A 144,179-nucleotide genomic window follows, 5' to 3' on the forward strand; every position below is an offset into this window, starting at 1 on the left:
TGAACAAACAACAAATTGTAGCCGAGCTGTATTGTCACGAAGGGATCAAATTCCGCGTTAAGGGCGGTCTGAGTTGCATTCCCAGTTCAGAACCAATCTTATCGACATACAGAAGCTCAGATAAAAGATGGAATAAGTGTCCTGTGACCATACATAGCGTTTGTTTCGTCACTTGAAATAAATAACTAGTATAAGAAAGGTTACTGGTGATAGAGTTTCTACATGTCGCCACTCCAGACTTTATTGTGCTTCAACCTACCGTCTACTTGGTAGAGAAGGAAAATCATCTTTAATGTGAATTTTCAGGCCACACTGCCATTACACCTTCTTCACTTGGTGTAGCCAGGAGATAATGGACTCTGTCTCTCCCTATCTAAAATCATTGACAGAAGTGGGAATCCAACCCAGACCATAGGTATAACAACCTACCATCCGTCCAACAGACCACGAAATCCTCTTCTCTCATTTTTCTCTCGTTGCGCCACACTGGATGAGAATTCTGACACACAGGCGTCCTGTAGTAATTTGCACCATGTTCAGTAAATTCATTTACTTGGTTGACAGAATCACCATGAACTAGCTACCTCGGCTACCCAGTGCATACATTCCACTCTATATTTTGTAATCACCGAAATAAAATCACGTAACTGCCACCTACACAGAACTGCCAACAGTGTAGGATGCAGAAGTTTAAAAAGGAAGTGTTCCTTTCCACTTGAGCTATTCTATTGCGCTATCTGTTTGTAGAAAACGTCGTTCAGTAAAAAAAAAAGAAAAGCTGTAACTGTTTGTCTCTCAGAAGTCAAGACCTGGCCATATGCATAATCTCACAGTGCTGTGGAATCAAAAAGTTCTGGAGGAATAGTTGTCGAGCTCTGGAGCTGTTGTAGCTACGTGTCAGCTAGTAGCGTAGATAAGATGTCGCGAGTTCGAATACATTCAGTGCTAAATTTTTTAAAACGCAATTCTGCTGTCTGCTGAAGTTGTCAATCTAATGGAACTTTGAACATACTTCCCTTCACTTCTCAACCCAAAGTAGTCGCATGTGGAAAAAGGGCTAACTACTGTGACATTTTGTTCTGTTCAGGTTTAATAGACAGCAGGCAGCAGATGCATCTCGAAGATGTGTAGGGAGAGCGCATCGTGCCATAATATGTCAGAAAAGTATTTTCTACATTAGCTGTCGTGTGGTAGTGAGATTTTATTCTTCTTCAAACTTTGTTTGACAGCTTTAACTCAGAACAAGTTTTCTACATGCATGTAATCAATAAATTGCACGTGCATTGTCATACTGTCATAGATAACATCAGAGAATTCGCATATATCGTTGATGATTAATTTCTCTCTCATGTTTACTATTGTTTAACAACACTAAAGGAAACCTTACGAAAATTGTGCACTGTATTATAAGAAATGAAATAAAACTAACCACGATAACCTTACGACGAAAGTATGTTTTAATAAAACCGAGTATCTGTACACAAATGTGCCTCTATCGACACGAACTAGTAAAATACTACTCACTTAGATTTTGATTGGGTCTGTGTTTCATTGGTATGCTGTGTCGTACTCAAGAGGTATGCAAATGTGGCATTTCATAAATATAGTTACGTATTCCTAGAAACGCAAAATTCGCTTGTCAGCAGCGGAAAGAGGCGTTGCCTGTTGTGCAGCATTGTAAGTTTTTCAACATTGCACTATGAGCCGAAAGTATTTTCTTGCGATTTCCTTATTGATGTTTGATCCGACTCCTTGTAGCTCTTTCACAGAAGGGATAAAAACGTTGCAGTCAGTGAGACTGGAACTGCAAACCATAACAGACGCTTTTCCACAGGTCAGCACGTTACCACAGAGCTGGCGAAGAGGTATGGGTCTGAGCGTCCTCTTACGACGGCAATAGTGCCTAGAACTCGTAAACCGCTATTTAAAGGTCGAGATTAGTTGCGATTTCCACCTGCAACGTCTTTCCTGGGCTGAAAACTGTAAATTTACAATCTTTTGTTACCCTTCAAGCGATAATAACTCAGATTATTCAATGGAAATGACAGGTAAAATCAAGTGAATTTTGAGGCTTAATTCCGTGCACACCAGGAAGTAACTCGTCGATCACAGAGTTGCCAAACATACGTTGCCTTGTTGCCAAATCTCAGTTACAGTACCAGCAGGAAGAAGACGAACCGATGTGATCCTACAGCGGGCTGGGAAGTGACCATATCTGGTGTCTCCAAGTCGCGGCTGCTACGGCCTGGAATACGTAATGCGTCTGACTCGCTTACTGTAACTAGGTTTAGGGACTGGAGCGTAGTTACTAATAATAATCAGAACTGTCTGCAAACTAAGCATCATAAATCAGTAACTCTCACTGTTGTTTTTATATTTCTTTAGTAAGTGTACTCAAAACTAAGAAACTCATTCACAGGCGTTTTCGTGCCTCGCCGATAGTCGAGCACAACAAACAAATAAAAATAAAAAAAGAATGTTTATATATATATATATATATGTGTGTGTGTGTGTGTGTGTGTGTGTGTGTGTGTGTTGGTGGGTGGGTGTGTGTGTGTGTGTGTGAGAGAGAGAGAGAGAGAGAGAGAGACAGAGAGAGAGAGAGATAAAAAAGAATGAGAGTGTAAAAAATTGTTGTAAAGAAATTGAATCATGGTATTTAAAGAAATCATTCATTGTAATTACACGTTCCTCATCATTACGAAATGTCGTATTCATGATCTATGGAACAAGAAGTAATCTAATGTAATGTAATCTGATCTAATCACATCATATTGATGACTAGCCATAAAGAGTCATGAATTACCGAAATTTTTGCCAATACCAGTAACCAAATCTAAACTTGAAAATAAAAGACGACAAGTTTTGTAATAAACCGTAACTCCTATCAAGACCCTTTCGTCCCTGTTATCTAACCACGAAAGATGTCTGATATACGTCCATTCTGAAGTAACAAAGTGTGCATGCATTTAAAGATGAAGTGCATGATGTGAAGTTCTGTAACGGAGATACAAACCCAACACGTAATCGGATTGTTAACTAAGAAAAATCAAATGTTACGTATCGGTTTTTCTTACGAGCCGGTAGGTGTCTGAATCTAAAATAAGGATACAAACTTCTGTGCCTAAGAGACAATCGAACTGCACACCTACCGTGCATCCACGAATGTAGCTTAAGTATCAGTTTCTTACTCACGAACAGTAAGATGTGTGCGTGTCTGACCAGAAATAACGACACCTATTGCGATTGTTGGCAACACATGAACAGACATTAAAAATGCGCGTTAATTTTCACTAGCAGGTGGGTGTGCACTTGATAGAGCTGGAAATGAAATTATGAATATTTTTGTACTGGATCAGGATTCGGACCCACATATTTACCTTTGGAGGAGACCTAGAGAAGGCTGCAGTCTTGGGAAAAGGAACGAAATGATTGAACTATACTGTTCCGAGAGATTCAGATCCTCGAAAGAGGAGATACGAATGCGAATCACAGTCCAGCACCAAATTTTTCAACGTCTCTAGTTCAATCAAGTACAAGTAAACTAAGAGCCCTGTCCCTTTAAATGGCTATCGGTTCATCAAATAAAATAAAATTTGCTAATGTAAGTAAGCTTACTGGCGACTGTATTTCTTTTTACAATGACTTCCGCTATGTCATTTCCCAACGTAAACTGGCTCTGCCCAGTTGGTAATGAAGGAACGTGATGCTTAATGCTGATTCTGGATTATAACGTCTTTCTCTTGAGGTTACCAGAGGTAAAATAAATCTGTTTGTGCCTCTTAAAAGCAAATGCCTGAACCCACGCATTGCACCTGTGACAGTTCGTTCCACCAGACCATTGTGGCCACATTTCCCATCCCCTGGAGTGTGCTGTAACGGATGATGTGCTTAGCTTACAAAATTAATCACGGTGGAAAAAATGCGAGTCTATTAAATGGTTAAGTAGAAGCAAGCTTCTGACGCAGATATTATGCTATTCTCATGTCAGCAGGACGTAAAGACTCTTCTAGGCATCATAGGCTGGATGTGAAGCCATTTTGATTTTTCACAATTCACGTTCCTTTCCTTAAACGTTAATCGTGTGGAATCGGAATTGCGATTGGCTTCGATGCTTCCGTTCATTTATGATTCATCTGCGGACATAGTCTTCTTACATGTGTTATTTTGTATTTTCTCCTTACCTGGTCCTCGTATGATCTTCAATGTCGCACCCGAAAATTCTATGAGGACCACCTTATTCTTTCGCGAAGGCATTCCTATTGCTGAGGTGGAAATGTTGGATTCTGGCAGGGGCATAGATTGTCAGCTTTTTAATCTTACCTTGGTTCTTTTATTTGGCGCTTCTGGCTCTGGTCGCGCAGTGGAACGTTCGCGTTTTTATAAAGAGGATATTGTGTATGTGTTGCATAAGAGACCTTTGGGTATTGTGTTGGGTGGTGATTTGAACTGTGTATTGCGTCCTGCAGATCAATCTCCTAATTTTAATTTCTCTCGTGAATTACATGAATTGGTCCACTCCTTACGCCTGAAAGACGTCTGGATATGTAAATACACAACGTTAGTTAAGTTTACCCACTTTACTGCGGCATCTAGTGGCTGGTTAGGTAGGTTATACTTATCAGACTGCCTGAGCGATAGTATTCTTAATGTTGAAGTCATTCCAGCCTCATTTACGGATCACTGTGCTTTGGCCACAACTCTCAGTCTTGAACGGCAACCAGTCAAATTGTTTCGCCCTCCATGCATATTAAACGTCGCTCACCTAGCTGACCCCTCTCTCGATGATGTGATGTGAGTCGCATGGAAGCGTACTCCACGGTCCATTGGGAAATACTCTTCCACCCTTCACCGGTGGACACAGCTAGCAAAACCGCGGCTCAGGCAAACTCTGATATTTTTCTGTGCTGCCAAAGCGCGAGACTTATGAATATTGCTATTCCATCCTGCGTGAACTTTATGTTGCTTAGGATCCCGCCCCTCTGCGAATTGCGGATTTTAGGCATGTAAAAGCAAAGTTGTTGACCTTGAAGAGAATACAAATGGGAGGTTTGGAAATCTGATTGAAACGGCGTTCATTGGTGACGGAAGAACTGACTTATATTTTTTGCTTCGGCATCAGATCCGTCGCCGACGCGCTTGTATTCATTCTCTCACGACAAATGATGGACGTACCGTAATGGCGCAAGCTGATATAGTGCATATCTTACACCAGTACTACGCAGAAATCTATGACGTCGATGAGTCGAATGAAACTTACGACCCACTTGTCAGCATCTTGGATACGAAAATTACACCTGAACATAATGCAACGCTCTTACCTGTAATTCAGCCTGAGGAAGTTTACAAACTTATTGTGGGATCGCCTCTCAAAAGTCCCCTGGTCTAGATGAACTTCCCAAGGAATTTTACGTGTTCTTTTGGCTGTTGCTGGGTGCTACCTGTGCCTCCCTTTTGAATGAAGTCTTACCGGGTAGAGTAGTGCTGACCTCGATCAAAGTTGGAAAAATTGTTTTAATCCCGAAACGCACTGGACCAGTTGCCCCTGACAACTTTCGCCCACTTACTGTTTTACTCGTTAAGTATACGGCTGTGGTGAGAGCAGTTACCAGTCGGATGCCGGCTCTGATGGAGACGATTGTTGCAAAACATCAAAGCTGCGTACCTGGTCGTACCATTCTTACCCCTACAGTCGACTGTAGTGACGTGGTTTCCGTTGCTGCTGTAACGTCTGTTCCTTGAACCCTTGCATTTCTATACTTCGATAAGGCATTACATAGTATTAATCACGACTTTCTGCTTCTGATTCTGGAGGCAGTTGGTTTCACTGTTGACACACGGCGAGTGCTCTCAAATCTGTTTACGGGTATTTGGGCTTCGGTGGTTGTTAATGGCCAACTGACGCCCTCAATAAATATCCGTAGGGGAGTGCCTCAAGAGAGCCCGCTGTCTATGACTTTTCTTGTGTTGTCTCTGGAGCCCCTACTTCGGATACGAGAATCCCAGCTGACAGGTTGGACGCTTTCTGGCGGGACTATAGCTGTTCGTGCATACGCGGATGACATGATGGTTCTACTTTGCGATCCTGCTGAAATACCTCGACTGAAGGCTGTAATCGTTGATTTTTGTCAAAGTTCAGGTGTAAAACTTAATGAAGGTAAATGCAAGCGTCTTCCCTTGCGAGGTTTTGATGACGCAGTTGTTCCATGGGCTACTGCGGTGCATCGGTATACGAGGTGTGGCTAGAAAAAAATCGGACTAGTACTGGTGAAACAATAAAACGAATGCAATAAGGCTGAAAGTCGCGTGGCCTGTCACGTGACTCTCGCTCCGCCTGCTGCTCGAGTTTCATCTGCCTCCTGCACTCAGTCTGCCCGTGGCGTCTGTTTTAAGTAGTTTACGTTTTGTCTGTGCGTCGGAAAATGTTGAGTGTACAGAAAGAACAGCGTGTTAACATCAAATTTTGTTTCAAACTAGGAAAATCTGCAAGTGAAACGTTTGTAATGTTACAACAAGTGTACGGCGATGATTGTTTATCGCGAACACAAGTGTTTGAGTGGTTTAAACGATTTAAAGATGGCCGCGAAGACACCAGTGATGACACTCGCACTGGCAGACCATTGTCAGCAAAAACTGATGCAAACATTGAAAAAATCGGTAAACTTGTTCGACAAGATCGCCGTTTAACAATCAGAGCAGTGTCTGAGTTAACAGGAGTTGACAAGGAAAGTGTTAGGCAGATTCTTCATGAAAGTTTCAACATGAACAAAGTGTGTTCAAAAAAGAAAAAGCGACGGAAGTAATGTATGGACTTACCGAAAATGATCTGCAGCATTGCTATGAACAGTGGAAAATTCGTATGGAGCGGTGTAGAGACCGAGGAGGAGAGTACATTGAAGGAGATAACATGAAATTGTAAATAATTGTAAATAAATGTTTTTTCCAGCATCAGTCCGATTTTTTTCTAGCCGCACCTCGTACGTCTCTCGGTATCATCATTGATCGTTGTCCACTCAAAATGGTGAAAGTCAACTGGAAGTCCTTAACGGACATAATTCAGGGATCGATATTAGAGCATGAAAAGCGTTCTCTTACTATGCACCAGAAAGTCCGAATACTGGATACATACATCTTACCCGAAGCTTATTATGTGGCCCAAGTTTATCTGCTTCCCTCGATGATGGCGAAGAAACTTCAACAGTTGTTTTGTCGTTTCTTATGGAATGGACATATATTTCGCTTACGGTATGAGGTGAAAACGAAGCCTCATTCCTTTGGGGGGTTGGACCTGACAGATACATGGAGGAAGACGCAAATGCTATATGTGCGGCGTACTCTTTTGACGGTGACTCAAGAAACTCACACGTTCACACCTCATTTATATCTCTTGAACCCCCTGTTGATGTTGGTCGCATAAATTATACGTTAAAACACATTCGTGACTTCTATCTTGCGGTGAGCTATTTAGGGGCTAACATCTTATGGATACCTGGAGACCATGAAATTCCTAAAGACTCGATGGGAAGCAATCCCTTGCCCGAACTCTGATGAAAGAGAATCGCCACATACAACCTGGACGACAGTTTGGTTCAATATCAGTCTTCAAATTTTGCCGATGCGCGTAGCGTCCTCGTCGTATAATGTAGTAAATAACTTAATTCCAACGAACGAGCGACTTTTCCGTATTGGACTTAGTGACACGGATTTATGTAGTCGTTGTAGGTCTCCAGATACTATACGGCAGCCGACCGAAGTGGCCGTGCGGTTAAAGGCGCTGCAGTCTGGAACCGCAAGACCGCTACGGTCGCAGGTTCGAATCCTGCCTCGGGCATGGATGTTTGTGATGTCCTTAGGTTAGTTAGGTTTAACTAGTTCTAAGTTCTAGGGGACTAATGACCTCAGCAGTTGAGTCCCATAGTGCTCAGAGCCATTTGAGCCATACTATACGGCATCGCTTTATTTGTGTGGGTCATATGGCAAACTGGTCTTGGATCAGGACACAACTGGCCTACCTTACTCGATCTTCTGAAATTGTATACACTACGGATATCATATTGCGCCCAAATTCTTCTTTCTTTCCATGGCCGAAAACCCATACCGTTATGTGGTTGCTGGGACACATCGTTCATTATGTTGTAGAAGGCGAGGGGGAGATCACATGAACTTCATGACGTACGTGATCAATGAATATTGGACGTGCGTGCGAATGCTTCGATATCGAGACCTCTTCGCCAACATGTTGAATCTTGTTTTCGTCGGCAAAGTGTTGGTTAATTTAATTTTTCTGATACGTGTTTTTCTTTGTTATGTATGTTCCCATCTGATTCGCTTCGGCTTGCCCTCTCCTGGCTTCCCCGTTCGTTTTGTTTTGTATATCGACTAAGCATCGCTCCAGTTCTACTGTAAAATGTGTATAGATGAAGTATAGATATACATGAGCGTCGACAATTCTTGCAACCAAATTGGGATTTTTCTTAGTTTGCTATTTCTAATATGATCTGGTTTCGTTTTCCCTTTACTTGTAGATTCTATTACGAACTATAAAAATAAATAAAACACAAAATAACAAAAAAACTAAAAAATTACAGAAAACCTATATAAAAATAATTGTTGATACATATCATGTGAGCTTGGTGGTGGTTTATCGGCTATGTTCTCTGTTTCTTTCTTTTTTTCCTTTTTTTTCATTTTCCTTTTTTTTTTTTTGTTATTCTGTTATCATAATTAATTTGTTCTCCCATTTTCTGCTTATATTACATGATGATCTGACTATATTCTATTGAAGTCTCATGATAGTACCAAGTCATTCTGATTATAGAAAAAAGATGTGTTACCGGACAGAGTATCTGCGTAGTAAGCAATAGACCCGGGTTCGAATCCCACCACGGTACAAATTTTCAACTTTCTCCGTTGATTTAAATCAGTCCCCAGTGGCAGACATTGTCTGTAATTCTTTTGAGTCTTAAACGTCAAATTGGCGTAAGGTGTACTACAGACTTCATATGAAAATGATTGGCATTTCAGCGTAACCACGGAAAATAGGTAGGATTTACGGGTTCTACATTCAGAATATAAGAAAAACTTACGCACCGGTGTTTACATTCCGAAATAGCTTTGGAATAATGGTTACTTGTGATAATATCGTGTTACACCTCGTGAAGATCGAAAAAAGTAGAGCAGCAGGAGTTGGAATTAGACATTGTTGGGATCCTAGCATATCGAGACTGTGGCTAACTGTTCCACAATATCGCTGCCCGCGATGTCCATGAAAATCATGTGAATATAGGATCGATGGGTTCAAAAATATGGAGGATATCAGCGCCCCGACACCACTGGTCTCCTAGACTTAGAAGACATGCTCGGTCATGCAGCATGTACACACGCGTTACGAACCTTGAGTCAGGAAATGGGTTGTAATGTGACGACGTCCTGAAGCAACACAGGCTGTCACTGTAGGACTGTTGATACTTTTAAAGATATCGAGAGTCCTATATTCGATATTTAAAAACATATCACCATCGGCCGTTCTCTGGAACTGATTTATTATCAGATATTCAGTACACCAACAAGCATCAGTCTGCTTATCCCCCTCAGAGCAATAATTGAAAAGAAAACGCTGCACGTTCACTCTTGGCGATATCCACTTTGCTAACAATGGTAACTGCTGCTAAGTGGCACAATAAAAGGTGCCCGATGGGTCTGTCGTTCGGTTTCGTCACATATCGGACTTGTCTGGAACACTTCAGGTTTCTCGTTCCTGCAGAAGCCTGTGACCCGGTAGTTGTGTCAAAATTGCGTGTTGAAGTTAAACTTTGCATCTTCTGCTGGTAGCGCCGATCGCTGAGCGCCGATTACGTCAGCATTTGCCCTCACACGTCTCCGCACTGTTCAGAGATCAGCCTTGTCATTTAGATTTTTGTTCATGAATTTCAGCAACTGTTTTTAAAGAATGACGCTGTGAAGAAATAGGACACTATTCGCGTTAAATATTGTTTTTAACGCACGCAACTGTTGCGCTATTTCTTCACATCGGATATCTTGTTCCACCCCCCCCTTGTGCAATCGGGCTTCTTTTTAGTGCCACCTAGACTTGCTTCATACAGTCAAAGAGAAAGACTGGATGTGATGAAAGCTCAAAAAGTAGTAAGACTCTTGGAAGTAAAATTATGTCCTACTACAATTTCAAATGAACAACTTCAATATTCATCGAAATATGAGAAAAAATATAATATGAAATAAAAATATCGGCATTCGATACAGCTATATCGATTTCGGTCCGTCGATATATCGATGGAAGAATATCGCGTGCATATAATGATGAAGGTGGAAGGAGTATATAGAGGGCCTATACAAGGGCGATGTACTCGAGGACAGTATTATGGAAATGGAAGAGGATGTAGATGAAGATGAAATGGGAGATATCATACTACGTGAAGAGTTTGACAGAGCACTGAAAGACCTGAGTCGAAACAAAGCCCCGGGAGTAGACAACATTCCATTAGAACTACTGACAGCCTTGGGGGAGCCAGTCCTGACAAAACTCTACCATCTGGTGAGCAAGACGTATGAGACAGGCGAATTAACCTCAGATTTCAAGAAGAATATAATAATTCCAATCCCAAAGAAAGCAGGTGTTGACAGATGTGAAAATTACCGAACTATCAGTTTAATAAGTCACGGCTGCAAAATACTAACGCGAATTCTTTACAGACGAATGGAAAAACTAGTAGAAACCGACCTCGGGGAAGATCAGTTTAGATTCCGTAGAAATATCGGAACACGTGAGCCAATACTGATCCTAAGACTTACCTTAGAAGCTAGATTAAGGAAAGGCAAACCTACGTTTCTAGCATTTGTAGACTTAGAGAAAGCTTTTGACAACGTTAACTGGAATACTCTCTTTCAAATTCTGAAGGTGGCAGGGGTAAAATACAGGGAGTGAAAGGCTATTTAAAATTTGTACAGAAACCAGATGGCAGTTATAAGAGTCGAGGGACATGAAAGGGAAGCAGTGGTAGGGAAAGGAGTGAGACAGGGTTGTAGCCTCTCCCCGATGTTATTGAATCTGTATATTGAGCAAGCAGTAAAGGAAACAAAAGAAAAATTCAGAGTAGGTATTAAAATCCATGGAGAAGTAATAAAAACTTTGACATTTACCGATGACATTGCAATTCTGTCAGAGATAGCAAAGGACTTGGAAGAGCAGTTGAACGGAATGGACAGTGTTTTGAAAGGAGGATATAAGATGAACAAAACAAAATCAAAAGGAGAATAATGAAATGTAGTCGAAATAAGACGGGTGATGCTGAGGGAATTAGATTAGGAAATGAGATATTAAAAGTAGTAAAGGAGTTTTGCTGTTTGGGGAGCAAAATAACTGATGATGGTCGAAGTAGAGAGGATATAAAATGTAGACTGGCAATGGCAAGGAAAGCATTTCTGAAGAAGAGAAATTTGTTAACATCGAGTATAGATTTAAGTGTCAGGAAGTCGTTACCGAAAGTATTTGTATGGAGTGTAGCCATGTATGGAAGTTAAACATGGACGATAACTAGTGTGGACAAGAAGAGAATAGAAGCTTTCGAAATGTGGTGCTACAGAAGAATGCTGAAAATTAGATGGGTAGATCACGTTACTAATGAGGAGGTATTGAATAGAACAGGGGGAAAAGAGGAGTTTGTGGCACAACTTGACAAGAAGGGAGCGGTTGGTGGGGCATGATCTGAGGCATCAAGGGATCACAAATTTAGCTTTGGAGGGCAGCGTGGTGGGTAAAAATCGTAGAGGGAGACCAAGAGATGAATACATTGAGCAGATTCAGAAGGATGTAGGTTGCAGTAGGTACTGGGAGATGAAGAAGCTTGCACAGGATAGAGTAGCATGGACAGCTGCATTAAACCAGTCTCAGGACTGAAGATAACAAGAACAACAACATACTGACATTTTTTGGATATATCGATATTTTATCAACGGTCCTAGTAGCAATATAGGAAAGCTCGCCGACAGTGGTGTGGCCGACGGCAACAGTGGAGACACGAGGGACGTTACATCGTCTCTTCAGACATGTGACGGCTCCGCGAGCGACATCAGGATGGACGCGTCTGTATATGGAGCCTCCGAGGAGAACGACCAAAGTCAGATTCCATTCGTCATTATTATAAGGACCCAGTCGCCAATGAGGTGGTTTGCGGTGCGATCGTGTGCACTACACGATCACCTGTATACTCTGATTAAAATTACTTACCAGTCATAAAAAAACCGCTCAACAGCCAAGATCACATAAAATATTTCTTCATTTAGGACAGCCGGTTTCAGCAGACATTGCTGTCATCTTCAGGCCTTAAAAATCTAGCTTTGTAGAGCATGTTCATTTTACGCTGTACCTCACGCACAAATCGTCAAGTGGATAAAAATAAGCACATTATCCGCTTGATATCTTGGGCCTGATATACAGCGTAAAATGAACATGTTTGACAACACAAGATTTTAATATAAACTGTTCATCGTTGCCGAACTGCCGTAAAAAATGCTCATTCCACTACCAGTTCTATGTCTGGCTTTCTTTCTTGATGTGTTTGGATCAAGAATATTGGTATCCCGAATACTGGATCTTGCTCGTTTATTTCATATTTCATTAGACATGATAACCACACCATAAACAACATACATAAAACTATATTAACGAAATATGCACGTCTAAGACGCGCTTCGGCGCCACATATTTAATTATTAGCATCACAGACATAGACCTACAACAGATTAGTTTCATAATACGTTACACGAGGCCGGACTTTCTTAAGACAAGAAATCATTTTTGTGAGTGCATCTGTAGAGAAATAAAAATAAAGCTCTGACGGTATGTGGTGCTGTAGCGTAGCTAGAAGGTAAGAGCTTACATGCAGAAGGTTGTGGGTTCGAATTTCCACAGGTAATAAAGATTGACTTTAGTTCTATTTCTATTCGATTAATGACTTTTAATATGAATTATTTTTTATCCTTTGTGCGTTACGTTCGTTATAGTATGTTTTTTCCATTTACTCTTTTTATTTTCTTCCTATCATTCTTTTTTTCGTTTGGAATCTGTCTGCGTCCCCTGTAAACTGTAGCCAAATGTCAAACAGGACTGCTTATCGGTTGATATCGCGTCAGTTCATGTAGCCAGTGTGAGGATAGTTTGAGGTAGCCAATAAAAGTGAGAAATCACAGTTCGCTTTTAGTTTTGGAACTGAATTTTTTTCTGTATTGAGTTCGCTCGTACACGTCAGCTTTAATCCCCGTGAACAAAGGGAGTGTGATTAAGACTGCAGTTTACTCGAATACATTCAACATAACGAGGCTGTGGTCAGGTTACAACTGAGTGTAAATTCAAGGTTACAAAACGCACCGTCTGACGCAGTTTAGCCATTTGTCACTTAAAATCAGCTATGGACAGACTATCTGGCATTCCCGTCACACCTGACAGCAGCCGCTTCCAACATTGTACCGCGTTACATGGATCAGCACTTCAGCACGTGTGAAGTGACACGCCGTGTCTGCGTGCTGTCTTTAACCGAGCGACAGCCGATGTAGCAAAGCTGCAGTGGCAAGCGACAACTGTCAGGTAATTTTAATCGGTCTATAGTAGAACAGCCGATAATTTGGACAACAGCTGCGCCTTATCTTTGACGACTCCGTGATGTTTTCTGTCACCAAAGTACTGGAAGACCGCATCTTTCCTGAGTTGCCGTAGACTACCGCGATTCATTTGGTGCTCGACTGTTGCCCTGGCCAGAAGGTTCTCCATATTTCTCACCAAATCGTAAAATTTCGTCATACGTTGCCAAGAAACTGGCATACCCCCACTTGCTGTACTGTGCAATACCAACGATGAACTCTGGCTCGGAGTTGAAATCAGCAGGGAATGACGTGCCCGCATTTGTCATGAAAACTGAATGATAAGCCATGTTAGTGCAATTGTTGCTGCGGTAGGTGGCAGCTCCGTATACAAAACTACACTCGCTGTACATCCCGAAATCATCAAAACATTTTATCGCCTAGTCTTCCAGCCACATTGCATACGCACAAGAAGTAAAATTTCATTATTTACTTTTCTTCCTGGTGTAGTTATTTTAATGATCAGCAACTCATATTAATCAACTGTGGCTTGTGCCTATGACAATTCATAACATAGTCTTTTGTGATCTTTAGCGAATAATATTGCAACTGATATTAGTTTTTCGTCCTCATAAATTACTTCCGTATTGTGGTGGTTTTTAGGAGTGGTGGGGCCGCTTTCGAAATGTGCAACAACATTTAAGAAACTTCCCTATTAATGACATAAAATCTGACAATTCAAAATCAACACGCGAACCCCCAGTAAAAATTTTCAGTACAATAGACAAATTACAGTGACCACAAAACACGTCCATTCAAAGAAAATACAGAACAATGACTTTTACAGAGATCTGTCAAATTAAGTTCTCACATTAGCCAGTTGTCAATTCTGCAATTGAAAGAGGCCTACAAATATCAGCTGTATGGATCGATTGACATTTCCTCATGAAAAAGCCGGATAACACGAATTATGTTTCATACCCAGATAAATATTACCAAAAATGTCATAAGGACGGCTACTAATTAACACAGACGGGCTTAAGGAAAGAAAACCACAACAGACACACACACACACACACACACACACACACACACACACACACAAACAAACAAACACATCCATTCATATGGCCACGTATTTAGTATGGGCCTCATGAGTATTAGCCAGTAATGAACAGAAAACTTTTGTACACTTGGAGAACATAGTCACCTTCAAACTTGCCGACAGCGAAGTTTAGGACGCCCGTGACAAAGCGCCCAACGAGTTCCTAGTGACCCAGAAATATAATACACTTGAACTCCATTGCACACAAACCGAACTGAGCCGACACCGACCCAAAATAAGACGCCGGCGGCAAATTTTGTTGATATGCGCAACTTGACACATGTGGCACGCTCTACCCAAGGCCGCCGCTGTGGTTCAAGATGGTTGAAAAATGGCTCTGAGCACTATGGGACTTCACATCTGAGGTCATGAGTCCGCTAGAACTTAGAACTACTTAAACCTAACTAACCTAAGGACATCACATACATCCATGCCCGAGACAGGATTCGAACCTGCGACCGTATTGGTCGCGCGGTTCCAGACAAGCGCCTAGAACCACTCGGCCACAGCTCCCGGCCCGCCAGTGTGTTGACAGATATTGTTTTCTTGCTGATCGGGTGACAGGGAAGACCTCGCACAGATAGTGGGGCAGTCGGTCTTGGATGCTGACTGAACAACCAAAAGATCAGTAACAATATGGCTGCGCTAGTCCCCCCCCCCCCCCCACATCATTTCCCCTGCGGGCGAAAATGTTATCTACTTTCGGGATAGCCCTCGTACTTCTCCGGCGACTTGCCGGAACGATTTGGCGAATGTTCAGACTGGCTAGGTGACGAGACGGAACTGAACCTTCAGATGTATCAGTTGATTTAATTTAAGTAGAAATAGCACCTACCTCGTTTTGACCTTCAGATGTATCAGTTGATTTAATTTAAGTAGAAATAGCACCTACCTCGTTTTAACGGTTTACTGCATTCATGTCCTTTAACGTGGAACGAATGCCTCCAACAGTTGGACATCACATTGTGGAACAAGTAAGATGCGATAGTTAGAGAATTGGACTTGTTTTTCTGAAGGAAAGGGGTTCAAATGACCGTAACGCCATCTTCATTTAGATTTTCCTTGCTTTCCTCTGTGGTTCTTTCCACGAAGTACAGTTGATTTCCACCCCTTTTCTTTCCCCTTCTTCGTACTTATCTGACTGGGCTTATGATCCAGACCCAAAGTTCAACGGGGTAATAAACTATTAACTTTCCTCCCAACCTACTTTCCAGTTGATGAAAATGTCAACATCTCAGCAATGCGACACAGAGAAGCCAACCATTTTCAATCCTATCCTCACGTTTTTGAAACAGTTGTTCTTATTTGAGGTTATTTGAGTAATTGGTCAAGTGACTGTGAGATGAAACATGCACTGCGTTACTGTCTGAAATATCGATATTATTTTGTGTAAAGGGAAAGAAACGGGTTTCCTCGAAATGAAAATAAATATTATAAGGAAATAAAAAAATTGCAATTATCTAAAATCGTATTTAACACCACTTGCTGTATTTTCACACGTCGGGGAGCCGGAATTATGACTGACGTTCAATAAAGATTACTGTTTCGAAGTTTTACTTTTCACTTGAGGTGGTAGATTTTTTCCATTCTTCTTATAATGATTTTATGCCGTCTCCAGTTCTAATGGAATGCGACTGGACTTTTGAACTGTACTTCCTTCTCTTTCGTCACTGATTAATATTTGTGTACTCAAGGAAATGATTTTACAAATTTTCTTGAAGTATATTTAAATAAACTAGACTGATTTTGCCACGAATTATTCCACAGGCACTACTTAATGTGCAGCTCGTGTGAGAATGCAGAATAGATACAGAAGATAGATCTAAAAGTTTCATTTTAATCAAGATCCCTTTAACTTCTTTAGTGATACTAAATCTTAAGTTTCCTGCACATCTTTATGCAACGTAATTGCAGACTATCAATAGAAATTTGTTTTCGTCATTAAAAATTACCATCTCATTTTTCCCTTGCATTACATTTCTGCTAAATTATTCCTGTAGAGTTATATTAAACTTAGATAAGATATATGTAAGAAGGACGTCTTCGTCCTACAATGAATCAAAATAACGACACTACATTAGATTATTCCCTGCGATAATGGTGGTATTTTTCATTTCTTACGTTCAGCTTACTTCTGATCGGTTCCAATTTAAATATGGCATGCTTACCGCATCTTACGTACATTACGGAAGACTTATCTCCTTTTAAGGGATGGAGCATCTTTCACTTTTTTTTATTAAAGCGACAGCATAGTGCGTATTCACAATTGTCTGAGGATAAGTAGTACCGGACAAAACAATATATAAACTTCGACAGCGTTATTTGTGAACCGAGCCGGAAGATATTGCATTTTGCTTAACTCATGGGAATTTCAAGTGGCTTTTCTGTCCTTATTGCCGTTATTCCCACGCAGGCCATAACGTATTACAGCATAGCCACTGAGAAGCGGAACGCTGCGGGAATAACAGAGCAATTTGAGGCGAGACAATTCCGGACCGAATGGTCCGCACGAGCTCTTCTCTCCCTCTCCCCTCTCCCCTTTCCCCTCGTTCCGACGCCCACCCCATTCCTTTCCCCTCTCCACTCCTTTCCCCTCCCACTTTCTCCCACTCATCCCACCAGTAGACCTCTTGGCTCCTTAATGCTCCTGTGCTACCTCTGATCCGTCTTTGATAGGCTGGTTGCTCGTCCCGTCCTCGCAACCCTCATTGTGTTGTTTACCCAGAATGGTCACTTCCCGTTTCTGCGTGACAAAACGCACGTTGCATTCGAGTGACCCTCTCGTAACTCGTCGCTGTTCGACTAAAAATACATAATGGATGCGTATGAACTAGACACGTAGTAGGACAGATACTTGAAAGAGGAGATGGATGAGTATGCTGATACATCTATTTGTCACTAAACGACGTGATAGAGATGAAAGCGCTCGTGGTGAATCTGTACTGATGGCCTCAGAGGCTTGAGTAGGGAACCTGAATTGATTATTCATTTTTGTTAGATAGTTTCGACAACCAAAGCGAACCACACTTAGAGCTAAAGATCTTCGCCATTTCGTTAGTTCATTGAATTAAGGCAATCCCTCCACATAATTCAAATGTACTATTATACTTGTCTCTTGATTAGAAACTGGCAGGGAATTTTTTGTTCTAATAGTTGCCTCGAAGCTAAATGTGACGCTTATGACGTATTTTATTAATTGTAAAATATAATAATAGTCTTTTTAGATACTTAATATTCAATGTTATTTTGAATTTAAGTTCATAATTGTCCTTCTTTTCAGAGATGGTTGAGGGACCTGGCCGTTCAGTACAGAATTGTCAAATGAAACTTCTTTCAGCAGTCTAATTCCCAAACTATTTTATTGGGATACCAGATTCGGCGATTAGCTATGCAATCATCAGGTCCCCTGGCCGACGTGTAAGATTCCAACCTCGGTTCTGGTCAAAATATGGGCCACTATTCAAAGACTGATACTGATTTCTGCCTCATACAGTGCTCAGTGCAATCGTCATCTGCCGACTGTTAAACATTCCAATGTTTAACAGTCGGCGATGATGGTTGAAGTGATCGCTGTATCAAGCAGAAATCTTTAAATACAATCTATTATTCTGACCGGAGCTGAGCTTGGAATCTTCTTACACGTTGTTCAGGGGGTCTGAAAATGGCGTAGTTAATCGCTGAAACTGGTAGCCCAAAAAATAACAGTTTGGGAATGAGACGGCTGAAAGGTGTTTCATTTGACATTATGTTCTTAATGTGTAACCATCAACATCATTTACGTAACAATTATTTTTTCAAACTGCCTATTGGCTTCTGTCTCGGGTTCTTCGGCCGACGTTGATCTAATGATTTTTCTGACGTTTCGCCAGCACGAGTGGCTGGCATTGTCAAAGCTTCACCCTCCATTGCCGGTGGTGAACTGGAGCCGAGCTCGCGGGCGCAGGCTATATGTACCTGGCGCGCCAACGTCCGAGGGCTTCTCCGCGGTCATTTCCGGTGCGGTTCTCCTCTTGCTACCTGCGACGGTCGTTCGCTGCAGTACGGGAAGCCAGGATCCGTTGACCTTAAGGCTTTCCTCTTTCTTGTTCAAACTGTTCGCGTGTTTTTGTATTTCTACAGCTTCTCTGAACAAGCGCGTGTGATAGTGCTTCTCTACAGCCAGAACTTCCGTGTCGGCGAATTTTATTACATGGTCGGTCTCATTCAGTGCGTGCTCTGCCACGGCCGATTTCTCCACCTGCCCCAACCTGCAATGTCGCTTATGCTCTTTGATCCTGGTGTTAATGGATCGTCCAGTCATTCCGACATAAACTTTTCCGCATGTGCATGGTATGCGGTATATTCCCGACATTGCAAGTGGGTCTCTTTTCTCCTTCGCCGATCTAAGACACTCTTTGATCTTCCTTGTCGGTGTCTTCGCCGACACGGAAGTTCTGGCTGTAGAGAAGCACTATCACACGCGCTTGTTCAGAGAAGCTGTAGAAATACAAAAACACGCGAACAGTTTGAACAAGAAAGAGGAAAGCCTTAAGGTCAACGGATCCTGGCTTCCCGTACTGCAGCGAACGACCGTCGCAGGTAGCAAGAGGAGAACCGCACCGGAAATCACCGCGGAGAAGCCCTCGGACGTTGGCGCGCCAGGTACATATAGCCTGCGCCCGCGAGCTCGGCTCCAGTTCACCACCGGCAATGGAGGGTGAAGCTTTGACAATGCCAGCCACTCGTGCTGGCGAAACGTCAGAAAAATCATTAGATCAACGTCGGCCGAAGAACCCGAGACAGAAGCCAATAGGCAGTTTGTCAACAAGTGGCCACGAAAGCCTCAACAATTTTGTAATTATTTTTTCATATAGGGCACCACAGCCGTATATTTGTTGATGGAAATTGTAATGGTTCGACCTAGGCTGTTGCTTAATTAACAGATATTTAATTTATTAAATATCGCAGGATCGGCCAATTTAGGCCCTGCAAGCCATTCTCAAGTACAGTCTACGAAAGGAAAAAAATAAGACATACAATAAATTTATGTTTTCCTTACTAACAGAGTGAGTCGGATAGGCTAAAATTCGTATTTGCAGGTCCAACAACACTTTGTAAGACGTACACGTATTATCAGCGGACATTGCAGTTCCAAAGCGAGTACATAAACGTGAAAGCATCAGGTTTGAAACCGAATATTTAATAAGTACAGTAACTGTCACTGTCGACTTTATTGACACATTCCTCGACACTGTATGTGCTCGCTTTTGCGGTTGCGAACTGTCAGTTCTGTTCGCAAGGGAAGCACACGGAACAAAAATTCAATATTATACATAGGTGTGTTAACAAAACGATACCTTTGTCAGACATGTAGTTATTGTACAGCATATCTCTCTTTCTACAGGAAAATTTTTGGCTCGATTTTTAACAAACACATTTAGTATGAATAGTATGTTTGCAGTAGTAAATGCGTCTGCACAGTTACGTGAAATTACGGATTCGAATAAAGAAAGTTCTTTATTACGTTGAGATGTGAATTATCAAAAAGTGGGCCTAAGCATAGTGTTCAAATGTGTGTGAATTCCTAAGGGACCAAACTGCTGAAGTCATCGGTCCTGAGACTTACACACTACTTAAACTAACTTAACGCTAAGGACAACACTCACACCCATGCCCGAAGGAGGACTCTAACCTCCGGCGGGAGGGGCCGCACGCCAACACATAACAATATACCTTTTGCATCATCCCTTTATTTCGAAATTAATGACAGAAAACAAAAGTTATTTCCATCGAATGCCCACATATTCATTTAAAACAAACATTTTTGTAAACACAAAATCGTCTGTTTCCCATGCGTGGGTTTTTCACAGCGCTTCTCAGCAACGCCACTGCGTTAGGAAGTCTCGTTGCTTGGATGCAGGCTTCAATCTATCGTGGCATAGCATCTATGATACCATCAAGCCAGCCTTTGTCAAAGTTGTCCCTCTATTCAATGGTAATTATCCGTAAATCACGCAGAGCATGTGTTCGTTACCTAAGTCCGAAAATAGCTCGTTTCAATCGATCCCACACATGATGGATTGGGTTAATGTCTGGGGATCAGGCAACCACCTCCATTCTTGCTGAAGGAAAGTGTTGAAGAGAACAGCACTATGAGCACGTGACTTATCGTCCATCGAGATGAAATCGTCACGAAAATTGTGGGGAGAGTGTCCCGCCGTTGGCTGCATAACCTTGTCCCTATACCGTAGGGTGGAGATATTGCCCTCAACAACAACGAGATGAGTTTGGTGGCCCCATGTAATTTCTGCCAAGATCATCACCCTACTACAGCTTTGTTGTACATGTAGGACACAATGTTGGAGGTCTGCGATGTTAGCAAATTATATTCAAACATGTCTGTGATTATCAGCAAACAAGGGGAGTTTCGTCCGTAAACCACACCCGACGCCGATCCTGGGGCATCCAGTTTGCATGATTTCTTGCTCGTCTCAACAGAGTCCATGTTGTAACGGTGTACGTCGTGATGCTTACTGTTTTCGAACGCCAAATTCACTTATGGAGCACTCAGCCACGGATCCTTTAACACGAGATTCGTATATATCGATTGTGCTGTGCTCTTGTTGAGCGTGAACTGCCTGTGTGGTGTAAGTCCTCAACATTGCCTGTCAATTGGAACAGGTTTCTACATCTACATCTACATGACTACTCTGCAATTCACATTTAAGTGCTTGGCATAGGGTTCATCGAACCCAATCATACTATCTCTCTACCATTCCACTCCCGAACAGCGCGCGGGAAAAACGAACACCTAAACCTTTCTGTTCGAGCTCTGATTTCTCTTATTTTATTTTGATGATCATTCCTACCTATGTAGGTTGGGCTCAACAAAATATTTTCGCATTCGGAAGAGAAAGTTGGTGACTGAAATTTCGTAAATAGATCTCGCCGCGACGAAAAACGTCTTTGCTTTAATGACTTCCGTCCCAACTCGCGTATCATATCTGCCACACTCTCTTCCCTATTACGTGATAATACAAAACGAGCTGCCCTTTTTTGCACCCTTTCGATGTCCTCCGTCAATCCCACCTGGTAAGGATCCCACGCCGCGCAGCAATATTCTAACAGAGGACGAACAAGTGTACTGTAAGCTGTCTCTTTATTGGACTTGTTGCATCTTCTAAGTGTCCTGCCAATGAAACGCAACCTTTGGCTCGCCTTCCCCACAATATTATCTATGTGGTCTTTCCAACTGAAGTTGTTCGTAATTTTAACACCCACGTACTTAGTTGAATTGACAGCCTTGAGAATTGTACTATTTATCGAGTAATCGAATTCCAACGGATTTCTTTTGGAACTCATGTGGATTACCTCACACTTTTCGTTATTTAGCGTCAACTGCCACCTGCCACACCATACAGCAATCTTTTCTAAATCGCTTTGCAACTGATACTGTCTTCGGATGACCTTACTAGACGGTAAATTACAGCATCATCTGCGAACAACCTAAGAGAACTGCTCAGATTGTCACCCAGGTCATTTATATAGATCAGGAAAAGCAGAGGTCCCAGGACGCTTCCCTGGGGAACACCTGATATCACTTCAGCTTTACTCGATGATTTGCCGTCTATTACTACGAACTGCGACCTTCCTGTCAGGAAATCACGAATCCAGTCGCACAACTGAGACGATACCCCGCAGCTTGATTAGAAGTCGCTTGTGAGGAACGGTGTCAAAAGCTTTCCGAAAATCTAGAAATACGAAATCAACTTGACATCCCCTGTCGATAGCGGCCATTACTTCGTGCGAACAAAGAGCTAGCTGCGTTGCACAAGAACGATGTTTTCTGAAACCATGCTGATTACGTATCAATAGATCGTTCCCTTCGAGGTGATTCATAATGTTTGAATACAGTATATGCTCCAAAACCCTACTGGAAACCGACGTCAATGATATAGGTCTGTAGTTCGATGGATGACTGCTAATACCCTCCTTAACACTGGTGCTACCTGCGCAATTTTCCAATCTGCAGGTACAGATCCGTCGGTGAGCGAGCGGTTGTATATGATTGCTAAATAGGGAGCTATTCTATCAGCGTAATCTGAAAGGAACCTAATCGGTATACAATTTGGACCTGAAGACTTGCCCGTATCAAGCGATTTGAGTTGTTTCGCAACCCCTAAGGTATCTACTTCTAAGAAACTCATGCTAGCAGCTGTTCGTGTTTCAAATTCTGGAATATTCCATTCGTCTTCCCTGGTGAAGGAATTTCGGAAAACTGCGTTCAATAACTCCGCTTTAGCGGCACAGTCGTCGGTAACAGTACCATCGGCACTGCGCAGCGAAGGTATTGACTGCGTCTTGCCGCTTGTGTACTTTACATACGACCAGAATTTCTTCGGATTTTCTACCAAATTTCGAGACAATGTTTCGTTGTGGAACCTATTAAAGGCATCTCGCATTGAAGTCCGTGCCAAATTTCGCGCGTCTGTAAATTTTAGCCAATCTTCGGGATTTCGAGTTCTTCTGAACTTCGCATGCTTTTTCCGTTGCCTCTGCAACAGCGTTCTGACCTGTTTTGTGTACCACGGGGGATCAGTTCCATCTCTTACCAATTTATGAGGTATGAATCTTTCAATTGCTGTTGCTACTATATCTTTGAATTTGAGCCACATCTCGTCTACATTTGCATAGTCAGTTCGGAAGGAATGGAGATTATCTCTTAGGAAGGCTTCTAGTGACACTTTATCAGCTTTTTTAAATAAAATTATTTTGCGTTTGTTTCTGGTGGATTTGGAAGAAACGGTATTGAGACTAGCTACAACGACCTTGTGATCACTAATCCCTATATCCGTCATGATGCTCTCTATCAGCTCAGGATTGTTTGTGGCTAAGAGGTCAAGTGTGTTTTCGCAACCATTTACAATTCGCGTGGGTTCGTGGACTAACTGCTCGAAATAATTTTCGGAGAAAGCATTTAGGACAATCTCAGAAGATGTTTTCTGCCTACCAGCGGTTTTGAACAAATATTTTTGCCAACATATCGAGGGAAGGTTGAAGTCCCCACCAACTATAATTGTATCAGTGGGGTATTTATTTGTTACGAGACTCAAATTTTCTCTGAACTGTTCAGCAACTATATCATCGGAGTCTGGGGGTCGGTAGAAGGAGCCAATTATTAACTTAGTTCGGCTGTTTAGTATAACCTCCACCCATACCAATTCCCACGGAGTATCTACTTCGACTTCACTACAAGATAAACCACTACTGACAGACACAAACACTCCACCACCAATTCTGCCTAATCTATCTTTCCTGAACAGCGTCTGAGACTTCGTAAAAATTTCTGCAGAACTTATTTCAGGCTTTAGCCAGCTTTCTGTACCTATAACGATTTCCGCTTCTGTGCTGTCTATTAGCGCTTGAAGCTCAGGGACTTTCCCAGCACAACTACAACAATTTATAACTACAATTCCGACTGTTCCTTGATCCAAGCACGTCTTGTATTTGCCATGCACCCTTTGAGGTTGCAGCCCACTCCGTACTTTCCCGAGGCCTTCTAACCTAAAAAACCGCCCATTCCACGCCACACAGCCTCCGCTACCCGTGTAGCCGCCAGCTGAGTGTAGTGAACTCCTGACCTTTTCAGCGGAATCCGAAACCCCACCACCCTATGGCGCAAGTCAAGGAATCTGCAGCCAACACGGTCGCAAAATCGTCTGAGCCTCTGATTCAGACCCTCCACCCGGCTCTGCACCAAAGGTCCGCAGTCGGTTCTGTCAACGATGCTGCAGATGGTGAGCTCTGCCTTCATCTCGTAAGCAAGACCGGCAGCCTTCACCAAATCAGATAGCCGCTGGAATCCAGAGAGAATTTCCTCAGATCCAAAGCGACACACGTCATTAGTGCCGACATGTGCCACCACCTGCAGCTGGCTGCACCCTGTGCTCTTCATGGCATCCGGAAGGACCCTTTCCACATCAGGAATGACTCCACCCGGAATGCACACGGAGTGCACACTGGATTTTTTCCCCTCCTTAGCCGCCATATCCCTAAGGGGCCCCATAACGCGCCTAACATTGGAGCTCCCAACTACCAATAAGCCCACATTCTGTGATTACCCGGACTTTGCAGGCTGAGAATCATCCTCTGAAACAGGGCAGGCAGCTGCATCTGGCTCAGCCAGAGACAGTGCCTGAAACATGTCTCACCACATCACTCTGACTCGCACGCCGAACAACTTCCCTCCTTGATAGGCCTTGTGTGCTTAGCGTGATGAAGCGGACCTGATCACTGTCACGACTCTTCATCGAGACACGATGGATGTTCACTCAGCTATTACACAGATGTCTCTAATTGGTCTCCACTGTTTGTTTTACTTTCAACTGAAATGCTGCAGTCCTTTCGAATGCGGTGCTCTACCCGCATGTAGCTCTAATGGTAACTGTAGGCGCCAGAGCATCAGAAGACCGCATGCTGACGAGAAAGTTTTGGGATCCCGCGACCTCCTATGTGAGTGTAGGACAGACGAGCGTAGGTGCAGTGGTGGAGTCCTGTGGGGCGCCGTTGTGTTAAGAAGACAGCATTCAGTGAACAATCTTTTATAAGTAAGAGATTTAAATGCACTGTATCTTCCTCCTGGCGCTGCCTTGCAGAGGCTGTGCTGAGCCCGCCTTGCACAAAGGCGCAGAGTAAGACGTCAGGGTCCAGCTTGGAATTTTGCATGCGTAGACTCTGGCGTTGTCTGCGGTCAGCTCCGCGACACCGTCGCAGGAGGATCCGGCGACCGGCGCTTCGCTACAGTCCGGCGCGGTGTGGCCGTCTGTCGGATCCTCAGCACTCTCGTCCAGTGAAGCTGCACTTAAGTCTCGGTCCCAGAAATCTGCTTGCTCCTATTGTCGGGAGTCGGCGTGTAGGCGGAAGACCTAACAGTGACACGAAAGAGAGTTCGAGAGGCTGTGCCAGTATACATCCGGTAAGGAAATATTTGTAATGCATTGGAGTGGAGGGACAGGCGCTGATACGTCCTTTGTTCACGGAAGATAGGGCCGGTCATCATCTTCCGTCAGTCACTGTTGTGACCGGCAAGAACGCAGTTCACAAAATGGAAGTTCCTTCCATAGCTAGGCGGCTGCGGTCTCGTAGCAGTGGATTCCAAGATGGCGGCGGCTATAGATACTTTGTTGTATTCACCAGGGCATTCTGCAATGAGTTGGGTTGACGTTCCATCGGTGATGATAATGATGATGTTTGGTTTGTGGGGCGCTCAACTGCGCTGTTATCAGCGTCCGTACAAATTCCCAACCTTTGCTCAGTCCAAATTCGCCACTTTCATGAATGATGATGAAATTATGAGAACAACACAAACACCTAGTCATCTCGAGGCAAGTGAAAATACCTTACTCCGCCGCGAATCGAACCCGGGACCCCGTGCTCGGGAAGTGAGAAAGCGACCGCGAGACCAAGAGCTGCGGACCTCTCCATCAGTACCCGTGCTGCCGATGGAATGACCTGCCTCTGTGAGTAAGTGGAAGGAAGGCGAAGGATTTATAGCAGTTGATAACTCGCTTTCGCCAATACGACTGACAGAACGTGCTTCCGTTTCCTGAGCCTGTCAGTGCTGATGTTTAACTTCAGGGCTTTACATCGTCCCTTTATTCGAATTTTGCAGCCTGAAATTCATTTTAGTGTCATCCCTAGGTGGAGTTACAACATGTAGCCTCGTTACAGAAGAGAGTTGCGTCTGTCCGTCACTATTGTCTAGATGCTGAATCAGGTGCTTCATGGCATCCTCTCTCGCACCTATGAGGCAATCAGCCTCCTTCTTGGTTGTACTTGGGCATATTGCTTATGCCACCGTTGCGAACGCGACGGACGTGATTTACTTAGCGTTGTCCCAACCGGTTGTAATAAAATATTATTCCTACACTTAATTACAATTATTATGTCGAACATAACTGTAGGTATGTTTACGAACAACAGCAGCGATAATTTTTCGATCAGTAAGGAAAAGTGCCAATAGCAACACACCTGCATGACGTATCAGAATGATACAACAGTTTCACTGATATTTGCATAACTACGCTAGAAGATGCAATTACGTATGACCCGCTGACATTTACTGCGAAACAAATCTAAACCGGAATGCAGGGTTGGAACGGACTGAAACCTTGACTGCTGAAGACGTCCAAAATTGTTTTACACTTATGGGGGTAAAACAGAGACAGCACACCAGCGTACCTGTTTTAAACTTTTATTTTATTGAAATTTTAAATGAGTATCGTAACAACACTGATGATAGAGAACATTATGACCAGTGCCTACAGCAAGACTGAATGCCATTTGGTTCTCGTTTCTAGCACGTATTTCGGTATTGTACATAAGCGGAGCACAGAGGAATTGCTCTAGCGACGCTAGGAGCTGCAATTGGGGAAAATCACTGACGTAAAGTGTTTCGGAACACACCGTTCAGTGTATATTGCTAAACATGGTGCTTCGCAGCAGATGATCCGCTACGTCAATTACGGTTGCGTGGTCACAGAGTGATCGATTTTGGACAATGGTTCAATGGAAAGGTTTCGACTTGTCGGGTGAATCATGTTTCTTGTTACACCAGGTCGATGGTCGTATCCGTATACACTGTCATTCAGTCGAACGACAGCTTTAAATGTGTACAGCGCAGTGGACGAAAACCGGTGGGGGCAGTATTCTGCTATGGGTTCCACTGCACTGGACATTCGTGGCACCTTTGTTAGTAATCGAAGGCGTCGTGGCGAGTGTGGACTACGAGAATGTTATTGGTGACCACCTGTGGTTCTTCTTGCTTGATGTCTTCCACGATGGTGATAGTATTTTCCAGCCGGAGAACTGTCTACTTCACAATGCCAGAATCGCGCTACTGTGAATTACGGAGAATGCTACAGAACTTGCCGGCCGCGGTGGTCTAGCGGTTCTAGGCGCTCAGTCCGGAACCGCGCGACTGCTACGGTCGCAGGTTCGAATCCTGCCTCGGGCATGGATGTGTGTGATGTACTTAGGTTACTTAGGTTTAAGTAGTTCTAAGTTCTAGGGGACTGATGACCACAGATGTTAAGTCCCATAGTGCTCAGAGCCATTTGAGCTACAGAACTTGCGTTAATGGCTTGACCACCAATTAATTAGTTCTCTACCTGACGGAGCACATGTGGTATGTGTCATGTGCATAGACTTCTGGTGCCTCATATGTCCAAAAACCTACCAAGGACTTGTTGAAACCAAGTCACACATAATCGCAGCCATTTTGCGATCGACAGGCGGACCAACACGTTAATAAACAGGGATGATTATGTTGTGGCTCATCAGTGTACGCGCTTGTTCTCTATATCAGAAAGATTTGCAACACTCACTTTTTTAAAAATTGTTGCACGTATCATAAGTAACAAACAGCTCTGCAAAGTCTAATGTCCTTGTTGTTGCATAAGAAAAACTGTTCCCATCACGTGAATGAACAGTGCTGCAGACTTAAAATAATGCGCTGTGGATCACAGGTATCTCGGATTATTTGTTATTGGCTGGTAACATACATACTGTTCTTTCATCAGATGATAAAAGCTTTTAAATGGAAGCGAGATTAGTTCATAACATCCCGTCGACGACGTCACTGGAGCGAAGCACTAGCTCGGATTAAGGAAGGATAGAGAATAAAATCGGCCCTTTTAGAGGAATCTTCCTGGCATTTGCCTGGAAATATCTACGGAAATAACGGAAGATCTACATCTTTATGATCAGATGGGTATCTGAACTGACGTCCTTCCGAATGCGAGTGCTAACCACTTCGCCACCTCGCTCAGTTGAAAGCTCTTACAGATACATAGAATGTTAGGGGTATAAGGGCAAATATTTTTATTGGTGACTGAGAACAGTGTACTGAAAAACATCACCTCAGAGTTTACTTTGTTTGCAGACTAATAATAATAATAACTATTAGAATCACTATGTTTGTGGATTGCTTAGTACCTGTAAGTGGAACTGCTTGATTGAGAAGTATCGTCTCCGGTCTCTTCAATTGACATACGGTCGGCAGACCAGTGTGCTGACCACATGCACCTCCATATCCGCATCCAGTGACGCCTGTGTACTGAGGATGACACGGCGACCGGTCGGTACCATAGGCCTCCAGGACCTGTTCAGTTTAGCTTTTAGTACCCGAAATCTGTTCTCGCAGGATAGAGCGGATCAGATTATGGCTGTGCAGAGGGCTGTAATCAGTTATTGTCAGTTGCACAAAACACAAAAACCTTTATTTTCTGTGGCGAAATAAATAAAAAAACATTTTACATTTTAAATTCCACGTCATTGTTGATTTAATCAGAGTTCTCACCTTAGAAGTAGAATTAGTCCTTCTGCCACAATATTAATTCATCAGTCGCCATCGATGTTCTTCTCTTTGTTGACCGTGTGTACCATCATGAGTCGGCATCGGTTCACTTCACGAAGACGGTGGAAACCAAGGAATACAATGCTACGTCGCTATAAATAATTTTCGTAACACTTCGATACTTTTCACTATTTTTTATTCACAACACAATAATACTTACTGCGCTCGTCGCACAAAACATAATTACTAACTATATGGCTGCCTTTCCGCACAGTCCAAAAATCACGTCCATCCTCCACAAGTCAACAATCGAAAGTGTCCCTTAGCTCCTTGGAGTATCAAACAAAAGAGAATCCAATGTGAACTTTACAAAGATTATAATATACATGCCTCTCAATTTATCTTTGGCGCAGCTTTTAAGATATTGTATGTCTCTGCATAGGAATGTGTCATTACATTTCCTAAGAACCACTTAATTACACATTACCTTAAAAGGATGAAAATAAAACAGTATGTCTGAAGGCTCAGTTAAGAAAACTTTAGATACTTTCTGGGCTGAAGGCCCAGAACAACGCCAAAAACAAAAATGGCTGAAGGCCTGAACACAAGTTATAAAAATGTTGCTTTAAAGAATTCATACGGCTGAAGGCCTTACTTAAAAAAATATTCCATATAAATACTCGGCTGAAGGCCACACACTGTACATTGAACAACTCAGGGATTAAGGCCTCGATAACAAGAATTTCAAATAGAACAAACTTTAAAAATTTAGTTTTTAAACAAATCAATCTTCAAATTTTAATTTAAGTCGGCTGAAGGTCTTATCTTAAAAATATTTCACGTAAAAGCTTGGCTGAAGGCCACACACTGGATATTGATCAACTCAGAGCTTAAGGCCTGGAGAACAAGAATTTCAGATAGAATAAACTTTCAAAACGTAGTTTATAAACAAATCAATTTTCAGATTTTAAGTTGTCTAAAGGGCTTATCTTAAAATTAAAAGAAACTAAATTAATAGACAGCTGAAGGCCTCGCACAGTACTTCAGACTACAATGAAATTCACAATCTAAAACCAACAGAACTGGTGCTCAGAAGTTCTAAGGGTCAGCTCTAACATAAGGTGAGATGAGACAGGCAGCCAAGAGTAAGGTTAAATAATCGATGGCAACGAGACCCAGGGATGGCTGAAGGAGCGACCAACAACCTAAACAGTTCCCTTCCACCCGACCAACTGCACGACAACGGAAGGTCTCAGTCGAGGACGAAGATACCAGCCGTACAACATCTTCAAAATTGGCATCTAAAAAGAGCCAAGGCACATTAACGACTCTCACAAAAATATATGAACAAACAACTAAACGGCTGACGAACTACATGCCGTGCCGGACAGCATCAACACGGCGAGGAAATGCACACTGCCGGAAAACTACCCTAACGACCAGGGCAGGTAACTGAGGCGTTAACAGCCACAAGACAGAAAATAAGGCTGGTGCACTTTACGGCAATAAAAAAGGAATAAAAGTGAGATAGTGTTAATACTTTCATCCTTCTTTACCTCCTCTGCATTACTGCAGATGACGTGTCACTGAGCACATCTGTACTGTGCATGCAGTACACGTGAGGTGCCTAGTTGTTTCCACTGCCCTGTGTGGAATACATAAGTTCTTGTACACTTCACTAACCTGCTGTCTTCATGATGATGATGTCCCCAGCGCACAAAACACCACGCAGGTCGTGGATTCTTTTTCTTGAGGCTGAAATTAACTTCGCAAGGAACTGCTGCTACGAATAAACTATAACTCATTTGGGATTGACATAGACACGAGAAACTATTCTTGATCAGAACGTATTGAACATATCTTTCCACAGTCATTGTGTTGTTGTTATGGTCTTCAGTCCTAAAACTGGTTTGATGCAGTTCTCCATGCTACTCTATCCTGTGCAAGCTTCTTCATCTCCCAGTACCTACTGCAACCTACATCCTTCTGTTATATCTGGCTAAAACAACATGAAATATATCCTGCCACAGACATGTGTGTCTACTGGAACCGTCAGAACTGGAGAATAAAGTTACATGAATCAAATACTACTATTACTGATGTGTCGGCAGAAGTGCCAACACCGTGTTGTTTGACGAAACCGGAATGCACGCTATAAGCTCACGCAGGATGGCGTGAGGTCTGAAACAGGATACTTAATGAATGCTATAAAGAAAAGTACGTAGCTGCTGGAATACTTAACTTTAATCCACAATTGGTGAACATTGGTCTTGTTACTGTACATGCTTCATTAGATACATAGCAAAGGATAAATGGCGCCTTGCTAGGTCGTAGCAATTGACTTAGCTGAAGGCTATGCTAACTATCGTCTCGGCAAATGAGAGCGTAATTCTCAGTGAACCTTTCCTAGCAACGTCGGCTGTACAACTGGGGCGAGTGCTAGTAAGTCTCTCTAGACCTGCCGTGTGGCGGCGCTCGGTTTGCAATTACTGACAGTGGCGACACGCGGGTCCGTCGTATACTAGCGGACCGCGGCCGATTTAAAAGCTACCACCTAGCAAGTGTGGTGTCTGACGGTGACACCACAATTACAGACAACATGTCTGTACCTAGCGACGGTCGGAACTGTAGTAAATGAAATTGCATGACACAAATACTGCTATATGTCTACTGGAATGGTCAGAACTGGAGAGCCGGACTGTCCGAGACACTTCGCACGCCAAGCCAGCAAGGCGTGACCCGAACACCACCGAAGTGCATCGGCATTAACATCGTCAGTCCTTTGTTTTAGTAATACTTTAATTTTAATACTTTTGAAATGACTGATTGATAGCTGACTGATGTTTACTTAAAAAAAATGATTTGGATGACAGGTTTAATTAATAATAGCAACTGAAGTTTAACGTTTTGGCGCCCTACCGCCGAACGCAGCAGCCAATCACAGAGCAGCAGCATCATGCAGGCGGTCTTTCTGACGGGAATGGTACCGAATCTAACATCTGTCACCGGTACCTCATCCCACATTGCGTCATCTCTATGCTTCTTGCATCTCCGCTGCCCTGGGAATTGCTTCCTGGAGCCTAATATGATGGCTGAATAAGCCAGAAATATTACAACTTCACTGATAAGTAACAACCAATTAAATAGTTACAGACCACACATGAAGATGGCTGCAAAATTTTGCCAACTCCAACACACCACACATTGCTGCTAGCCGGAACAGCACAGGAAGCAACAACCGGCAATGAACGAAGAGATGTCACAGCAGTGGAGGTTTCATAACAGATTAACTGATCACTCAGATTCAGTGTCCAGGTTTGGTGGGCAACGAACTTTAAGGCTCTCCCAGCTAGCGCCTCACAATCCGACCACACGTGCGCGCCACCAGCGGTCCCACCCTGACTTCGCGCCGCAGAGACTTCCTCGCTGGTCTGTACCAACCGACTGACTACATGGAGCATGTAGACAGCATTAAAATAGCTGCTCAGTCAAAACCACACAAGCTACACACGGTTGGACGAAACACTTCCACAAACAACTTGAACAATACTAAAAGCAGTGACTGTGGAACAATAAGGACGAATCACGAGTCGACACACACGGAGAACCCAGAAGCGGTTGGCGACCAAATACACGTCGTCCGATGAGACGACCGAGCGAACCACCAACCAAGGTCGTCGCCATTCAAGCCATGTGTGTCGGCAACGATCGGACGAGTCATGGCTGTCCGGACCTCATTGCTGCTCTGTCCCGACTCAACTCCCGACACACGACGACCCGCGAATACTAGCGATCGCGCCAAAGATAGTACGACAGTGCTCTTATCGATAAGCGCTACTGCTGCCACTCACGGGCAGGCAAGCCAGCAAAATCGAATAAGAAACGGGACGGCAGTACCGCAAAGACAAGATGTCAAGCAATAAACAGCACAAACACGAGCTGCACACGACTCAGTATCTCTATGTCCATGTAGAAAGAGCAAGACATTAATGCGTACTTTGAAAGGTGGCTCCACTGAGCCACAGCGCCAGAGATCGCGCTAGAGAGTATTGTTCCGCCGCCTCCACTGGCAGTGATTATTGAGAACTCGTAGTGGGCAGTGCTTTGGGAGAACTCGTGGTAGTCAGTGCTGAGATGTCGTAGTGAGGAGTGTTTGTTGAGATGAGCTAGTAGGCAGTGCTTGCTGAGATGTGATACTGAAAAGTTCTTGTTGAGATGTGATAGTAGCGAGTCGGTGTGGAGAGATTGTAATGTCTAGAGTGCTTTTCATCAATATAAATTAAGGTAACAAACTACTTTTCTTTTCTTTCTCATTATTTCAATGTCCTGAATAATGCGTCATTACATGTTCAGTCAACAAAGCATCTGGCTTGTGTTCTTGTATTAGAGTGTAATTCTGGTTTTCTTGAGTAATTATGGTATTTCTATTTTCTTTAATTAATTCAGTATAAATGATATTTAAAATTTGTTGTGTTGTTGAAGAAGAACCGTGCCAGATGCGTACGTTGAGTCATACTTCCACACACAGAACAGTTACACTTGTGCTTTGGTTTCGTAGGTTTTATAGTTGCTGGGGACTTAATTAATTAATTGTGTTAATGAAAATTTCCATTTCATTCTTTGTTGTTGTTCTATGCAGTCAGATTGCGTAACAATACAAGTCAGGGCCAACCGTTACGAGACTTCGTAATCGGACAAACTACTAAATCAAAAAATTAAAATTATTTGCATTTTAAAATAATTAAGCCCCCATGCACGTGGCGACCGCTGCTTCGGATCGTCCCTTGGAATTCTTCTGATTGTAAAAATAGTGGACAGTAGTATTGTTGTAGTAATTTGTAGTTTAGCAATTGTAGTCTATATTGCATGTGTAGATTTGGTAATTGTCATTCTTCTATTGTTCGTTAATCGTGTTTGAGGGAAGCATTTCGTGTGAATGATATTGTTGATGATAAAGTGTCATTGTGTGTAATTTTCATATAGTGACGAGTTTTGTATGTTTTGTAAATGATTACGCGATCAATGAAAAAGGCGAAAATGATGAATAGTGAGAATAACGAAATTGTTAACATGGCGAACTCGCCAACAGAGGAAAACAGTATCATGAATAATGAAGTGGAAAACAATGTAATAAGTCGCGAAAATAATCCGGAAACAGTTCAAAATTTTTCACAATCGAAAAATTATCAGATTACGTGGTTAACGACAGAAGAAATGGAGCAGTTGATGGGTGCAATATTAAATTTGGGATCACAGTTGGAATCTGAATTAAAAACACAGATAGGAACAATTAAAACACAGATGAGAACTTTGAGATCTGAATTAAAAACTGAGATGAAAGCAATGACAACACGGTTATGCTCAAAAATAGGAACAATTAAAATAGAGATGGAAACAATGGAAACACGGTTAGATTCACGAATAGGGACATGTTTCAAAAATACGAAAGATGAATCAAAGAAAGAAATTAGAGAAGAAGTACAACCGATTTTGAATGCTCACAATAATAGTTTAATGTCAACAGAAATCAAACAAGAGGAACAGGACAGAGAACGGGAAGAAAAAGATCGCGTGATAGTACAAAAATTTTAAGAGTTAAATTTACAACGCGCACACGATAAGGAAGAAATATTTGAGAAAATCGAGGAATCCGTACCAAATGACAGCATAAATAACTTAACGCGACAGTGTGAACAGGTAACTACTAAATGTGACAATACCGAAACCCGAGTCGCGACACTTACGGAAGACGTAAATAAACAGAAAGAACAATTAGGTGACTCATCGGAAAGAGTTGAGGAGATTTCAGATAAACTGACAAGTCATAGTTTAAATGGGGACAGAGATTCGGATGATACAGCTCCATTGCCATTTGCGGAAACTGAAGAGTACCAGAACATAAATAAACATGTTGAAAATCCGGCAAAATTTAATGAACGCGTTAAAAGGGAATTTGAGGCATTACAAAAGCAAGACAAACATATTGAAAGCGAAATCGTAGGAAAAGACAGTAAAAGAAATTTAGAATCACAGATAGCAGAGGGCTTTGAAGAAAATAATTTATTTCATTTACGGGACGCAACAAGAGAGCGCCAGGCGCGCGAACTTGACAATAATCGACATTCGGATTGGGACAGACGCGGTAGGTCTTTGTCGCCACGAGGCGAAAACTTTGACTATCAACACTTTTTGACTGTTCGGAAATTTAAGATGTTTCGCAATTCTAAGAATGACATACATCCATGTGCATGGTTAGATCAATTTATGTACGCACTTCCGCCAAATTTGCCACTAAGTCACAAACTGAAATTTATGTGCAGCTATTAAAGTCCTCAGGGGATTCACTACACTAAGTGAATATGTGCCGTAGCGATCACGGGGCCCCGAGCTGTAGTGGTGCTATTTCCCTTTTAGTTTTCTGCACCGCTGCCTACTCTTTCACTATTCTTTGTATCTATAAAAACAATTCTTCTACTATCCATCTACCTAGACAGTAGGTAAAGAATAACCGGATTTGACTGTTTTCCCCTAAAGTGACTTTGGAAATTACCGTTTGGACTTACTATATTTTCTGCAGCATTCATTCAGTTTAAACGAAATTTTACCTGTTTATCTTCGTGACAATATTACTTCATATGTTGACGACATTCTTATTGCTAAACGTTCTTGGAGTGAGCACAACAAAATTTTGGATTCATTATTACGTATTTTTGCACGAGTTGGCATGACAGTGAACTTGGAAAAATCTGAATTTGGTCGTTCTCAGGTGAAATTTCTCGGTCACATTATTTCTACAGACGGTATTCTTCCTGATCCAGAGAAACTAGACGTTATTCGTAATTACGCCGTTCCTTCCACAAAACGTGATGTTCGTAGTTTCCTTGGTGTCTGTAATTTTGTTAGACGCTTTGTTAGATTGGTTGATTTGGCCACACCTCGTTTAGACATTTCAGGTATGCACACTTTGGTCCCAGAAAATGCTTTCATAAATTACGCGAAAATTGCTACTTCAATAATATGGAAAAACGTATTCGATCTGTTCTTGCCAAATGCAAATTGTGTCAAAAGGCTAAGCCGCCAACTGTTTCTCACAGAGCACCGTTGTTTCCTATCATTCCAGCGAAATTAAAGGACATGGCTGCAGTCGATTTGTTCGGTCCAGTGGTTCGTTCTACTAATGGTTTTGCGTACATTTTCATAGCAGTGGAATTGACATCAAAATATGTGTGTTTTACACCTTTACGCAAGGCAACAGCTCGTTCAGTATCTAATGCTTTCATCAAACATTTTCTTAAAGAAGTTGGTCATGTTGATAAGGTTATATCAGATAATGGATCACAGTTTCGTTCTAAAATTTGGCTTCGTACTCTACGGCGTCGTAAGATTAAACCAATTTTTATTTCACTTTTTCACCCTCAGTCTAACGCTTCAGAAAGATGGATGAAAGAAATTAATAAATTGTGTCGTCTTTATTGTCATCAGAATCACAGAACGTGGGATCAGTATCTTCATATTTTTCAAAACATTCTGAATGAACTCCCTAATGATTCAACTTCTTTACCGCCTATATTGATATTAAAAAACAAAGCACCGACAAATCGCATTTCTGAAATCGTTCCTTTTCCGCCTTCATGGAAACTGCGGCATTCTGAAGTTGTCAACCTGGCTCTACGAAATATTGCATCTGCGGCTGCTAGAAGAGAGAAATCAGCTAAACGTCCTGGTCGTTTAAAAATTTTTGTCAGTTGGTCAAAAGGTGTTAATTAAGTCTCGTCGTTTGTCTCACAAAGGAAAAGGGTTGTGTCGCAAATTTTTTCTGCTTTATAACGGTCCATATAGAATTCGCAAAATCATTCATGATAACACTGTCGAAGTAGAAACTCTTAAATCTCGGCGCTCTAAGGGAATACATCACATATCTAACGTTAAAATTTTTGTGGAATGACATACTTGTGAGAAACTAACAGCTACGTAAACACACGGAGAACGCAAGGATACCGCGCTGTGTTTTGGCGGCGGCAGATACTCAAAGCAACTGTGAAGTCCGCGCGCCGCACAAGGCAGTCGTTGACCGCAAACAATCACTTCCTACGTCACGCGCCTACAGCTGATCGAGCGCTCAGTGCGAATGCACTGACAGCCGTAAACAAATACACAGTCTAATTTCTCCGACTAAATTCTGTATAAAGCTATGGTGACTTTATAAATTATGTTATTAACGTTCAGTATTTTTCAGGATACGGTTGTGTAAAATATTTAAGACCTTCAGGTAAATTCTGTGTGTGTCCGACGTTAAGAGGACTTACTGTCGAGAAAATTTCAGGAAGAATGTAATTTCGAAGATGAAACTAATAAACTAAAAAGGTAATGATTAATTGAGTTTATTTTTCAGGTAACATATTTCCACTTAGGTACGTACTTTAGAAGTAATTTGCTGCTTGCGATTACGTGACTCATACTTTGTGCTAAATTTCATGTTCTATGAATTTACTTGTGAAGCGACGTGCTTGTGTACATTTACTGATTTTGATAATTATTGATTAATGAACAGTGTTATTACTTGTGTATATTATGCATCGCTTGGCTGCTATGCTCTTTCACTGATGTCATATTTTTTTAATTATGTGCCTGCTGTGCTTATTTATTTAAATTATAATTGTCACCTGATTAATTGTGCTGACTGTAGTTAGGTATGTAGGTTACACTTTGTGATTTATCTGCTTGCGCCTTCATGTTTACTTATTAAGGTTACATATGAACATTTATTTGCTTATGCTGATATGATGCTAATGACCTGTTTATTATGTTAGATAACATATTTGCTGCCTTGCGTATGGATTGCATATTTACACATTTCTGTTTTGTTGTCATAACTACTCTTCAATTTAGTATATAGAAATGCTGATATACTGTGTACAAATATAGAGTTTAGGTTACACTGTGGTATTAATTATAGATTGTTCGCTTGGCAGAGCCTCGTTGTAGGGATTGTGCTGCATCCACTTGTTGACATTCTGTTCTCTACTGGTATATTTACTCGCTATTGCATGTTTTGCTTATGCTCAGTGCCTTATATTTTAAGATAAGAATATGAACTGCAGTAATTCTACGAACGACATTACTACGAGAAACTTCATAGAAGTCACATGAGCTGGAGGTTTTATGGAAGCTGTATAAATTTATGCTAATAGGAAGGAAGATAACGACATGACATACCAACACTAGGTTTAGACCATCGACAGTTATTACACTGCATTTTTCGTGAGTAATTGAAATAGGAAGTGACACTTGACACAAGAAATATTCCACATGTTTGCTTCTGCCATGATTCTTGAAGTGGTGTACACACTGTGAAATATTACGATCATTCACACTCCGTAATCGTAATTAATTACTGAGAGTTATTCGAACTAAGTCTGTTAGAGGTCATGTACGCATTTCTTTTATTTAATGATGGACAAGGTAAACAAAATGTATCTTATAATTTATAATGAGTAGCAGATTTGGATCAGATGGATTACACGAGAGGTTGTGTGTTGACATTGTGTCTTCGGATTGTATGAGATGATGAATTGAGGTTTGTATTAGGATTTTGTCTGCACTTGTTCGAGGAGACTGACTAGAGGAAAGAGTTGTTACGGAAGTGAAATGATATTGGCAATGAGGTTATATATATCGACGTATTGAAGAGGTATTATTGAAGTATTGAGATTATGTGATGCTGATGATTATTGGAGTTTTGGTGGATAAGAGGTGAAGTAAGTGAGGAGCATATTTTTTTTGTTGGTCTATATGGAACAAGGAGGATAAAGATGGCAGACTAGAACACTCAAGTAGAAGGAAGATTGTCTACACACACACTTTGTTAAATCAGTAAGCAGTATACACTTTTTTTGAAGAGAGGAAGTATTTGCATATCTTGGCTCACTGACAGTTGTTCAGCAACCGTACATTTTGATCTGGCTTGGCAAACATTGGTCTTGACATGATGACTATGACATTGACTAACTATTATTGACTGTTATACATTGCTGCCACTACTACTTGATACACATGATGAACATAAAATTTTGACAGAATTGCATTTACACAGTTAACACTATTCAATTACACAGTAGCACTAATGTGGATGAAAGATGAGTGAGTGTGTTTTGTGTGTTTTCCTTTTATAATCCCAGAGAAGTGATCCCAACCTATCTCCTAAATATTATTTTACTTGTTTGTTGTGGCTTGCACTGACACCCATAAATATTATAGGTTTACTGGTATTTGTGTATTGTAATAGTTAATAGGACAATTATCTGATATCATTTGTGTGTTTGTTATGATTTGTACGTTTAGTGTAAAAGCATTGTATGTGTATTCAAACTATTGTTCATGCCTGAACTGTCTGATTAGTGATGGTGCTGCACTTTTCAACATGATGTGTGACATTTAGTCATGTTTAATTTCTGCTGATGAACAGTGTGATTAGTGAAAGTGAATATTATGGACTGCAGTCTGCACCTGTTCAACATTGCTGGTGCCACTAATGGAACTACTTATACTGAAATGGTGTTACTTGTTGGTGTCTGCACCTATTCAACATTACTGGGTGCCACTGATGGACTACTGCTACTGAAAAGATGTCACCTGTTGATATCTGCACCTGTTCAACATTGCTGGTGCCACTGATGGAACTGCTTGTACTGAAATGGTGTTACTTGTTGGTGTCTGCACCTATTCAACATTACTGGGTGCCACTGATGGACTGCTTCTACTGAAAAGATGTCACCTGTTGATATCTTCACCTGTTCAACATTGCTGGTGCCACTGATGGAACTGCTTATACTGAAACGGTGTTACTTGTTGATGTCTGCACCTGCTCAACATTGCTGGGTGCCACTGATGGACTGCTTCTACCGAAATGATGTCACTTGTTGGTGTCGGCACCTGTTCAACATTGCTGGGTGCCACTGGTGGACTGCTTCTACTGAAAAGATGTCACCTGTTGCTGTGTGCACCTGCTCAACATTGCTGGTGCAACTAATGGAACTGCTTATACTGAAATGGTGTTACTTGTTGGTGTCTGCACCTATTCAACATTACTGGGTGCCACTGATGGACTGTTTCTACTGAAAAAATGTCACTTGTTGGTTTTTGCACCTGTTGACCATTGCTGGGTGCTACTGCTGGAACTGTCAACTGCTTATTCTTGAGCTATGGAAAGCGTTTATGTGAATATTTGTATAAACTGATTTTTTGTGTATTACTGTTTGTGAAAAGTTATGAGACTCTTACCTGCACATATTCGTCATTGCTGACGCTATTGATTGAACTGTTTAACCACATAATACTTGTGTAAACTGTTATGTAAAGTCACATGTATGAAGGAATTTGTATTGCTTACTGTATTTTATATACTAGGTTATTGAAAGGTCAGTGCAAAGCCAAAATTTTATCTAGTTATATGATATTTACGCATTAATATTATCTTTTATTTTTGTCATTTTTTTTTTGACGAATTTGGTGGTATTTTCACCACCAATGCTGGCAAAAATACCATCAAATTCTAGCCTGTGGAGGTAGGGCATATGAAAGGTGGCTACACTGAGCCACAGCGCCAGAGATCGCGCTAGAGAGTTTTGTTCCGCCGCCTCCACTGGCAGTGATTATTGAGAACTCGTAGTGGGCAGTGCTTTGGGAGAACTCGTGGTAGTCAGTGCTGAGATGTCGTAGTGAGGAGTGTTTGTTGAGATGAGCTAGTAGGCAGTGCTTGCTGAGATGTGATACTGAAAAGTTCTTGTTGAGATGTGATAGTAGCGAGTCGGTGTGGAGAGATTGTAATGTCTAGAGTGCTTTTCATCAATATAAATTAAGGTAACAAACTACTTTTCTTTTCTTTCTCATTATTTCAATGTCCTGAATAATGCGTCATTACATGTTCAGTCAACAAAGCATCTGGCTTGTGTTCTTGTATTAGAGTGTAATTCTGGTTTTCTTGAGTAATTATGGTATTTCTATTTTCTTTAATTAATTCAGTATAAATGATATTTAAAATTTGTTGTGTTGTTGAAGAAGAACCGTGCCAGATGCGTACGTTGAGTCATACTTCCACACACAGAACAGTTACACTTGTGCTTTGGTTTCGTAGGTTTTATAGTTGCTGGGGACTTAATTAATTAATTGTGTTAATGAAAATTTCCATTTCATTCTTTGTTGTTGTTCTATGCAGTCAGATTGCGTAACAATACTAGTCAGGGCCAACCGTTACGAGACTTCGTAATCGGACAAACTACTAAATCAAAAAATTAAAATTATTTGCATTTTATTTTAATTAAGCCCCCATGCAACTTTCCCAAATGCAAACACATCAGGTGTTGAAGTGGCGACGCGTGGGCGCGAAGCAGTTAGTTTTTACTAACAGGGGTAGTCCACTCAGTGATGCAGTTACGACCGTGCAGAAAACATCAGGTAGTAAGTTATGTGTTTTCTGGAAGACTGTTAGACGCAGAGAAAAAACAGCCAATACACTGAAGTGCGGACATATCAAGATACAAATGGTCTCAATATCTGCGCTTATACCCTAACACCACGTATAAAAGTAGCAAAGGACCACCTTCACTCACACATTCTTCAACTGATACATAACTTTCTTGCATGAAAAACCTCTTATTTATTCAGTACTATTATTATATTAGATGATGATCTTTTCTTTTACACTGTTGCGTCTTGTGCCACAAATGTCGCTGTGTCGTCATCTGCAATTCTGTTTGTGCGATAATGCAAAGCAGCATGCTGACCAAGTCACAGGAGCTCCTTCAAACACGTGACCATTTCTCGCAGCGCTTCCCATAAAAGCGAATGTAATTCACATGTATAATTGTTATGTCATCATATTGGCAATAACGTGTATCAAACACGCATAATTTATTCTAGTGGCCGGGTAAATATCTTTAATCGAGACCCATTCTCGCAATGGACTTTGCAGTCCATGTCTGTATTGATGTGAACAGCTGCAAACTTGTCTAGATATTATCTCATTTTTTTTTTACTTTGGTTACATTGTTCCTACCAAGAGACAATCGCTTGTATTTGGAGTTTCAGGGGGTAGTATGTGCAAGTGAGTTTTATATTCGTGTGTCTTCCGATCTTAATTTCTTATTTCTCTAGTTGATAGACTGTTCCGTGCGGTTCTAGGCGCTACAGTCTGGAGCCGAGCGACCGGTACGGTCGCTGGTTCGAATCCTGCCTCGGGCAAGGATGTGTGTGATGTCCATAGGTTAGTTAGGTTTAAGTAGTTCTAAGTTCTATGGGACTGATGACCTCACATGTTAAGTCCCATTGTGCACACAGCCATTTCAACCATTTGATAGAATGTTTCATCGCGTTTAATGCCGATGACCATTTTGTAAGAGTCTGTTGTCATATACTCTTTGGCCAGGGTACTCTTATGTGACATAACATACTTATTGGAAGTTTCTCGGACACATTCATTAATGCTTTACTTTGTGGGGCAGATAGTAGTTGCCCAGCTGGAGGGATGGTTCAAATGGCACTGAGCACTATGGGACTCAACATCTTAGGTCATAAGTCCCCTAGAACGTAGAACTACTTAAACCTAACTAACCTAAGGACATCACACACACCCATGCCCGAGGCAGGATTCGAACCTGCGACCGTAGCAGCTGCACGGTCCCGGAATGAAGCGACTAGTTCCGCTCGGTCATAGCGGCCGGCCTGGAGAGATCGTGTGCTGTCCGCCGCAAGTTATTAATATTCAATGCGGATAATTGTTACGATGAATATTTCGTTCAGAGTGTAGAGTGGTTCTAACTTCAGATAAGATGAGGTAAACGTACGTGAGGGTACGTTTTCTGAGAAGCCGCACATATTCCTACATCAACTGATGAAATAAATTTTAGCAGTGAATGGAGCAGTGAAATTAGGTATTATAATTATTAACCGTTCACGATTCATGTTTCTGTGCGACTATAGTGCTACGGTCAAGTGAACAATGTAGATGCTTAAATAAAAAACTAGAGTGCCTCTCAACCAATAGCCGAATAAATGAATTTAAGGTTTAAAATCTTTAATATGGAACTATTTAAATCGTCTAATTGAAACGTCCTCTTAGAAAAATTATTGAATTACTGTGCTGGTAAACCCCTTACAGTATTTGATTTCCAAACAGCTGAGCAGAACTGAACGTACTCAGTCATTTCACTCTTTACCTATTCTGGTCAACACTAGACTAACACACAATATTTCTAGCGCAACGCAATCCGACTTTCAAAAATCCCTACAAAAGAATGTCCCTGACTAACAATAACCTATACATTTCATGAATCACTTACCTCACAAAAATCTTCGTTACTCGAACTACTGCAATACAGCGAGCGCCACTACTGCCAGCTAAATAAAAGATTCAAACTACTGGAGGCACTAACTACTGATAGGCATAGTTAGAAAATGAAAAATTTTGATAGAGAACAAACAATGTATTTACCTTAATAGCCTTCGAAAGTCATAATATATACAGCAGTTCATGACATCCAGTCTTACAAATTTACTGTCTCTGATGGACACACGTCCAGATCATCCGCTCTCAAAACTCCATCTCTCTCCCCACATCCACCACTGCTGGCGGCTCACCTCCAACTGCGCAACGCTACGCGCTGTTAACAGCCAACTGCCCAACACTACCATAGCAAATTCCAACAATGCCACCCAGCCACAGACTGCACACAGCACAGCCAGTGATTTTCATACAGAGCGCAACGTGGCGTTGCCAACATAAAAACCTAAATAGCCCACTTACATAATAGAAGTACGTAACAGGCAGTAAAATTGAACACATCGCGATAATAAGACGTGGTCATGAAGTATTTAAATATTTAAACCAGATAAGAAGAAAAGGGGAGAGACAGTGGGAGATAGAGGGAGAGAGAGAGAGAGTGAGAGAAGTTGAGTAGGTTTACAGTCTGCCATTAAGAGGGCTGATGACAGTTCGAAATGTTAAAACAAGAAACAATTCTGGCACTCGATCTTCGAGATTGCTTTTAGCTTTCTAGCGAAGTGTTTGTATCCTCTTCTATGTTTGCTGAACGACGACCCTTTTCTTTGTTTTTGCCAACAGAGAAAAGCCTAGGGAATCGTTACAATATTGTTTCTGGCAAAAAAATTCACGAATGACAAACGAAGTGTGAGCAAATGTATTATCATGGTGAAAAGCTATTAATTGTTGCGCCACAAATCCGGACCTTTTCTTCGGGTTGCTGAATGCAAATGACGTTGAATTCGTAAGCAGTATTCTTCATTGATTGTTCAACCTTGCGGCACTTATTCGTGGTGCCCTATGTCGTTAAAATCGAAACACACAGTGAGTGTAATCTACACGTCATCTGAATGCACTTGCCGAACTTTTCTCGGCGTAGAGATCCGGAATACTTCCACTGGGACTATTGAGCCTTGGTTTCGACGTCATATCACTAACCCCATGTTTCATTCCTCTTTTTACACGTTTGTGCATCGTTGCTGATTTCGTATAGCGACTCTTGAGCTTCCCGTATTCTCCGCTATTTTGCTATCACTCTTCTCATACCCAAAATGTCCGAAACAATTTCATGACATGAGCCAACTAATATGCCAAAATCATTAGCAATTTTTCTGATTGTGATTCGGCTATCGGTGATAATCATTTATTCCACTTTTTGAACGGTCGATATTCTGAGGCGTTGAGGACGCTCGTCAAATTCAACGTCTTCACACCGTTCTTCTAAATGCTTATAGCACAGTAAATCTCTTGCTTCACTGACATCAGACTAACCGAAATCAATATTCAACATTACTAAAACACTGTAGCAATAAGTTTCGTGCTTACACCAGAATTCAATACAAATTATGTGATACAGTTTAATACAAATGACATATAACAATTTTGACAGCTGATAACAGGCTAAACATGCAATATGAATAACACTGAAAGAATTTTAGCCTTACACTTCTGAAATAAGGTAACGAATTTTATTTGCTGACACTTCTGTGACTTTTTCCAGCAATTTGGTTATGAGAAGTGTAACGTCTATTAGGACATGCCTCGAATCGTATCTTCATCTTTTCTTGTTTATGTTGAATAGCAACTGATCTCACTGTATTCCTACTCCACCGGATGAGCCGCCTTCGCTGTATTTACTGGTCCAGTACTCTGTGCTGGCCATGGCTGAGATGAGCGTCCACGTACACAGCTTTGCGAGTCCGTCCCAACCCAGCGCTCAGCAAATCGGAGGACTGTGGACAACGCCGGAGCCAGGAAGCCATAAAACGGGACTGGGACAATAAATTTTACCGCGCAGTTTACCAGCTCTCTGTGCGGGCAGCTGAGCAACAGGGAGTAAGACATCGAAAAGTAGCGGGGAAAGTTACTGCTCCCACATTCAATTTCGGGCAGCAGACGAACTTGACAGGTCGTAAAACATCTTACTGCTCTGGAAAAAAAAAATTAGTTTAAGGTAATTGGGTGTTTAGATTGTTAGTAGAAGGTAGATATATGTGCTCTTCTACATCTACCTTTCATCTAGCCCCTGTAGTGTTTAAATGGTGCATGTTGTCAATGGCGTTAAGTATTTTTCCAATTTTACGTACTTGTGTAGGATCTGGAAAGGAATCACTTTTCGTTCCGACCTAAGGGCAATATTCTTCGGGGCATCCTGATTTAATAACCGTATTACTAAAAGGCTATTGAGTCAGCGCAGGAGTTTACCACAGCTATGGTAAACTTGCTGATCGATATGAATTTGAAGCGCAAGCTAAACATCCTTTTACTTTATATTGTTCACTATTACTTAGCTTAGGCTGTCTAGCCGTTCTCAAGTGTCTGCAAAACGCATGAGATATGTAATAAATGAAGTAATAATGAATCAACCACTGGTTATTTACTCGACAGAATAAAAAGAGAACTTTACATAGTATAACTTGTTAAACACAAATATATTGGTTATAGTTGTCTGCGTTTCACAATTGTAGAAACAGAAAGTGGTTCGCTCAATATACAATAAAATTCGACACGAATAAAGAAAAAGTATTCACAAAGAGAGGGCATAATTCAATTAATGATTTAATTTTATAATCTCATCTTTTTCTGAATTATTAAGATATAGACTGTGCTGCAAGTTCGTGACTGGGCTACTGGCATGGCTGTAGGTTCAGTGCAGCCTTTCTTCGTCACGGCACTAGGAGCGGGTGGGTGGCGGGCCCAACAGCCCGGCCACCTTTCACCTGCAAAAAGATACCCGGTGCGCATTTTGTGGCAGGCTGAGTGGACTTGGCAATCCTGGAGAGACTAGATCGTGTAAAATCCCCGCCCCATTTCCGAGACTGAAGCCGGGATCTCCAAGGTCGAAGTCTAATGCTTCACCAGCTAGACCCCAGCTGGCACCTTTCTGTACACTTATATTTTTTTGCCTTTCGTTAATTCGCGTTTACTTTTATCTCCTGTTACCCCAGTCACCCTTTGCTACTGCTAATGCCTGACGTAAAGATCGTTGTCTGTAATCCAAGTGTGCGGATCTAACGGGTTGTTATGGTTGTTGTAGGTGGTGGTGTTGATGTCATTGTCGCTGCTGCTGCAACTACTGTTGTTGTGCTCTTCAGTCCGAAGATTGGTTCGATGCAGCTCTCCACTCTCCTCTATCCTGTGTAAGCCTCTTCACCTCCGAAGACTGCTGTGGCCTGCATGGTTCTGAACCTGATTACTGAATTAATACCTTGGTCTGCTACAATCTTTCCGTTTGAGCTTGCTCAAGATGGCGGCAGGTGGTAGTTGTGATGCTCTGTCAGTTCCTAAGGAAAGTAGTTTTGTATTGAATGATAAGTGTCGTAAATGTAATAACATAGTGAAAAACGGTATCTTACGTGATTTATGTGACAGATGGTATCATTTTAAATGTGGAAATGCCAAATTTTAATGAAATCGATGTAAGTAAGGACTGGTTTTGTGGCACTTGCGCCCGTTGTGACGAACACAGAGGTGTGGTTAATGAAAACGTATTTCAGTGCTCTAGGTATAATTAATGTGTGCAAAAAGACATCGAAGTTTTGAAGAATGAGAACGGTGCTTTGAGAACTTGAATAAAAAATCTGGAAGAAACCAGTAAAGATGGAACTGAGGAGGGGATGCCTAATCTAAAAGGAGATACAAATAATTTACACATGCCTAGTAGGTGGGAATCAGTTATTTCTCGCAAGCAATCGACCAGAATAGCAAAGCAGAAAGTAGACCAAGATAACAGTTTCCCTCTGTAACGTCTCTTAGCAAAAGACATATTATGTAATAAAGAGAAAACAATGTGTGTCATGCTTTGCTCTTGTATAAAATTATGTACTTTTTTTTAATTTATTTTAGATAATATCTGTGTCGGCGAGTACTTAAACCGCCACAGACGATAAATATCAAACAAAGATGAGAATATGTGACTAGTATAAATAATACAGAACGAACATTAATGTCTCTGTCGTCTTCTTGGAGTTACGTGAGTAGGATAGCCTGTGACGTCATATTGTACGCTAGCGTAGCATTCTCTTGTCAAGTTTGTAAGAGGGACGCCATTAAGTAAAGTTTTGGAAAGGTGTGTAATTAATTGAATTGTTTAAATGTTTTGAATAGAGTTACTTAGTGAAACCTTGCATTATGATTTGTATTAAGCTTGCCTGGTATTTTATCCCATCCCTTTAAGACATTTTCAGTTATTTAAATATTATTCGTGGTGCAGAGCTGCGCTACGAACGAACGAGCCGTTGCCGCGGCGCATTCAAATTGCATTAAATGAAATCTATCATACCGCAAAGAAGCGGGCAGGTAATAGTGAAGTAAAATCATTTCTTTCAGCTTTCGGAATTGCAGAGCAGAGCAGCAGATTTTATGATGTGTTTTACAGGTTGATGCGGGCTGCTGATAATATATTACTAACGGTGCAAAAAGATAATTTACTGTCATAACATAAAAGAAATCTTGCTGTGCGTAGTTCTGGTCTGGCAACCTTATAGTAAAAATATCTTTTTTCTCCGATAATAGTCTCATGTTCTCGTGTTAGTCGTGGTACTTATTGTTGTTTTACTGTTAACAAAAATCCACTGCAAAATTATGATGTTGAACAATCATTGCGTACTGTAACATCAGTATTGATAACGAACTAATTTTCATTAACCTTTTCAATAACTATAAAGTAAGGAAGATATGTTGAACTTTATGGCGAGTTACAGTAACAAAAAAATGTTCCTTTAATAGAAAGCCAGATCCAGAACAATAAGAACGTAATATATTTTATTTTGTTGAAAATTAATGATCCAAAGAAAGACATAGCACAGCATCACTAAAAGGTATTTCGGGTCTCTTTTCGTAGTAACATATTTTATCTCATACATTAGTTGTTACGCGAGTAATAGTAAAACAAAACAAATAGAAAAGAGAGACCGAAGCGAAACTGTCGCCCAAAAACGCGGGGCCCGAATTTGCAGTGGCCACGAAAATAATAACTTTTTTATGTGTTTTCTTTCATTGTCTATTGTTATATACATGTATGTATTTAGTGATAAATGTATGTATGTGTCTCATGATTAATGCCACGTATTAATGAATGTACAAACAATCTTTCATGAAAAAACGCACCACTGCAAGCGAGTCAGAGGAAACGATCCTGATAGTACTGAGAAACTGTAACGACTACATAATCCGGGGGCAGCCGAACCCCGAAATTAGATAAACTAAAGGTAAGACTACAGTGTAGTTGTCCTGTTTGTAGAAGCTTAACTCCAGTGAAGTGATCTCATATCGCTAGTGGTGTGCGTAGTTTGACGTTAGTGTTTAGGACAGGGCAAAGTTGAGTGTAGATAGTAATTTTTAGTGTGCAGTGTATTGTAGATAAATTAACATATTTTGTGTGCAATTGGCAAAACTGTCAGATCTTGTGTTCGAGTAGGTAATTTATGAATATGGTTAAATTGCGTAGTCAACGTCCGAGCAATATGGATACTGAGGAACAGGCATTAGTTAGCGCAGGAAATGTAGAAACGGGTGCATTAAGCAGTACAAGTACTCTCTTTGAGGATATACCATGCGAAAATGTGGGGGCAGGGGCACAGGAAGTGGTGCCACCACTCACCAGTGCTCAAGGAGAGGTAGATAAAGAAATTGCACCACCCCCAGAAAAGCAGGAACCAGAGAGTGGTAATCTGCCTGGTGAGTATTCACTTCAGGCGATATTAGAGCGCGTGCTGGATTACCAGTCAAAATTTGCGCATCAACAAGCTGAAAAGGACGAAAAAATTGAGATCTTTCTCGCACAGCAAGCTAAGCGGGATCGCCAGCTAACGGAAAATTTCCTTGCACAACAAGCTGAGCGAGATCGCCAGCTAGAGGAAAAGTTTCTGGCCCAGCAGGCTGAGCGGGATCGCCAGCAAGCTGAGCGGGAGCAGCAACTTGTGCAATCGTTAGAAATTATGAAAAAAGAGATTGCCTGTATGAAACAGAATTATGAGTCGATACCTAAGGCTGTGCAGGAGTTGACTGTACAGGTCAACAACCTGCAAGTAGCAAACACTAACATTGTAGACGAGGTAGGTGTCTTAGCCAACCGATTAGAAAAGCTAGAAATAGATTCCACACAGCTTGTAGAGCAGAAGTGGAACGAACAAGCGACTAAACTTGAAACCGAATTCAACTCTTGGCTAGAAGCAAAGGAGAGCGAGATTGACAAAAATATTAATTCTAAGGTACAAGCAGCCATTGCAGATAGAGATTCCGAATCGTTCAGTACCGCAGTAAATAGTCAAGTACAGAACGACGTGCAAACCATCAAACAAATACTCAGTGAGGATATTCCGCAGTGGCAAGTGAATATTAGCAAACGGATATCCGACTTGGAAAAGGGTTTAGCACAGAGCAGCAAACATCTTGAACATGAAACTATGTCGCCAACAGCCAATGTTTTTGGCAACGCACAAACTTATACGCGACGCAACAATGTTGAATCTTTAGGCGATAATGCGAAGAGCTGTAGCTTCGGTTCGAAGCACACAGCCTATGTCCCAGGAGCAAACCAGTATAGTCCAAAAATATTGGTTGAAGAAAGTTTGATCAAAAATAGGCAGTTCCAAACGTTTACTACTGAAAGGAAGTCAGTACACCCAGTAGTATTCATAAAAAGCTTTAAAAATATCTTGCCTAGTGTGTGGAACGAAGCACAGAAAATTCAATACGTAATGTCATACATTCCGGGTGATGCAGCGTTGTGGGCTACGGAAGTAGCAGACAGCTGCATGACGTATGAACAGTTCGAAAGGGCGTTTTTGTCGAAATACTGGTCGCCTTGTATACAAGAACGGCTAAGAAAAGACCGTGCGACTGCTACGGCCGCAGGTTCGAATCCTGCCTCGGGCATGGATGTGTGTGATGTCCTTAGGTTAGTTAGGTTTAAGTAGTTCTAAGTTCTAGGGGACTAATGACCACAGCAGTTGAGTCCCATAGTGCTCAGAGCCATTTGAACCATTTTTTTGGCTAAGAAAAGAAGTATACAATCCCGAACCGTACTCACCCCGTCTTGGGAATTTGAGACGGTATTTCGAGAAGTATATAAACAAAACGCGCTACTGGGCTGAGCCTATCTCACTAAGAGACATAATAAGACTCCTAAAATCACATTTACCCATTCATATCAAAGAGAAATTAATACACGTACCAGAGAGCGACATGGAACATTTCCTGTCTGCTCTAGATTCAATAGACTTAATCCAGGAAGACGCAAAAGCAGCGTGTGATCACTCGCGGAATAATGGATCAGGGTGTAAACATGACAGAAATAATAGTGCACAAAACCACAACCATGGAAATGGTGGGGGTGGTAACAAGCGGCAAGAGCACTCACAAAATGGTAATAATAGTAGAAGTCAGAACGGGTATGGGCAACCGTCCCATAATAAAAAGCGTCGATTTGACGACCGGTACGATTCCGGACTGCCAGGGACCAACCGCTGGAAAAATGCGCGAGGTCAGTGGCATAGCAATTACAGCGATAGTAATCGAAATTGGAATCAGAATCAGCGACCAAGCCCAGAACGGCAAGGTAATGACCGGTACGATAATAACAGACCACCACTGCAAAACGCGCCTATTGCGCAGTCGTGGCGGCCTACAAATCAAATCGTACACATAGTAGAGGTCGCGGACAATAGCCGTCCAAGTACCTCGCAAGCAAGCCATCCAACAAACTAGAATCGGCAACGATATGCTCTCCAACGCTGGCCGAGGGGTGGAGTGAGAGCAACACGAATGACAATAATATGCCTGGAATACATGTGCTGCGATACAACGACGGTATCAGTATGGATAAAGATCTACTGACCGAACCGCATGAATGTAAGAAAGATTGCAACGAAAATGTGCAAGCCATAATAGAAGCGAAAATCAATGATGTTGCCGTAAATATAATCATCGACACAGGTGCCTCAGTGAGTGTAATGAGTACAGAATTGTTTAAAGCGCTGGGGAAGGGACGTAGCATACCGACTTTCCCGGTTAATAATTGCAAGGTGTCTGGAGCTATAAGTGCACAGAGCCAATTAGTTAAGTACGAGGTGCAGGTGGAGATTTGTAAGGAGGGCGAAGCCATAGTGAGCTCGTTCCTCATTGTTAAAGGTTTAAAGGTGGCCTGCATTCTGGGAGTAGATTTTCTCCGTGAGAGGGACGCAGTGATCGACCTCTCCTCTTTTCTATTTGTTTTGTTTTACTATTACTCGCGTAACAACTAATGTATGAGATAAAATATGTTACTACGAAAAGAGACCCGAAATACCTTTTAGTGATGCTGTGCTATGACTTTCTTTGGATCATTAATTTTCAACAAAACAAAATATATTACGTTCTTATTGTTCTGGATCTGGCTTTCTATTAAAGGAACATTTTTTTGTTACTGTAACTCGCCATAAAGTTCAACATATCTTCCTTACTTTATAGTTATTGAAAAGGTTAATGAAAATTAGTTCGTTATCAATACTGATGTTACAGTACGCAATGATTGTTCAACATCATAATTTTGCAGTGGATTTTTGTTAAAAGTGAAACAACAGTAAGTACCACGACTAACACGAGAACATGAGACTATTATCGGAGAAAAAAGATATTTTTACTATAAGGTTGCCAGACCAGAACTACGCACAGCAAGATTTCTTTTATGTTATGACAGTAAATTATCTTTTTGCACTGTTAGTAATATATTATCAGCAGCCCGCATCAACCTGTAAAACACATCATAAAATCTGCTGCTCTGCTCTGCAATTCCGAAAGCTGAAAGAAATGATTTTACTTCACTATTACCTGCCCGCTTCTTTGCGGTATGATAGATTTCATTTAATGCAATTTGAATGCGCCGCGGCAACGGCTCGTTCGTTCGTAGCGCAGCTCCGCACCACGAATAATATTTAAATAACTGAAAATGTCTTAAAGGGATGGGATAAAATACCAGGCAAGCTTAATACAAATCATAATGCAAGGTTTCACGTAAGAGACGTTTCACGTAAGAGACGTTACACCTCCAATCAAGAATAGATTTGAACCTCCCCTGCTTCCGGATGACTGTACTGAAAAAACTCGGTCTATTCCATCTGCAGATAAACTCAAACTTGTTTCAATCCAAAATAAAATCAAAACAAAAAGAGCTAATATTCCTCTTTTCGGTGACAGTCGTGGCAGAGGTCTTTCTTTCCAACTGAACCAATCTGAGAGCCTTCAGGATAATACAGTATGTGGCGTTGTGAAACCGGGGGGGTGATTTCGTGACATCGCTTCATCAGCTGTAAATGAAGCCAAGGATGTTTCTTCCAATGAGACTGTGGTGTTGATGGCAGGAGCAAATGATGTGGCCAGTAATAATACTTCAGATGCTGTTAATAAACTAAAGAAGACTTTGTTAGTGCTTACATATACAAATGTAGTGGTGATAAATGTCTCTCAGTGACATGATCTTGAGTATTGGTCTTGTGTTAACGAGGAAATATTCAGGGCAAATGAAAAATATAGGCGTATCTGTAAACATTTTAAAAAAGTAAGTATTGTCAATTTTACTAATTGTAATCGCAGCCTTTTCACTAAGCATGGGCAACATCTCAACAACCCTGGCAAGGCTAGTTTGTGTAGCATAATTATAAACATAGTAAAAGGCAGGCTTACATACTTAAATGGTTATGAACCAATCCCAATGACGTTTAATAGTGATAGTTTTTTTAGGGAATGGCTGCGGCCTACTTTGACACAAGTAAGTATAGATGATGGTATGAAATTAAATCTGGGTCTTAACCCTGCTAGTTGTGGAGATTTAATTAATAAGCCTACCATTTTTGAAGATATAATTAATAAACCGAAGAGAAATACCCAAGGTAATGTAGGCATACTGAAAACAGGTGGATCTGAGTTTAAAATAGGGTATCTCAATGTTCAATGTCTCAGACATAAATGTGTACTAGTAAATAACTCTGATGTTGATAATTTGTTAGATAGTTTGTGTTTACGTGAGCATTAGTGTAAGAGAGAATTCCCATTCGAACTATTAGATGATTATGTATTAGTTAGCAGTTTTTGTAGGGAACAGCGTAATAATGAGGTACTGCACTGCATATTAAAAATCATTCTTTGTGTAATGGTTTTAAATTGGACCTCGATTTTCTTTGTCATGAGTTTGATTTTGAGGTTTCAGGTTTCTGTTTGGAAGATGCTAAACTGGCAATAATTGTACTTTATAGATCCCCAACTGGAGATCCTTCTGTTTTTAGACAAACTTGATGATTTATTTAATTTTTTTGTATAAATCAAAATGGGAATAATTTAGCATTGCTATAGGGGGAGATGTCAATTCTGCATTTGATGTAACTGAGGATAATGCATTAAAATCTATTAAGGCAATATAATTTTAATTTTTTAAATTCCAGAATGACAAGAGGATCAGCATGTCTTGACAATATTTTTACAAATGTCGATGGGGCATATTGTACCACAGATGTTGTCACTTTTCAGTTTTCAGATCATGATGCTGTGATATGTAAATTAAGTAACATTAAGTTACTTATTAAAAGTACTGTTTCTGGTAAAAGTACTAAGTTAGTAGTTTCTAGACATCTGAATGAAGTAAATATTTGCAATTTTAAGAATGCATTATGCAATTTTAACTGGAAATGTTTAATTGACAGTTATCATTGTTGCTCAGCTGATGTTATGTTTAACAAGTTTTTTCAGTTTTTTGTTCACTTTCTGAGGAGTTTATTCCAAAGAATGAGTGCAAGGTCAATTCCCTTTCATGTAAAAAAAGCAAATCTAAGACCCAATGTGAGTGGTACACTCCTCAATTACTGCATATGAAAGATAAAGTACTGTTTTATTATATTTGTATAGAGAGTATAAGAGAAGAAATGCTAGATTATTGTATAACGAAGCTAAGAGAGAATACAAACTGTCAATAATGCAAAGAAATTGTACAATTTAGGTATAATTAACAGATCTATAAATAAATGTAAAACAGCATGGAAAATAATCAGTGCAGTTTCCAATAGTGTCAAAAAAGAGGTTGTAATCTGATCCCCAGATAGTTCAAACAATTTTTGTACTCAATCAGCCGAAAAAATTTGTAGAAACATAGTAAAACCGAATGAATTCCCTGCAGAGCTGATGCAGCTTTTTAGGGGAAAAATTCCATTTTCAAATTTTAATTTTAGGGAAGTAGATCGCAAAGATGTTCTAGGAGTTGTTAAAACTATTAAACCATCTGAGAGTGTTGATATTTTTATATTTGTCCAGTAATTTTATAAAAATAATAATTTAATGTATTATTTAGCCATTGACCTACCTCATAAGTAGATGTATTGGTGAAGGAATCTTTCCTACCATTTTGAAATTGTCTTGAGTAGTTCCTATTTTTAAGAAAGGTGATAAAACATGTTCATCTAGTTATAGACCTGTATCCATTACTCCAATTTTTTCTAAAATTATTGAATCTATTATGTATTCCCAACTGTGTTCCTGTCATGAACAATATAACCTAGTATGTAATGAGCAGTTTGGTTTTAGAAGAGGCAGGTCAACTGTGGATGCCATGGACATACTCGTTAAAATACTGCTGGAGGGATTTGAAGCAAGGGGATATGCTCAGGCTACCTTTTGTGACCTCAGCAAGGCTTTTGATTGTGTTGATCATGGGGTACTGATAGGGGAACTGTTTTATTATGGAATAAGAGGTGTGAGCAGTAAAATGTTTAAATCATTTATTAATGACCAGATACAAATTGTATGTATAGGTAACGATAGGTCTACTGTAGTCACACTTAGATACGATGTGCCACAAAGCTCAATTTTATGCCCTTTGCTATTTGTATTAATGATCAACCATCTTTTATCAACTCTCAGACTATATTGCATGGAGATGACACTACCTTTTTTAACGGTAGTTCTGACTTCAATGAACTGCACAGTTTAACTGATGATACGATATCTCAGGCCTCTATTTGGTTTAGAGATAATGGCTTTTCTTTAAATGAAGGTAAAACACAAAAAATATTTTTTAGTCTTTGTAATTTATCATGTACAGACAACCCAGACAGTATTAAAATTTTAGGCTTAAACATACACAGTAAACTCTCATGGGAACCACACATTAAATACTTAAGTGCTAGGCTTTCTAGAATAATTTATTTGCTGTGGAAATTAAAGAGCTGTGTCCCAGATAATTATGTTAAATCAGCATATTTTGCATTTTTTCAGAGTATAATTTCTTATGGAATTCTTTTCTGGGGGAACAGCAGCCATAGCCTGGATATTCTTCTGCTACAAAAAAGGGTGGTCAGGATTATTACAGGTTCAAACAAGTGGGAACATGCAAAGCCACTATTTGTAAAATTGGCCTGTCTTATAGTTGTTAATCTGTATGCATATCACGTTCTAATTTACATAAAAAATAACTTATCGACCTAGCTCTTAAAGGAAGACATTCATTGTTATTACACCAGAAATAGGTAGAAAATATATGTGCCATTCTATAGATTGTCAAAATCATTAGGTAGTTACAATGTTTTAGGCCTAAAAATGTATAATAAATTACCTTTAGAATTAAGTAATTTACCTTTAAATTTATTTAAATGCAAGTTGTATAACAGATTAGCTGGTTTACCTTTTTATTCTGTTACTAAATTTTGTGAATGCAATTCTATGGGAAATTGCAGTATGAATCATGATACATTAAGAAAGTCTATCCAGCAACACTTCGTGTATAAACTAATATATACAGTCTTTTACTTATTAATATTGACTTTCTCTATTGCTTGTAAAAGTTCAATGAAAATAAAATTTATATTATTATTATTATTATTATTATTATTATTATTTATTATTATTATTATTTATTATTATTACAATTTTACCACCCCTCCTCCACCTCACACTTCCATCCATTACTAAATTGCTGATCCATTGATGTGTCAGAATGTGTATTATCAACCGATCCCTTCTTTTAGTCAAGTTGTGCCACATATTTCTTTTCTCCCAATTATATCAGTTACATAATCTGTCCATCTAATATTCAGCATTCTTTTGTAGCACCATGTATCTAAAGCTTGTATTCTATTCTTGTCTGAACTGATTATCGTCCACGTTTTACTTCCATACAAGACTACACTCCAGACAAATACCCTCAGGAAAGACTTCCTATCACTCATATCTATATTCGATAACAAATTTCTGTTCTTCAGAAACGTTTTTCTTCAGTCTAGATGTTTCCTCTCTACTTCTGCCATCATCAGTTTTACTGCCCAAATAACAAAACTCATATATTAGTTTTAATGTCTCGTTTCCTAACCTAATGGTCCCAGCATCGCCTAAATTCTATTACATCCCATTACTCAGGGCTTTTGTTGAAATTAATTTTGTATCCTCCAGTCAGGACACACTCCATTCCATTCAGCTGCATTTCCAAGTCCTTTGGTGTGTCTGACAGAATAACAATATCATCAGCAAACCTCAGAGATTTTATTTTTCTCTGTGAACTTTAGTCGCATTTCCCAATATTTATGTAAATTCCGTTACTGCTTGCTTAGTATGCAATTCAAATAAAATCGAGTACAGACTACAACCAAGTGTGACTTACTTCTGAAATACTGCTTCCCTTTTGTGCCTCTGTTATTCTTATAACTGTCGTCTCTTATCTTTAAAAGCTGTAAATGGTCTTCCGCTCCTGGTTTTTTTACCCCTGCCACTTTAACAATTTGAAAGAGGATATTCTAATGAACATTGTCGAAAAGCTTTCTCTTGCCTAAAAACTCTATAAACATAGGTTTTCCTTCCCTTAACCTATCTTCTAAGAGAAGTCGGAGGGTCAGTATTGCCTCGTATGTTCCTACGTTTATGCGGAATCCAAACTGATCTTTCCAGAGGCCAGCTGGCCGGAGTGGCCGTGCGGTTCTAGGCGCTACAGTCTGGAGCCGAACGACCGCTACGGTCGCAGGTTCGAATCCTGCCTCGGGCATGGATGTGTGTGATGTCCTTAGGTTAGTTAGGTTTAATTAGTTCTAAGTTCTAGGCGACTGATGACCTCAGAAGTTAAGTCGCATAGTGCCCAGAGCCATTTGAACCATTTTATTTTCCAGAGGCCAGCTTCCATGTGTTTTTCCATTCTTATGTAAATATTTCGTGTTAGTAGCTTGCATTGACGTCTTATTAAAATGATAGTGAGATAATATTCATTGCTGTCGGCACCTGCTTACTTTGGAACTGGAATTGTTCCATTCTTTTTGAAATCAGAGGGTATTTCGCCTGTCTCATACAACTTGCATATCAGGTGGAATAGTTTTGCTATGGCTGGCTCTCCGAATGACATCTACTCCAGGGAGCCTTCTTTCGACTTAGGTCTTTCAGAGCTTTTCAGATTCCTTCTTCTTTCTCAAAGTTGGTCATAGGATGTGTTTGCGTTATTATGATCCTTAGGATGATACCATGACCATTGTGTTCAAGAACCGCCGTATTTTTCAAATTACAGGAGTTCTGATGAACATTCGATCATAATGCTGACCCCTAATAACGCCACTCATTTGATTTGCGTCTCAGGTGTGGCTCGTACGATTTAGCCCATATTTTACCAGCGTTAATGATACAGCGAAGACAGCCTTCCCTTGGAGTTCGTAGCGCTCTAAGTAGGTTCGAGAATCGTAGTATCGTAGCCATTTCTGCGTTTCTGTCAAATCGTGCGGAACCCATCGTGGTCTAATTTTTCTCATGCTAGATGTTCCTTCAGACTATAAACCACGGTCGTTTGTGCAAATGTTATCTCGTGGGTCAGTCGTCTGGCATCGTTCACTGTCCACTAATACGAGGAGAGCAGTTACTTCTTCTTTACTGACATGGGGCTGGCATCGCCGGCGAATGTCTGCCACATTTTGACGTCCATCGTGAAATGCCTTCACCCACCTTGCAACTGTTCTTTAAGGTACTGCAGATTTCCTGCACGCTTCTTGAAGACTACTAATGAAGAAACAGTCACGATCGCAGATTGATTCCACCACATGCTGGAGCTGGTGACAGCAGTTATCGTCTTTACAGCACGCAGATGCTCAGCACGTCACCAGCTCGAGAAAGTGGTGCAATCAATCTGAGGGCGGCCTATGGCATGTGCCGCAACCGATCACTTTAAGTAAATGATACTCCGCGATCGTGAATATTTCTTCATAATCAGTTATCACAAGTAAGATCCCTGACACTCCCAACCATGTTGGTTAAAGTCATGACCTTTGAAGTTGTAACGTCCCCTTAGAAAAATTAATGAATAGCTGTGCTGGTAAACCTCTTACATTATTTGCTTTTCAAACAGCTGAGCAAAACTGAACGTACTCAGACATTACTCTCTTTACTTATTCTGATCAACACTAAACTGACTCACAATATTTTTAGCGCAACACAATCTGACTTTCAATAATCCCTACAAAAGAATCTCCCTGACTAACATTAACCTATACCTTTCACAAATCACTTACCTCACAAAGATCTTCGTTACTCGAACTACTGCAATACAGCGAGCGCCACTACTGCCAGCTAAATAAAAGATTCAAACTACGGAGGGCACTAACTACTGATATGCATAGTTAGCAAATGAAAGATTTTAATAGAGAACAAACAATCTATTTACCTCAATAGTGTTCAAAAGTCATAATGTATATAGCAGTTCATGACATCTAGTCTTACAAATTTCAAAACTCCGCCATCTCTCTCCCCACATCCACCACTGCTGGCGGCTCACCTCCAACTGCGCAACGCTACGCGCTGTTAACATCCAGCTGCCCAACACTACAATGGCAGACAACAATGCAAATTAGCCACAGACTGCACACAGCACAGCCAGTGATTTTCATACAGAGCGCTACGTGGCGTTACCAATAAGAAAGCCTACTTACAAAGTCCTTTGTTACGCTTTCGCGCTTGCTTCCTCTGTCACATCCAGTTTTTATCCCACTCCGTTTTCTTGTTTCGAAAACATCGTGACAGCACTTCACTAGAGCGTCCGCTACACAATGCTCTGTTGTTTTCTTAGATGAGCGTGCACGTGATGTGGAAAAGAAATCCCATTTGCGCTGAGGTAATTTCAATGTAGGTAACTAATGTGTGGAATTTGCGACATTATTTGATTCCGTTGCGTTTCATAACTACGTCAGTGTAGCCATAATTAAAGTTCCAACCCTCCAATTTCGCTTTCCTTGTCTATCGTAATGTAATTAGGAGAAACAGACGGCATTGTTCCGAGACGCATGGTGGTGTCATATTCCATGGCTTCTTTTCCCACTATATTTCTCCACGTGGGAGCTTCAGAGAAAGCCTCCAGAACGCTAACCTGGTCGTATTAGCTCTTTGTTTCATCGTCCTTCCATGCCACAGTAGATAATGAAATCATCACTAAAGAAATGCCGACAAGTCTTCTCTTAGATCACTAACATGATTTTCTCCACGAGAATATCATATAAAAATTAGAATAGGACCCATATTTCAACTAAACTATTTGTAAAAAAATATAGTAAAGGTTTATTAAAATAAGTGTTGGGTGCAGAGTAATCATATATGTTGGTCTTATCACGTCATCTTCTACGGCTTGCCAGCCACATCCAGTCGCTGAACAAGCCCCCTACCGCCAGAACTCGAACTGGATCAGCTTGATGGGGCGCGTGGACATGGTTGTAGTTAACTACACCGGCTACTCGTGAATTTTCAAGAGCTGTCCCTCGTTCCGTTCTTTTTGTTTACTGGGGAAAGTGATCTTTTAAACGTGAAAATAAATGTTGCAGCGATTTATTCGTAAAACTACAATAACAATTAGCGTCTGTTCTTGAATGTGAGGTTGTCTTTTGTCCTTATGTTGCAGAAGTTTATGATGCCACCCTATTAATTATTATTAAAAGTAGTTCCAAATCAGTTTTCTTCTACGAAAGAGGCAGAATACTACAAACACTTGACCTTGCATATTGATGAATATTTGAACTGTAGAACTACTTCAAAAGTTACGGCTAGCAAGTTTTTCTTCTCGCATAATTACTACATGGTCGGCCAAAAGTAACGAAGGGGTTATAATTGTGCGTAAATTTTTTGTTTATTTCTTTCTCCCTTCTTTTTTTCAGATTCTGATAAAGGATGGAAGATCGACCATTAATGGTGTTTAAGTCTATGAAATATTAGCGGACATTAATGATAAATAAAAAAATTATTCGCTGTTATAACCCCCGTCGCGACTTTTCACCCAGCCTGTAGCTTCAGAAACAAGCCAATAAATATCTCAATATAGTTTTCATAGTTCGACTTTTTAATACATTAACGTAGTTTTGAAGGAGCAGTAATTTACACAGTTACAAAAACAAAAGAAAACAGTTACCTTAATCGTATCTAAGGCTTCGACGGCTTATAAAGGTTAAGGTTTCTAGTTTGTTGAAACATTGCCCAAAAACCGTAAATGCCTGATACGTAGTTTTAAGTACTAACTGAACGTGTTTCTCGGGACACTTCCTGCTACTCTACAGAAACTCAAAAAGTGATAAAAATGGTTACTTATAATCTCGCTTTTAAGTATGCTCACACAAGTAATACCTGAGACACACAAATTTCCATTACATGCGAATTCTCAGTGTAGGTGAGAGATGCAGGGGGCCTGGTTTTGATTCCCGGCAATACCAAGGGTGCACTCAGCTTCGTGAGGCCAATAGAGGACCGCTTATTAGCGACTCCAAGGTCAAGAGAACCATAACGATTGGGAGAGCTCTGATCTGACCACATCCCCACCATACCTCATTCGATGACACTTTTGACAGAGGAAGACACGGCTGTCGGTCGAGCTCGGTTTGCCTGCCTAGGGCCAGAAACTGGAACCTTACCGTTTAGTAATTTGTGAATGGCCAGCGCGTGGTCACAAACGCAAACAAATTATGTATGTTGGGTGTCCCCAAGCCTTAAGGGCCAACTCTTAACAGAAACTACGAGATCCTGCAGTGAGTACTTTTACGTAAGGTACCCATGCTCGGAAACACACATGTCCGGTGGTACAAGATCCTGGAACAGCAGTTAGTGTTTTTGAATTACTTATGTTTCATAATGAACAACTTTCTGTTGCATGGACGTTGGTGACGCTATCTAGAAAAACAACCCACATTCGTTTGTGATGTGTTCATGGCAGATTTTTTAAACGAAAAGGTTCGAATATGACTATAATTCGTCACACTTCAGAAGCGAGTTGTGTAAAGTGTTACGTCAGTAGGGAATTTATATTTTGTTGTCAATACCTGATGAAATCATTGGTCGAATATGAAAATTGCATGTTGACAGTTGACAATATGTTTGTATTATCAACTGTGACACTACACTACATTAATCCCCAAATAATATTAATGATAATTTTTATAGCATACCAAATGATCTTGTAGTGCATATGAAATGTTGAAATCACGTGGTCTTCTGTTCGTGAGACCTGTAGTTGGATTCTCCAGTTTCACTCGTTGTAATTTTTTTAATTATCTGACACAGTGACGACACATTACCCACAAGCATGCAGAATGAAGAATTGTCAAATCAGTGAAATATTTAAGAGGAGTTAATTTGTCTGTAGATAAACGTAGCTACTGATAGAGTAGAAAATTATGGAACTGACGGTTTAATATTTGTAAACAAGACTGGTAGTGTCATTCTTTTACCAAAACCCCAAATTCGTTGGCTCATAACGTAAAGTGTGATATGGAGTAAACTCCAGAATAACCGAAGGGAATTTAATTCACAACTTAGCAAAGTAAATCCACGTTCGTGAGTACCGTAAAGTTTTTGAAGAATACGTAGTCACTAAAACAAGTCGTGAAGTCCCTGAAATCGTATACACAACAAAGAACACTTTGTATAACCACATGAACAACAAACGTACGCAAGCCATGGTGAATTATAAAAGTGATTAAGGAAGAAAACAGAAAAAATGACAGACGGCTACATTTAAATTTTTGTCCCCTCCCCTTTCACCTCACACATCTAACCGAAAGAAACTCATTTCCAGACATCAGCTTTACAGATCATAAAATGCAGATTTGTGCCTTCTGCACAGTCAAAACATAGCCCCGTGAAAACGTAAAGTACGTTTGGTTCGTAGCTGCGTCAATAAAGCCTCTCACTCCCTTGTGTTTAAGCTGTTATGTGCCAGGGTGGACGGCCGGAGCGGTTCTAGGCGCTTCACTCCGGAACCGCGCTGCTGCTGCGGTCGCAGGTTCGAATCCTGTCTCGGGCATGCATGTGTGTGATGTCCTTAGGTTAGTTAGATTTAAGTAGTTCTAACTTCTAGGGGACTGATGATCTCAGATTTTTAGTTCCATAGTGCTCAGAGCCATTTAAACCATAATAGGGTGGACATGCAGTGTGTTTCCTCCGTCTAACGCAGACACTACCCGGGACGCGCGCAGCACTCTTCTGGCCACATCACTTGCTGCTTTTGTGTGGGATACGCCGGTGAAATTAATGTGCGCGCGAGAATTCTGGATGATGGCTCGCGGTCGCAAACGTCGGAAGAAAAACGGCTATTTCGTGTATTTTGTAGCGTATATTCCATTTTCACGCATCTGCTACACGAAGGAAATTTTTCCTCTGAACAGATACTCAAGGGGCAATGCGCACTGCAAGTGTGCTACACAGTTTCTGAACTCTCCTAGGCAGAAAGTGTTTTCTGCAAGAATATTTAGCCATATTTTGTTGAAAATAGACGTCGCGAAACGGTAGCAGTGTAAATATACCTGTTGATTCATACAATGTGTAAATTACAGCAGCCTGCCACGTTTGCTAATACTACACACATCAAAAAAAGTTTTGCATCACCCTGGCGTATATTGTATCACAGACACAGGACCTTTGACTGTTCAGAGATGTCACTAAATGTCATTCCAGCAGGACAGAGGTACACGGCTCTTGTTGTCTGTAGTTCAACTATGCCTAGAGGCTCAAAACCGCGGTTCCATCTCGTCCGCATTGTTACTTTGTGCCAGGAAGGGCTCTCAACAATGGAAGTGTCTAGGTGTCTCAGAGTGAACCAAAGCGTTGTTGTTCGGATATGGAGGAGTTACAGAGAGACATGAACTATCGATTACGTCCGACGCTCAGGCCGCCCAAGTGCTACTACTGCAGTGGATGATCGCTACATACTGACTGCGCTCGGAGGACAGCAACGCCACCATGCTGAATAATGCTTTTCGTGCAACCACAGGACGTCGTGTTACGATTCAAACTGTGCGCAATAGGCTGCATGATGCGCAACTTCACTCCGACGTCCATGGCGAGGTCCATCTTTGCAACCACACCATGCAACACTGTGCATATGGGCCCAACAACATGCCGAATGGACCGCTCAGGATTGGCATCACGTTCTCTTTACCGATGAGTGTCGCATATGCCATCAACCAAGACAATCGTCGGAGACGTCTTTGAAGCTAACCGTGTCAGGCTGAACGCCGTAGACACATTGTCGAACGAGTGCAGGAAGTTGGAGTTTCCCTGTTATTTTGGGGTGGCGTTATGTGGGACCGACGTACGCCGCTGGTGGTCATGGAAGGCGCCGTAACTGTTGTACGATACGTGAATGCCATCCTCCGAACAACAGACCAACCATATCGGCAGCATATTGGCGAGGCATTCGTATTCATGGAAGACAATTCGCGCCCTTTTCGTGCACATCTTGTGAATGACTTCCTTCAGGATAACGACATCGCTGATCTAGAGTGGCCAGCACGATCTCTAGACAACTCTATGTAACATGCCTGGGATGGATTTGAAAGGGCTGTTTATGGACGACGTGACCTACCAGCCACTCAGAGGGATCTACGACGAATCGCCTTTGAGGAGTGGGAGCATCTGGACCAACAGTGCCTTGATGGACTTGTGTATAATATTCCATGACGAATACAAGCATGAATCAATGCAAGAGGACATGCTACTGGGTATTAGAGGTACTGGTGTGTACAGCAATCTGGACCACCACCTCTGTAGGTCTCACTGTATGGTGGTACAACATGCAATGTGTGGTTTTCATGAGCAGTAAAAAGTGAGGAAATGATGTTTAGTTTGATCTATATTCCAATTTTCTGTACTTGTTCTGGACCTCTCGTAACCGAGTAAAACCGTAACAGGAATAAAAACAGCGACACCACGACATATACTCAGGGTCTCACACAAATGGCAACAACTAAATGAACCCAAGACCACATCCCCAAGACAGAACACAAAAAATGAGTCCTGACAGGTAACGTAGTAGAAGTCAAATAGATAATTCGGTTTATTGAGACGAAGACTCCAGTACAACGAACTCCTCCAACACTGACGCAGAGGACATAATGCACGAAGAAGAACATGTAATCACTCAAATACAGGAACATTAAACATTAAAAAAAAATCAGAGGCATGTATTATGACATAGTTGTGGCCGGTTATTATACCAGATACCGCATTAAACCAGTTATATAACGACAGGGATTTTTAACACATAGTGTAAGTTAGATTGAGAATATACATATGATAAAACACCAGAAGAGACACAATATTGCACGTAGCATACACAAGCACATATTGATAGTAATCCATTATGACACAGTATACGAACACCACGAAGAACCTAGAATTAAGTAGACTAGCAAGTCAACATACAGCAGGAAGTAACCTTGTGAGGCACTAAACAGGGATATCTGGCTCGAGGTCCTATTCCAGTTTCATGCTGCATGTTGCAGCCAGCTGGCTGGACACTGGCTGTAATCTCCCAGGTCACACGGCATTCTTTACGCGCTGTGAGTGCGCGTGGTCGCTATCCCGCGCTTCCGAAGTAAAATAATGTGTGAAGTTTGACAGCCGAGTCTGTCTGTGTCATCATAGGCCTGCAATCTCACATCAACCCTCTGTTATCAGCCATCCTGAACCGTAGCCATTCCTCCATCCCCCGGGTCAGCTACTGCAGATTCTGCTGATCTACACTGAGAACGTTGCTTCAGTTTTACTTCTGCTATACAGGCAGTTGTATGTAACGTTCTGTGGTTAAAATAACATTGAGAAAGAAGGCTTCTATCGAAAAGCACAACTATGCAAGTCACGAGGACTAGGGATTATCTATTCACTATGATTACTATGAGAATTATTTCTAACTTAATGTATTAGATCACGAGGTTAATCTTTTAAAGACTACTACATTTTATGTTCCGTTACTCACCTGCAATAAACTGTCACTAGCAATGAACTTTATAGCGGAATAGTGCTGCAATTTACCCATTTGTATGAAGGACGCACGCGATTATAATTTTAAATGGTTCAAATGGCTCTGAGCACTATGGGACTTAACATCTAAGGTCATCAGTCCCTTAGAACTTAGAACTACTTAAACCTAACTAACGTAACGACATCACACACATCCCTGCCCGAGGCAGGATTCGAATCTGCGATTGTAGCAGCAGCGCGGTTCCGGACTGAAGCGCCTAGAACCGCTCGGCCACAGCTGCCGGCTATAATTTAAAAAAAAGCCATATAAATAAAACAGTTACATAGATCAAACTGACTCTTTCGTAACATAAATCAACATTATTGATTGGCGACTCCATAGTGTCCTGTGCACTACGACCAGATAATGGGTATACTTGAAAGGAGAGACAGCATTGGTCGTATATTTTTGTTTATTATCGCAAAATCGATTTTTTGCGATAATAAACAAAAATATACGACCAATGCTGTCTCTCCTTTCAAGTATAAATCAACATGACATTAAAATTTTGCTATTCCTTAGGGGAAGTGTTGAACCTCTACGACAAGTTAACAGTGTGCATCAGACCTAGACTCCAACCTGGATGCGTGGCCGTTGCGGACTGTGAGTGATATTTTCATTTCTTTTTTCATTTCCACAACGCCATATGTGTGCAGAGTGGCACGAATGGAGGGGGGATTGGAAGCGGTGTTCTTACAGCGATACAAACGCCCCACTCTTCATCCAATGTACTGCCTATGCAGTGCGCTAGGTGATTTGGGGAAGGGAGCCAAACACCGTCATCTGCCTCATTGGATAAGGGAAGGATGGGGAAGGAAGTCGGTCGTGTCCTTTGTCAGGAACCATTTCGACATTTGCCTGAAGCGATTTAGGGAAATCACGGATGACCTAAATCAGGATGGCCGGTTTGAACCGTAGTCCTCCCGAATGCGAGTCCAGTGTGCTACCACTGTGCTCGGTGCTGCATTATTTGTTGTGAGAATCTTTTACTGTTGAGTTGTTACAAAAATTGAATAGGTTGCAGGAAAACAGCGAATTGATAATGTGGAGTGTGACATGAAGATGAGCTCCATCAAGGAATGTAGAGAAATGTTTCAGACCTGCGCAAGAAATGAGGACTGTGAGAGCAGTTCAGAGTGTGCAGAGGAATAGGCGAACGACAGTGAGGACGCCTGAAACTACAGACAGAATTCTCATGGACAATACGAGAAGTCACCGCAAGTCGGTAAGGAGGTTCTGCAACGATTGGTGTATCTCGTACATCGTGCTATCAAGTAACAAAAGATCAGAAATTAAAAGCCTGCAGTGGGAGTGTGGTGAAAGAGTTGATAGTTGAGGATTAGGAGAAAGAGTTAATTATTGTAACTGTCCGATAAAATTAACTGCTAACGTTTACTTGGACAATTTGCTTTACTTCATGTCAGATGAGGCCCCGTTTCATTGCTCAGGTTATGCAGACACCCATAATTCCAGATACTGGTTGCAGGACAACCAACATAATCTGCATGAAGAACTTCTCCACTCACAGAGGAAAGGTGTTTGCTGTGCGTTGTCCGCCTTCGCATTGATGGCTCCACATTTTTCAATGACATCCTAAACAGTGCCACATGTCTAGAGATCTTCGACTATTTCTATGCCCAATTAACAGACTCGGAGAAGCTGCATGCAGTATTCCAACAAGATGGAGTAACCGCTCATTCACTCAGCCAAAGTAAGGCCCAAATCAACGTGTTACCTGAAGACAGACATGTCAGTAGAGGCCTGACCACCATGGCCCATTAATATCATGTGATTTTTATTTATGAGTCACACTAAAAATCAAATTGTATCCTGACAGTTGTCACACAATAGACTATCTTAAACGGAACGTTACAGCGAGTTGTTGATGACGTCATCACGTGGTGTCACCGTTACCTTGATACCGATGGACACTACTTTCAGCCTCTCTTATAAACAGATAATAACATATTGTCTAACGTTACTGTTATCTGTTCTTTCATAGTTAGTTCAATGTTCGGTGAATCACGGGCGCGAGGCGTGCCGGTTTTATGTGGGACATAATGTAAGAGGTCTGTTCAAAAATTCAAGAACTTTTACTTATTGTGCACGGTCTTCTTCGAAATACTCTCCTCCACAATTGATACATGATGACTCTCGATCTCCCACCATAACCGAGCCTATCAACATGAGGTAGAAAATATGAGGTAGCCAAGAAGGTGGAAACGTGGGTTCTACTATGTCAAGTCTGCTTGGTAGCTACAACAGGAAAACACAATTAATTAGCAGGAGTACAAAATAAGAACGTATTTATTACTTAACTTTGTTGTAGTCCATGATCTGTTCGTTGACGATTATGGAAGACGCGACTAGACTAAGCGTCTGTAGAATGACATAAGTCTTGCAGTGACGGATTGATCTCTCATAGTCTTGAATGTCGAATCCGGTGAATTTGAAAACTAACTTGGAACTGGGCTACAAAGACTTGATGGCATCAACGACTGAGCCGCAGACGATGACTGACTAACATCGGCGCTGTCTGACCACTGAGCGCGGCTACGAACTGTAGACTGGCACAACTGCACTGCTCTCCTGCTACACATGAAGTGGCCTAGCCGCGAACATGAGTGCTGCGACTCGCTGTGTACTCTTCGGCTAACACAGCCGTTCTTCTGTTCCGTTTATCGAGAGAATCGATCCGGCGGATCGATCTCTCAGGCGGTGATGTGGTCGTATGAGTGACGACATCACAGAGCTTCCAACGCCGTTTCCACTTCCGGAAGCAGTCTTGGTAAGCCTCTTGCTAGATCGCGTGAAGTGCTGTCTATGTATTTTCCTTTATCTCGTCTATCGTTGCCAATCTTCGTCCTTTCAAAGGGGTTTTCAAGTTTGTAAATAAAAAAGAAATCCGCGGGGCCAAGTTTGGAGAATACGGAGAATTAGGCAGCAAAGTCCGATCTTTCTGGACTTGACTCATGAGCCGTGGGACGAACTCGGCGGCAACATGACGAATTCCAAAATGCTGTGTTAGGATTTCATGACACGTTCCAACTCAAATGTCACATTATTCTGCAATATCTAGAATAGTTGACGTCTCTAACATTATCCTCTTCAGCAGACTTAGAAAGGCGACCCGAAGAGTGTCATCTTTAACTTACGTCTGGCCCTTCTTAAACCGTGTGAACGATTCGTAACAACTAGTACAGCCGACGCACGCATCACCGTAGGCTTCCTGGACCATTTGGTGTATGTCTGTAAATTACGCTACTGGCCATTAAAATTGCTACACAACGAAGATGACGTGCTACAGACAGCTAACCGACAGCAAGAAGATGCTGTGATATGCAAATGATTAGCTTTTCAGAGCATTCACACAAGGTTGGCGCCGGTGCCGACACCTACATCGTGCTGACATGAGGAAAGTTTCCAACCGATTTCTCACACACAAACGGCAGTTCACCGGCGTTTCCTGATGAAACGTTATTGTGATGCCTCCTGTAAGGAGGAGAAATGCGTGCCAACTCGTTTCCAACTTAGATAAATGTCGGATTTAGCCTATCGCGGTTGCGGTTTATCGTATCGAGACATTGCTGCTAGCGTTGGTCGAGATCCAATGACTGTTAGCAGAACATGGAATCGGTGGGTTCATGAGGGTAATAGGGAACGCCGTGCCGGATGCCAACGACCTCGAATCACTAGCAGTCAAGATGACAGGCATCTTATCCGCATGGCTATAACGGATCGGGCAGCCATGACTCGATCCCTGAGTCAACAGATGAGGACGTTTCCAAGACAACAACCATTTGCAGGAACAGTTCGACGACGTTTGCAGCAGCAGGGACTATCAGCTCGGAGACCATGGCTGCTGTTACCCTTGACGCTGCAACAGGCCGTGCGGTTCTAAGCGCTTCAGTTTGGAACCGCGTGACCGCTACGGTCGCATGTTCGAATCCTGCCTCGGGCATGGATGTGTGTGATGTCCTTAGGTTAGTTAGGTTTAAGTAGTTCTAAGTTCTACGGGACTGATGACCTCAGTAGTTACGTCCCATAGTGCTCAGAGCCATTTGAACCATTTTAAACGCTGCAACACATACAGGAGCGCCTGCGATGGTGTACGCAACGACGAACTTGGGTGCACGAATAGCAAAACGTCATTTTTTCGGATGAATCCAGGTTCTGTTTACAGCATCATGATGGTTGCATCCGTGTTTGGCGACATTGCGGTAAACGCACATTGGAAGCGTGTATTCGTCATCGCCATAGTGGCGTATCACCCGGCGTGATGGCATGGGGTACCATTGGTTACACGTCTCGGTCACCTCTCGTTGGCATTGACGGCATTCTGAACAGTGGACGTTACATTTCAGATGTTTTACGACCCGTGGCTCTACTCTTCATTCGATCCTGCGAAACCCTACATTTGAGCAGGATAATGCACGACCGCATGTTGCGGGTCCTGTACGGGCCCTTCTGGATACAGAAAATGTTCGACTGCTGCCCTGGCCAGCACATTCTCCTGATCTCTGACCAATGGTGGCCGAGCAATTGGCTCGTCACAATACGCCAGTCACTTCTCTTGATGCCCGCATCTCGTGGTCGTGCGGTAGCGTTCTCGCTTCCCACGCCCGGGTTCCCGGGTTCGATTCCCGGCGGGGTCAGGGATTTTCTCTGCCTCGTGATGGCTGGGTGTTGTGTGATGTCCTTAGGTGAGTTAGGTTTAAGTAGTTCTAAGTTCTAGGGGACTGATGACCTAAGATGTTAAGTCCCATAGTGCTCAGAGCCATTTGAACCATTTTGAACTTCTCTTGATGAACTGTGGTATCGTGTTGAAGATGCATAGGCAGCTGTACCTGTACACGACATCCAAGCTCCGTTTGACTCACTGCCCAGGCGTATCAAAGCCGTTATTACGGCCAGAGGTAGTTGTTCTGGGTACTGATTTCTCAGCATCTATGCACCCAAACTGCGTGAAAATGTAATCACATGTCAGTTATAGTATAATATATTTTTCCAATGAATACCCGTTTATTATCTGCATTTCTTATTGGTGTAGCGATTCTAATGCCCAGTGGTGTATCAAGGTAATGCAGATGCGTTACTACTCTAACTATGCCATCTCGAAATTCGCAAACTGTGCGACACAACGCTGTATTCAGTACACCCTTGAATAAATAACAGACATACAACAATTAAATTTTCTGGCATTTACATTTTGAACACAGGCGTGAGCAGGGATACCAACCGCATTTCCCTCCAACGCGAAACTACTAAAGTTCCGGAATTTTTTGAACAGACCTGGTATAATAAAAACGGCGGTTTAGCGACGGTGAGTCGATGCTAGAGACCTCTCAGGTACGTACAGCCTCTGCTGCGCATCGTATGGGAGGCAGCGCAGCACGGGACAAGCAAGTAGCAGCTGCGTGTAGCCGGTGGAGGCGCAAGCCGTTCACGTGGTGGAGAGCGCCACAGGCGTGGGTCAGCCTGCTTAACGGACGGCCTCGCTACCCCGCATAGCTCAGCACTCGGCGTCGCGTTTACACGGCGCCCGCCGGTCGTCCCGCGTGCGTTATGGCGCCGCTCTGCCGCCGCCGCTGGTGAAATCCATTTACGCTCAGCCGCTGCTGTCTGCCAGCTGTTCCCTCCGCTTGCGCGTGATGACCGCGCAAAATTACGGCGTTCCCTAAACTGATGTCGGAGCCATTCCGTAAGTCTGCTTTCGCTACGGCAATTTCCGCCTGGAAAATATATTCCATTTTTGATGAAGTAGAACGACGTTCCGGATAAAGTGTTCTCTTTAAAAATCTCCGATCGAGAGTCGACGTCATTGTGAGTCCCATGACTGTTCCGGGTGACCGATCAAAAGATTAGCTGCGAACGTAGATTTTCGATACGCGTCGACTACTAAACAAGAAACATTCATATGGAGTGTCTTCACAGTTATGTGACTGGTTCGAGGAATATTTGACTAATAGAACCCATTGCGCTACACTGGAAGGAGAATGTTACACATACATGAAAATAATATCAAGTGTCCCCTAAGGAAAAGTAATAGGACCACTAACTAAGGTTACTTTTTGGAAACTCCGTAAACGTCTCCAATTACGAAGTAGAAGTTTGAAATTTGGCTCAAGGCTGCCTACTGTATTCATCTCTAGCGGTGCAAAAGGTTGGTGACGTGTTATGTCATCCTCGGGTACGACGATGCTTCAAGTAGCAAGGTGACACATGCATAGGAAATGATAGCTCAGAAGTTCGTGTGGGATGAAGGTGAATTAATGACGTCACATTGGCAACAAATTCCATCAAAATACTGTCTAATGAAACGTCCATGTGTCACACGATGAGGAGGTGTCACAAACCCTCTTACCCACATTCCACCCCTCCTTTTCACATCTCTGCGATGAAAATCATAACAGCGACTCCCAGCGTTGAAATTACGCGATTTTCTTTGAGCTAGCCGAGGAAAATATTTCAGACAATTCGCCGCTCAGAATTTACACGAAAATGCCACAGGATTGGCATAAAGGGCGTTAACCAAAACACCCCTTTCCTTTGGGCGTTGATTCCCACAAATTCTGCGGTCGAAAACGACACTTCAAAGTAGGATAAATAACAGGGCGGCATTCTTGACAGCCCTCTGGATGACTGAATCCTTCTCTAAGGACAATGAGGGACCTACAACCGCACTGAACGTGATTGCATTCTTCTGGAATGTAGCACGAATGCGATGATTCCTCTGGTACACCGGGTGGAACCACTAGCGACGATTCAAAACCATTTCACGAAATTTGAGTGTGATCCAAAGTACCACGCAGAATCCGCAACTGTGATACATTATACGTTAATTGAAGGTGGAGAGGAGAAGAAAGTTATATAAAGGGAGGGTATTACTGCTGTCAGTTGCATTGGGACATTACGCGGAATCAGCGGCAACGAGTGAAAATGTGTACCGGACCGGGATTCCAAAACGAGACCTGCTACTTACAAGGCGGGTGCGTTAACCACTACACCATCTGGAACAAGGTATTATCGCAACCGTGCTGGCTATCCCGGCACGTCTCTCCTTTGGTGCAACCATGGGGAGTGCGGCATTGACTTACTTGCGAATAAAACGGCAAAGGGTTCCTATAAAGCCCACGAGTTCGGGAAAAACATTGCTGTCATCTACACAGCTTTGTTGAACTCTTTCAAAATACCCCTCTACAGAGACAGCCGGTCAGTGATTACTAGGTGTAGTTGTGACAGGCAACAATTTCAAAACCACTTAGCTGAAAGCCACTATGTCTCTGAACTATTGGCTGCTGGTTGCATATGAAATCCAAGGGAAGTCGAAATGGTTGCCTACCACACGTGCACCTAGTAATTAGCGACAGGCTGTCTCTGTACATGGACATTTTTAAAGTGTTCAACAAAGGTGCACATTTGGCACCGATTGTGGGGAGGGAGGAGGGGGGGGGCAGTCTTAGAGGGAATCTTTGCCCATTTATTCACGCATCTGATAATGTCGCATCGCTGTGTCATCACACCATAGACGCGCGAAATAGGTCGGCTAAAAATCCATAGTCATTCTTTGCTATTCCGGATCGTCTCGGATATGTGGCCCCGCATGAACTTCGAGGAGGTTTGACACGTCCGAGGGTTTCAGCAGTGTCAAATTTTGCCAAGAAAGAGCGTAAATTATGACGCTTAATTTACGTCACATGAGCACTAAACGTCACGATCTATATTCCAGGCTCTCATTGGACTTCTGAGTGTGAAATCTCTTAGGACAACACTCTCGCCAATACGGCACCTGCCGCGAGGTACATTTCGGTGAACAATCTCTACCCGATGAGACTGTTAACTGGTGATCGCTCCAGAAAACTGGCGAAACCAAGGCTGACTGATGCTGCCAGTTGCTACTGAAAAAATATCATGACAGGAAACAGCATATCATCGTGGTTCGCATTATTGCCATCCTGTACAGATGTTAATAAAGCGAGCTCTGCTGGAACTCAAGAGATCTTTATTGTTTCCCTTGCGTCACGTCTTCGTCGCATCACTCCGACTAAAACAAAGAAAAGGCCACGTTTGCATGAGGTTCATTACTATGCCCCGTGACACATCACGTACGGCGGCGCTCCAGTAATCGATGTTCTCGCAAATAGAAACCATCCAGACTTCTCAAGCAGCGTCGTAGGTTCCTCGCTGTCTTCGTATGGAGAACTTTCTTGGTGCACATCTGTTTCCAGCCTCATGAAAATGATGTGTGTGTGTGTGGGTTTGTGTCAGAAACGGTAGCAATATCTGAATCAATTATTTCCATATTAACTGACTTTTAGGAACGCAAGTCCCCTAATACTTCAATGACCCAAACTTTGTATGATGTTCCAGTCCTTCCATGAATCACTTGTTTTGACCTCTAACTTATACAATTTAGTGAGAAAAAGGTTTTATCGCACATATTGTACATGCAAGATATAGTGCGATGACAAAAGCGATGTGATACCTCCGAATATCGTGTCGCACTTCCTTTTTCCCGGAGCTGTGCTGCAACTCCGGCTTGACATGAACTCAACAAGTTGTTTGAAGTCCCTTGCAGGATCATTGAGCCATGATGCCACAATAACCGTCCACAATTACGAAGGTGTTGCCGGTGCAGGATTTTGTACACGAACTGACCACAGATTATGTCCCATAAACTTTTGATAGGTGACCAAATGATTCGCTCGAGTTGTCCAGAATGTTCTTCAAACCAATCGTGAACAATTACGGCTCCTATGACATAGCGCATAGCCATCCATTAAAATTCCATCATTGTTTGGGAACGTTAGATCCATTGATGACTGCAAATGGTTCCACGTATCTGAAAATAACCATTTCCAGTCAATGGTCGCTTCAGTTTGACCAGAGCACCCAGTCCATTCCATTTATGAACAGCCCACGCTATTACGGAGCCACAATGAGCTTGCACAGTGCCTTGTTGACAACTTGCGTCCATGGCTTCCTGCAGTCTGCGTCACACTCGAAACCGAGCATCAGCTCTTACCAACTGAAATTGGGCCTCATCTGACTATGCCACATTTTCCAGTCGTCTAGGGTCCAACCGCTACGATCACGACCCCAGGACAGGCACCGCAGGTGATGTCGTGCTGTTAGCAAAGCAGTTCGCGTCGGTCCTCTGCTACCATAGCCCAGCCCTCGCGGTTGGCCGTGCTGTCTAACGCACGGCTTTCCGGGTGGGAAGGAGCGCCTGGTCCCCGGCACGAATCCGCCCGGTGGATCTGTGTCGAGGTCCCGTGAACCAGCCAGTCTGTGGATGGTTTTTAGGCGGTTTTCCTTCTGACTCGGCGAATGCGGGCTGGTTCCCCTTATTCCGTCTCAGTTATAATACAGGGTGATTCAAAAAGAATACCACAACTTTAGGAATTTAAAACTCTGCAACGACAAAACGCAGAGCTAAGCACTATCTGTCGGCGAATTAAGGGAGCTATAAAGTTTCATTTAGTTGTACATTTGTTCGCTTGAGGCGCTGTTGACTAGGCGTCAGCGTCAGTTGATGCTAAGATGGCGACCGCTCAACAGAAAGCTTTTTGTGTTATTGAGTACGGCAGAAGTGAATCGACGACAGTTGTTCAGCGTGCATTTCGAACGAACTCAGTATGAACGTGACTCGCCTAAGGTGAACGTTTTCTGTGCCATTTCAGCCAATAAAGTTTTTGGTCCCTTTTTCTTCGAAGGTGCTACTGTAACTGGACTACAGTATCTGGAGATGTTAGAGAATTGGCTGTTCCCTCAGCTCGAACAAGAAGCACAACAATTCATATTCCAGCAGGATGGAGCGCCACCACATTGGCACTTATCTGTCCGTAACTACCTGAACGTCAAGTACCCGAGTCGATGGATCGGCTGCCAGGCAGCCCGTGACAGAGCACTTCATCACTGGCCTCCAAGAAGTCCTGATCTTACCCCCTGCGATTTTTTCTTATGGGGGTATGTTAAGGATATGGTGTTTCGGCCACCTCTCCCAGCCACCATTGATGATTTGAAACGAGAAATAGCAGCAGCTATCCAAACTGTTACGCCTGATATGCTACAGAGAGTGTGGAACGAGTTGGAGTATCGGGTTGATATTGCTCGTGTGTCTGGAGGGGGCCATATTGAACATCTCTGAACTTGTTTTTGAGTGAAAAAAAAACTTTTTAAATACTCTTTGTAATGACGTATAACAGAAGGTTATATTATGTTTCTTTCATTAAATACACATTTTTAAAGTTGTGGTATTCTTTTTGAATCACCCTGTATATCGGCGATTGCTGCGCAGACAATTTTTCTCCACGTACGCGTTCACAACCATTACTCTCCCACGCAAACATAGTGGCTACACTCGTCTGGTGTGAGACGTTCTCTGGGGGGTCCACCGGGGGCCGAACTGCACAATAACCCTGGTTTCGGTGTGGGGCGGCGGAGAGGTGGACTGCGGTAGTCGTCGTGGGGTTGTGGACCACTGCGGCTGCGGTGGGGACGGAGCGTCCGTCATTTCTAGGTCCCCGGTTAACATACAATACAATACAATAGCCCATTAACGCCTAATTTTGCTGCACCTTCCTAACGGATAAGTTCGTCGTACACCCCACATTGATTTCTGCTGTTATTTCACGTAGTGTTGCTTGTCTGTTAGCGGTGACGACTCTGTTCGAACGCCACTGGTCTTGATCGTTTTGTGAAGGCCGTCGGCCACTGCGTTGTCCGTAGTGAGAGCCAAGCCCTGAACTGTGGTATTCTCGGCACACTTTTCGCACTCTGCATCTCGGAATATTGAATTCCCTAACGATTTCCGAAATGGAATGTCCCATGTGTGCAGCTCCAACTACCATTCCACGTTCAAAGTCTGTTAACGGCCGTCGTGCGGCCACAATCACGACTGAAACGATTTCGCATGAACCACCTGAGTACAAATGACAGCTCCGCCAGAGTACTGCCCTTTTATTCTTTGTGTACGCGATACCACACCATCTGTATATGTGCATATTGTTATCCCATGCCTTTTGTCACCTCAGTGTAGTCTGTGCATCGTGGCTCAGAAAATGCTGGAAATATCGACGCGAAATATGTTGAAAATAACACACCGTGTGCCTCTCTGTTTCATATTGCGCGCAACCACGCCCCGCGGAAATCTTTGTTTTTGAAACCATCAATTGGCTGTCGCATTCGACTGCTCAGCACATGCCATCTTTGTGCCGTCTAGCATAATGTATCGCGCTCACTTCAGAGACTTTTACTTATGGGGACAATTAGAGGGCTAACGGCTAAAATTCGGTTAGGAACAACATGTTCGGAGGAGAAAACGAGTATTTTGGCACTGTTTCTTGTATTGTGTGGACTAAGGTGGGGGTTCTCAGAACTTGTTGGTAGAACTGTATGGTGTCGCTGTCTGCTGTAAGGTCTATCTGTGCATTTCATTCACGTTTCACGTATGTTTCTTGTTTTTCATGTATTTTCGTCAATATTTTTGAGCCTAGCATAGTCAAAATAATTTCTCAGGTCACTGGTTTTTTCGATTTCAGCAGGAATTCAATGTTCATTTGTGATTCCTTCAAATCCACGTGTACACATGAGTGGCAGTATCCACTTATAAGGTAAGCAAATCATTAACAACAGTTGCTTGCAACAAATGGTCAAGTAATTAGTGACCTTGTGCAACTCTCGTAATGACGCATTGTATTTGTAAACGTGAGATTATTCATTCTGTTTTGAACATTATAATATTCATTTATCGCATCCTGCATTTGCATATTCATTGAATTACCTTTGTCCTTACGTACAGCCTCATTGCCCTGTCCATTCGCATTAAATACCAGGTTGCCTCACGGGATCTTCACAGAAGTTCTCCTGCATACATAGCCGCAACTTTGGCGATATTTTCCGGAACGAATCTTTAACTATACACTGTAGAGGGCACTGTTATGAACATGGTGGATCAAAACTAAATGTCTGACTGGGACTCGAACCCGAAACGATCTTCAATGCTGCAGCTCAGGTATTTTTCCGTAATATCCTTTCTTCAGGCAGTGGTGATCCCGCTAGGTATGCAGGAGAACGTCTATGAAGTTTGACAGGGTCTGTGAAGTTTGACGAACAGGAGAGAGATACTGGCGGAACTAAACGTATGAAGGAGGTACGTGATTCATTCTTCTACAGATCGGCCGGGAAGAGCAGTTGCCCACGTATGGCTAATTCCTGGGTTCTAGACCACGTCTGGCGCACAGTTATTATTATGCCAGGAAGGTCCATAACAACGCTCACTTTGTTGCTTAGTGAAAGATTGATTTTGGGAACGATATTGAATGTTACCTAGTAACAGACTTCCATTTGATATATGTGAGAACATGTGCGTTTCGTAGACTGACGTGCAGGACTTAAGGACGAAAGTAACTTTCGCATGATGTGTCACGAACGCATTCGACAGCGTACCTGGGTGCATTACACCTCTGGCCATACGGGGGCACGAGCACTAATATGGAATATAACCGTTTCGGCGGTCCTGGTGTTATGTCGTGGGAGGCATAATATTGCATGTGCGTAGTGATTTCCAAATCTTTGAACACGATACACTCGCAAATGGACTTTACTGTCACAATGCACTCATTTCCCATGATTGTCTCATCAGTGGTGCATTTGGTCCTCACTTCATTCCTATGGATGAAAATGCATGACCGCATCGAACAGCGCATGTGGGGGAGCTCTTGAGACGAGAGGATATTCGGAAAATGGACTGGCCTATCCGTTCCTCCGATTTTAATCCCATCGGTCACGTGTGGTATGCGCTGGGGATACGTATAGTAACACTTTTATTAAATGCATTTTAACCTTCGGCTGTTTATTTTCCCTTTAATAATCTACCGGTTTTTGTTATTAACCATAACCCAATATATGTTAAAAAATGACGAAATTCCTCCAGCTGTATTAAGGTGTTGGTTTTATTGACAACTAGTTTCGATGTTGTAACAACATCAACGAACAATAAAACCAACACCTTAATACGGCTGGAGCAATTTCGTAATTTTTTAACATACGTTATATTATCTGACCTCCCAAGTCGTCCGTTTCAATTATGGATATACGAAGATAATCCAATATGTAGGGTACAACAGATTAGCTAAAAACATCCCATGTTCTTTTGAAGCTGTACCATACATCAATTTCATAGGTATGGGTCGGCTTCAAAGGAATATGGGATGGTGATGGTGGCTGTGGTGGTGGTGGTGGAGATCAAACAGTGAGGTCATAGGTCGCATCGGATTAAGGAAGGATGGGGAGGAAGTCGACCGCTCCGTTTCACAGGAACCATTCCGGCAGTTGCCTCAAGCGATTTAGGGAAATCACGGGAAACCTAAACCAGGATGTCCGGACGCCGATTTGAACCGTCGTCTTCTCGAATGCGGATCCAATGTGCTAAACATTGCGCCACCTCGGTCGGTAACATGGGAAGTTTTTAAGTAATTTGTTGTACCCTACACTCTGGATTATGGTTAATAACCCAAAGTTGACTAATGGGACAATAAGCAGCTAATGGTTAAAATGGATTTTATAAAATACTTTACATCTGCTGAACCTCACCTTATGGACACATTACAGTACTATAGCACGTCCACATACTTTCTCAACCGCGCTAGTGAAGGCATGGAATCTCCTACCACAATAGCACCTTTGCGGTCTTATTGCCGTCGTGGGAGCACAATGTAGAATATTTATTGCAGACCGTGGTGTCTTTAAATAGATGTGTCATTTCTGTTCGTCCTAATGCGCATTTCCTTCATTTACCTTCTGTACTATGCTATAATATTTCTGTCTATACCTTGTCGGTGAGCCGGCCGGGGGTGGCCAAGCGGTTAAAGGCGCTACAGTCTGGAACCGCGCGACCGCTACGGTCGCAGGTTCGAACCCTGCCTCGGGCATGGATGTGTGTGTTGTCCTTAGGTTAGTTAGGTTAAACTAGTTCTAAGTTCTAGGGGACTGATGACCTTAGAAGTTAAGTCCCATAGTGCTCAGAGCCTTGTCGGTGACGTCACGCGAAAGTTACATTCGTCCTTAAAGTTTTGCACACCAGTGTAGCAGCATGCAAGCGACAGCGTGCGTACCTGGTATGTTCCAAAACGCCGAGCATAAAAATGACGTTTTCCTGTGCTCATACCTAAGGTTCTATTGGCGATAATAAGGTAGGGTCAAATGTTCCGGGTAGGTCTTCGGCTAGGGACTGTTTGTATACCCAACAGAAGGATCACCTCAGTGCCAGTGTGCTACAGTACAGGTTCAAAGTATGAATATTACACACTTCCTCTCGCTTAAACAAATGGAGCAGATCGGTTGATTCGTTTCGCATTTCATCTGCTCTGCAATGTGTTTGATGGGACCTATGGAGGCACCATTAGGTCATGGGTAGTTCCTTGGAAAATACCAAAAAGAATTATGTTTACTGTACTTTCGCCCTCACCAAGTGACCAAAACGCAACCGGGATTACCAAGAAGGCTATGCACAACAAATGACTGAAATATGTACGATATATTTAAAAGAACCTGATCTCGAAAACCTTGAAAATTTTCTTGATATCTTTATCCGTTTCCGAAATACAGAGGTTCAAAGTTACCCTACTTCTACACGTAAAACCCGGCATGAGGCGAAACCTAAATCATAAATAACCGGAGAGAATTGATCAAATTTTAACAGTATATCCTCTAGCTATTTATCTAGAAGTACCATCTCCCCATTTTCAAAACTCTTTGCCCGTCATCGAGAAACCCCAAAAACTTGTTTTTTTTTCGTACCAAAACCAAGCCTTAGATTTCGAGACGGCTGTGGTTAGCAAATCCTTGTAATTTCGACAATTTATTCCTAAGATCTCGATCTAGAATAACCTTGAAAATTTTCTTCATAGCTCTATTCGTTTCCGAAATGCAAAAGTTCAAAGGTACTCTCCTTGTAAAACAAGCACGTAAAATTCGGTGTGAGTCGAAAATGTATATTCTTGATATCTTTATCCGTTTCCGAAATACAGAGGTTCAAAGTTACCCTACTTCTGCACGTAAAACCCGGCATGAGGCGAAACCTAAATCATAAATAACCGGAGAGAATTGATCAAATTTTAACAGTATATCCTCTAGCTATTTATCTAGAAGTACCATCTCCCCATTTTCAAAAATCTTTGCCCGTCATCGAGAAACCCCAAAAACTTGTTTTTTTTTTCGTACCAAAACCAAGCCTTAGATTTCGAGACGGCTGTGGTTAGCAAATGCCTGTAATTTCTACAATTTATTCCTAAGATCTCGATCTAGAATAACCTTGAAAATTTTCTTCATAGCTTTATTCGTTTCCGAAATGCAAACGTTCAAAGGTACTCTCCTTGTAAAATAAGCACGTAAAATTCGGTGTGAGACGAAAATGTAATTTATAGATTGACATGGCAAGGTGGAAGATGCTGTAAGGTATCTTCGCTATTATCTGAGAAATTAATGTTGTAATACTGAAGCACATGCAACTTTTTTGCCTTATTTCAGTTTCCATAAGCAAATTATCGAAATTATACTGACCAACACATTTGTTCTCATATGAGTTACATGCCACTCTGCAGTGGGAAAAAGAAGGGAACTATCGGAAAAAGTTCCCATGGCAGCACAAAAAATGTAAATATGTTCCAGTTTATTTAAAAGGCTGTGACAGAAACGTGAGGTACCAGCTGCCTCATTCTACCTTACTCAGCATCTTAAAGATTTTTCCAAGGCAGTGGCAGTGGCAAAGAGATGGAAAAGTAATAAATAGTGGATGATAGTAGACAGTGGTTGTGTTACAGGAAGAATGAAGGAGAGAATGGCAGTGTGTGAGAAGGAAAGGGATAACGTGGCAGTGGAACATAGATGACCGTGACAGAACAGAACTAGGAAAAGAGTGAAGGAGACAGTGCCGGGGTCGAGAGGTTAAGAATAAATAGAAACAGCAAGTGAAGTGGGTGAGTCAGTGATAAGAGACAGAGTATGTGACACTGACAAAGAGGAAGAGAGAGATAATGACAGTGAGAAGAGACAGCAGCTGTAGGATGGAAGGAATGAGATATTAGCAGTAAGGGAGAACGAAAGGGTGACACTGACAGTGAGAAGAGACTGTAGTACTAGGACAGAAAGAAGAGGACTGTGGCTTTGACACAGCAGACAATGACAGAGGGACACAAATAGATAATGACAATGAGTTGGGCCGAATGAATGAGCGAGAAACGGCAAGTAGGAATGTGTGGGTATGAGTGACATAGTGATGGACTAGTGGGTGTGGATAAGTTACAATAAGGACAGCTTATAGGAGTTTGAGGCCAGTTCCATGTTTTAAAAAAAACGCGAATATGTCCGCATTCCAAAAATTTTGGGAACTTTTTTGAAGATACTGACGGAGGTGAAACGAACCAGCTAGTACCCCACTTTTCAGTCAGTCTTTTAAATAAACAGGAACATGTTCGATGAGATTTCGGGATTGCAGCCGGATCATGTTGACTTCTTGCCACCATGTTTCGGCTGGCAATCGTCTAGCCATCTTCAGGTGAGTGTTCGTCACTGGAGACTGCAAGTTCCCGGAGTCAACTTTATAGCAAAAAATTGGTGCGAAAACGCATTCGCATTGGCCTCCGTCACAGGAGCGTCCTCTAACGAAATCCACGCCCTCTGGAGCTACTGTTCTATCTGTGGCGCGCCGGTGCATGCGTAAAGGTGAAAACTACATGTCCACCCTCTGTCGGAATACGTGCCCGCGTCGCTAAAAACAGACGTCAGATGTCGCCAGACGTGTCATTATGAATAAACTGTTTTCTCTCAGAGGAAATTAGAGAGATCACCGGGTCCCAAGCCTTGTCCAGTGGAAAACCGCCATCACGATTTATAAGATTTTGCGCTAGGCCTATCTCCACAGATTCTTTAATTACTGAATCCCAAAAAGTTTTCGCTGGGCCAAGATTTTCGTGGCAGAAAAAGTCCATAGTGTGTCCTGTGGTAATACAGTGCTCGACTACGGCCGACTTACTGGAATGCGAAAGGCGAGGGTGGCGTTCGTGTTCAACGCACCTTTCATGTATTTTGCGTGTCGTCTGACCGATGTTCACTGGAAAGGAATTTTACAAATTCCGGCCTTCCGCAGACCCAGATCGTCCTTTACTGAACCGAGAAGGGCACTAATCTTCGCCGGTGGCTGGAAGGTTACTTGATGTTTCCTTAGAATCCTGCCTATTTTAGATTAAAGGTGTCCGACGTATTGAAGGAACGCTCTGGACTTGAATAGTTCCTTATCTTCCAGCCACCGACGAAGATTAGAGTACCCTTCTGGGTTCAGTAAGGGACGATCGGGGTCTGCGGAAGGCCGGGATCTATAAAATTCCTTGCCAGTGTACATCGGTCAAACGACACGCACAGTACATGAAAGGTGCGTTGAACACGAACGCCACACTCGCCTTTCGACGGGCGCTGATAACCTCGCTGTTGTGCGCCCTAAAACACTAATAATCATCATAATCATCATCGCCTTTCGCAGTCCAGTGACTCGGCCGTAGTTGAGCACTGTATTACCACAGGACACGCTATGGATTTTTCTGCGACGAAAATCTTGGCCCCAGCGAAAACTTTCTGTGATTCACTAATTAAAGAATCTGTGGAGATACGCCCAGCGCATAATCTTATAGTGATGGCAGTTTTCAACTGGAGAAGGCTTGGGACCCGGTGATCTCTCTCATTTCCTCTGAGAAAAGACAGTTTATTGATAATGACACGTCTGGCGACATCTGTCGTCTGTTTATAGCGACGCGGGCCCGCATTCTCACAGAGGGTGGACATGTAGTTTTCACCTTCACACATGCGCCTGCGCGCCACAGATAGAACAGTAGCTACAGAGGGCGCGGATTTCCATAGAGGACGCTCCTGTGACGGAGGCCAATGCGTATGCGTTTTCGCCCATTTTTTTGCTATAAAATTGACTCTGGGAACTTGCAGTCTCCTCCCTCTCCCCCCCCCCTTCCATCCTCTTTTTTCCCCCACCTACCCTCTCTCTGCCGCGCTTCTCTCACCCAAGCCCTTTTCCATTTCCCTCCTCTGCCTTTTCCCATTCCCTCTCGCGTCTGCCCTACCCCTCCCCCCTTTATGGGTCCTCTCCCTCCTTTGGTTCCCCCCCCCTTTCGTTTTTCCTCTCCTCCCTCCTTGTTTCACCCCCCCCCCATCTGCTCAGGTCCCCCCCCCCCCCCCCATCTGCCCTCAGCTATGGTGTGTTATCTTTGTCCCGACATTTTAGTCCACTGTTTACAGTGAGTGTTCAGTGTTGTGTGCCTTCTCTGAAGTTTTGCGAACAGACATCATACTGTCGCTGGGTGTGATTTTTATATCTCTTGCGAGCAGAAACCGGAATGTCGCCATGTTTTTTAATTGTCTGTCTACTATGTTCCCTGTCTGCTTCCTGTGTATTTTATTAGCTTTGCCAACCCTTTGCTTTATGTTTTAACTTTCCACAATGTTCCACCGTTTTACAATTTCAGTCACCGTTTTATCGCCTGCTTTTATTGTTTCTTATCTTCTTTCTTACGTTTTAAGAAGTCTGTAGGCTGCAGAGCAGCGTAATAAGCTGCTGCCAGCCCGCCCCCTTCGGGGGGAATCGAAATACAATAAAGGAAAAAAAACTTGCAGTCTCCAGTGACGGACACTCACAAGAAGACGGCTGGACGATTTCCAGCCGCAATATCGTGGCAAGAAGTCAACATGATCCGGCTGCAATCCCGAAATTTCATCGAACATTCAATACGCCGGGAAAACTTCAAGAATCAAACAGGAACCTATTCACAACTTTTGTGCTCCGACAGGAGCATTTTTCACTGGCCTGTTACTGCTTTGGTTCAAATGGCTCTGAGCACTATGGGACTCAACTGCTGAGGTCATTAGTCCCCTAGAACTTAGAACTAGTTAAACCTAACTAACCTAAGGACATCACAAACATCCATGCCCGAGGCAGGATTCGAACCTGCGACCGTAGCGGTCTTGCGGTTCCAGACTGCAGCGCCTTTAACCGCACGGCCACTTCGGCCGGCTGTTACTGCTTTGTTTTCCTTTCATCGTATAGTTATATTTTTACCTCTGTTCGTTGCTCCCCTTGAATGTATGCGCACAAACGTTTTCTCACGCTAAGACGGCGTTGTGAACTTTTTCTTGGGCACGTTTTGTGTGACGCGGCGGCAGACGCCGAGAGTCAGCTGGTGGTGTGACCCACATGCAGGTCCCGAGCTCCGCCCTGCGGGCGCCACGTGCGCCGTCAGAATGCAAATGCGACGCTGGCGCCCCCACGCTCTGCCTTTTCCTTATGGCTGCCTGCTGAGTGGCTGCCGTCCGTCCTGAGGGATTAAGGATGACTCGCCGAGCCTCGTATCTCTTCGTATTTACTTAGTCAAATTCGCTTCTCCTCATTTATCAAATAGAGATCGAGCATGTGAATTTGTTACCTGTCGAAAAGAAAAATTGCGTCACTTATCTTGCACCTTGTACTTTGTTGCCCATCGATGAAAAGAAGTACTGGAAACTCGGTCACTACCGTTGCTCGGTCTTCAGTGTGAGCTCCATACTTATCGCGCAAATGTTTTCGTTCTTGAAAAGGTTTCATTGTAGTGGTAAGATTGGCTAATTGCTTTCAATATTCTGAAAAATATGATTTTGAACTTCGAAAGACTATAAAACATAGTACCCACTGACAAAAATATCAGAGAGCCACAACTGGAAATGGTCAACTCACACAAATACGTGGTTCTGGTAATTTGCAAGGATATGAAGTGGAACCAATAGACTCAGTCGAAGGTGGAGGAAGTATCAGACATTGGTTCATTTGTAAAATACACTCTAAAAACAAAAACAAAAAAAAGAACCGACAAACCACGAAGGCTGTAGTAACACGATTCACGTTTCCGTCGCACTTCACATAGTGTAGACCGGGAACCGTCTGATAGGCATGCCCGATGTGAACTGACTGGGCACGGCAAGTGCTGCCTGGTCTGTTCCTCTTCCGCCGGCAGAGGTCGCGGCCAAATTCTCGCGTGCCCTCTGGTGGACGGGACTTTACTTGCGGCAACTACTGTCCGTGACGCACCGTGCCGATGTGCGCCTCCCGCGATCTTCCTGGTGGCTACTGCACTCCTCCTCATTCGGGGGGTGAAGCCACTGTGATCCACTGCGTCGGAAGGTGGAACGTCGTGCAGTGGCGATGACCTCCACGTCCATTACAAGGCTAGAGTCGAGGGGATCTTTCAAATACGGCTGGAAGTGACTCACACGAAGAGGCCCCCGTCGTCCCACCACCGGAGCCCGGGACAGAACGGGAAACAGGCCGCCGAACGCCGGATCCTGGTCCAACTCGGGAGGGGCAAGACCCGGTGGCGGGGACGGTGGGGAACGGGCGACCACAGGTGAACTAGCCTCCGGAGGAACCGGGCCTGCGAGGGGGGCCGGCTCTCGACGAGGAATCGCTAGCGCTAGGATTTCACCCGGAACAAGTCACGCCCACTCACCCCCGGTTTTCCCGGTCTTTGTTCGGCGCCTGGGCATCGTTTCAGTTGACCCACGTGGTTTACCGCGTTCGGCTGCACTTGGAGTGAATGTTACATTAATATCTTGCTAGGTCTTAAATTTTGCCAGATAGAGGAACCACACTATACTTGACACTTAAGATTCACAACTCAGACAGTATATGTGAAACAAGCACCAATGTTCACTATACTTCCAGATGGCATCAAAATTACTTTGTTCTTGCTAGATCGATCCAAGCTGTTTTTGCGTGTTATTCACTGAATAGTTTTGCTGAAAAGTCTTAGGGGTGGAAGAAGAACTAGCACAATGTGAAGGATGTTTTACAGCTGTGAAACACTGCAGCATTTATTTCCTCGATAACTGCTCTGTGACAAACATACACATCATCATTATTATTTTAAAAAATGGTTTGAATGACATTTACGAAATTAATAAATCTTTTGGTTAAAAACAGACAGGACAAATAATGACAGGTTATTTTCCTGAGACGCTTGCAACAGCATATAGGACACTGATCACACAGAAACAGCCACAATTCTTTATAGCATCGTTTATAATGCGCAGGTACGGCATTGGAAGAATTTACAAGTTAAAATTCACCCACTACCCATGCAAATACAAACGAAACATGGCATATAAGCAAATATCTTACTGCTTTCATTAGGCATTTCTACTTTATGCCATTATTATATTCTTTAATTTTCGTGAGTCACTATGAGAGCCTACATAAACAAAACGACTTTCACTTATTTCCATATAACGTTGATTTTAGACAACAAAGTTAGTCGACTGCATCCGTGGCTTTACTACCGACATGACAGATTCAAGACCACTGTTTTCGCACTGTATGTTTGCTATGCTGTTTCCCTCAAATAAACGTGTTATAATAAGTGAATTAGTTTATGAAAATTTGTCCTTATTGCCCTTAAATAGCATTTTTTGTTTTCTGTTACTGGCGATGCTTTGAATTCTCTATAAATACTTTTATTTCTTTAATAATGCGCATTCATGTTATATTACTATCGATAAAAACTTAAATTTCTTATCATTACTGAATCTCATCACAGTGTAACATGTGTTGGACTGTGACGATACCAACTTTGTTGTAGCTTCCAGTTTGCGGAATTGGCGGCTGTTTAGGGGAGGGCCTTACACTGTAGATAGGCGTGGAGGGGGGCGAATGGGCGGGACTTGTTCAGGGTGAAATCCTAGCGCTAAGGGCACGTCTCTCGCCGGGGCATCTCGAACGATGGCGACGCCTGTGCTGGAGCTACTGGAGGCCGCCAAGGCTGAGAACCCTCTCAGTGTGGCGGAGTCACAGGTGGGAGGGGCGGTAGCGTCCCCTGAGAAAACAACACGGGTGCCGGCAATGAGGAAGCCGGCGCCCGAGGGGTTGGAGGGTGGGTGTCGAAACGTGGACGTAGCTGATTTTGGTGACGACGCAACACGCGAAAGAACGACCCTACTTGTCACCAATTGTGTAGTAACACGATTCACGTTTCCGTCGCACTTCACATAGTGTAGACCGGGAACCGTCTGTAGGCATGCCCGATGTGAACTGACTGCCTGGGTTACCTGGGTTGTTATTGTTCCGCCGGCAGAGGTCGCGGCCGGATTCTCGCGTGCCTTCTGGAGGACGGGACTCTACTTGCGGCAACTACTGTCCGTGACGTGCCGTGCCGATGTGCGCCTCCCGCGATCTTTCTGGTGGCTACTGCAAAGGCAATATCCGAATGGCACGGAAATCGGATATGAGATGTACGAGGGTTGGACCTTTAATAGTGGCAGGTATTTATTTACAGCTAGTACGAAATAGATACGTATTTCAAAATTTTACTCACCTTCAAAGTAGTCACCAGCATTGTGTATAGCCCGGTGCCAGCGATGTGGAAGGCACAGGATACACTTAGCAGTGCCAGTTGTGTTGACAGTTCCAGCGGCGCGGTCTATTGCCCGACGAATTTGTAGCAGTTCTGAAGCGAATGTTGTGAAGTGTTTTCTTCAGTTTAGAAATCGAGTTGAACTTACGAGAGCTTAAGTCAGGGGAGCGCAGTAGGTGGTATAGCACTTAGCAGCCCAATAGTCAAACAAATCTGAAACAGATTGCACTGTACGTCCTTGAGCATAGTCATGCAAAATGATGGTCAGGTCTTGCAGAAAGTGTCATCACCTCTGTCTCTTACCTGGTCGTAGGTTGTGTTCAAATAATGAACAGCATAGCGAAAGAAGTGGAGACACTTGCTGCAGGATCTGAACATCATTTTACAGGACAATGCTCAGCATTGACAAGTTCGTAGATTTAATCGACGTTATTTTGAAGGTGACGTAATTTTGTTAGTGCCTCTGAAGTTCGAATGTGTAACTGAATTAGGGTCCCTCCCAGCATACGCTTTGTATTAAAACCATGTGACTGCAATACATCATGGCTCGATGCGTCGTTACTACAGTGTATCTGTATGACTTATCTGACTCTAGATGTTAATCCTGTAACAAGAGGCTAGGGCGCTTCAACATTTCCTGACATTCATAATGTTTTATTTCTTTAAATTGAACGTTAGAGCTAGTGTTTGAAGCAAGTTGACACATTCTCGAAGGGAAACTGGATTTTACTACGACTTTTATTTGATAAAACATCCACATAGACTGCTGCGTTTGCTGGCCGGTGTGGCCGAGCGGTTCTAGGCGCTTCAGTCTGGAACCGCGCGACCGCTACGGTCGCAGGTTCGAATCCTGCCTCGGGCATGGATGTGTGTAATGTCCTTAGGTTAGTTACGTTTGAGTAGTTTTAAGTTCTAGGGGACTGATGATCTCAGATGTTAAATCCCATAGTGCTCAGAGGCATTTGAACCATTTGACTGCTGCGCTATCTAGGACGAATACGAATTAGTAACGAATTTCATAATCTAACACATTAATATACATCGTGAACTAGATTTCGTCCATCGGATGCTACAGCGCGATTCATTGCGTGCGAACAGTACAAAAATATCTGACTAAATTTTGTTTAGAGCACATCTTCAGGATAAAATTGTCGCCGAAGAAAGTCAGTTCCGCTGCACTGTACTCTTGTACACCACAAGTATATGGATTCAGCACTGTGCAGCTGAGCTGCCCAGTTATTGCAGATTGTAGAGTTTTTCGTTAGAAGACTAGAGTTCGAAGGAAGGAAAGAAAGGAAGATTGGATTTAACGCCCCGTCGGCACTAGAGTTGGAGAGTTCAAATCTCTCTCTAGTTGCACTTTTCTTATTTTATTCCGCATTCTGAACTGCATTCGATAATCTTGCAGCATATGCTTTTTCTTAAATAATTCCTATCCTATAGCTACGGTTTTTCGTGTTTTTTTTTTTTTTTTAACTTTGAGTGTAACAATTATTGGTCGCACATGTTATAAGTATTCATGAATTGTAATAATTGGTTAAAAATAGATTGTTATATGACAGAACTTACTACCAAACTTACCAAGGTGGAGATGTTAAATATACATACTACATTCAGTCGCGGAATATCCCTCACAAAACAAACATAATCTATATCTCGACTATGGAAGCCAGGGAGCTGGACCCCGGAATAGGAAAACAAACTCGATGTGCGAGCCAACGAGTCAATTTGTGGGGGAACAGAGAGTTCAAAGGCCGCTACGGTCGCAGGTTTGAATCCTGCCTCGGGCATGGATGTCTGTGATGTCCTTAGGTTAGCTAGGTTTAATTAGTTTTAAGTTCTAGGCGACTGATGACCTCAGAAGTTAAGTCGCATAGTGCTCAGAGCCATTTTTAGAGAGTTCAAACAGCGCTTAGAGACAGTCTTATGGAAAAGCTCAAAACGCGGCAGGCGCAAATGACTGAACAACTAGCAAGTGAAACCAAGAGCACGACGTGATGTGACGATCAGGTCGAAGCTGGTGAATCCCAGAGTAAGAATTGATGGGCCCTGCCTGTGGCCGCTTTCAAGTAAACCCCTAAAACAGTGGTTCTGCCCATATAATGTTCCATGCGCATCATCCGTGGCAGCTTGCATTACTTCCTGCCACGAGACCCACGACAACTCAGCTGCGTCCATATTTGATGTCTGTTGGTGGGGAACTTAAAATGAAAGCGATTGTACTAACATTTGTGTGCTAGTGTTAAATAATCTCACTTGTTTTGTTTAAGGTCTACAGTAATTGTTGCTTAAAAATTAAGGAGCCAGATATTACACCAGGCAGTATTAAATTAGAAGTTTTTATAGCTTCTATTACACTCCTGGAAATGGAAAAAAGAACACATTGACACCGGTGTGTCAGACCCACCATACTTGCTCCGGACACTGCGAGAGGGCTGTACAAGCAATGATCACACGCACGGCACAGCCGACACACCAGGAACCGCGGTGTTGGCCGTCAAATGGCGCTAGCTGCGCAGCATTTGTGCACCGCCGCCGTCAGTGTCAGCCAGTTTGCCGTGGCATACGGAGCTCCATCGCAGTCTTTAACACTGGTAGCATGCCGCGACAGCGTGGACGTGAACCGTATGTGCAGTTGACGGACTTTGAGCGAGGGCGTATAGTGGGCATGCGGGAGGCCGGGTGGACGTACCTCCGAATTGCTCAACACGTGGGGCGTGAGGTCTCCACAGTACATCGATGTTGTCGCCAGTGGTCGGCGGAAGGTGCACTTGCCCGTCGACCTGGGACCGGACCGCAGCGACGCACGGATGCACGCCAAGACCGTAGGATCCTACGCAGTGCCGTAGGGGACCGCACCGCCACTTCCCAGCAAATTAGGGACACTGTTGCTCCTGGGGTATCGGCGAGGACCATTCGCAACCGTCTCCATGAAGCTGGGCTACGGTCCCGCACACCGTTAGGCCGTCTTCCGCTCACGCCCCAACATCGTGCAGCCCGCCTCCAGTGGTGTCGCGACAGGCGTGAATGGAGGGACGAATGGAGACGTGTCGTCTTCAGCGATGAGAGTCGCTTCTGCCTTGGTGCCAATGATGGTCGTATGCGTGTTTGGCGCCGTGCAGGTGAGCGCCACAATCAGGACTGCATACGACCGAGGCACACAGGGCCAACACCCGGCATCATGGTGTGGCGAGCGATCTCCTACACTGGCCGTACACCACTGGTGATCGTCGAGGGGACACTGAATAGTGCACGGTACATCCAAACCGTCATCGTACCCATCGTTCTACCATTCCTAGAGCGGCAAGGGAACTTGCTGTTCCAACAGGACAATGCACGTCCGCGTGTATCCCGTGCCACCCAACGTGCTCTGGAAGGTGTAAGTCAACTACCCTGGCCAGCAAGATCTCCGGATCTGTCCCCCATTGAGCATGTTTGGGACTGGATGAAGCGTCGTCTCACGCGGTCTGCACGTCCAGCACGAACGCTGGTCCAACTGAGGCGCCAGGTGGAAATGGCATGGCAAGCCGTTCCACAGGACTACATCCAGCATCTCTACGATCGTCTCCATGGGAGAATAGCAGCCTGCATTGCTGCGAAAGGTGGATATACACTGTACTAGTGCCGACATTGTGCATGCTCTGTTGCCTGTGTCTATGTGCCTGTGGTTCTGTCAGTGTGATCATGTGATGTATCTGACCCCAGGAATGTGTCAATAAAGTTTCCCCTTCCTGGGACAATGAATTCACGGTGTTCTTATTTCAATTTCCAGGAGTGTACAACTTGACCTGGAAGTGAACGCTAGTATTCTAATGCAACACTAACTACTGAGTTAACCGGGCAGAATCGTTACAGAGATCTGAATCAAGATACTTCTTGTATGCATAATTGACTGGATTTTAGAAAAGCGAGTAGACGGAACAAACAGGTACTTGTTATGTTTTGGTGCATTTATTCCAAATGACATATTTCGGCTTTGCCCATCATCAGATTTCGTGGTGTAAACAATATGACAAATAATTAGTTGTACACTTTTTTGAACACCAAATATTAACAAGAAAGCGCAAAATCGAACTAAGTATTAAAAGCAGTATATATCATTCAATAGAAAAAGTAACTTTGACAGTTTGTTTCTTGCACATACATTCACGAACCAAAAGGTGTGACATACAACCTAAACTTGGAAAATAGGAATGTTGGTCGTGAGAAGGACTACGAAAAACTGCTACTCCAGTGAGCTTCCACTAGCTAGGTGCAAGAAGGCACCATCTTAAGGAATTACTTTTGTGCAAATGTCGATATGTTTACAAAAAAACTGAAACAGAAATCAATAACAATTAAAAGTATATGTTGTGTGCCTGCACATAGGGACATTAAAACACACATCACGGAAGTAGGGAGTACAAGAAAGTACATTACAAAATTGTAGAAAAAATATTTTGTCTTGGAAGGGCATGACTTGTTGAAGATTACAAAAGGGTTTGTTTAGATTTGCAATTATACTTCTTGACTATTCGTCAGATATAAAATCTTAAGACATTTGTCCCATCCTGTGGTTTATTATTGCGGCTATTCATATGCCAAAATGTTTACTACTCGTTAAAACAGTAAAATACAACTACAAAAACACATGCAGTGTGCCTTACGTAAGCACATTAAAAGAAGTATCGCTGTAGAACATGGGCACGAGATTGTACCTTTCAACATATTAAGTTCTTTATCTATCTTAAAAGGGTAAAGTAATCAAATTACAGAGCCGAGCTTGTTCCCCTTCCTCCATACAAGCTTCCACACTTTCTGGTACGCCCCCACAGTATTAGGCATTTCTGATTTGATTTGAATTGTAGAGGACTTTGCTCTGTTAATTTTACTGTGATTTATTCAGTCATTAGAGCAATGGAATTGAGTCGCTCCATCACCACACTTGATGTGAAGAGCCCAACGAATAGAGAAAACACTGCTCCAGCCTGGTACCAATCTTATGTTTCTTTATGCGTGTTTTGTACACAAAGAATGAAAAATTTTCAGCTGCATCCCCACGGTTTTCTGTGAAATAAGCAACATTCTCGCCCATAACACAGGCAACAGCATTGAACCATCCCCTGCATGTAGAATTTGCTTATTTTTAAAGTAGGAAATTGAGAGCTGTGAACGCAGATTACGGGCATTCGTGTCCGGGCCGTGTTTGAGCGCGAGTTGTCTCTGGCTATTGTCTGGTGAAAATTGGCTCATGTGAACTAACGTTGAGAAATGCAAGTGTCACAAATTGCAGCACCGCCATGCATTTTCTGCTCAGCTCATAACTTGGTTACTTTGCCACACAACTTTGTCGCTTAATTTGGTTATAATCTGTGGCAATTTGTTGTTCCATTAATTTTGCTTTCGTGAGCTGTCCAGATGAACGGATCTTGTTACACTTTCGTCACTCAATCTTCCACACATTTTGGTACACAGTGTTAGAGTCAATTCCTGAATTGACTTGAGTTTTAGAGCACTTTGACTTCTTAAGTAATAGAACCCAATACGTTGTCCTCGATGGTGAGTGTTCATCGGAGGTGAGGGTATCATCTGGAGAGCCCCATGAAAGTGTGGTAGGTCCGCTGTTGTTTTCTATCTACTGTAACGTCTTGTAATAAACAAAGACAATATATTATGTAATAATTAAAATATTAGATGTGTCATATTGTGTCATTATGTAAAATTATGTATTATTTTCTTTATTTTTTTATTTTTGAGAACGTCTGTGTCGGCGAGTAATAAGACCGACACAGAAGATAAATGTTGTACAGAGATCACCAACTGAATTTGTATATAAGGCATGATGTAATACAATGTCTTTGTTCTTCTTAATCTGAAAGCTGCGAGATAAAGATCTCCTGTTGTTGTCGTAGAGAGCGCGAAGGTAGCATTCTTTTGTCGAGATTGTGAATTGGACGCCATTGCGCGTGAATGTACACAGGTCTGTAATTATTAAGATATTTAAATGTTTAAATAGAGTTGTTTAAATGAAAACTTGTATTACTTAAATGTTAAAGTGTGCCTGCCTATTATCCCATCCTGTTAAGATATTTTTCAGCCATATAAAAATATTATCTGTGGAGCTGAGCTGTGTGGAGAAAGAAGAGCCGCTGCCGCGGCGTATTTAAACGACTTACAATATAGTCGAGTATACCGCAAGGAAGCGGTAAAATAATAGTAAAAAATAATATTATTTCTTTTAGCTCCCAGGTTGGCAGTGAAGATCAGCAGATTTTATGATGTGTTGCAGGTTGACGCGGGCTGCTGATAGGATATAATTTTCAGTGCAAATAATTTTATGTACCTAAAGAATCTGATAGGAAACTTGCTGTGCTCCGTTCTGATCTGGCTAAATTTTATAGTGAATACGTAATTTTCTTTAATGAGGGTCTCATGTTCTCGGGCTAGCCGTGGTATGAAATAGCATTTTAGTAAGAAATAAAATCCACTGCAAACTTGTATTTGTGAACGATCGTACGAACTGTAACATCAGTGATCATAGGACATTAATTTCAACTTTGAATAATTACGAAGTAGGAAAGATATATTGATACTTAGCATGAGTTGCAGTTACTTAAAAATCGTTCTTTAAATTGTAGGCCAGATTCAGAACAATAATACTTCCATCATTTTATTTTGCTAAAAAAGGTAACGATGATAAAGCAATTAAAAGCACAGCATTGTTAAAAGAATTTCACGTCACTCTTCCCATATATTTTTATAAAAGCAACAATTAACGAAAAGTCAGCAACAGCTATAATAGTTTTTTTTTTAAGAGTAAGACGTGAAACTGTCGCCCAAAAACGCGGGGCCCGAATTTGCAGTGGCCACAATTATAAAATTTTATGTATTTTCTTTCAGTGTCTATTGTTATGTAGGTGTATATGTATATGTATTTAGTGTTAAATGTATGTATATCATGATCTATGCTATGTATTAATGAATGTTCAAACACTCTTACATGACAAAACGTACTACTGCAAGCGAGTTTGAGAAGACGATCCTGATTGTACTGAGAAGCTCTAACGACTACATAATCCGGGGGCAGCCGAACCCCGAGATAATAGAAACTAAAGGTAGGACTACAGTGTAGTTGTCCTGTTTGTAGAAGTTGAGCTCCAGTGAGGTAATCTCATATCGCTAGTGGTGTGCATACTGTACGTAGTTTGATGTTAGTATTTGTGACAGGACAAAGTTGATGTAGATAGTAATTTTTAGTGTGCCGTGTAGTGTATATATAAAGTGATGTATTTTGTGTGCAAGGGGAAAAACTGTTAGATTTCGTGTTTTAGTAAGCAATTTAGGAATATGGTTAAGTTGCGTAGTCAACGTCCAAGCAATATGGATACTGAAGAACAACAATTAGCTAGTGAAGGAAATGTGGAACCAGGTACCTCAAGTAGTACTAGTACGCTCTTTGAAGATATAACAGGCGAAAATGTGGGGGCAGGGTCACAGGAAGTAGTGCCACCGCCCACTAGTCATCAAGTTGATGTAGATAAAGAAATTGTACCACCACCAGAAAAGCAGGAACCAGAGAGTGGTAATCTGCCTGGTGGGTATTCAATTCAGGCTATATTAGAGCGGGTGCTAGATTACCAGGCAAAGTTTGCGCAACAGCAAGTTGAGCGAGATCGCCGGCAAGCAGAGCGGGACCAGCAACTTGTGCAATCGTTAGAAGATATGAAAAAAGAGATAGCAGATATGAAAAAGAATTACGAGTCGATGCCTAAGGCCGTGCAGGAGCTGACTGAACAGGTCACCCACCTGCAAGTAGCAAACACTAACATGGTAGATGAAATAGGTGTCTTAGCCAACAGAGTAGAAAAGCTAGAAATAGATTCCACACAGCTTGTAGAGCAGAAGTGGAATGAACAGGCAAATAAAATTGAAACAGAATTTAACTCATGGCTAGAAGTGAAGGAGACTGAGATTGACACGAATATTAATTCTAAAGTAGAAGCAGCAATAGCAAATAGAGATTCAGAATCGTTCAGTACCGCCGTAAATAGTCAGGTACAGAACGATGTGCAAACCATTAAACAAATACTCAGTGAGGATATTCCGCAGTGGCAAGTGAATGTTAACAAACGGATATCCGATCTGGAGAAGGGTTTAGCACAAACCAGGAAACAAGTGGAACAGGAACCTCTGTCGCCAACAGCCCATGGTTTTGGCAACGCACAAACTTATATGCGATACAACAATGGGGAATCTGTAGTCGATAATGCGAAGAGCTGTAGCTCCGGTTCGGAGCACACAGCATATGTCCCAGCAGCAAACCCATGTAGTTCAAAAATATTAGTGGAAGAAAGTTTAATTAAAAATAGACAATTTCAAACATTTACTACTGAAAGGAAATCAGTACACCCAGTAGTATTTATAAAAAGCTTTAAAAATATCTTACCCAGTGTATGGAACGAAACACAGAAAATCCAGTACGTAATGTCGTACATTCAAGGTGACGCAGCACTGTGGGCTACAGAAGTAGCAGACAGCTGCAAGACATACGAACAGTTTGAAAGGGCATTTTTATCGAAATATTGGTCGCCTTGTATACAAGAGCGACTAAGAAAAGAGGTATATAATCCCGAACCGTACTCACACCGTCTTGGGAATTTGAGGCGGTACTTTGAAAAATATATAAACAAAACACGCTACTGGGACGAGCCTATATCACCGAGAGACATAATAAGACTACTCAAATCCCATTTACCAATTCAGATCAAGGAGAAGTTAATACATGTACCAGAAAGCGACATGGAAAACTTCCTGTCGGTCCTAGATTCCATAGATTTGATACAGGAAGATGTAAAATCGGCGTGCGACCATTTGCGGAATAATGGGTCAGGATGTAATCACGACAGAAACAGTAGTGCACAGAACCACAACCATAGAAATGGTGGGGGTGGTAGCAAGCGACAAGAACAATCGCAAAATGGTAGTAACGGTAGAGGCCAAAACGGGTATGGACAACCAAATTATAACAAAAAGCGTCGATTTGACGACAGATACGAATCCGGAATGTCAGGGACCAACCGCTGGAAAAATGCGCGAGGTCAGTGGCAGAGTAATTATAATGATAGTAATCGAAATTGGCAACAGAATCAGTGTAGAAGCCCAGAGCGACAGGCTAGTGACCGGTATGACAACAATAGACCACCACCGCAAAACGCGCCTATTGCGCAGCCGTGGCGGCCTACAAATCAGAACGTACATATAGTGGAGGTCGCGGACAATAGCCGTCCAAGTACCTCCCAAGTAACTAATCCAACAAACTAGAATCGGCCTCGATATGCTCTCCATCGACGGCCGAGGGATGGAGTGAGAGCAACTCGAGTAATAACAGTAATAGACCTGGGATACGCATGCTGCGATACAACGAAGGTGTCAGTATGGATAAAGATCTGCTGAACGAACCGCACGAATGTAAGAAGGATAATAACGAAAATGTGCAAGCTATTATCGAAGCTAGAATCAATGATGTTGCAGTAAACATAATTATCGACACAGGTGCCTCAGTAAGTGTGATGAGTATGGAGCTATTTAAAGCACTGGGAAAGGGACATAGTATTCCGACCTTCCCGGTTAATAATTGTAAGGTGTCTGGAGCCATTAGTGCACAGAGCCAATCAGTTAAGTACCAGGTGCAGGTGGAGATTTATAAGGAGGGCGAAGCCATAGTGAGCTCGTTCCTCGTGGTTAAAGGATTGAAGGTGGCCTGCATTCTGGGAGTAGATTTTCTCCGTGAGAGGGACGCATTGATCGACCTCTCCGTGGGGAAACTAAGCATAATTAATAGGGGTAGAAGGATTGAATTATCTATGATGAAATCGAAGGAGGTACTTGTGCCGTGCTGTAATCGAATCGATATCAAAGGTAGGAACCCTTGGGTACTACACATCGATGATTTTTCACATGCAACAGACCTCTATTACCCGAATTTAGAGGATCAAAATTTCGAAACAAATGTTGAGGCATTTCAGACTAAAGTGCACGAATCGGAAGGTTTAAATGATACGCAAAAGCAACAGTTGACGCAGCTGCTATCGGAATATACTATGGTATTTACCGACCGTCCAGGAATAGTCAAAGGGTACCACTATCACATAGAGGTGATACCCCATAATACATACTGTCGCGCAACCTACTCCATCCCTTGGTCGAGGAGGGAATTAGTAGCTATTTGTTAGCACATCCCCATACGGGGAAGATCAAAGGATTATATCCACGTAAAGACGTGAAGTTATTTATTCAATGACACATAACATATAAAGAGTAATAGGTGTAAGAAGATTTTAATTGTGTTTTAGAATATAAGTGTGTTAGTATTTAGAAAGAAATTTGTGTGTAATGAAGTTGGGAGGAAGTGGAATCAGAAAGTGAGCAATAGCTTACACAGGATAGATTTTGTTTACAGACAATTAGTCATTAAGATATTATGTGCTTATTAAAAAATGAGCAATTTTCTTGTTGTATAAAGGATTAATTTCTTGAACCATTTTCTATGTGTAGTGTGTAAGTGCAATTAATGATGCAATCTTATAGAGTAAGGGAATTGCTGTAATTGTATTAGTATAAGAAACCCTGAGAGAGAGAGTCTTTACTAGCCAGGCATTGACTTTGCAATATGCAACAATGATGTAATGTGATGTTGGCTGCCAGTAGTGATTTGAGAACGACACTGGAGCAGAACCTAATTAAAAACGAGCCCGTTCCGTGGAAACTCCGTTCTGTATGTAGCAATGCTTCAATTGAAGCCTGTGTACTTGGTACACGACTTTGAATATTCATTACGCGATACGCGAGTTAAGTCAGACAATGCAGAACCTACACTGTAGTCATATAGGAAAAATCATTAAAAATAATGTTATTGCTGAACGAAGTATTTATTGAACAATATGCCCGAGTCAAGCTGTCATGCACATGGTAAAATCTGTTTGATAGATGGGTGATAATCAGGCAAGCTACACTAAGAAAAAAAAAAAAAATATGTATAAAAAAAAAAAAAAAAAAAATTCACACACCGTAAAAAAAAAAAAAAAAAAAAAAATTACAAAAGGGCCAAATACGCCTAGCAACAATATGAAGAGTATGTTGTGATAAAGTGAAAACAAATAAATGCTATGTAAATCAGAGTGACTATGCAAAGAACAGTTAAAAGGTGTTAAAAAATAAACTGTGTGCATAAACACTTAAGGACAGGACGGAATATTGTGTGTAGTAGGGACAGAAAATGACTGTTGTATCTGCACCAATATATACGTCGATAAATCTAGTGTTGAGTGATAGACTGTCCTAGTGCAGCGCTCAACGAATAATAGACAGTGTATAAAAACAGTAGTTATTGATCCGTTCGGAGACGATTTACACAAACATCGCTCAACGGAGACATGTAGTATGAGTGTAACGAACCATTTTCGCGTGTTGAAAGACGCTCTGGCAGTGCATCAACCGTGGAAGTGAGTGAAAACGTGTAGTACAATGTGCGTGTGACGAACTCTGAATACCAGTGTCACGATGCCACAAAAAAACCTGTTATCACGCCAAAACATCCTGTGCATACCAGTGAAGCGACGGCTTACTGAACAATAAACGCTTTTAACAAATTGCCTCTTCTTCCACAGCTAGTAATCTGTGTCCTTAAAGACAGTACACCGTTGTGGAATGTTTGTTTCATGCGCCACGACGGGGAGCCATGCGGAGAAGCAGAGACGAGTGCCGTGCCGCCATCCAGCCGGTTGCGGTAAACCACTGCCACTCGCCGACAACAGCGAATGGTTCAGCGCGGTTCGCGACTGCTTGGGCGCCACGCTAGCACGACCTCACTGTTATTGAGAGCCGGTCGTCGAACCCAGCGGCCGTCGGTACGCGGCGTTCCAGACGACGCTACTCAACAATTGCTTCGCGCCGCCAGCTCCATACCACATTGTTGTCATTCAAATGAACTATTAACTATATGTATAATGTGCTAACATGAATGGTGTTTAATGGACACGCAATGACGCGATAAACATTTTTTTTGTTGTTATCCAACACGAACTCACAATATTCATGGATTTAGTGATGTATCGATCTAATATGTTTGCGTCATGTTAATGAAAGATACTCGCACGAATGCTAGACATTTTAAACCAACTGTCGCGAGTAAGTGCAAAGACGGTTCATTATACTATTGTAAAAATGTGTAATAAGTGACTTTCATAACAATCCAGAATACAAGTAGTATATTAATAACAAAGAGACTAAAAGTGTAGCATGCTATCACAAATAGCCTTTGTTATATGTGGACATTGAATAGAGTCTAAACTTTTCGTGAGATGACCATGGCTCCGGCGCAGTTTTCCCAGGTTTTCTGATCGCACGTAGCCCGAATGGGGGAGCCAAATAAATGTAATGACCCTGGGACTAGGTTGACGGTCACCTCGCAAAGTGTAAGAACAGTATACGAAGTGTAATTAAACCTACAGTGTAAAAGAACTGAGTAGTGTAAAGTGAATGTTCCAACCAAAGTAATAAACCATAAACAAGACAGACGTTAGTGGCAGCATATTGCCGAACATTTTCATCGTTAGTCAAATGCTGCCAGGGGGCAGTGTAACGTCTTGTAATAAACAAAGACAATATATTATGTAATAATTAAAATATTAGATGTGTCATATTGTGTCATTATGTAAAATTATGTATTATTTTCTTTATTTTTTTATTTTTGAGAACGTCTGTGTCGGCGAGTAATAAGACCGACACAGAAGATAAATGTTGTACAGAGATCACCAACTGAATTTGTATATAAGGCATGATGTAATACAATGTCTTTGTTCTTCTTAATCTGAAAGCTGCGAGATAAAGATCTCCTGTTGTTGTCGTAGAGAGCGCGAAGGTAGCATTCTTTTGTCGAGATTGTGAATTGGACGCCATTGCGCGTGAATGTACACAGGTCTGTAATTATTAAGATATTTAAATGTTTAAATAGAGTTGTTTAAATGAAAACTTGTATTACTTAAATGTTAAAGTGTGCCTGCCTATTATCCCATCCTGTTAAGATATTTTTCAGCCATATAAAAATATTATCTGTGGAGCTGAGCTGTGTGGAGAAAGAAGAGCCGCTGCCGCGGCGTATTTAAACGACTTACAATATAGTCGAGTATACCGCAAGGAAGCGGTAAAATAATAGTAAAAAATAATATTATTTCTTTTAGCTCCCAGGTTGGCAGTGAAGATCAGCAGATTTTATGATGTGTTGCAGGTTGACGCGGGCTGCTGATAGGATATAATTTTCAGTGCAAATAATTTTATGTACCTAAAGAATCTGATAGGAAACTTGCTGTGCTCCGTTCTGATCTGGCTAAATTTTATAGTGAATACGTAATTTTCTTTAATGAGGGTCTCATGTTCTCGGGCTAGCCGTGGTATGAAATAGCATTTTAGTAAGAAATAAAATCCACTGCAAACTTGTATTTGTGAACGATCGTACGAACTGTAACATCAGTGATCATAGGACATTAATTTCAACTTTGAATAATTACGAAGTAGGAAAGATATATTGATACTTAGCATGAGTTGCAGTTACTTAAAAATCGTTCTTTAAATTGTAGGCCAGATTCAGAACAATAATACTTCCATCATTTTATTTTGCTAAAAAAGGTAACGATGATAAAGCAATTAAAAGCACAGCATTGTTAAAAGAATTTCACGTCACTCTTCCCATATATTTTTATAAAAGCAACAATTAACGAAAGGGCAGTCAGCAACAGATATAAAGTTTTTTTTTTTGAGAGAAGACGTGAAACTACATAAATGATCTTTTGGATAGGGTGGATAGCAATGTGCGGCTATTTGCTGATGATGCTGTGGTGTACGGGAAGATATCGTCGGTGAGTGACTGTAGGAGGATACAAGATGACTTGGACAGCATTTGTGATTGGTGTAAAGAATGACAACTAACTCTAAATATAGATAAATGTAAATTAATTCAGATGAATAGGAAAAAGAATCCCGTAATGTTTGAATACTCCATTAGTAGTGTAGCGCTTGACACAGTCACGTCGATTAAATATTTGGGCGTAACATTGCAGAGGGATATGAAATGGGACAAGCATGTAATGGCAGTTGTGGGGAAGGCGGATAGTCGTCTTCGGTTCATTGGTAGAATTTTGCAAAGATGTGGTTCATCTGTAAAGGAGACCGCTTATAAAACACCAATACGACCTATTCTTGAGTACTGCTCGAGCGTTTCGGATTCCTATCAGGTCGGATTGAGGGAGAACATAGAAGCAATTCAGAGGCGGGCTGCTAGATTTGTTACTGGTAGGTTTGATCATCACGCGAGTGTTACGGAAATGCTTCAGGAACTCCGGTGGGAGTCTCTGAAGGAAAGGAGGCGTTCTTTTCGTGAATCGCTAGTGAGGAAATTTAGAGAACCAGCATATGAGGCTGACTGCAGTACAATTTTACTGCAGCCAATTTATATTTCGCGGGAAGACCACCAAGATAAGATAAGAGAGATTAGGGCTCGTACAGAAGAATATAGGCAGTCATTTTTTCGTCGTTCTGTTTGGAAGTGGAACAGGGAGAGAAAATGCTAGTTGTGGTACGAGGTACCCTCCGCCACGCACCGTATGGTGGATTGCGGAGTATGTATGTAGATGTAGAAGTAGAACTTTCCTTCCTGTTAATTTTACGGTCGTTTATATCAATCGTTAGAGCGAACAAATAACTGTTAACCTCCACCTTACCTTAGATTTCAAAGTCCCTTACCGTCCTACAGCATTTCCATGGTTAGGCGACCCACAAATAATAAATACGACCTGATTTACATCCAATTTATTGTTCTCACTGGACAGGTGTCTTCGTTGCGTACAGAGGCAAAACTCAAAGATCAATTATAGTACTTAGAATTTAGCGAAAAGAACGAACATTTCACTCTCTTGTCTTATATGATCAAAGATTTATTTTATAACGAGCGTTGGAGTTGTCCTCCTCCAGTCAGATCTGAGACACGATAGTCACAATTTTCAGCCTCTTCTTCTACTGTAAGTATGCAATGACGAATTGCGGTTCACCTGTGTAACATGAAGAGCCTTTACACAAACACACATCTTTGTGGTATATCAGCAAGCGTTTCTGTGTCCATAGGCCACTCTCCAGCCAAGATCTTCCTGCAGTGAAATGTTAAATGAAGCCCTCCTGTGGCATGTGTATCAGCAGACTACTGTGACGTGTGAGGGTTGTGTACGGGTAGTGCTGGCTCAGTCTGTCGCCACAGGAGGATCTGCCTTCGTGATCGGGCTAGCGCCTCCAGCCACCGTGTTAGCAGCCGGCTGGCCGCTGTGTGTGCACAGTGCGGCCACCGTGTTATTCCACTGGCCGACTTTTCGACTGTGGCCAGCATCCGCCATCAGTACGCAAATGAAGCGCGATCCGCTCGCTGTGGCCATTTCGCTTTTCGCGTTCAATCGCGTTCCCCGTTCTATTTTTTTCCACTGGTATTTGTTTGTATACGCGCCTTTGTAATCTGCGCAGTATCGCTGCTCTGCACCACTGGGCGGTGTATTTGTGGTTTAGAGCGGCCCTGAAAGCGTGGCTGTCCGTAGGGACGTTCGGCGGGCTTTTCGTATTGGTCCGTCGTTTCCAGCCGAAAATCAAAAGGCAACACCATGCAAAATTTAGCTGCCGCCTTCCCAAATACCTATGCAATGACAGTACCCGTACTTCCTCTTTCTGTCTGTCCCTCCCCTCCCCACCCCCCCCCATCTCTCTCTCTCTCTCTCTCTCTGTCCGCGCAGAGGCAGCTGTGGATATGATAGCGTTCGACTATTCCTTCTCAGTTGTGACGTCTCTGATGCCTAAAGGTTGCTGCTCTCTCGGATAGCTATACAACAATTCAAGAAAATCGTATTAATGTTTTTTTTATTGCAATAAAGTAAACTGACAATACTTAATTTTGGTTTAGAACGAGTTGTCGCAAGCGATGGGCGAAATGCAAACAGTCAGTGTACTTCACTGTATACGGAGTGTTCAAAAAGTCTCTCCGCAGTGCCGTATGATTGTTAGCCGCGCGTGCCGTATGATTGTTCGCCTGCCTGGGTTACTTCCCTTCAAGTGGACTCTCTCAACATTCCACTGTTTCGTTTATCTCAGCCAGCGTCAGTAGTATCGTTGGTTTCTGTCGTTACGTGTTGACGTGAACGTTTAATTCCTTTGTTTCGTTTTTGTCACTGTTAAAGTGCTAACCATTGAAGAACGTGTGGTTTTAGTCGAACAAGTGCTCAAAGCTGGCGTTAAATACACAGTTTCAGTTCATCAAACATTTAATTCAGTTTTCCCGGAGACAACACTCCCACATCGCGATACTGTGCGAAATCTGATTAACAAATTTCGAAGTACGGGTTCAGTGACGCACCGAGAAGTGGTCGTCCTAGCGTATTTCTGAGGATAAACTACTCGATATTTCCGATAAAATGGCCATGAGTCCGCAAGTCAGTAAGATAACTCGCCCAGGAAATCGATGTTAGTGTCGGAACGGCCCACACAGCTGTAAGGAAAGAATTAGAACTTTTCCCATACAAAGTGACAGTCGTGCAAGAACTGAAAAATACGGATAATGGCAAGAGGCTGCATTATTGTCAATGGTTAAAAAATTTCGTTCAACAAAATGGAAGTGATACTCTTAATGAAACGTTTTTCACTGATGAGGCGTGGTTTCATTTATCCGGGTACATGAACTCGCAAAATTCTCGTATGTGGGGTACTACAAATCCACTGTGTATTCATCAGGAACCACTTCATTCTGTGAAAATAGGAGTTTGGATTGCAACTGCCGCGTGGGATTAGCCGAGCGGTCTAGGGCGATGCAGTCATGGACTATGCGGCTGGTCCCGTCGGAGGTTCTAATCCTCCCTCGGGCATGGGTGTATGTGTTTATCCTGAGGATAATTTACATTAAGTAGGGACTGATGACCTTATCAGTTAAGTCCCATAATGTTTCACACACATTTGAACATTTCGATTGCAATTTCTAGACGTCGGGTTGCGTCTCCCACATTTTTCAACGAAACAATATACGCATAACGATACTGCACTGGTATTTTGTACCCATTCATAAGAGAACTTGTGTTAAGTGAAATACTGAACGGTTATTTTCAACAAGATGGTGCAACCGCGCGTACAGTTCGCGTTTCAATGTCACTACTTGCTGTTGTTTTTGGTGATAGCATAACTTCATCTACATCTACATCTACATCCATACTCCGCAAGCCACCTGACGGTGTGTGGCGGAGGGTACCCTGAGTACCTCTATCGGTTCTCCCTTCTATTCCAGTCTCGTATTGTTCGTGGACAGAAGGATTGTCGGTATGCTTTTGTGTGGGCTCTAATCTCTCTGATTTTATCCTCATGGTCTGTTCGCGAGATATACGTAGGAGGGAGCAATATACTGCTTGACTCTTCGGTGAAGGTATGTTCTCGAAACTTTAACAAAGCCCGTACCGAGCTACTGAGCGTCTCTCCTGCAGAGTCTTCCACTGGAGTTTATCTATCATCTCCGTAACGCTTTCGCGATTACTAAATGATCCTGTAACGAAGCGCGCTGCTCTCCGTTGGATCTTCTCTATCTCTTTTATCAACCCTATGTGGTACGGATCCCACACTGCTGAGCAGTATTCAAGCAGTGGGCGAACAAGCGTACTGTAACCTACTTCCTTTGTTTTCGGATTACATTTCCTTAGGATTCTTCCAATGAATCTCAGTCTGGCATCTGCTTTATCGACGATCAACTTTATATGATCATTCCATTTTAAATCACTCCTAATGCGTACTCCCAGATAATTTATGGAATTAACTGCTTCCAGTTGCTGACCTGCTATATTGTAGCTAAATGATAAAGGATCTTTTTTTCTATGTATTCGTAGCACATTACACTTGTCTACATTGAGTTTCAATTGTCATTCCCTTCACCATGCGTCAATTCGCTGCAGATCCTCCTGCATTTCAGTACAATTTTCCATTGTTACATCCTCTCGATACACCACAGCATCATCTGCAAAAAGCCTCAGTGAACTTCCGATGTCATCCACCAGGTCATTTATGTATATTGTGAATAGCAACAGTCCTATGACACTCCCCTGCGGCACACCTGAAATCACTCTTACTTCGGAAGACTTCTCTCCATTGAGAATGACATGCTGCGTTCTGTTATCTAGGAACTCCTCAATCCAATCACACAATTGGTCTGATAGTCCATATGCTCTTACTTTGTTCATTAAACGACTGTGGGGAACTGTATCGAACGCCTTGCGGAAGTCAAGAAACACGGCATCTACCTGTGAACCCGTGTCAATGGCCCTCTGAGTCTCGTGGACGAATAGCGCGAGCTGGGTTTCACACGATCGTCTTTTTCGAAATCCATGCTGATTCCTACAGAGTAGATTTCTAGTCTCTAGAAAAGTCATTATACTCTAACATAATACGTGTTCCAAAATTCTACAACTGATCGACGTTAGAGATATAGGCCTATAGTTCTGCACATCTGTTCGACGTCCCTTCTTGAAAACGGGGATGACCTGTGCCATTTTCCAATCCTTTGGAACGCTACGCTCTTATAGAGACCTACGGTACACCGCTGCAAGAAGGGGGGCAATTTCACAGGTACTTTGGCCTCCACGATCGACTGACCTAACACCACCTGACTTTTTCTTCTGGGGTGCAGCGAAAGCAACTGTTTATAAAAACCGTCCAAAATCCGTCGATGAATTGAAAACTCTAATATCCACTTTCACTGCTTCTGTTACAGAAGAAATTTTACAGATTGTGTATTCAACAATAGGGGCGACACTCTCAACATTTAATGTGAAAAACTGTAAGTAAAAATGAATATTCAATAATTAATAACTTGTTTTTCACTGAGTTTCATTTCGGTATATTCACTGCGGTATACGCACTCGCGGCTAACAATCATACGGCACTGGGGGAAGACTTTTTGAATACCCCGTTCAATGTCCATGTAAGCATTCACACTCGCTCATAAATCACTGCTATTGTTAATATCGCAGCTCATCTACGCATCACTGCTAGTGTCCGCCTTCTACTGTCCAGTCGAGGCTGGCAGGATCGGCGCATATACTCTCTTCTTGTAGAGGCCGCTCCTGTCGTGGTGACGCCATAGTCAGCGTGCTACTGGCTGACGTCGTCTCACAGCCTTCTCTGCTCTTGCGTTCTTCATCTTCGTGCCGGCGCTTTTCGCTACAGCGGAACAATTGACATCTTAATTTCCCTGTTTTGAAACCGCTTACAGGTATCATTTGCATATGTATTCTGATTCAATAATCGCTTCTGCATAGCTGTGGTGTGCGTGACATAACAAGCAGCCTTGTGGTGGCGTTTGCAACACTCTACATAGAACGGCCACCACTGAGTAGGAATTATATGTGATGGAGGCGGATAAAACTTGTAATACGCCTCCTAGTTTTTGCTATAAGTCTGATTACATGCCGTATGTGTCCCGAAATATGCCCCCGAATTGAAAATTTCCTTTAATATGTGAAGTTTAGACCTATGAATAATGCGATAACTCTGTCTGGCTGCAAAGGTTAGAGAGGGAAATCATCAGTGAAGAATAGGGTACCTAATTTTGCGCAAGCTAATAATAATTCTCATACCACATGGCCTAACATTTACAACGTGTGAGTAACATGGCTTATAGCCAACGTTCGTGCAGTGGGCATGTTCGATCATTCTGTTTGCCTAGCCTTGCTATTTAAAAATCAAAATAATCAGAGACACAAAATTCACCTTGTTGATACAGGATGATTCAAAAGTAACTCTACACATTTCATAGATGTAATGTATGCATCAAAATAAGCGTGAAATTTTAAATAAAGTTTTGTCTGAAATTGCTTTATTTCCGAGATATGAAGCAGAGATGACAAGTGCACCACGGACAACACAAAATTAATTCTTCTTAGGAAGCAACGACTCGAAGAAATCTGAAATTAAGCGCAACTACGTACTGCACATTAACCCCGGAACGCATTCATAATGATATCCGTGTAGACAGAAACATGCTCGACTTCTTACCACACTCGGAATGTTGTAGGCTTCGTTCATCTCTTTCTGCACAGCTGCACAACAATTTTCACTTCACTGCTGTAGTTGGGCTACAGTCTCAGTCAAAAAAGCATAAACGAGCCCACTGAGACGGCCGCGAAAGTAGAAGTTGAGGTTGTTACAATCTGGAGACCTGGAAGGAAAAGTAACTGGTCCTGGACGACCTGTTTACTTATCAGGATAAGTAACGCTGAGATACTCTTTTGCCTCCCACTGAAACATGCAGGAGTACTGTTGTGCATAAACCATAAATTACTTCCTGCAGCGAGTGGGACATCGTGAAGCAGACCACCCAATTCACGTTTCATAAACTGTCTATACACTCTGCCAGTCAGGCGCTGTATGAATATCATGAGGTTAGAGTAATTGATTGTTCGCTATACCACACCAAAGGTTCATTCAAAAACGATGTTGATATCCTCGTAGTCTTGCTAGATTCTCATACATACGTATGTGCCTATTACGAGCGTGCAAGATAGCTGCACGAGTAAAAATGCTCTCATCCGTAAACAACACCCGACGACCGAGCAGTGTATCAGCAAAGAGGCGTCTAGCGTAGTCTACAGGTGTCAGCCCCTGTACCTCCTCCGGGTGAAATGGGTGGAATTGCTGTCTCCAAAGTAGGTGACATACAGTTGATTGAGGAACCGCCACAGTGGCACTTATACGGCGAGTACTTATGGTCAGATCTTCATCTACCATTTCCAGTACATTCTCAACACCTGCTCCGACCATTTGAGAACGACATAACAGTGGCTAAAACGAATGCCATATACCCATAAACGCCTGTCCACAGCTGTGAAAGTTTGTTGGTTCTACTGAATACTTTCTCAGAAAATTATTTTGAACAATTAGTACATGACCCCACTCGAAGCCTAAATGGTTGCGAAAACATACTTGACCTCTTAGCAACAAATAATCCTGAACAGATAGGGAGTAACAGTTACAGGGATTAGCGACCACAAGGCAGTCGCTGCTAGGCTGAATACCGTTACACCCTCAACAATCAAAAACAAAAGCAAATTAAATCTACTTAAAAAAGCTGATAAAAATTCTCTGAACGCCTTTTTAAGAGACAGTCTCCACTCCTTCCGAAGTGATCACGTAAGCGAAGAAAAGATGTGGAACGATTTCATAGATAGTACCGACGGCAATTGAGCGATGTATACCACATAAATTAATAAGTGATGGCACTGATCCCCCATGGTACACAAAACGTGTGAAATCGCTGTTGCAGAAGCAATGTAAAAAGTGCGCCAAAATTAAAAGAACGCAAAATCCACGAGATTGGCGAAGTTTTGTAGAAGTTCGAAAACTAGCGCGTACTTCAATGCTAGATGCTTTTAATAATCTCCACAACGAAACTCTGTCTCGGAATCTGGCAGGCAACCCAAAGAGATTCTGGTCTTACATAAAGCACACCAGTGGCAAGATGCAATCAATACCTTCACTGCTCGATAACAACGGTGAAGTCACTGATGACAGTGCCACTAAAGAAGAGTTATTCAATACGGTTTTCCGAAAATCTTTCACCAGAGAAGACGAAGTTAATATACCTGAAGTCTAATCAAGAACAACTGCCAAGATGAGAAACATAGAAATAGATATCCTCGATGTAGAAAAGCAGCTTAAGTCACTTAATAAAGGCGAGGCCTTCGGTCCAGATTGTATACCTGCCAGCCTACTTTCACAGTATGCTGATACAATAGCTCCATATTTAGCAATTATATACAACCTCTTCCTCACAGAAAGATCCGTACCTAAAGACTGGAAAATTGCTCAAGTCTCAACAATACCCAAAAATGGAAACAGGAGTAATACGCTGAATTACAGGCCCACATCAATGACGTCGATTTACAGTAGGGTTTTGGAACATATACTGTGTTCGAACATTACCTCGAAGAAAACGATTTATTGACACATAGTCAGCACGGGTTCAGAAAATATCGTTCTTGTGAAACCCAACTAGCTCTTTATAGTCATAAAATAAAGAGTGCTATCGACAGGGTTGGAATATCGCCTCACTTGTGCGACTGGATTCGTGATTTCCTGTCAGAAAGGTCACAGTTCGTAGTAATAGACGGAAAGTCATCGAGTAAAACAGAAGTAATATCCGGTGTTCCCCAAGGAAGGGTTATAGGCCCTCTATTGTTCCTGATCTGTATTAACAACGTAGGAGACAATCTGAGTAGCCCTCTTAGATTGTTTGCAGATAATGCTGTCAGTTACGGTCTTGTTAAGTCATCAGATGACCAACACAAATTGCAAAATGATTTAGATAAGATATCTGTATGGTGCAAAAAGTGACAGTTGACCCTGAATAAAGAAAAGTGTGAAGTTATTCAAATGAGTACTAAAAGAAATCCGCTAAGTTTCGATTACGCAATAATCCACACAAATCTGAAGGCTGTAAATTCAACTAAATGCTTAGGGATTACAATTACAAATAACCTAAATTGGAACGATCACATAGATAATGTTGTGGCTAGAGCAAACCAAAGACTGCGATTCATTGGCGCTTAGAAGGTGCAACAGGTCAACTAAAGAGACTGCTTACAACACCCTTGTCCGCCCTATTCTGGAGTATTGCTGTGCGGTGTGGAATCCGCATCAGGTGGAACTGACGGATGACATCGAAAAAGTACAAAGAAGGGCAGATAGTTTTGTACTATCACGAAATAGGGCAGATAGTGTCACAAACATTATACGTGAAATGGAGTGGCAAACATTAAAACAAAGGCGTTTTTCGTTGCGACGGGATCTCCTCATGAAATTCCAATCACCAGTTTTGTCCTATTGCGAAAACATTCTGTTGGCACCAACCTACATAGGGAGAAATGATCATCATGATTAAATAAGAGAAATCAGGGCTTGCACAGAAAAAATTAAGTGATCGTTTTTCCCTTGCGCCGTTGGAGAGTGGAACGGTAGAGAAACAGCTTGAAGTTGGTTCATTGAACCCTGTGCCAGGCACTTTATTGAGAATAGCAGAGTAATCACGTAGATGTAGATGTAGATGTACTCTCCTGTTCGGAAACATTTCCATATACCGTCATCTCGCCGCTCGTGTGTTGCCTTTACTTGGACCGTGAAGGAGGTGCATATCCAAGTATTCACTGTTTGAGTACGCCTTCGCACTGTTCACAACGACTGCAGTTTATGAACAGACAGAATTAACGTATGCAGTACGTTTGGCGCCGCTACACTACAACAGCGTCATAGAGTACAACGGACCACAGCGAAGTCTGATAACCAAAGGAATTTCGTGCCAGAACCAACCGATCAGTGTAGAGGGGTGCGCAAAGAAACATCAGTCGATATGCAGGCGAACACGACACGCCGAAAGCCTGACTGGCCCTTGATGTAACGCCTAACACAGATGATATTATGCGTCATAACTCGGAAGTACAGAATTTTCAGACATAATTTTTACTCTTATTTTGACGTATACATTACACTCACGCACTGTGTATAATAACTTGTGAATTACCGTGTGCAGAGTTAAGTTACCATTATCTTCTACAAACTCCACCTGCTAACTTACCTTCCGCTCTGAATGATCATGGGAAGAAAAAAGCAGAAGCGTATTCCTGACTGTTGTTATTGAAAGACCTGAATACTGATCGCAATGATAGTTGAGGATAAATGCTCTCTTTGCTGAAGTTGTATTGAACATTATGTGGAACAGCTCGGTACTGACTGAAAAGTGGAGCTCAGCTGAAAAGATATCAAATTTTGCAAATAGTAGAAAGGGATCAGGAATAACGTTTTAAAAGTTTAAGCAGAAAAATATATTGTGTAAAATAACATCCCACTACCAGTCACAGCTGAAGATGATTTCTTTGAGATACTATCGGTTTCGGGATTGTACCCATCTTCAGTTGATTTTATATTCCTTTTCATGTTTCCGAATTCAGATTTGAAGGTCACTTTTTAAATAAAAGAAAAATTATGTGCTGTCGAGTAAATAGACACAAGTGAAATAATTGGAAGAGGCGAAGTGACATTTGTTGAAAGTATTAGTTCACGTACATAGAGATGGAGTATCAAAATTGTAAATGCACATTTATCACATCTTTTGCAAACACATTTCGATTTCCACACTTTAATTGCACATCTGTCACCATAGTAATTATTGGACCTATCGCACTACGCCTAATTTTCGGATTGATTAACGTAAACTTGATTCTGTACCGTGATTCGAAGGTCACTCAGTCATAGAGCCAGGAAATGACAATCACCACGCCAAGCCTAGCAATGCGAATCAGAAAATGACACACATTTACACAGGATGCATGTGACTTCAGCTTCAGTTGTATTCAGATCTTAATTAACTATGAAGCATCTTACCACACCTGCCTTCTATAAAGGCACATCTGCGGGAATAGAGGAATTTACCTACTCTGTAGGATAAAACCGCAAAAAAAAAAAAGTAGAATTACCTCCCATGATGACTTTTGTGGAGGGGCAGAACCTATTTATTTTAGAAGCGAGCCAAGAAGGACGCTTTTCTGTGATTACACAGATTTATACGACATGTCGCCATTATCATTTATATGAGACGCAATCACAATAGGCGGACTCGCATGTTGTTACATACAACAACTGATTTAATGCAAGTGTCATTGTAAATTTATTGTTTATGTGTGATAAGTGAATATAGTGGTATTACTTAATATTTGTTTCATTTTATGCTAAACGTTATCCTCAGCTATACTGCGTCTAGGAATGGTGAAAGATTCCGTGTTCATGAAATCCTCATAAGTAGTCTATTACGAACCATAAAAAATGTTTTCATTTGAAGAGATATCCACTGTCGAACAAAAGAATCAGTACGGACCTTACACAGAAAGCCTTTGTCAAGCACGCCTAACAAAAGTAATGTACTTACAAACATAATTTATTTAAGAAATTACTGAATTATTTTAATAAGGTGGCTCACTCCCTGGCAGTTATCCATGCACGATAACTTGAGAATTAATAATAAAAGAAAATGTAAACTGCTCAACTAGTCTCCGCATTGTTCATTCAAATACGGTGTTCACCGAGAACCATGAACCGCGCTTGCTATCCATCGCCCTCCGCAGGCGCCTTGCCAAAGTATTGTACTTACTCAAGGCTGCTACTGACCGTATCAAAAACAATATCAGTGGCTCTGAACAGTAGACTTCTGTGAATAGTTTCTGTGAGTTAAGAACACGGAAAGAATTCTTTAGTGAAAGTTGTGACAGTGACACAGATAGTACGATTTTCTCGTGAGAATTGAGCAAACATTTGGCGTTGTGGTATAGGCTTACTCACCAATGTTAATTTAGTTTATTCTTCTTTATCTCTCATCGCATTCGGGAGACTGGCAGATGATAATCCGCGTATAGCCATCTACATTTAGATTTTCCGTGATTTCCCTGAAAAGTTACAGTAAAATTAATTTTAGATGCACTGAGCCAATTTCCTTCGCAAATCCGAACTTATATTCCTTCTGTGATGACCTCGTTGCCGAATTTCTTTCTTCCCTAAGTTCGTTCGTCCGTCTGGACTCTATCACGGGTGAAGATGAGTGGTAAACGTCCTTAACTAAGAACTTCCTTGTTATTTTTTAATCTTTTCTTTTATGGTTATACAGGGTGTATATAATTAATGGCGTAAACACGTACTGTTGAAATTACAGGATACTAGAGGCAAACCGTTTTCAATATAATAGCGACTTCGTGGTTACCAGCCAGCACTGACTTACTTCTGTATAAACGAAATCCCTGTTAGGAAAAAGTAAGATTATTGTACAACATTAAGGACAGTTATTAGAGGTACTTTGGTAGAAATTCAGGTGTTTTGAATGAACACCAATTACTTGACTGTACAAAGATGTGTTCTAAGTCTGAACCCGTTACCGCAATGAGTTTCCAAACCTCTCAAACTCCTCTGAAACATTTCGCAATTCTTGACAAGCATTGAAAAGTCTCTGATCCAATTGTGCAACCGTATTAACAGAAGTGGTGTACATTACGCATTTAAAGTGTCCACAAACAAAGAGACCACGCTACAGGGTCTTTTGGCGCAATACATCTGTAGCCATGTCGGCGTAATACATATCGTCTCACCATAGCAGAAAAAAGTACCGGTGTTCCATCCTGCATGTATCACATCCTCTGTTGTTGCCCTAAGGGAACATTCTCAAGCAACCCTGCAAGAAAATGCCACAGAAACCTAAGGTAATTCCGTCAAATGAGTTCGTTTTAGCCATCCGCTGTGACCGAGCGGTTCTAGGCGCTTCAGTCCGGAACCTCGCTGCTGCTACGGTGGCAGGTTCGAATCCTGCCTCGGGCAGGAATGTGTGTGATGTTCTTAGGTTAGTCAGGTTTAAATGTTCAAAGTATAAGGGACTGTTGACCTAAGATGTTAAGTCCCATAGTGCTTATAGCCGTTTGAACCATTCTGAGTTCGTTTGATAACATTTACGACCCAATGAGTCGATGACCTCATACCCCTAACCACACTTTGAATGAGAAACGTCACTGATGCGGAGCCTGCAGAACAGGTAGGCTGGATCCTAGGTGACTCCAAATGTGATAATTGTAATAATAAAACACAATATCACGAGTGAACGCTACTTCATCTGAAAATGAAATGTTATTGTCAAACGTAAGGTTGCCTACAGCTTGTTGTTGCATTGACAGAACGGTAGTCTAGGAACGAAGTCCACCTCACTAAGATACTGAACTTGTTGTAGATGGTAGGGTTGAATTTCATTGTGATGTGTTATTCTCCAGGCACTGCTGTGGCAGTTCCAGGAATTTGTGTGGCAAATCTTCTTGTCGATATGCTGGAGGGTGTTCGACTGTTTTCAGCACCACACCATCGAGCACAGGTGTAATTAATGCAGGCCTACCCGCTCCCGTATCATGAGCAAAGCTCCCAGGTTCTCGGAGGCATCGATGAACCCTTGTAAACGTTCGACACTCAGGGTGTCTTCGGACTGGGTATGCTTCTTGGCACAACACGCGCCTCCCATATCTTGCTTTTGGAGCTACCTTACATGAAATGCATATCTCCATACTTCTCGCTACTGTGATGATCCATGCTACCACCAACACTCGTACAAAGCAACTGACACTCCTAAATTTTACTTACTTCTTTATTTATTTATTCATTTGTCCATACAAATCTCTTTTTCAGTACATATATCGTACATATGATATTGGACAGAAAACCTTTTTAGCTATTGTTTTTCAAACATACATTATTGAAATTTTTATAACAAACTGGATCTATACAGTTAATAATTACAAATTTTTAAAGATGCTGTATATTTGTGACTTATTTCTACAATTAAAGATACAAATCACATTTTTTCTTGCATAAGATACTGTGAGATTGAATAGTAGCAGTTTCTCAGAAGGTAGGCTGTCACAGACTTTTTAAAGCTTTGTAGTTCAGGAAGAGATTTTATATGTCTTGGTAATCTGTTGTATAGTTTTGTTCCTGCACGATATACACCTCTTTGGCATAATGCGATGTTACAATGATTAACATGTATGTCATAGTCTGACCTGGTACTGTAATCATGGACACTTCTGTTTTGAGGAAAAAGGTTTTCTATTCCCAGTATCACTTTTTTGACGCGCATGACTACTTCAGAATATAAATGCAGGGAAGAGGTATAATCTTTCAATCTTTAAAGAAAGGTTTGCATGGTTTTGTGCTGTTCACTTGTTTCATTATTCTTATAATTGCCTTTTGTTTCCTGGAAACTGTTATGGACTGGTGTACATTTCACCAGAAAGTGATACCGTACATTAGTATTGAATGCAAACGAGCAAAGTATACAGCCCTAACTATTTCTGCACTAGTATTGTTGCAAAGAATTCTTACTACATAGCTCATTTTTGCTAGTTTTGAATTTAGGGATGTGATATGAGTGCTCCATTTAAGATTTTCTTGGATATGAATCCCAAGAAACTTAGTTTCATTGACAGCACTAATGTCTTGGTTATCTATACATATTACAGGTTGTCCCGCATTTTTATTTTGATCAGTGTGGAAATTCAAAACAACTGACATGACCGGCACTCCGACTATGTACTGTACTGTTGTCTCCATTTTGTTTATAAATCCATGTCTTGAAAGTGTAAACAAAACCCACACCACGGACTGGGATGTGCTGAATTCCGACATGAGTGGCTGGTAATCACAGAACCGTAACCATCCCGCTAACTCTCCGTTAGCGGAACTACGTTTACTGAGACGTTTTTGCTTCTAGTATCGTGTACATTGAGCGGTATCCGTTTAGCCTTAGTTATGATACACACTGCTTAACTATGATGTTTTAAGAAATAACTGAATAACATCTGTGAGCAGAATCGGACTAAAAGCAGCTAAATAGTGACAAAATTACATTGCTTGGTAGCGTTGTATTTATTCTAAATTAATCATAGAAAATTTTTACACGAGAGGCAACGTAAGTTCAAAGGAATATGTCTATAAATTTCACTTCTAACTATAAAAACAAGTTTAGTCTAAATTATGTTGTATGATATGATATATCAGACCCATCTTCAGATACTTTGGTACGTGTAGCGTCCCCAAGGACCTTTTTTATGTGATTAAATGTATCTAGTGCCAATGAAAACGATGTTATACAAAGCTCATCTACAAATATTGTAATTTGACCCTTTTTCAAGACAATTGAATTTCTTGGCAGTGCGATAACTTCAAATAGCTCTGTAACGCAGGTAACAATATAATATAACGTAGTACCACTGCAACACTAGAGAACGCCAAACAATATAGATATGGCGTGTCGAATAACCAAATATAAAAGTTAGTGTATCAATATATTATTTAACTCCTATCAGACTTGGAGGGGACAATGAACTGTAACTTTATAGCGGATATACATTCCAGTTTATTTCAGAGATTTTATGACTGAATTTGTTTAGTGAGCAATCTAACTCTTAGCACAAAATGTGTAAGAATTTAGTAGAAGTGCATCATAAAAGCTGCTGAAAAATTAGTGACTATGCGATTGTTATTAATTGTTCAGATATTGACTTCCATCGAATAATTCGGCAACATTTTGGTCGCAGTAGATGCTGATTTAATGCCATTCTTCATCTCTTTGAAGAACTTGCATTGACCATTTGTTGATTGGCAAATGTTACTAAAGGTAAAACTCGCCAGGCACTGCAACACACTGGTTAATCAGACAAAAATTTCCATTCGCTTTCTGTTGGACGGCTACTATTGTTTACAACACCGAAATGCGAAGATTCTTTGGCATTCCTTGGCTTCAGAAAACTCATTCCTAACCTCGACACCTCAAACTAACACAGCATATTACTCCAAAGACACTATAAAGAGTGAAAACAGGGTGATATGTTTCTTCATTTGAGAATAGCTTCATTTGGAAATTCACTAACATAAAGTTGTGTAGATAAAACAACAAAAATATTTGTTTGAAACAGGCTTTGTGTACTGTACGTTCCTCTTATGTCGCAACCATATTACATTTTCTTATTTTCCTTCTTTTCAGGTAAGTGATGTTCCTTTGCTGTTTTGGTGCAATTTTCTTCTTTTCAGGTAAGTAAAACTGGTGAAGTAATTAAGTTGAATTAAAAAGCATTGGGCTATGCAGCCATTAATCTTCCTCAATATGTTATCTGAAGTCGGAAAGTTTCAGTGCTTAGACCAGTTGTTCATTTGTGTACACACACACACACACACACACACACACACACACACACACACACACACACACACACACACACACGAAAATTGTTGCTCCCACACCACAGAGCGAGGTGTCCAAGTGTGGGCCGTGTGTCGATGTCGTCACACTAAAAGTGCTAATGAGCAGCAATACATTAATCTGGCGTGAATTAACCATGCGGCCATTATACGAAATTATTTCTCGATTACTTAACTACACTGTCGGCCCCCGGTAGCTGAGTGGTCAACGCGACAGAATGTCAATCCTAAGTGACCGGGTTCGATTCCCTGCTGGATCGGAGATTTTCTCCGCTTGTTTTGTCCTATTCATCTTCATTTCTTCCCAATCGACGCGCAAGTCGCCGAAGTGACGTCAAATCAAAAGACTTGCACCCGGTGTACGGTCTACCCGACGGGAGGCCATAGTCACACGATATTTATTATTATTTTACTACACTGACAATTGGAGAAACTTCTAAGGACAAAATTGACACATATGCTTGTCCTGTAGTAAAACAGCCTCTGTATGAACATCTAGTGTGGTTTTATAACGGAAGTATTAGGTTACAGGATGCCTCAGTACTTTAGGGACAAAACTATTCGGGTGGTGGGATCGTACATTCAGTACTTTGAGGAAAGGAAGTAACGATCAGAATTGAATACTTAGTTCGCAAATTTTATTAACAACTGCTAACCGAGCGAGGTGGCGCAGTGGTTAGCACACAGGTGTCGCATTCGAGAGGACGACGGTTCAAACACGCTTCCGGCCATCCTGACTTAGATCTGCGTGATTTCCCTAAATGGCTTCAGGCAAATACCGTGATGGTTTCTTTGAAAGTGTACGGCTGATTTCCTTCCCCATCCTTTCTTCATCCGATGGGACCGAGCATTCGGGAGGACGACGGTTCAATCCCGCGTCCGGCCATCCTGATTTAGGTTTTCCGTGATTTCCCTAGATCACTCCAGGCAAATGCCGGGATGGTTCCTTTGAAAGGGCACGGCCGACTGCCTTCCCCATCCTTCCCTAATCCGAGCTCGTGCTCCGTCTCTAATGACCTCGTTGTCGACGGGACGTTAAACACCAATGTCCTCCTCCTCCTCCGATGGGACCGATGTCCTCGCTGTTTCGATCCCTACCCCAAATCAACTAACTAACCAACAACTTTCACAATACAACAAGGGCGTAAGCTCATAAATCAATACGAACTTTTGTAAGTCCGGCAGAACGGTACAGCGGTGGATAATACGTTGATAACACTCAGCTGTAGTTGAAACTGATAGGTTTGCATTGGTGCAGAAACTGGGGAGTTGAGGGTGTAAGTTATGTGGGCGTAATTTTGCTAACGAATGACAAACATCAAACACAACTAATTCAACGCCATTTGACACTGTACGAGGAGAACAAGACAAATGGTATTGATTCCATATAGCAATCAGAAAATTAATTAATGAGCACAAAAGGAGTTATCACTGTGATCAAAATTATTAAATAATTTCAGGTTATCAGGAGCATTAACTAGAAGGGTTCTCAGTTCAGTAATGACCAGGCTGGGTATCACGTTCATGTAACTGACTTACCCAAGTTCAGTGACGTAGTGTTTTGACGCAAATTACAGTTCCATGGTCCTGTCCTTTTGCAAAACTATTTAGCGAAGTTATCGTTGGCTGCTGTGATATTCAACTAGGCGGCTGTCAGCTTTCTCCAAACATTTCTTGCATTTTTCACTTGCACACATGCAGGTAAGGTTTATGTTTCACAGAGGCGACATATTCCCAACAGTTTCGCGATTTTGGAGCTAATATACTGAGCCACTTTAACACAGTTCCACCATAATAGCTGTGGCGCACCTGGTTTCTCAGTCCAAATGCTGCCGTCCGACCCTCTTTTACTTGCCTAGCGCCTGCTTACTGTGCCTTGTCAATTTCTAATATATGTACATTCTGCCTCTCATACATTAATTATACAATGCAAAGGCCGACCTACCTATACTGAACAAGGAATCGCCTGGGGGCTCAGAGAGCGTGACAATGTACGCACTGCCACAACCGGTGGTGCCACATAGTTGCAGCAGCGAGCGTATAAACAGTAGGGAGCTCTGTTCTAACAATCGATTCCTTCTTTTATTTAAGTTGTGCCAGAAATTCCTTTTTACCCTATTTCAATTCAGTGACTCCACATCAGTTCTTCGTCCACTTTTCGGTTCCATAGGAGGGTTCACGCCGTAGAAACACTTTCAGAAACGACATCCTACACTTAAAATTATCTTCGACATTAACAAATTTCTCCAATTTGGTAATGCTTTCCACGCTATTGTCAATCTGAATTTCATACCATCTCCACTTTGCCCATCGTCAGCTATTCCAGTCCCCAAATAGCAAAGTTCGCTGTCTTCTTTCGGTGTCTCATGTTGTTGTTGTCTTCAGTCCTGAGACTGGTTTGATGCATGCTACTCTATCCTGTGCAAGCCTCTTCATCTCCCAGTACTTACTGCAACCTACATCCTTCTGAATCTGCTTAGTGTATTCATCTCTTGGTCTCCCTCTTCGATTTGTACCCTCCACGCTGCCCTCCAATGCTAAATTTGTGATCCCTCGATGCCTCAGAACATGTCCTACCAACCGGTCCCTTCTTCTTGTCCAGTTGTACCACAAACTCCTCTTCTCCCCAATTCTATTCAATACCTCCTCATTAATTATGTGATCTACCCATCTAATGTTCAGCATTCTTCTGTAGCACCACATTTCGAAAGCTTCTATTCTCTTCTTGTCCAAACTATTTATCGTCCATGTTTCACTTCCATACGTGGCTACACTCCATACAAATACTTTCACACACGACTTCCTGACACTTAAATCTACACTCGATGTTAACAAATTTCTCTTCTTCAGAAACGCTTTCCTTCCCATTGCCAGTCTACATTTTATATCCTCTATACTTCGACCATCATCAGTTATTTTGCTCCCCAAATAGCAAAACTCCTTTACTACTTTAAGTGTCTCATTTCCTAATCTAATTCCCTCAGCATCACTCGACTTAATTCTACTACATTCCATTATCCTCGTTTTGCTTTTGTTCATGTTCATCTTATATCCTCCTTTCAAGACACTGTCCATTCCGTTCAACTGCTCTTCCAAGTCCTTTGCTGTCTCTGACAGAATTACAATTTCATCGGCGAACCTCAAAGTTTTTATTTCTTCTCCATGGACTTTAATACCTACTCCGAATTTTTCTTGTGTTTCCTTTACTGCTTGCTCAATATACAGATTGAATAACATCGGCGAGGGGCTACAACTGTCTCACTCCCTTCCCAACCACTGCTTCTTTTTCATGCCCCTCAACTCTTATAACTGCCATCTGGTTTCTGTACAAATTGTAAATAGCCTTTCGATCCCTGTATTTTACCCCTGCCACCTTCAGAATTTGAAAGAGAGTATTCCAGTCAACATTGTCAAAAGCTTTCTCTAAGTCTACAAATGCTAGAAATGTAGGTTTGCCTTTCCTTAATCTATTTTCTAAGATAAGTCGTAGGGTCAGTATTGCCTAACGTGTTCCAATATTTCTGCGGAATCAAAACTGATCTTCCCCGAGATCGATTTCTACCACTTTCTGCATTCGTCTGTAAAGAATTCGCGTTAGTATTTTTCAGCTGTGACTTATTAAACTGATAGTTCGGTAATTTTCACATCTGTCAACACCTGCTTTCTTTGGGATTGGAATTATTATATTTTTCTTGAAGTCTGAGGGTATTTCGCCTGTCTCATACATCTTGCTCACCAGATGGTAGAGGTTTGTCAGGACTGGCTCTCCCAAGGCCGTCAGTAGTTCGAATGGAATGTGGTCTACTCCCAGGGCCTTGTTTCGACTCAGGTCTTTCAGTGCTCTGTCAAACTCTTCACGCAGTATCGTATCTCCCATTTCATCTTCATCTACATCCTCTTCCATTTTCATAATATTGTCCTCAAGTACAGCGCCCTTGTATAGACCCTCTATATACTCCTTCTACTTTTCTGCTTTCCCTTCTTCGCTTAGACCTGGGTTTCCGTCAACGCACTTGATATCCATACAAGTGGCTCTGTTTTCCCCAAAGGTCTCTTTAATTTTCCTGTAGGCAGTATCTATCTTACCCCTAGTGAGATAAGCCTCTACATCCTTACATTTGTCCTCTAGCCACCATCCCTGCTTAGCCATTTTGCACTTCCTGTCGATCTCATTTTTGAGACGTTTGCATTCCTTTTTGCCTGCTTCATTTACTGCATTTTTATATTTTCTCCTTTCATCAATTAAATTCAAAATTACTGCTGTTACTCAAGGATTTCTACTAGCCCTCGTCTTTTTAGCTACTTGATCCTCTGCTGCCTTCACTGCTTCATCCCTCAGAGCTACCCATTCCTCTTCTACTGTATTTCTTTCCCCCATTCCTGTCAATTGTTCCCGTATGCTCTCCCTGAAACTCTGTACAACCTCTGGTTTAGTCAGTTTATCCAGGTCCCATCTCCTTAAATTTTTACCTTTTTGCGGTTTCTTCAGTTTTAATCTACAGTCCATAACCAATAGATTGTGGTCAGAGTCCATATCTGCCCCTGGAAATGTCTTACAATTTAAAATCTGGTTACTAAGTCTCTGTCTTACCATTATATAATCTATCTGATACCTTCTAGTATCTCCAGGATTCTTCCATGTATACAATCTTCTTCTATGATTCTTGAACCAAGTGTTTGCTATGATTAAGTTATGCTCTGTGCAAAATTCTACCAGACGGCTTCCTCTTTCATTTCTCTCCCCCAAACCATATTCACCCACCATGTTTCCTTCTCTCCCTTTTCCTACTCTCGAATTCCAGTCTCCCATGACTATTAGATTTTCGTCTCTCTTCACTACCTGAATAATTTCGTTTGTCTCATCATACATTTCATCAATTTCTTCATCATCTGCAGAGCTAGTTGATATATAAACTAGTACTACTGTAGGCATGGGCTTCGTGTCTATCTTGGCCACAATAATGCGTTCACTATGCTGTTGGTAGTAGCTTCCCCGCACTCCTATTTTTTTATTCATTATTAAACTTACTCCTGCATTACCCCTATTTGATTTTGAATTTATAACCCTGTATTCACCTGACCAAAAGTCTTGTTCCTCCTGCCACCGAACTTCGCTAATTCCCACTATATGTAACTTCAACCTATCCATTTCCCTTTTTAAATTTTCTAAGCTACCTGCCCGATTAAGTGATCTGACATTCCACGCTCCGATCCGTAGAACGCCAGTTTTCTTTCTCCTGATAACGACGTCCTCTTGAGTTGCCCCCGCCCGGAGATCTGAATGGGGGACTATTTTACCTCCGGAATATTTTACCCAAGAGGACGCCATCATCATTTAATCATACAGTAAAGCTGCATGCCCTCGGGAAAAATTATGGCTGTTGTTTCCCCTTGCTTTAAGCCGTTCGCAGTACCAGCACAGCAAGGCCGTTTTTGTTAGTGTTGCAAGGCCAGCTCAGTCAATCATCCAGACTGTTGCCCCTGCAACTACTGAAAAGGCTGCTGCCCCTCTTCAGGAGCCACACGTTTGTCTGGCCTCTCAACAGATACCCCTCCGTTGTGGTTGCACCTACGGTACGGTCATCTGTACCGCTGAGGCACGCAAGCCTCCCCACCAACGGGAAGGTCCATGGTTCATGGGGGGTGTCTCATTTCCACATCTAACTCTATCAGCATTACCTGTTTTAATTTGATTACTTATGAATACCTTGCTTTAGTTTGGTTATATTCATCTTACAATTTCTTTACAAACTAGCATCCATTCAGGTCATCTACAGTTACCGAGGGAGGTGGCGCAATGGTTGGCACACTGGACTCGCATTCGAGAGGACGACAGTTCAAACCCGCGTCCGGCCATCCTGATTTAGGTTTTCCTTGATTTCTCTAAATCGCTTCAGGCAAACGCCGGGATGGTTCCTTTGAAAGGGCATGGTCGACTTCCTTTCCCATCCTTCCCAAATCCGATGGGACCGATGAGGTCGCTGATTGGTCCCCTCCTCAAAATCAACAAACCAACCGACCAATTCGCTACTCTTCCGAGTCCTTTACAGTCTCTAACATAATTACAGTATCATCGCCCAGTATCCAAGTATTTATTTCTTCTCCCTGAACAATTCTCTTTCCAAATTTATCCTAGGCTTCCTCTACTGCTTGCGCAATGTGCATATTGAATAACACTGTGGAGAGACTACAGCTCTGGCCCATTCTCATCACAATCACTGTCTTCCTTTATTTCTCTTCATCGCACTCACTGCCTTCGATTTATCCACATTTTTAGAAATTTTGGGGGAAAACTTCCTTGATTGTCTTACGATCGTCCAAAAACATTACGTTACTCTCCCTCTCACTCCTATTACAACCACTTTGTCCTTTTTTCATTTTATTACATTCATTTACTTCCATTTATCTACATTTTTAGAAATGTGCTCCTCATTACACCGAGTGTAAATTTCGTGGGAAAACTTCCTTCATTGTGTTACGATAGTCTAAAGACGTTAGTTTCCTGTAGACAACAGAGAAGTCGAAGCTGCAGCAACTGTTGACCTTTCCGAGGTGGACTTCACGAGCTACGGAAGGGACACTGGAGCAGAGCTGTCTCTTGCGATGAGTGGACCGCAAAAGGAACAGCGGGGACAGACATCGCGCTGCCTCCTAAGCCGGCTGAGCCGCCGGCAATCGCGGGGGCTTCATGAGCCCGCAGAGACAATTACGATCCTGAGGTCGTCCGGCAACTTCCGAGGGACCCGTGGGCCACGTAAAACGTGACCTGCTGGCAGGGCAGGGGGAGCGGCGGCCGGCGCGTTTCCACCCCCGCGGGGATCCAGCTAACAGGTTCTTCCCAGTGACGTGGCCACACTGCCCACTGTCTCAGCTACTACTCTTTTATCACGCCCATATATTTCCCCTATTGAGCTTGCGTTTAAAATCTGTGACATCTGGGCTCAGTTCCATGTTGCCTCTCAGATGGTTTCAACGGGCAACAAGAATTTGATTTTCATTATTTTTGAGCCACAACCTAGTCTTGACCATTGAACTATCTGGCGCCAACGAATGAAAACTAGGTTGCAGGGAACGAGGTACTTTCATTATGGTGACCAAGCACTATAAAATAAGAAGAAGTATTCACATTCCCCATCAGGGGCGGGCTGGCAGCTGCACAAGCGCTGCTCTTCATCCGAGAGACATAAATAGACAGGAAGACATCTAAACAATATAAAGATCATGACGGAATATAGAAACAAAAAAGACGGAACAGAAGAAAAGAAAGTATACAAAGTGGTGACTAAATCGGAGATAAAAATCTAAAAAGTATGTTACACACAAAACATACACTAGATTAAAAGGCACTAGGAAAAGTATGGCCGGAGCATAAAAGTCGTAGAACGATGAAAACAGCCACGTGATGGACAGCGTAACATGGAACACTCATAGACGAAAAACAGGTCCAGCACACAATTAAGACCATGTCACGAGATGACACTGTAGAACGGCACCGAAACACTAAAACATCAGTGATGACGAATAAGAACCTGTGAGGATCTGCTTGGGGGGGGGGGGGGGGGTGAAGGACAATGGAAAAGGGGAAAAAGGGGAAAAGGAGGCGAGGAGGAGAGGAGGAGAGAAGAGAAATGGGATGAGGTGGAGGGCAAGCCGAATGAGGGCCAGGGAGGGAAGAGACGGGTGAGGAAAACAGCCGAGGAGGGGGTGCAGGGACTCAGGGATGGAAGGAGGAAAATGCGCTCTGGAAGAATCAAGAGGGTGGCCTTGAGGAGGGGGGGAGGTCCGCCTCTGAAAAGCGAAGTTCATATATGTTTCAGCTATGAAAGAGCAGCCAGAAGAGCTGAGCGAATGAGAAAAGCTGCCCAAGTCACTATTGCATCATTGTGGGGAGCGAATGTGCTAATTATTTTTACGAAGGTATGTTGAAAAGTAATGTCCCCTAATTTTTAAAGTAAAAACTCTTGAAGTTTTTCAAATAAAAAAAATCTTACTAACACTATATGTCGTTATTCTTCATGTCTATATATTTGCAACACTCTGCCGCTAGAGGTTTCTGAACTGCACCGAGTAACATGGCGGTATGTAACGTAACTATCTCTTTAAGACGCTCTGGCTACGATTGTGTACATTAAATTTTGCTGTGTCTTAGCTGTAGCAAAAGTCCTTTTTCTCAAAGGAAAGCTGAGGAAAACATTTGTCAATGTTCAACATTTCGTCATGAGCAAGTGGTACCAAATGTTGGCCCTAGCCATGAAAATATCAGCAAGTCAATGTAGGAGTGCGCAGCATCTCGAGGCAACCATAATACATGGATGTGGTTGGTTTGCTGTATTCCACTGTATAGTTGAGTATTGTTATTGTTATTTTGCATGGTAATTAATGAATGACCATTTTTTATTTACAACAATAGAGACTATTTGGTGAGTAGTTATTTTCGTCCATTAAATGAAGCCAAGTGTGAAAAGTATGTTTTGAAAACAGGTAAATATTTTGATATAAATCTTGCATCTGAAAATCATTAAAAAATGACTTAACAGCATTACCACATAAAGAAAAATTTTCAGAACTATAAAAAAAAATCAGATCTGATAAGGCCATGTCGGCGCCTGAGAAACAGTGCGCTGTAATGGAGTTTCTAATACGAAGAGTTTGTGCGCACATGGAACACCCTCTGATGATGAACGAGTTCTGATGATGTGCCAGGCTGGTGGAATACTAATCTATCCTGGTCTATTGTCTACTTCGGTTGTCTATTTCTGTTATAGTTACTCAGAAACTTCATCGCACACACGTATGAGCAGATGGGGTGTATCCTTGGTAGAATCTGTAATGCAATGGTTTTTGTTCACAAACACACATGATGTGTCGAAGAAATGTCAAGGTAGAAGTCAGTTACTATGGTCTCCTCTTTGGACACCAGGATTACGAGTCATGAGTCGTACTTCAGTGCCTCAGTCGCTAGTTGGCGCTCTGCTAAATTGCAGCGAGGACGTGCTCAGCGCTCCGAGCCGCACTCCGCTAGCGAGTGTTTGTTTATTTGTGCACGGCGTTGTGTAGTAAAGTTACTTAGATCGACTCGAAGCACAAAGGCTCTTTCGCACCGAAAGGCACCGATGAAGCTTACGTTCAACACAGAACACACCCCTACCCGAGGCTCATGAAATCGAACTTTCTTGCGTGACGTGGTGCACTTGGAGCCATAAGATCTGCTAGGAATTAAGCTGTACATTTTCTCCACCACGGTTTATCTCAACCTCATGGATGAAGTGGCTTGTAATAGGTTGCAACGCCGATCCACCGATGGATTCCGCTTTTGCCATTCTGACGGGAACGTGAATGTTGTGGCGGCTGATAATGCTGGTCGAACGTTGCGTGTTCTCGAACTCCCCTTTGAAGTCCCCGGCGTTCTAGTCATTACACGCTTTACGGTCCTATGGTACAGTTCTTAGCCAAGCGGAAGAAAAATGGAAAACTTTTGAGAGGTATCCCGTATTCATTGGGGTTTGTCAAGTTCGTATTGAGCTCCGGAAACACATACCTTCATACACTGCAACGCCAAAGAAACTGGTATTGGCATGCGTATTCAAATACAGATATTTAAACAGGCATAATATGGCGCTGCGACCGGCAACGCTTATATAAGTGTGTTAGATGGGTTACTGGTGCTACAGTGGCCGGTTATCAACATTTTAGTGAGTTTGAATGTGGTGTTATAGTCGGCGCACGAGCGATGGGACACAGCATTTCCGAGGTAGCGAAGAAGTGGAGATTTTCCCGTACGACCGTGAATATCAGAAATCCAATAAAACATCAAATCTCAGACATCGCTGCGGCCGAAAAAAGATCCTGCAAGAATGGGATCAACGACGACTGGAGAGAATAGTTCAACGTGTAGAAATGCAACCCTTCCGCAAATTGCTGCAGACTTCAATGCTGGGCCATAAACAAATGTCAGCGTGCGAGCCATTCACCGATACATCATCGATATGGGCTTTCGGAGCCGAAGGCCCACTCCTCTACCCTTGATGACTGCATGATACAAAGCTTTACGCCTGGACTTGGCCCATCAATACCGACATTGGACTGTTGATGACTAGAAACTTGTTGCTTGGTCGGACGAATCTCGTTTCAAATTGTATCGAGCGGATGGACGTGTACGGGTATGGAGACTATCTCATTAATCGATGAACCCTGCATGTCAGCAGGGGACTGTTCAAGCAGGTGGAGGCTCTGTAATGGTGTGGGGCGTGCGCAATTGGAGTGATAGGGGACCCCTGATACGTCTAGATACGACTCTGACATGTGTCACGTACCTAAGCGTCCTGTTTGATCACCTGCATCCATTCACGTCCATTGTGCATTCCGACAACTTCGGCAATTCCATCAGGATAATGCGACACCCCAAACGTTCAGAATTGCAACATATTGGCTCCAGGAACACGCTTCTCAGTTTAAACACTGCCAATGGCCACCAAACTCCCCAGACACGAACATTATTGAGCATTTCTGGGAAGTCTTGAAATGTGCTGCTCAGAACGGATTTCCACCCCGTCGTACTCTTACGTATTTATGGGTAGCCCTGCAGAATTCGTGGTGTTAATTCCCACCAACACTCTGCAGATATTAATCGAGTTTATGCCACGTCGCGATGCGGCACTTCTGTGCGCTCACGAGAGCCGTTCACGATGTTAGGCAGTTCCTCTGGTTCTTCAGTGTGTGTGTCCACCGATGGATGTTGCTCAGTCCGGTTGCAGGGGTCAGGAATAAATGTCTGCACAGTCGACCCTTTCTTTCGATGTGCAAACGGGGATTCAAGAGGATAGTAGCGATCTTCGAACCACGTCCGATGCGGAGATGCGCCAACGCAAAGTCCCCAAAACTGCTTAAGAAGAGGCGTCTGACTAGAGAAGAAGGGCTGCACGAGGTAGGTTCGTACCCAGAGGCTGCGGATCACCCCAGCATGTCACTACCAGCTGGACTCGATGCAGTCACTCACGTCACGCAGCTGCCACAGGCCGACCTGAAGCCCACAACGCACGATGGCAACACAGTGGCCAGTATGCAACAGGACGACCCACGGTTGCGGGAACTTCCGCACACCAACCGACGGAACGCGTCCCAAAACACTCACTGGGATACTAGGCTAATGACGTGGAACTGAGCGATGTAAGCAAGAGAAAGATGATCAACCGACGCTGCATCGGACGGGCCCCGCACGCAGAGTGACCTTTAACTGGCGTGACGGCCGTGCCGTTGACGAGATGACGATCAGTCCACGGTCACGGCGACACTGTGACCATTCCCAATCCACCTAATAGGTACCGTTAACATCAACAGCATTCGCAATCCTGTAAAGGACAAATGTTAGAAGGTACGCTACGGGCGGTGGACACAAAAAATGGTTTAAATGGCTCTGAGCACTATGGGACTTAATATCTATGGTCATCAGTCCCCTATAACTTAGAACTTCTTAAACCTAACTAACCTAAGGACATCACACAACACCCAGTCATCACGAGGCAGAGAAAATCCCTGACCCCGCCGGGAATCGAACCCGGAAACCCGGGCGTGGGAAGCGCGAACGCTACCACACGACCACGAGCTGCGGACGCGGTGGACACAGATTTTGTTTTCCTCCAAAGGGTGCGACCTGACGTAAGATTGGATTTTTACGGTTACGAAGCTTATAGAGTACCGGCTGGCGAAGGTAGTGGTTGTACGGCCATACTTATAAGGGAACGGATTGAGGCGTTGGATTTGACTTTCGTTCCACCGGCCCGCGGTGTCGCGCTGACGGTTGGTGCAGTCTCTGTGGTGAACGTGTATGTACCACCAGGTTCGTCGAAGCGCCGGAAAGGACTGTCTTCTACTCCGAGGAGGTGACCTCGTCGTTTCAAGGGAATGCTCAGATGGTAGAGCACTTGCCCGCGAAAGGCAAAGGTCCCGAGTTCGAGTCTCGGACGGGCACACAGTTTTAATGTGCCAGGAAGTTTCATATCGGCGCACACTCCGCTGCAGAGTGAAAATCTCATTATGGAATGCGGAGCATTACTTAGTGAGCGGCGATTTCAACTGTGTTCTCCGGCCCGTACTTCATCACCTGCCAAGCGTTGCACGCACTGGTACGGGACCTCGCGCTGCAAGACACCTGGATCCTACAATAAGACGACAACTAGAGATACACGTACCTTACCAGCCACTTGTCCAGCCGCTTAGATATGGTGTATGTGTGGCAAGGGGTCCGCGTGGCGACAGCTGCATCTGAGATATGACCAACGGCTTCTACTGACCACCAAGCTTATATCTGCACCATTCCCTTGCCTTGGCAACAGGCAAGACGTAGTAGAGGACCGTGGAACCCAAAGTATTCCCACGTCAGCGATGAGGCCTGTCGCCGCGAGATTGAGGATACTTGACGCTGATTCCAACGGCGCCAACAATTCACAAAAAATTGTTAAAATGGCTCTGAGCACTATGGGACTTAACATCTGAGGTCATCAGTTCCCTAGAACTTAGAACTACTTAAAACTAACTAACCAAAGGACATCACACACAACCATGCCCGAGGCAGGATTCGAACCTGCGACCGTAGCGGTCGCGCAGTTCCAGACTGAAGCGCCTAGAACCGCTCGGCCACCGTGGCCGGCCAAACGATTCACATTTCTGTGGTGAATTATTGTGTCAAACCTGCCATACCCAGGACATTTATCAGCTATTGCAGAGATAAGCCTGGCTGGCAATGGACGGTTTTGGAATTTTATTACACGGTATTAAGGGAACTAGTTAATGGAACCGCCGTCACCAGACCGGCAACGTGCCGTCCGACGCATCAACGTCTGCTTGCTCCAACTCACTGTGGTGCAATTGGAAAGCGTCCGAGTCTTCATGGCGACCAAGCATCGCTGCATCACATACAAGAAAGACGTTAGGACAAGCGGACGCACATTGCGGCAGTTAAACCGGCGAGGGGAATGCAAGCTGTAAACAAACAGATATTGCAGGAGCGTTGACCGAATGCTATAGCAACTTTTATGCCGAGGATCGGAGAAACGTGGTGGGACTGGCAGACGTGCTGTACGACATGCGAGCAACCGAGGTCGCACAGCACGACGAGACACTTCTGGCAGACATCACCCGCGACGAACTAGGTATGTCCTTGAAGAGTGGTACAGTGAACAAGTCACCTGGGCCTGATGAGCTCATTATTGAATTTTACCGCTCCTTCTCCTGTCTGAAGGGCAAAACATAGATTCGAAAGTATAACGAACTTACGATGACCATCTTCCGTCGAAAGCCACCATGAATCCTGAGCCTAAACCAACGGTGGGCGGCACCGGTAGCACAGGACTATCGACCCCTGACTTTCTTAAACGTCGTCTATAAGTTTTTTACACGCATTCTCTGTGCTCGCATGCACTAAACAGTCAAGGATGCAATACATCAAGATCAGACTTGCTTGGTGGAAAGAACAATGTTTACATAGCGTTGGTATCGCACAGGGACGTAGTTGCTCTGATGTCTGTCGCAATTTCCAGGGCGCCCTTGTTGCAGTAGATTTAGACCACGCATTCGACAACGTCGATTATAGTTTTCTGCGTGCTCTCATGGCACTCATAGTCCTCCCCCGCGTCTTTGTCGATGTTATCCTGCGCTTGATTTATGGAGGACATTTTAGGGTAATGGTGAAAGGTTATCGATCAGAATCAATTTCTATTCAGCGTTCCGTGAGGCAGGGATGCTTGTCCGCATTGTGTTTGCGGTATCCCTCGAGCTAGTCCAGCGTGGTCTTAGCCGACGTTTGGAGGGGATTTGTTTACCGACCACGAGGTTCCGATGTTGTGCATATGTGAATCATGTATTACTGGCCATGTCACGGTCTAAGATTCTACTTCAGACGGATGTAAAAATAAATGTGTGCAACGGAAAATAATAAACGCTAAAATGAAGATCTGGTCCTGTCTGACTACTCCCTGAAGCAGATCTTAGGATCTCTTAATGGACTTTAGCATATAAATTACAACCTAAACGTAAATGAATGATTAAGGCAACTAATACTGCTAAATGATAAACGTTGTTCCTGCTTATATATTTATTGTAGATTTAAAAAAAACTTTATATTACAATGATGATTACATTACCTAAGTAAAATTACTAGTTCAAATGGCTCTGAGCACTATGGGACTTAACATCTATGGTCATCAGTCCCCTAGAACTTAGAACTACTTAAACCTAACTAACCTAAGGACATCACACACATCCATGCCCGAGGCAGGATTCGAACCTGCGACCGTAGCAGTCGCACGGTTCCGGACTGAGCGCCTTAACCGCGAGACCACCGCGGCCGGCTAAAATTACTAGTCAGTTGCCCAACTCTGCCCCTTGTTATGACTGCACGATCTAATTTCAATAACGCGAAATGACTGACATCATCTACGTACAAAAAATTAGAAGACACTACTTTCAAAGATGATCTACGGTGGTGTGGAACCTCAGTAGAAATAAACTAACGTGATCAAAGACTATTTAGCTTTTATAGCCCTAATAAGCCGAAGCAATTTGCGATATCACCGTATGTACTGCGTCCGGTGTGTCTAAATGATGGTTCTCGTACTCGTCTGCGACGATGGAACAACTCCAGCCACAAATAAATTCTTTCAAACACTAGGGCGGCAGAAGGCGGTCCTCTCACTAATATAATCTGATTTCTCCTCTCTGTGTTCTACAGACGAGAAACGCGCATTCTCAGCCACAAGGATGGAGTTCAGATAACGTCTAAACGTAAGTATAGGCACAGGAAATGCTCTTAATTACTGAGCGCTCCGTACTCAACGACGACTTCCAACCCGGAGGTGAAGTCCAAAATCGTATAGGTTCAGAACAGTACAGTGCCTAACTGTTCTAACTATAAACTCTCCTGAGAGCAAAGACAGCAAGTCCGTCTGTATCAACAAAGCTGATACCGAGCGACCGTCACACACGGGCGCTCACAACGGAAGACCACGTCTCTCCACCGCTGACTTCCCAGCAAGGCTCGGCTCACCACCATCGTAATTCCGAAAACGAATCATATTTCCGAAACCAAGGAATGTTCTCCCTCTCTACAGATTCTTCCGAACGCCGAACAACCATATTTTGGTCTTTTGTCGTCCAGCGCGGAAAGTTTGCGAGGAAAAACCTATACTCGTACAATGGTACGCTTCTGAGTAAAAATCCTTGGAAATAATCCAGCCTGAGTGGTTGCCGAGGTACCGCTTCTTTGTTCCTCTCACCTGCGTTCGGAAGTATTATCCGGTTATCCTTCCGACCCTACTACAGTAGCGGCCGCCCGTCATCCTGTTGTGCTCCAGCGCTCAGGTGTCACAACGTCCGTCTGGCTACTTCCTGCGTTTAAACAGGACCAACACCTGTGCGTGCCTTTCACCCACAGCATGAGTTCTGCCTGCCGTTTCATCCCCACTGGCGTTCCAACCTCTACCAGTATAGGCAATCATTCATTATGCCGTTTTTATAACAAAGACAATCCGTCACCTTTCATTTAACAATTATTTACAAGCCGTACGTGACAATGTCAGTCTCCTTTAAATATTCGTGTACAACCTATCAAATGATATCTTACTGTGGTTGTAGTTCATGGCAAAGTATGTGGATGAGTGCTTGAAAGGTGCGAAATTATAGCCACCTTACAACGGGATGACATATACAGATGGTGCTACGACGGCTTCAACAGTACGGTACTGTATCATCAATCTGTGGAGGACAAAGTACACTCCTGGAAATGGAAAGAAGAACACATTGACACCGGTGTGTCAGACCCACCATACTTGCTCCGGACACTGCGAGAGGGCTGTACAAGCAATGATCACACGCACGGCACAGCGGACACACCAGGAACCGCGGTGTTGGCCGTCGAATGGCGCTAGCTGCGCAGCATTTGTGCACCGCCGCCGTCAGTGTCAGCCAGTTTGCCGTGGCATACGGAGCTCCATCGCAGTCTTTAACACTGGTAGCATGCCGCGACAGCGTGGACGTGAATCGTATGTGCAGTTGACGGACTTTGAGCGAGGGCGTATAGTGGGCATGCGGGAGGCCGGGTGGACGTACCGCCGAATTGCTCAACACGTGGGGCGTGAGGTCTCCACAGTACATCGATGTTGTCGCCAGTGGTCTGCGGAAGGTGCACGTGCCCGTCGACCTGGGACCGGACCGCAGCGACGCACGGATGCACGCCAAAACCGTAGGATCCTACGCAGTGCCGTAGGGGACCGCACCGCCACTTCCCAGCAAATTAGGGGCACTGTTGCTCCTGGGGTATCGGCGAGGACCATTCGCAACCGTCTCCATGAAGCTGGGCTACGGTCCCGCACACCGTTAGGCCGTCTTCCGCTCACGCCCCAACATCGTGCAGCCCGCCTCCAGTGGTGTCGCGACAGGCGTGAATGGAGGGACGAATGGAGACGTGTCGTCTTCAGCGATGAGAGTCGCTTCTGCCTTGGTGCCAATGATGGTCGTATGCGTGTTTGGCGCCGTGCAGGTGAGCGCCACAATCAGGACTGCATACGACCGAGGCACACAGGGCCAACACCCGGCATCATGGTGTGGGGAGCGATCTCCTACACTGGCCGTACACCACTGGTGATCGTCGAGGGGACACTGAATAGTGCACGGTACATCCAAACCGTCATCGAACCCATCGTTCTACCATTCCTAGACCGGCAAGGGAACTTGCTGTTCCAACAGGACAATGCACGTCCGCATGTATCCCGTGCCACCCAACGTGCTCTAGAAGGTGTAAGTCAACTACCCTGTCCAACAAGATCTCCGGATCTGTCCCCCATTGAGCATGTTTGGGACTGGATGAAGCGTCGTCTCACGCGGTCTGCACGTCCAGCACGAACGCTGGTCCAACTGAGGCGCCAGGTGGAAATGGCATGGCAAGCCGTTCCACAGGACTACATCCAGCATCTCTACGATCGTCTCAATGGGAGAATAGCAGCCTGCATTGCTGCGAAAGGTGGATATACACTGTACTAGTGCCGGCATTGTGCATGCTCTGTTGCCTGTGTCTATGTGCCTGTGGTTCTGTCAGTGTGATCATGTGATGTATCTGACCCCAGGAATGTGTCAATAAAGTTTCCCCTTCCTGGGACAATGAATTCACGGTGTTCTTATTTCAATTTCCAGGAGTGTATATGGATGTGGGCGGGGGCTGGCCCAGGAAACAACAGTGTCCATCGCTAAAATACCAGCGCTCAAATGTAAGTGGTATTCTTTCATGGCCGTATTGAACGTACTGCAGTGTAGCCCCAAACTTAAAAGATTTCGCCCGTATACTGTCAATGCCGATTACAATTGCTACGAAGCTTCAAGCTACATTTGGACATATTGTATGATGGAGATCTGACCAACGTTAGAAACAGAGTGCGGGCACTATTCCTTGGAACGAGTTGCTCACTGTGGCTTTCTGAGCACATCAGCCGGACAGGCACCTTGATCGACAAAGTGGCGGCACTCTCCCTGCACCCTCCAGTCTCTGTCGTCCATAGTTTGCCACCACCCAACCACATTAGGGACTTCCTCGTGGACTGTAGTTATTTGCTAGATTATCTGCGTTCCATACGACCGCCCATGATGGACTATTACCGCCGATTACAAAGACACAAACACGCCAACATGGTTGAACGCCACTACCCTGCCGTACAATGAAAGAGAGTATGGCGTGCGATCCATCTATCCTATCTCCCCACAGAAGCGGGGACTTCATGGTACGTGATAGTGAATGACAAATTCGCTAACAGCCAACGGTTCCACACCATTCATCTGGACGACGCGTCTTTGAGTCCACTTTGCGCAGTAACTGATCCTGACGCACATAGGTTGACACGTGGTACTGCGGCTACATGTTGGCTGCTCATATAATGGCTGTTAGCACTAGTCTTAGGACGGCCGCCCGCGTCCCTTGAGTCTGAAACTCTGTTTCAAAGCCCTATTCCAACCGGATGCCCTCTACTTCCCAGCCGATCGGAAAAATGTAGTCAATTGGATTAAAGAAATTGCATTACATTATTTCTTCCTCGACGGTAACAAAGAAGAGTTAGATTATTGGTCCTTCCTGCTGGACACACACACAGACTTACAATGCCCAGCGAAATATCGATCCACTTTCGCCAAGTATCTACATTCATTGTTTATGGACCCTCCGGCTAGCTGGTCTGTTCCAGGTGCCAGAAGAGATAGATCACGATGGTCCACGATTCGAGATCGATTTTTTTTTTGTCTACACAGGGAATGGAACTTCTCATGACACGAGAAAACGTCGTGGACCATCTCCTTGCTCACCTTTTGTAGAGTTTTCTTTACCTAGATAGAATGCTATTTAAAACGAAGATAAATAAATTCCTGTTCCAGACCCGTGAGAAAGGTGACACGTAAGCCACGCCTCAGCTCTTGCTGTCCCTCACCTCTCTGCCACTACACTCCACCCCCCCCCTCTGCCCTCCCCTCCCCCCCACATAAAAAGAAATAGAAAGAAAAGTCGGTGAATCGCTTGCCCACAAAAAAGCAAAGGTCCCGAGTTCGAGTCTCAGTCTTGCACACAGTTCTAATCTGCATGAAGTGTCATATTAGTGCTCAGTCCGCTGCAAAGCGATAAATTCCATCTGGAAACATGTCTCGCCAATATGGTTTCTTCTAGCAATGCTAGTCCTGCAAGTTTTCCTGGAGAATTTATAACACAGGAAACTCCCCGTCGCAGCCTCCTCAGATTTAGTTTTAAGATGACCTAGTGAATAGCCCGTCAAAAACTAAATGCTTATGGAAACAGTAAGGAAGTGCACTGAACTGTGAAAGAAAAGTAAAATAGAAACAATGAATGGTCCAAGAACAAGGAGTACAATAAAGAGCCGACTGGAATAGCAATGCTGTCGTGGGTAAGTGGTCATGGTGTTGGACTACCAAGGCAGCGAACCATGTTGAATACTCCCTCATGCCTTTTAGTTTTCTTTTTTTTTTTTAACGTCATTATGATCTGTTCGTACGGAAATTGAAATGTTTGTTCTCTTTCTGTAGTCTTGGCAGGTGTCATTATATGTATGGTTATAGAATATGAGTCATGCGGTCAGTATACGTTACTGTTGCAAGGAAATGTGATGGATAGTGAGAGATACCACATAGACGTCTCACAGAAATGAAAACAACGAATAAACGGGTGTGAACTATGTCCCAACAAAGGAATTCCAAACTCAAGATTTCCAAAACGGAATTACGCTTCAAAAAAGGTAAAAACATTTGTTTTGACAGAGCGCAGAGAAACTGTGTGATTGTGAAACTGTTGCGTTCATTTGTTGAAGCTCATGTGACAAACTCTTATGTTTTCATCATTTCCTTCTGAGTGATAACATTCACATTCATACGATCTCCTATATCCGGCAAGGAGTCATATCTCACTCACTCATCAGTCGTACAAATTGGGTACGTCGATAAGAGATTCCTGTCGTATGACACCCGTACTGTTTCTATTGACGTGTATGGCACACCAGACGTGTTTTCCCGTGGAGGATTCGGTTGACTTGTGGCCTTGTCATCAAATGTGTACGGTTCCCATTCGAGAGCCACTTCCTTTCGGCAGCTTATAGAGTATTTGTGCAAAATCAACTGTCACTATAGGTCACTATCTCACACCTCGCTGTTTCAAACGAACGTAATACCATGACACAAACACAAATTTGAATACAGCAAACACTGAAAAAAAAGGCATAAGGGAGGTTTGAATACAGCACGCCCGCTTGGCAGTCCAACGCTGTTACCACTTAACTATGAACTATGACACCGTTGCTTTTTCAGCCTGCTCTATGTTGATCTGCTTGGCCCTGGACCGTTCACTGTTTCTATTTTTTATTTTTTTATTTTTATTTATTTATTTATTTATTTACTGTTCAGTACACCTTCTTCCTGTTCTCACGCTTGATCTGTGTTCAGTTTTTGACGGGCTGTCAACTGGACCCTCTTGCCACTGAATCTGAGCTTCCCTTGTAAGAAGTTTGGAAGGTAGGCAATGAGGTAGTGGTGGAAGTAAAGCTATGAGGCTGGGCTGTGCTTGGGTAGCTCATCATCTTGCGTACGATCATTCTGGACTGGTGCGGCGTATAATGTCTCGACTGGCGATCTGAATATGTGCAAGGGGAATTTCACGGTTGAACGCATATTTTTTATTTTATTTTATAAGTCGCGGGCCACCGTTTGGCTTTCCTGCCTTCTAGGAACGGCCTGATACGCTGACACACTCTCGTCTCGTAGACAAACTACATTTAAAAAATAAATAAAAATAAAATAAAAATCGAAAATTTTTATAAATTAAAATCACAAAATAAAAATTAAAAGCTGTTGTTGTAAGTTACTTTGATCTAATTCCTTTCCTGTTGTAGCGGGGGCGTGGGGGAGGGGGCGGGCGACGGCGCGGCCGGGCCTCGGGTTGCGACAGCTGCCCCCTTCGCTCTCCTCCAGCCCACCCCGTCACAAATCAGTTTTTGTCAGCAGTTAAAAAAAAGTTAAAAATAAAGTCGGTACAGCACTTGCCCGCGAAAGGCAAAGGCTTCGAGTATGTTCGAATGTGTGTGGACACCTAAGGGACCAAACTGCTTAGGTCATCGGTTCCTAGACTAACACACTACTTAAACTAACTTATGCTAAGAACAACACACACACCCATGCCCAAGGGAGGACTCGAACGTCCGGCGGGTCCGCGCAATAAGGTTTCGAGCCTCGGTCTTGCACACAGCTTTAATCTGACAGGACGTTTCATTTTTTGGTATCTGTGTGTGTTTTAAATGATGCTTCTCTCGCACATTTTGATAAGGTTTTTCTGTATTCTTTTGTTTATGTTTGGGACCTGCCTTTGTTAAAGGCGATCGACCCAGTACGCGATTCGTTATTTCACAAAAAATGCTTATGAAGTTCCGTATCTTTATACATGTTGTGCTAAATTTACATGCTGCAACTATTTTGCTGCAGAATTATTCCCAGTGTACTGTGTTTGCTCTTGGTGGTGATCGAGTTCATGGTCAGGTCTAAGGAGTGACTGTATCTCAGTTCTTGTACTGTATAACTATTTCCATAATTCAGCCTGTAAAACTTTCCTTTATTTAATACTCCGATTACTGTAATTACGCGTAATTTTCGGTCTTATGTGACCACGTTGCGAGCTCGAGACGCCGTTTGTGTATTATGAGCATCGGAGAGCAGTAATATGTTATTGATATGAATTTTTTATCTTAAGGCGATATTACGCCATTCAATCCTAGCGCGATCTGTAACCTTATCTGAGCCTCCAGCTTCTTAAATTCAAGGGAATTTAAGTATTAATGTTTGATCCGACAAATAAAACTATAAAAGTTTTTCAAAGACCAAATTGTCATCCAAGTGTCGAAGTCATTTATTTTTAAAATTTGCTGTTAAAACTCCGGTCTTAAGTCGTTACTAAATGGAACTGACCAAAAGTTTGTGATTTAGCACCTTTCAAAATTTTTAAAATAGCAGAGATGCTAAAGCGCCAAATAATAACTGGTGCTCCACTTGAAAATGGCTGAAGATCGAAATTTCCGTAGCCGATTTTTTAAAAAATAATTTATACATCTTTTAAGTAGTTTTATTCGACTGTCAATCCAACTCATGGTGGGGAGGGGGGGGGGGGAGGAAGAACAGTAAAAGAGTTGTAACACTTCGTTTCTAATATGGTTGCTGCCGTCCTCTCTTTAAATAGACTTAGCATAAATGTATTAATTTGTAGAACAGTGACAATTGGAGTAATGAATCGATGGCATACAACGAATCCATTGCCGTGAAATAATTAAAAATATTTTTCAATGGCATTGGGCCACAACCATGCAATATTTCTATTTGACTGTGTGTTATTATATTTATCTTTTGTAGTATCCAGATTTCGGCTTTTATGCCATTATCAAGTGCAATGCTAAAGGTTGTTTGATCATTATTAAGTCATACTTATTAAGGCTGTCCAAAAAAGGTAAACAAGGCTAACATTTGTCTTGAAGTTGTAACTGTCAAAGAACGATTGACAGTTACATATTAAAGACATGCGTAAGCCTTGTTTACCTGCTTTGGACTGCCTTAATAAGTATGACTTAATAATGATCCAATAACCTTTAGCATTGTACTTAATAATGTCATAAAAGCCGAAATCTGGATAGTAAAAAAGAAATATAATAACACACAGTCAAATGGCGGTTTATTCTTTTAAAAAAAACTGAAATGGTTTTTTCTAGGAGTACTAAATTTTAATTGGCCAATTAAATACAGAGTAATAGTTGTAAACTGCCAGAACAGTACTTCTGTCCAGTGACGTGCAACATCCGTGGCACACTGATTGAAGTAGACAATTGTGTTGAAAAAAATATGCAGGAAAGCTGCTACGAAAATCGGAGTGCGAGAGAAGCTTCTCCAGTTGTAATTGATTGGCGTAAGATATCAGGTTTCACGACAATGGCGCAGCACACATGACGCCTCTGCAGCTATCGAGACTTTGTGGATCCGTCTCACCAGGTGGTTGCAGTAGCACTGTCAAAGGTAGCAGTCGGCAGAGGTTTATTCAGTTACTAGTCTGCTTGAGTTAGTAGCCTGGGCAAACTAGTGGGAGATTCACGCGACGGACAAATCTGAAGTATGAAGCTCACTGCAGAGATGACGGCTGCTCAGTCGCTCTCAGCCTGTCTTGATCGGCGCCACCACTGGAAGTTTGTGAAGAGCCGCGTCAACGGGTAAGTAGCTTCCCTACATGAGGTGAGCCCATCTCCTCACTACTTTCCGTTGCTGTGTACTCTATCGTCTCAAGGACGAATGAATTTGCGCCCCCCCCCCCCCCTCCCCGCCTTCGTGCAGTGGTGTACCGTAGGTCTCTATAAGAGCGCAGCGTTCCAAACGATTGGAAAATGCCGCAGGTCATCCCCGTTTACAAGAAGGGACGTCGAACAGATGTGCAGAACTATAGACCTATATCTCTAACGTCGATCAGTTGTAGAATTTCGGAACACGTATTATGTTCGAGTATATTGACTTTTCTGGAGACTAGAAATCTACTCTGTAGAAATCAGCATGGGTTTCGAAAAAGACGATCGTGTGAAACCCAGTTCGGGCTATTCGTCCACGAGACACAGAGGGCCATAGACACAGGTACCCATGTAGATGCCGTGTTTCTTGACTTCCGCAAAGCGTTTGATACATTTCCCCACAGTCGTTTAATGAACAAAGTAAGAGCATATGGACTATCAGACCAATTGTGTGATTGGATCGAAGAGTTCCTAGATAACAAAACGCAGCATGTCATTTTCAATGGAGAGATGTCTTCCGAAGTAAGGGTGTTTTCAGGTGTGCCGTAGGACCGTTGGACCGTTGCTATATATACAGGGTGAGTCACCTAACATTACCGCTGGATATATTTCGTAAACCACATCAAATACTGACGAATCGATTCCACAGACCGAACGTGAGGTGAGGGGCTAGTGTCATTGGTTAATACAAACCATAAAAAAATGCACAGAAGTATGTTTTTTAACACAAACCTACGTTTTTTAAATGGAACCCCGTTAGTTTTGTTAGCACATCTGAACATATAAACAAATACGTAATCAGTGCCGTTTGTTGCATTGTAAAATGTTAATTACATCCGAAGATATTGTAACGTAAAGTTGACGCTTGAGTACCACTCCTCCGCTGTTCGATCGTGTGTATCGGAGAGCACCGAATTACATAGGGATCCAAAGGGAACGGTGATGGACCTTAGGTACAGAAGAGACTGGAACAGCACATTACGTCCACATGCTAACACCTTTTTATTGGTCTTATTCACTGACGCACATGTACATTACCATGAGGGGTGAGGTACACGTACACACGTGGTTTACGTTTTCAATTACGGAGTGGAATAAAGTGTGTCCCGACATGTCAGGCCAATAGATGTTCAATGTGGTGGCCATCATTTGCTGTACACAATTGCAATCTCTGGCGTAATGAATGTCGTACACGCCGCAGTACATCTGGTGTAATGTCGCCGCAGGCTACCACAATACGTTGTTTCATATCCTCTGGGGTTGTAGGCACATCACGGTACACATTCTCCTTTAATGTACCCACATAAAGAAGTCCAGAGGTGTAAGATCAGGAGAACGGGCTGGCCAATTTATGCGTCCTCCACGTCCTATGAAACGCCCGTCGAACGTGTACCTCACCCCTCATGGTAATGTACAAGTGCGTCAGTGGAAAAGACCAATAAAAATGTGTTAGCATGTGGACGTAATGTGCTGTTCCAGTCTCTTCTGTACACAAGGCCCATCACCATTCCCTTTGGATCCCTACGTAATTCGGTGCTCTCCGATACACACGATCGAACAGCGGAGGAGTGGTACTCAAGCGTCAACTTTAGGTTACAATATCTCCGGATGTAATTAACATTTTACAATGCAACAGATGGCACTGATTACGTATTTGTTTATATGTTCAGATGTGCTAACAAAACTAACGGGGTTCCATTTTAAAAAATGTAGGTTTGTGTTAAAAAACATACTTCCGTGCATTTTTTTATGGTTTGTATTAAACAATTACACTAGCCCCTCTCCTCACGTTCGGTCTGTATTATTTAGCTACAATACAGCAGGTCAGCAACTGAAAGCAGTTAATTCCATAAATTATCTGGGAGTAGGCATTAGGAGTGATTTAAAATGTAATTACAATATAAAATTAAACGTCGGCAAAGCAGATGCCAAACTGAGATAATTGAAAGAATCCTAAGGAAATGCAGTCCGAAAACAAAGGAAGTAGGTTTACAGTACGCTTGTTCGCCCACTGCTTGAATGCTGCTCACCAGTGTGGGATCCATACCAGATAGGGCGGATAGAAGAGGTAGAGGAGATCCAACGGAGAGCAGATCGCTTCGTTACAGGATCATTTAGTAATCGCGAAAGCGTTACGGAGATGATGCATAAATTCCAGTGGAAGACTCTGCAAGAGAGACGCTCAGTAGCTCGGTACGGGCTTTTGTTGAATTTTCGAGAACATACCTTCACCGAGGAGTCAAACAGTGTGTTGCTCCCTCCAATGTATATCTCGCGAAGTGACCATGATGATAAAATCAGAGAGATTAGAGCCCACACAGAGGCATACCGACAATCCTTCTTTCCACGAACAATACGAGACTGGAATATAAGGGGGAACCGATAGAGGTATTCACCGTCAGGAGGCTTGCGGAGTATGGATGTAGATGTAGATGTAGAAGTAGACCCCTCAGAACATGTCCTACCAACCGATCCCTTCTTCTAGTCAAGTAGTGCCACAGATTTCTCTTATCCCCACTTCTATTCAATAGTTCTTCATTAGTTATGTGATATACCCATCTAATCTTAAGCATTATTCTGTAGCGCCACATTTCGAAACCTTCTATTCTATTCTTGTCCAAACTTTTTATCGTCCATGTTTCACTTCTATGCATGCGTACACTCCATACAAATACTTTCAGAAACGACTTCCTGACTCTTAAATCTATACTCGATGATAAAAATTTTTTCTTGTTCAGAAACTCTTTCCTTGTCATTGCCAGTCTACATTTTACATCCTTCTACTTCGACCGTCATCAGTTATTTTGCACCCCTAATAGCAAATCTCATTTACTACTTTAAGTGTCTCATTTCCTATTCTAATTCCCTCATCATAACCGACTTAATTCGACTACATTCCATTATCCTCGTTTTGTTTTTGTTGGTGTTCATCTTATATCTTCCTTTCAAGACACTGTCCATTCAGTTCAATTGCTCTTCCAGGTTCATTGCTGTCTATGATAGAATTACAATGTCACTGGCGAACCTCAAAGTTTTTATTCCTTCTCCATGTATTTTAATTCCTACACAGAATTTTTATTTTGTTTCCTTTACTGCTTGCTGAATATACAGATGGAATAACATCGGGGATAGGCTACAACCCTGTCTCACTCCCTTCCCAACCACTGCCTCCCTTTCATGCCCCTCAACTCTTATAGCTGCCATCTGGTT

This window comes from Schistocerca nitens, chromosome 8, assembly GCF_023898315.1.
Source record: "Schistocerca nitens isolate TAMUIC-IGC-003100 chromosome 8, iqSchNite1.1, whole genome shotgun sequence".
Lineage (NCBI taxonomy): Eukaryota > Metazoa > Arthropoda > Insecta > Orthoptera > Acrididae > Schistocerca > Schistocerca nitens.